This window comes from Heptranchias perlo, chromosome 20 (assembly GCF_035084215.1).
Source record: "Heptranchias perlo isolate sHepPer1 chromosome 20, sHepPer1.hap1, whole genome shotgun sequence".
Lineage (NCBI taxonomy): Eukaryota > Metazoa > Chordata > Chondrichthyes > Hexanchiformes > Hexanchidae > Heptranchias > Heptranchias perlo.
Window position 1 is genome coordinate 16636868 of NC_090344.1, and position 103868 is coordinate 16740735.

Consider the following 103868-nt stretch of genomic DNA (forward strand, 5'->3'; position numbering starts at 1 on the left):
CATAAGGTTAAATCTCATGGGATCCAAGGTGAGGTAGCCAATTGGATACAAAATTGGCTTGACGACAGAAGACAGAGGGTGGTTGTAGAGGGTTGTTTTTCAAACTGGAGGACTGTGTCCAGCGGTGTGACTCAGGGATCGGTGCTGGGTCCACTGTTATTTGTTATTTATATTAATGATTTGTTTGAGAATTTAGGAGGCATGGTTAGTAAGTTTGCAGATAACACCAAGATTGGTGGCATTGTGGACAGTGAAGTAGGTTATCTAGGATTGCAACGGGACCTTCATAAATTGGGCCAGTGGGCCGCTGAATAGCAGATGGAGTTTAATTTAGATAAATGTGAGGTGTTGCATTTTGGTAGATCGAATCGGGCCAGGACCTACTCCGTTAATGGCAGGGCGTTGGGAAGAGTTATAGAGCAAAGAGATCTAGGAGTACAGGTTCATAGCTCCTTGAAAGTGGAGTCACAGGTGGATAGGGTGGTGAAGAAGGCATTCGGCATGCTTGGTTTCATTGATCAGAACATTGAATACAAGAGTTGGGATGTCTTGTTGAAGTTGTACAAGACATTCGTAAGGCCACACTTGGAAGACTGTGTACAGTTCTGGTCACCCGATTATAGAAAGGATATTATTAAACTAGAAAGAATGCAGAAAAGATTTACTAGGATGCTACCGGGACTTGATGGTTTGACTTATAGGGAGAGGTTGAATAGACTGACACTTTTTTCCCTGGAGAGTAGGAGGTTTAGGGGTGATCTTATAGAAGTCTAGAAAATGATGAGGGGCATAGATAAGGTAGATAGTCAAAATCTTTTCCCAAAGGTAGGGGAGTCTATAACGAGGGGGCATAGATTTAAAGTGAGAGGGGAGAGATACAAAAGGATCCAGAGGGGCAATATTTTCACTCAAAGGGTGGTGAGTGTCTGGAACGAGCTGCCAGAGGCAGTAGTAGAGGCGGGTACAATTTTGTCTTTTGGAAAGCATTTGGACAGTTCCATGGGTAAGATGTGTATAGATGGACATGGGCCAAGTGCAAGCAATTGGGACTAGCTTAGTGGTATAAACTGGGCGACATGGACATGTTGGGCCGAAGGGCCTGTTTCCATGTTGTAAACTTCTACGATTCTATGATCCTGTACCGTGAAAATTGCCCGCTGAGTGCGTCTAATTTTCCACCATTTAATCTGCTGTCTGAGAAATATTCAAAGAAAACGAGATTGGCTTGAAAGAATTCGGATTACTTCTTGTTTCCACAATGAATGACACTCCCTTTTTTTTGGAAAAGTAAAATGGCATTCACATTCCGACAGGTTTCAGTTGATTTGTGAGAGATCTTCAAAGGATCAATCTCCGGTTAAGGCGGCCTTTTTATCTCTCTCTCTCTCTGTTGGCAGAATCCAAAGTGAAATTGGAGCTGGACTAATCAGACAAGAAATCAGGAATCACTTTAGCAAAAAAAATACGGCCGGAAGCTGGAACTATCTCATCCCAAAGATGTGGATTGAGGCTCAATTCAAATTTTGAAGTCTGATATTGATAGATCTTTTTTTCCGGTTCGGTTACCAAGGGATATGAGTCCAAGGCGGGGAAACAGAGATGAATTACTGATCACCTCATGATCTAATTGAATGGGTCAGCAGGCTCGAGGGGCTGAATGGTCTTCTCCTGTACCGATGTTACACTCCTGCTCAGTGTGGGGCTGGACGACTGGTAAGAGGCATCAGACTTGACTCCAGAATGAAAATCGGGTGTTCAGATTCTGCCACCTTGGGATTGTCGAACAAACTGAACCCCGACAGCAAAGTCACCACCTGCCTCTCTGCAATAATAGGATGAGAATGAGCCCTGCCGCTGGCCCGGCTAGCTCAGTCGGTAAAGAACGAAATTCCTAATCTCAGGGTCTTGGGTTTAAAGCAAATATTGGGGGTTTTGAGTTATATTTTTCACAGTGGGTGATGAAAGGTTCAAAGTGCAACCTCTTATCTTCAGTTCATGAAATCCAGTTATATGAACAGACACAACACTGAGCTGTGTGAAAGAAAACCGTGAGCGTTGCCAAATATCCAGTCCGTCCCGATACTATCTTCTCATTACTTCCACATGGGACACGGCAGATACCGTTTCAATCGGTTTCATTTCTGCTGTTATTAAAAATGTTGATAGTTAGGATGTGTAATATTAAGAAGATGCCAACTCTGGATCCATTCGCCTCTCTGATACCTCCTGATACCCACTTACCCTCCTTGATTCTCCCTGATCTCCTCATCTTCTCTTGTACCCTCAGAGAGTCCATTATCCTCTTTCAACCTTGTCAGCGCCCTTTACACTCTCTGATACCCGCAGTCCTCACACACTGATACGCCCTGAGAGTCCTTACACTCTCTGATACCCTCTGGCAGTCCTTCCCCTCTGTGAGATCTCAATATACTCTTTGATACCCTCTGACTGCCCGCTCCCCTCTTTGAGCCCCGTTACACACTCTGATGCCCTCTGATAGTACCTTCTCCAATGGATCGCCACGAAGAAGCGATTAGACGCCCTGAGGCCTTCTCAGAACCAATTACCGTCCCTGCTATCAAAGTGCGGTGTAACTTCACAGGTGAATCTACCGGTCTGTGTTCAGGATGAGATCCAGACTTTGATCGGTCGCTGCTGCTTCCGCCTCTGAGAGCTCTATCGGCGGTCGGTACCGATCTTCCTCCTATAAACTGGGTGTGGATGTATGAGTGCGCTGTTGATTTATAAACTTTGGTAGTTCACGTATGACAGCGATGTTCATATATGAACTGTGGGTGTATCTCTATGAGTACGATGTTTATATATGAACTGTGGGTGTATCTCTATGAGTACGATGTTTATATATGAACTGTGGGTGTATCTCTATGAGTACGATGTTTATATATGAACTGTGGGTGTATCTCTGTGAGTGTGATGTTTATATATGAACTGTGGGTGTATCTCTATGAGTGCGATGTTTTCTATGAACTGTGGGTGTATCTCTATGAGTGCGATGTTTATATATGAACTGTGGGTTTATCTCTATGAGTACGATGTTTATATATGAACTGTGGGTGTATCTCTATGAGTGCGATGTTCATATCTGAACTGTGGAATGAACAGGAGGGGCAATTCCTCCTGGGGTTATATTTTCTTCCACGACAATAACACAAAGTAAGTATTGGGTGTAGAGCTTAAACAGCTCAGTTGGGAGAGCGTTAGACTGAAGATCTGAAGGTCCTTGGTTAAATCCCGAGTTTCGGCAGTTTTTGGTTGTTTACTTTCTTCTTCCTTGCTTCGATTCTCGGATTTATTTGCAGTGAAATTTAATTCCCGCCACTGAAGGTTTGGGGATTGAATAGCGAGACATCAAGGATGGGAAATATTTATATCGTTTGTATTTGGCTGTTATTTCTCTGTTACCTTCTGCCTTTGTCTCTTGGTTTTGTCTCTCTCGGTGCCGGGTGACTATTTGATTTGTTCTAAACTGATGCATTTTCCACATCTCGGGGCGGTCAGACCCGCTCTGTCTGTCTGTTGCTGATGATGATCATTAATGGGAACAAGCCGCGATGAAACCTTTGCAAAGAGGGAGAAGAAGTCCCCAAATCGCCCCACGTGTATCTCAAACGCGTTGGGAAGAAGTTCTGTGTAAACAATCAGGAATTTAAAGGCACCTCAATGACCTGCACTTTCATTGAATGAGTTTTTGTCGCCATCGGAATCGACGTGAAATCGCTGTCGGCTTTCGTCTCACTGAACTGGAGAGTGTGGCCGCCTTGTATCGGTCAACGTGTTAGTGACGAGTTTGGGTTAAGCACGGGTCGCGTTTATTTCTGAAATCTCACCAAGCGCCGGGGAAAAGAAACTTAGAATCAAACTGTCCCTGTAAGTGATGAATTGAAGGGAATATCGCTCCAAACAGATCTGGACAATGCGCAGCGCAGCCGCACAGGAGTTACAAATCCAACCTCTCGCCACTCGGCAATCGCATTAACTGAACTTTACTCTGGCCCAGTGTCACCGCGCTGAAATCGAGTCTTTCACGGCCACATTTTTTCTTAACATAACAATTACTGGTTTAAGAGTGAAAATTGTCGTCGACTTCACTGTAAGTGCAAGAGACAACTTTGTAGACACCGTGTAGTGTCACAGACCTGCTGGTTTGTCCTGCTCATTTCATCTCATCTCATTTTCCGCAAACCTGAATATTACTGGAACAGAGAATGGCGAATCACAGCTCAAAAATCAATCCTCTCTTCCACGAGCGGACTGAGTCTTTCAACATACAGGTGTTTAATGGCAAGGTGAGTTTAATTTTCAGAAATAATACAGCACAGATTTTGACTCGTGCAAGCTGCACACATTTTATTTTGGAAAAGTAAACTGATTGGAAGAAAGCTGTTGCATTGAGTGCGGCAACCTGAAGCGTCAGCTGGATGAATTAGTCCTTGAACATTTGCAAGTTCTGTTTCTGTGGCGCAATTGGTTAGCGCGTTTCGCTGCGAACTGAAAAGTTGGTCGTTGGAGGACACGAAGGCAACCTTTTACCTTAACATTCATTGTCTCGCAAATTCTTGGGTTCGAATGTGTGTCTTGTCTTCCAGAAAATGTACCGCAAGCATTGCCAGCTGAGTGCGTCTGATTTTCCACCATTTATTCTGCGGTTGGATAACAGGCATATGAAAAATATCCAAAAAAACGAGGTTGGCTTGAACGAAGTCGGAATACTTCTTGACAGAGAAGGTTCGAAGGTTGCAAGCGAGCTCCTTCACACTGACATGGATATTTCTGCAGTGAGCGACATCAGACTGTTTCCACAATGAATGTCACTCCCTTTATTTTGGAAAAGTGAAATGGTATTCACATTCCGACTGGTTTCAGTTGATTTGTGAGAGATCGTTAAAGGATCAATCTCCGGTTAAGACGGCCTTTTTCTCTCTCTCTGTTGGCCGAATCCAAAATGAAATTGGAGCTGGACTAATCATGCAAGAAATCAGGAATCACTTTAGTAAACAAAATACGGCCGAAAGCTGGAACTCTCTTATCCCAAAGGATATGGATTGTGGTTCAATTCATAATTTGAAGTCTGATATTGATAGATCGTTTTTCGATTCGGGTACCAAGGAATATGAGTCCAACACGGAGAAACAGAGATGAATTGCAGATCAACTCATGATCCAATTGAATGGGGCAGCAGGTTCGAGGGGCTGAATGGCCTTCTCTTGTCCCGATGTTCCTATACTGCTCAGCGCGGAGCTGGACGAATGGTAAAAGACATCAGACTAACTCCAGAATGAAAAAACGGGTGTTCAGAAGCAGATACCCTGAGATTGTGGAACGAACTGAACTCCTGCAGCAAAGCCAACAGCTGTCTCTCTGCAATAATAAGATGGGAAGAATTTCAGCAGTCGGCCCGGCTCGCTCAGTCGGTCGAGCATGAGACTCTTAATCTCTGGGTCGTGGGTTCGAGCCCCACGTTGGGCGATTTGTGTTCTACTTTTCACAGTCGGTGACAACATTTTTGAAGTGCAACCTCTTGTCTCCAGATTCGAAACAGGCAGAACCCTGAGCTGTGTGAAAGGAAACCGTGAGCGTTGCCAAATATCCACTTCCTCCCGATTCTACCTTCTCGTTCCCTCCACATGGGACGCGGACAGGTTATCGGTTCAATTGGATTCACTTTTTGTTGTTATTAAAAATGGTGAAGGTCAGAAAATGTAATATTTAGGAGATGCCAACGCTGGAACAATTCGCCTCTCTGATACCTCCTGATCCCCCCTTACCCTATTCGATTCTCCCTGTGCTCCTTATCATCGCTGATACGCTCTGTCTCTTACCTCCTCCGATACCCTCAGAGAGTCCATGATCCACTTTGAACCTTGTCAGCGCCATTCACCTGCTCTGATACCTATTGATTGCCCCATACACAGATGCGCCCTTAGCCGCCTTACACTCTCCCATACTCGGCAGTCCTTCCCCTCTCTCAGATCTTAATAGACTCTCTGATGCCATCTGACTGCACGCTCTCCTCTGTGAACCACCTTACACTCTCTGATGCCCTCTGATAGTACCTTCCCCTCTCTGAGATGCCCTTGCCCCAATGGATCGCCACGAAGAAGCGATTAGACACCCTGAGGCTATCTGAGAACCAATTACCGTCCCTGCGATCAAAGTGCGGTGTAACTTCACAGGTGGATCTACCGGTCTGTGTTAAGGATGAGATCAAGAGTTTGATCGGTCGCTGCTGCTTCCGCCTCTGAGAGCTCTATCGGCGTTCGGTACCGATCTTCCTCCCATCAACTGGGTGTGGATGTATGAGTGCGCTGTTGATTTATTAACTTTGGTAGTTTACGTAAGACAACGATGTTTATATATGAACTGTGGGTGTATCTCTATGAGTGTGATGTTTATATATGAATTGTGGAATAAACAGGAGGGGCAATTCCTCCTGGGGTTATATTTTCTTCCACGACAATAACACAAAGTAATCGTTGGGTATAGAGCCGAAAGAGCTCAGTTGGGAGAGCGTTAGACTGAAGATTTGAAGGTCCTTGGTTCAATCCCGAGTTTCGGCAGTTTTTGGTTGTTTACTTTCTTCTTCCTTGCTTCGATTCTCGGATTTATTTGCAGTGAAATTTAATTCCCGCCACTGAAGGATTGGGGTTTGAATAGAGAGACATCAAGGATGGGAAATATTTATATCGTTTGTATTTGGCTGTTATTTCACTGTTACCTACTGCCTTTTTCTCTTGGTTTTGTCTCTCTCGGTGCCAGGTGACTATTTGATTTGTCCGAAACTGATCCATTTTCCACATCTCGAGGCGGTCAGACCCGCTCTGTCTGTCTGTTGCTGCTGATGATAATTGATGGGAACAGGCCGCGAGTCAAACGTTTATCTGCAAATTGGACAAAGACAAATAAAAAGAAAGACATGTCTATCCTGCCCAGGGGCAAAGTTACAACGGATGTAATTCAAAAAACCGACCCCGTGAATTTTTCTGTGGATTTTCTTTGTAAAGCTTCAATTTCAAAAGTTACAAAAACGCGAAATAAATAAAGTAAATTACAAGAATCGAGTCCGTGATCATTATGTTACAGTATACTCTTTGCAAACGAGTTAACCGGCCGTACCAATGGCACATTAGGCTGTTTAATTAATTTTTGTACCTGCAGCGATTTCTGTACTTGGACCCCTAAATCTCTCTGCTCCTCCACAGCACCGAGTTTCTCACCATTTAGAAAATACTCTGATTTATCTTTGTTAGATTTAAAGTGTATGACCTCGGTCTTCCCCACATTGAACTCTATTTGCCACAGTTTTGTCCACACACTTAATCTATCAATTCCCACTTTTCAATTTCCTGCTATCATCTGCGTTACTTACTGCGTCACCAGAAGGCTGCGTGTTCAAAACACGGGTTAACCGTTGCCTTTGGAGCTGAAAAGATTCTGTATCGTTCCGGAATGAATGTTTCATCTGCTTTTTCTCAATAAACAGAACCTTGCTCTATATTCTGGTTCTCTGGTTCTCAAATTTGAGCAAATCGTTTCATTTTGCCCTCGACTTTTGACCTTGTGCTGCGGATGAAACTTTTGCAAAGAGGGAGAAGAAGTCCCCAAATCGCCCCACGTGTATCTCAAACGCTTTGGGAAGAAGTTCTGTGTGAACAATCAGGAATTTAAAGGCACCTCAATGACCTGCACTTTCATTGAATGAGTTGTTTTCGCCATTGGAATCGACGTGAAATCGCTGTCGGCTTTCATCTCACTGAAGTGGAGAGTGTGGCCGCCTTGTATCGGTCAACGTGTTCGTGACGAGTTTGGGTTAAGCACGGGTCGCGTTTATTTCTGGAATCACACCAAGCACCGGGGAAAAGAAACTTAGAATCAAACTGTCCCTGTAAGTGATGAATTGAAGGGAATATCGCTCCAAACAGATCTGGACAATGCGCAGCGCAGCCGCACAGGAGTTCCAAATCCAACCTCCCGCCACTCGGCAATCGCATTAACTGAACTTTACTCTGGCCCAGTGTCACCGCGCTGAAATCGAGTATTTCTCGGCCACATTTTTTCTTAACATAATAATTACTGGTTTAAGAGTGAAAATTTCCGTCCACTGCACTGTAAGTGCAAGAGACAACTTTGTAGACACCGTGTAGTGTCACAGACCTGCTGGTTTGTCCTGCTCGTTTCATCTCATCTCATTTTCAGCAAACCTGAATATTACTGGAACAGAGAATGGCGAATCACAGCTCAAAAATCAATTCTCTCTACTACGAGCGGACTGAGTCTTTCAACATACAGGTGTTTCATGGCAAGGTAAGTTTAATTTTCAGAAATAATACAGCACCGATTTTCACTCGTGCAAGCTGCACACCCTTTATTTTGGAAAAGTAAACTGATTGGAAGAAAGCTGTTACATTGAGCGCGCCTACCTGAAGCTTCAGCTCTGTGAATTCGTCCTTGCGCAATAGCAAACTCTGTCTCTGTGGCGCAATTGGTTCGCGCGTTCTGGCAGTCAACTAAAAGGTTGGTGCTTCGAACTCAGCCGGGGATGCTCGAGCAACCTTTTACCTTAACATTCATTGTCTCGCATTTCTTGGGTTCGAATGTGTGTCTTATCTGCCAGAAAATGTACCGTGAACATTGCCAGCTTTGTTCGTCTGATTTTCCACCATTTATTCTGCGGTTGGATAACAGGCATCTGAAAAATATCCAGAAAAACGAGATTGGCTTGAACGAAGTCGGAATACTTCTTGACAGAGAAGGTTCGAAGGTTGCAGGCGAGCTCCTTCAGACTGAATCACACTGACATGGATATTTCTGCAGTGAGCGACATCAGACTGTTTCCACAATGAATGTCACTCCCTTTATTTTGGAGAAGTGAAATGGTATTCACATTCCGACAGTTTTCAGTTGCTTTGTGAGAGATCGTTAAAGGATCAATCTCCGGTTAAGGCGGCCTTTTTCTCTCTCTCTGTTGGCCGAATCCAAAATGAATTGGAGCTGGACTAATCATGCAAGAAATCAGGAATCACTTTAGCAAACAAAATACAGCCGAAAGCTGGAAATCTCTCATCCCAAAGGATGTGGATTGTGGCTCAAATCAAATTTTCAAATCTGATATTGGTAGATCTTTTTCCGTTTCGGTTACCAAGGGATATGAGTCCAAGGCGGGGAAACAGACATGAATTACTGATCATCTCATGATCAAATTGAATGAGACAGCAGGTTCGAGGGGCTGAATGGTCTTCTCCTGTCCCGATGTTCCTCTCCTGCTCAGCGCGGGGCTGGACGACTGGTAAAAGGCATCAGATTGACTCGAGAATGAGAAGTGGGTGTTCAGATTCAGCCACCTTGGGATTGTCGGACAAACTGAACCCCAACACCAACGTCACCACCTGTCTCTCTGCAATAATAGGATGAGAAGGAGCCCTGCCGCTGGCCCGGCTAGCTCAGTCGGTAAAGCACGAAACTCCTAACCTCAGTGTCGTGGGTTTAAACCACAGATTGGGCGTTTTGTGTTCTATTTTTCACAGTGGGTGATGAAAGGTTCAAAGTGCAACCTCTTATCTCCAGTTCACGAAATCCAGTTATATAAACAGACAAAGCACTGAGCTGTGTGAAAGGAAACCGTGAGCGTTGCCAAATATCCAGCCCCTCCCGATACTATCTTCTCATTCCCTCCACATGGGACACGGCAGATACCGTTTCAATAGTTTTCGTTTTTGCTGTTATTAAAAATGTTGATGGTTAGGAAGTGTAATATTTAGAAGATGCCAACTCTGGATCCATTCGCCTCTCTGATACCTCCTGAGCCCACCTTACCCTCTTTGATTCTCCCTGAGCTGCTCATCTTCTGTGATATCCTCAGAGAGTCCATCATCCTCTTTGAACCATATCAGCGCCCTTTACACTCTCTGGTACCCGCTGAGTGCCCCTCACCCACTGACACGCCCTGAGCGTCCTTACACTCTCTGATACCCTCTGGCAGTCCTTCCCCTCTGCGAGATCTCAATATACTCTCTGATACCCTCTGAATGCCCGCTCCCCTCTCTGAGATGCCCTTGCCCCAATGGATCGCCACTAAGAAGCGATTAGACCCCCCGATGCCTTGTCAGAACACATTACCGTCCCTGCTTTCAAAGTGCAGTGTAACTTCACAGGTGGATCTACCGGTCTGTGTTAAGAATGAGATCCAGATTTGTTCGTTCGCTGTTGCTTCCGCCTCTCCCACTCTGAGAGCTCTATTGGCAGTCGGTACTGATCTTCCTCCTATAAACTGGGTGTGGATCTATGAGTGCGCTGCTGATTGATAAACTTTGGGAGTTTATGTATGACAGCGATGCTTATATATGCTCTGTGGGTGTGTATATATGAGTGCAATGTTTATATATGAACTGTGGAATGAACAGGAGGGGCAATTCCTCCTGGGGCTATATTTACTTCCACGACAATAACACGAAATAAACGATGGATGTGGATCCGAAATAGCTCAGTTGGGAGAGTGTTAAGGTCCTTAGTTCAATCCCGAGTTTCGGCAGTTTATGGTTGTTTAGTATCTCCTTCCTTGCTTCGATTCTCGCATTTATTTATAGTAAAATTTGATACCCAACACTGAAGGATTGGGGATGGAATAGAAAGGCATCAAGGATGGGAAATATTTCTATCGTCTCTATGTAGTTTTTATTTCTCTGTTTCCTTCTGCCTTTTTCTCTTGGTTTTGTCTCTCTCGTGCCGGGTGATATTTGATTTGATGCATTTGTTCTGAACTGATCCCTTTTCCACATCTCGGGGCGGTCAGACCCGCTCTGTCTGTCTGTTGCTGCTGATGATCATTAATGGGAACAGGCCGCGAGTTAAACGTTTATCTGCAAACCGGAGAAAGACAAAAAAAGACTTGTTTCTCCGACCCGAGGGCAAAGTTGCAATGGATGTTATTCAAAAAAACTGTCCCCGTGAATTTGTCTGTGGTTTTTTTTGTAAAGCTTCGATTTTAAAAGTTACAAAAACCCGAAATAAATGAAGTAAATTACAAGAATCGAATCCGTGATCATGACATTACGGTATACTCTATGCAAATGAGCTAACCGGCCCTACAAACGGCACATTCGGTTATTTAATTATTTTTTTACCTGTACGCTGGCTGGTAGCGGTTTCTGTGCATGGCCCTCTAAATCTCTCTACTCGTCCACAGTTCCGAGATTCTCACCACTTTAGAAAATACTCTGATTTATCTTTCTCAGATTTACAGTGCATGACCTCGCTCTCCCCCACATTGAACTCGATTTGCCGCAGTTTTGCCCACTCACTTCATCTATCAATTCCCACTTTTCAACTTCCGGTTTTTAAGCTACATTACTTATTGTGCCACCAGAAGGCTGTTTGTATAAATCATGGGTAACCGTTAATTTTAGAGCTGGATTCTGGATCGTTCCGGAATTAATGTTTTATCTGCTTTTTCACAATTAACAGAACCTTGCTCTAAAGTCTGCTTCCCGAGTTCTCAAATTTCAGGAAGGCGTCTCATTCTGCCCTCGACTTTTGATCTTGACCTGCAGTTGAAACTTTTGCAAAGAGGGAAAAGATGTCCCCAAATCACTCCACGTGAATCTCAAACGCTTTGGGATGAAGTTCAGTTCAAACAGTCAGGACTTTAAAGGCCCCTCAATGACCTGCACTTTTATTTAATGAGTTTTGTTCGTCATTGCATTCGATCGTGAAATCGCTCTCCGCTTTCATCTCACTGAAGTGAAGAGTGTGACGGCATCAGACGAACTCCAGAAAAAAAAACGGGTGTTCAGAAGGAGATACCCTGAGAATGTGGAACGAACTGAACTCCTGCAGCAAAGCCAACAGCTGTCTCTCTGCAAAACAGGATGGGAAGAATTTTGACAGTCGGCCCGGCTCGCTCAGTCGGGAGGACATGAGACTCTTAATCTTAAGGTCGTGGGTTCGAGCCCCACTTTGTGCGATTTGTGTTCTATTTTTCACACTGAGTGATAAAAGTTTCAAAGTGCAACCCCTTTTCTCCAGTGATATCACCAGACACAACCCTGAGCTGCATGAAAGGAAACCGTGAGCGTTGCCAATTATCCACTCCCTCCTGATTCTACCTTCTCGTTCCCTCCACATGGGACACGGACAGGTTATCGGTTCAGTCCGCTTCATTTTTTGCCGTTATTAAAAATGTTGAAGGTAAGAAAATGTAATATTAAGAAGATGCCAACTCTGGATCCATTCGCCTCTCTGATACCACCTGAGCCCACCTTACCCTCTTTGGTTCACCCTGAGCTCCTTATCTTCTCTGATACGCTCTGTCTCTTACCTTCTCTGATACCGTCAGAGAGTCCATGATCCTCTTTGAAACTTGTCAGCGCCATTTACCTGCTCTGATACCCACTAAGTGCCCCTTACACAGATACGTCCTGAGCCCCCTTACACTCTCCCATACTCGGCAGTCCTTCCCCTCTCTCAGATCTTAATGCACGCTCTGATGCCATCTGACTGTCCCTTCCTCTCTCTGAGCCCCCTTACACTCTCTGATGCAATCTGACTGTCCCTTCCCCTCTCTGAGATCCCCTTGGCCCGATCGATCGCCAATAAGAACCCATTACCCTCACTGATACACAAATGCGATGTAATTTCACAGGTGGATCGACCGGTCTGTCTTAAGGATGAGATCCAGAGTTTGTTCGGTCGCTGCTACTTCCGCCTCTCCCACTCTGAGAGCTGTATCGGCGGTCGGTACCGAACTTCCTCCTATAAACTGGGTGTGGATGTATGAGTGCGCTGCTGATTTATAAACTGTGGGAGTTTATATATGAGAACGATGTTTATATGTGAAGTCTGGGTGTTTATATATGAGTGCGATATTTATATATGAACTGCAGGTGTGTATATCTGATTGCTATGTCAATATATATGAACTGTGGGTGCGTGTATGAGTGCGGTGTTTATAAACGAACTGTGGGGTTTTATATATGAGTGCGATGTTTATATATGAACTGTGGTTGTGTATATGTGAGTGCGATGTTTATATATGAAGTGCGGTAATGAACAGGAAGAGCAAGGCGTCGCGGCGGTGATATTTTCTTGCAGGACAATGAGGCAAAGTTGAATTTGCTGTTGGGTCAAAATCTCTGAGTTGGAATTGCGTTAAACTGAAGATCTAAAGGTTGTTCATTCAATCCCGGGTTTCGGCAGTTTTTGGTTATTTGGTTTCTTCTTCTTTGGGTCGATTCTCGCATTTATTTACAGTGAAATTTGATTCCCGCCACTGAAGGATTGGGGATTGAACAGAGAGACATCAAGGATGGGAAATATTTCTATCGACTTGATTTAGTTTTTATTTCTCGATTCCCTTCTATCTTTTTCTCTTGGTTTTCTCTCTATCGGTGCCGGGTGATTATTTGATTTAGAGAGTCATAGAGTTATACAGCACGGATCGAGGCCCTTCGGCCCATCGTGTCCGCGCCGGCCATCAGCCCTGTCTACTCTAATCCCATATTATAGAGTCATATATGGGATTAGAGTAGTCAAGCTGATTTGATTCACTTCTCCAAAGCCGATGCCTTTTCCACATCTCGGGGCGGTCAGACCCGCTCTGTTTGTCTGTTGCTGCTGATGATCATTAACGGGAACAGGCCGCGAGTTAAACGTTTCTCTGCAAACCGGAGAAAGATAAATAAATAGAAAGACGTGTTTCTCCGGCCCAGGGGTAAAAGCTACGATGGATGTTATTCCAAAAATTGTCCCCGTGACTTAGTCTGTGGATCTGTTTGTAAAGCTTGGATTTTAAAAGTCATATAATCACGAACCAAAGCCCCTTCTCAGCCCATACAGGAATCAAACCGCGATCGGGATATTATGACACTTCTAAGCAAACGAACGAACCGTTGCTAACATCCCATTAACGATTTTCAATCGTTTTTGTACCTATAGTGGTTGGTAGCGGTTTCTGTGCACGGACCCCGAAATCTCTCTGCTCCTCCACAGTTCCCAGCTTCTCACCATTTATCTTTTTTCGATTTAAATGGATGACTTCGCTCTCCCACACATTGACCTCCATTTGCCGCAGTTTTGGCCACTCACTTAATCTATCAATTCACACTTTTCAACTTCCTGCTTCTATCTGCATTACATATTGCTCCCCCAGAAGGCTGCGTCTTCAAATCCCGCCGGGGTAACAGTTGCTTTTTGAGCTGATAGCATTCTGGATCTTTCCAAAATAAATTTTTTATTTTCTTTTTCTCAACAAACAGAACCTTACTCTAAAGTTTGCTTTCTTTGTTCCCCGGTTTCAGGGAGGTGTCTCATTCTGCCCTCGACTTTTGATCTCGAACTGCGGTTGAAACTTTCGCGAAGAGGGAGAAGTCCCCAAATCGCTCGACCTGAATCTCCAACGCTTTGGGAAGAAGTTCAGTGCAAACAATCAGGAATTTAAAGGCACCTCAATGAGCTGCACTTTTGTTTGGGTGAGTTTTCTTCGCCATTACATTCAACCGTGAAATCGGTCTCCGCTTTCATCTCACTGAAGTGAAGAGTGTGGCCGCCTTGTATCTGTCAGTGTGTAAGTGACGAGTTTGGGGTCGGTATGGGTCGCTTTCAATTTTGAAATCTCACCAAGCACCAGAAAAAAGAAAATTGAAATCAAACTGTCCCTGTCAGTGATGAATTGAAGTGAATATCGCTCCAAACAGATCTGGACAATGCGCAGTGCAGCCGCATGGGAGTTCCAAATCCACCCTCTCGCCACTCGGCAATCACAATTTTACTCTGGCCCAGTGTCACCGCGCTGAAATCAAGTCTTTCTCGGCCACATATTTTCTGAACATCATAGTGACTGGTTTAAGAGTGAAAACTGCCGTCCGCTTCACTGTAAGTGCAACAGACAACTTTGTAGATACCGTGTAGTGTCACAGACCTGCTCGTTGGACCTGCTCATTTCATCTCATCTCATTTTCAGCAAACCTGAATATTACTGGAACAGAGAATGGTGAATCACAGCTCGAAAAATCAATCCTCTATACCACTGGGTGACCGAGTCTTCCAACATACAGGCATTTAGGGACAAGGGGAGTTTGATGTTCAGAAATAAGACGGCACCGATTTTCACTCGTGCAAACTGCACACCCTTTATTTTGGAAAAGTAAACTGATGGGAAGACAGCTGTTACATTGATCGTTTCAAGCTGAAGCGTTAGCTCGGTGAATTAGTGGTTCAGGAACCCAAACGTCGTGTCTCTGTGGTCCAATTGGTAAGCGCGTTCGGCTGTTAACTGAAAATGTTGGTTTGAGCCCACCCGGGGATGACAGGGAGTTTTTACCTTAACATTCGTTGTTTCGCATTTCCAGGTTTCGAATGTGTGTTCTGTTTGCATGAAAATGTACCGTAAACATTGCCAGCTGAGCGCGGCTGATATTCCACCATTTAAACTGCCCCAGATAACAGGTATCTGAGGCCCAGTTTTGAGCTTCCACGATCTGTTCACACAACAGGTTGGATGGTGTCCTCAGTGCGAAAACGGGAGTTCGTCTCCACGAGAACTGTGCGGTGGTCACTCCCACCAATACTGTCATGTACCGATGCATTTCCGACAGGTAGATTTGTGAGGACGAGGTCAAGTAAATGTTTCCCCTCGTGTTGGTTCGCTCACCATCTGCTGCAGGCCCAGTCTGGCAGCTTTGTCCTTCAGGACTCGGCCAGTAGTCGTGCTACCGAGCCACTCTTGGTGATGGACATTGAAGTCCCCCACTCAGAGTACCTTCTGTGGCCCTTGCTACCCTCAGCGCTTTCTCCAAGTGATGCTCAACATGGAGGAGGACTGATTCATCAGCTGAGGGAGGGCGGTTGGTGGTAATCAGCAGGAGGTTTCCTTGCTCATGTTTGACCTGATGCCATGAGATTTGCATTTGGTCCAGAGTCAATGTTGAGGACTGCCAGGGCCATTCCCTCCTGACTGTATATCACTGCACCACCACCTCTGGTTTGTCTGTCCTGCCAGTGGGACAGCACATACCCAGGGATTGTGATGGAAGAGTCACGGACCTCTGCTGAAAGGCATGATTCTGTGAGTATGGCTATGTCAGGCTGTTGCTTGACTGCTCTCCCAATTTTGGCACTGGTCCCCAGATTTTAGTGAGGAGGACTTTGCAGGGTCAACTGGGCTTGGGTGCCTTTTTCATGTCCAGTTTTATTCTGAGTATGACTTTTTTTAAACGAGTTTTTACAACTGAATGGCTTGCTAGGCCATTTCAGAGGGCAATTACGAATCAACCACATTGCTGTGGGCCTGAAGTCACATCATAGGCCAACCGGGTAAGGACGGCAGGTTTCCTTCTCTGAAGGACATTAGTGAACCAGATGGGTTTTATTTATGACAATCCGGTCGTTTCATTGCCACCATTACTGATAGTCGTATTTTAATTCCAGATTTTAATTAATGAATTGAATTTAAATTCCCCAGCTGCCGTGGCAGAATTTGAACTTATGACACGTAGATTATTCGTCCAGGCCTGCTAGATTACAAGTTCAGTAACATAACCACGAATGCTACCGTACTGTATCTGGACTATAACATATTGATTTGACTCTGTTTATTAATTAGTATTAAAGAAAACCGCATTCCCACGGGTCACACTGAGATGGGGCCTATTTTTTATCAACTATTAAAGGTGACGTTGGGTCTAAGAAATAAAAGTGACTAAAAAAGCAAAATAGAAACTAATAATGTGATTTGGCTCCAGTTTCTTTAAATTTTGTGATGAAGAAATAAAGGTGTCAAGGGGGAAAAAAGCAACAATTTCAATGCAACCAAACAAGAAGTCCGGGGGCGAATTGTGGAGCTGTCGTTGGACCCAGTCTCACCTTTTTTCTTCCATTAAAAACAGGTCCATCTCCGTGTGAGCCGTGCGAATGCTGGTTTATGTTCCGGAGCCCGTGGGCCTCGGACTGTGCCTCAGGCTGATTGGAACAGACAATTACTGCCAGTTAACAGCGCTGCGATAAAAAGAGGGAGTCGGTTTTCTCCTCTCACTTACCTGGGAGGGTTTGTTTGTTATAATGGAGGGTTCGGGGATTCTTGGTTTGTTACTTGTTGTAATCTGTTCAGCTCAGCCGCCCTCTCTCCTTTTCCCCGCCGATAAATGTTGGCTGTCTCCCAAAAACCGCAAAGACTGCGGATTTCCGGGAATTGAAGCCAGTGAGTGTGTGCAGAGAGGCTGCTGCTTTGATGCGGGGAGCCGGGATGCACCGCCGTGTTTCTATTCATTGGACAGTCTTCCAGGTGGGTGTATTCTCAGTCCGTTTATATTCTGGGCCAGGACTTTCCAGGTTCACCCGCAATCTAGCTGTACTCGGGGTTTCCCTGGACAGTTTCCTCTTTCTCCTTCCTGTCCTACAACGTCAGTTGGAATTTCAAACCTTTCCAGTCCGGAGAGTGGAAATGGTGGTGTGATTGAGAGTCTCTAATCCCGCAGAGTATAATTGATTGTGGGATTGGGGGCTGGTAATCAAACAGAAAGGGAAACAGTTAATCGGCCTTTGACACAATATCTGCAGTTAGAATCATTCCACTGTTGCTCGGTGACTTGGGACTCACACTGGTTGAATTCTGCCCTGTGTAATTGTCCAGGTAGTTGGGGGAGGGAGGGGCAGAGTGAATGAGCCCCGGCCCCTGTTGCCACTGACCATTTGAATTTGATATTTAATTTCTATCGGAGATGCGAGCAATTTAAATCCAAGCAGCGTGGTGACGAGCTGTAATTAGTCAACTGGTTTCCGTTAGACAGATAATGGGACGGGTTAGAAACTGAAACATGGATGGGGCTTGTCCCCTTCCCTGTAACGGTTCCCTTGACCCTCCCCGTGGGTCAACTAACCGCCTTTCATTGACTCTCTTGCAGTCTGCACCAAGGATGGGCAGGTCCTCATCGCTATCTCCAAGGATTTGACGCTGCCTCCTGTAAACCTGACAACGGTCCATCTGAAGGAGGGAGACGGAGCTGAGTGCAGTCCGACCGTGGCCTCTGCAGACACTGTGCTCTTTCAGTTCGCAGTCACTGAATGTGGTGCTACTCAGCGGGTAGGTATTGCGGGCTGGGAGTCCCATCAATGGCTCAGTTCGGGAGTGATGGTCTTCTGTCTCTTGTAGCTGGACGGCGTGAACATCCTGTATGAAACGGATGTGTTGGGTGAGTTTGAGATTTTGAATGGCGCTTTGGGATCGGTGACCCGGGACAGCCCTTTCAGGTGAGAATAGGAGCACATTCAGCGGGTAGAGACAGTGAGGACCTGAATTCTCCAGCCGCGTCCGTTCTCTTGCAGGCTCCATGTCCAGTGCAGTTACAGGGGAAGCCAGGAGTCTGATCTGCAGGTGAAGCCCAGAGTTTACACCCTTTCTCCACCACTGCCTGCCACTGAGGCCGGGATCCTGCTTCTGGAGCTGAGAATAGCGAGAGGTAACGAGTGCTCGCTGATAGTAGTGTCCAACTTCAGGCTCTCTCTCCACATAGTGCCCGCCCTTCATCTTTCTCTTTCCAGATGGTGGCTACCGGAGCTGGTACGTGGCCAGTGACTACCCGATCCTGAGTGTGCTCCGGGACCCCGTGTTTGTGGAGGTTCGTGTTCTGAATCGGAACGATCCGTCCCTTGTGCTGGTGCTCAATGACTGCTAGGCGACCCCCACCCCAGAGCCGTATTCGGGGCTCCGATGGGACCTCCTGGTGGAGAGGTAAGGGAGCGAGTGAGGGGGCTTGAGGCAGATTGGGGAGGGGGCGACATGGGCGGGATTAATACAGAAATCGTTACTTCAGTCCGGGTTAGTGATTGGGGAAATATTCCTTCGAAGTTGATTTTTTGTTCCAGACGCTGGTATAATTGGTTTCATGTAAACCTATAATCGTGTGACTCACTGTCTCTGTTCCAGGTGCCCCTTTGCTGGTGATAACTACAAAACCCGCCTCCTTCCGGTAAACGCTGATTCCCATTTGCGGTTCCCAACTCACCATAATCGTTTTGTAGTCAGCACGTTCGCTTTCTGGGACCGAGTTTCGGGCCGGGCTCTGACCGGGGAGGTGAGTTTCCTTCAGTGCTTCTTTCCCGGTCACTTGTTCCCTGGGTGTTAAGTGAGCAGGCCCCTGTTGGTCAGTTGACTGTAGAAGCATTAATCTCCGGACTGGGAGCTGTGGGATTGACCATACTGCACTGTCGCTTTGCAGGTTTATTTCCAATGCAGTGCTGAGGTTTGCTACCCTTCCACTCAAGAGAACTGCACGGCTCCCTGCAGCCGCAGTAAGTACCTGTAATCTGACTAGAAACTAAACCCTGATGGGGAGGGGTGGGTGTGGGTCATCTGAACACGGGGCTCCCTCAGCAAGAGGCCGAACACTGGGCACAGGAGGAGTGTCCTGAATCTGGCGGTTCTGGGAACTTTCCCAGTTGCATTCGGTGCAGGTTTCCATTTAGAATGGCAATCTAGGGCAGCGGTTCTGAGCACACCTTGCACCAGGTCAGTAATTGTGAAGGACGCTCTGATCCTTGAAATGGGATGAATGAAGTATTTCTGGTTCCTTGCTAATTGCCCGGATGCTGAGCTGCCCTACTTGCCGACCGCTGAAGAGCAGAATCCTCCCATTGTTGGCACGGGTGTGTTCCGCATCCGGTTCGGAATAGTCCACCCTTGGCACTGGAGAACATTTTACCAGCATCTAATTGTCGTCTTTCTGACACCGGGAATTCAGGGTGCAACTGAAAGGATGTCCCGGGGCCGGACACCTGGCCAATTTGAAGGTCTCCTGAAACTGCGGGTCAAAGTAATGCATCAAACAGTGTCTCCTTCACAGGAGACCAGACTGGCCATTGTAGCAGCAGCAATTGCAAACTCTGCTCAGTTGGTGCGTCCTTCTGAGAATCGGTTTGGTGAGAACCAGATGCAATTATAGCCGGAATTCTAAACTCTGTCCGGTACCCAGGGCCCTGATGTTTTTTGCATGAGGCCATCTGATTCAGGATTTGCAGACAACTGAAGATTTAATTATTCAACATCAACTCTTGTCTCTTGTTCTCCTTCGCCCCCAGAGAGGCGAAGAAGCGCCGATAACCGGTCTGGGGCCTTGGTGACCGCTGATGGACCCATCCTTTTCTTGGAAGGTGAGGAGAGATTGGCTGCTCGGATCCACCAGGATGAGAAAGGTAAACAGGGAGCTCCACCTGTGTCTCGTGATGGAGTAACTGGTGCCCATCTAACCCTGGCTTCTCCCCACAGATGCTGCTGTTGATTCCACCTCCCTTGTTCCTGGATTAGCGGTTGGGGTAGCACTGCTCTCCGTGGCCCTGTTGGTCGGGACTGTTGCTTTGTGGAAAATGGAGCAGGGCCGCAGGGTGGGCTCCGAGTGCAGCTCCATGGAACTGTAGATGTGTCTGTTGGATAATAAACTCCTGTTATAGACGATTGCTGGCCTCGTTATCTTTCAAATGCTCGCTGGATTGTACTGTTTGCAGTGAGTTAACTTGGTACCTGGTTTGAGAATTGTTTTTGCAGCATCCCACGGCTGCAGCAAACAATTCCAGCCCCCAACGATTCGCATTGAGATCCAGGGCAAAGCTGTGGTGGGTTTGTAGCAAAATAGTGTCGGTCAGGAATGACTGGTTCACTTGCCTCTAACACATGTCTCCGGAATTGGCTCTTCCCTGACGGCATCGATTGACCAATTTGCCAAGCCTGGCGAGTGTTGGGCTCTCCTCGCAAGACCACTGGCTGCTGGTCTCTCCGGCTATCGGAACAGGAGAATAGACCAGATGAATGTGTGGCTGCAGGGATGGTGTCGGAGGGAGGGATTTAAATTCATGGGACATTGGGACCGTTCTGCAGAAGGTGGGACCTGTACAAGTGGGACGGGTTACACCGGAGCCGGACCAGGACTGATGTCCTCGCAGGGGAGTTTGCTCGTGCTGTTGGGGAAGGTTTAAACTGGAATGGCAGGGGGATGGGAACCTGAGCAGGGAGACAGGAGGGGAAAACAAGGATAGAAACAAGACAAAGGGAGGAAGCAATAGTGGCAGGCGGAGAAAACAAGAGCAAAAAACAAATAGGGCCATAGTGCAAAAAAAATACTAGATAACTAGCAATCTTCAAGACCAGTCTGAAGGCATTGTCTTAATGTGTGGAGCATTTGCAATAAGGTCGTTGAATTAACAGCACAGAGATTAATGGGTATGAAAAAGTTACGATTATGGAGACATGGCTGCAGGGTGACCAAGGATAGGAACTGAACATCCAGGGGTAGTCAATATTTAGGAAGGACAGGCAAAAAGGGAAATGATGTGAGGTAGCGTTGTTAGTAAAGGAGGAAATCAACGCAATAGTGAGGAAGGATATTGGCTCAGAAAATCACGATGTGGAATCTGTATGGGTGGAGCTAAAATACCAAGGGGCAGAAAACGGTGGGGGTTGTCTATTGCCCCCCAAACAGTAGTGATGTAGGAGAGGGCATTGAACCGGAAATAGGAGACGCATGCAAGTAGGGTACAACTGTAATCACACTGACTTAATTTAACATGTAGTTTGGTCAAACCAAATTAGCAATAATACTGTGGGGAAGGAATTCCTGGAGTGCACATGATTGATTTCTAGACCAATACTTTGAGGAACCAACTAGAGAACAGGCGATCCTAGATTGGGTATTGTGCGATGAGAAAGGATTGATTAACAATCTTTTGCGGGCTCCCTTAGAGAAGAGCGACCATAACATGATAGAATTCCTTATTTCAGATGGAGACTGAAGTAGTTGAATCCGAAACTGGGGTCCTGAATCTAAATGAAGGAAATTATGAAAGTGTGAGTTGGCTAGGATGGATTGGGGAACTTCACAAAGGGATGACGGTGGATAGGCAATGGCTAATATTTAAAGAACATGTGCAGGAATTACAACAATTATTGATTCCTGTCTGGCACAAAAATAAAAAAGAAATTAGGGATAGTATTTATCCAAAGAGGAGACATATAAAATTGCTAGAAAAAGCAACAAGCCTGAGGATTGGAAGCAGTTTAAAATTCAGCAAAGGAGGACAGAGATTGACTAAGAGGGAAAAATTAGAGTATGAGAGTAAACAAGCAGGAACATAAAAACTGACTGTAAAAATTTCTCTAAATGTCAAGAGAAAAAGATTAGTGAAGACAATCAAAAACATACTTTGGTTCTGTTCTGAACCAAGTTTCTACTGAAGGAAACCAGTATTACTTTTAAAGAAAAAATGCTTGGGAAATTAATGGAGTTAAAGGCTGACAACTGCCCAGGGCCTGATAATCTACACCCCAGAGTACCAAACGAAGTGGCCCTGGAAAGAGTGCATGCATTGGTGATCATCTTCCAAAATTCTATACTCTGGAACAGTTCCTACAGGTTGGAGGGTTGCAAATGTAACTGCACTTTTTTTTTAAAAAGGAGGGGGAGAAAAAACAGGGAATTAAAGACCAGTTCGCCTAACATCAGTAGTGGGGAAAATGCTCGAGTCTATTTTAAAAGATGTGATAACAGAACAATTAGAAGGCATTAATGGGATTTGATAAAGTCAGCATAGGTTTATGAAAGGGAAATCATGCTTAACAAATCTACTGGAGTTTTTTGAGGATGTAACTAGTAGATTAGATAGGTGAGAACCAGTGGATGTGGTATACATGGATTTTCAGAAGGCCTTTGATATGGTCCCACAGAAGAGGACCGTGTGCAAAAGTAAAGCACATGGGATTCGGGGAAAAGACTGGCCTGGATTGAGAATTGGTTGACAGACTGGAAAGAGTGGGAATAAACTGGTCTTTTCCCGGGTGGCAGGCAGTGACCAGTGGGGCACGGCAGGGGTCAGTGCTTGGGACCCCAGCTATTCAAAATATATGTCAATGATTTGGATGAGGGAACGGAACGGAATGTAACATTTCCAAGTTTGCAGACGACGCAAAGCTGGGGTGGAATGCGAGCTGTGAGGAGGATGCAAAGAGGGTCCAATGTGATTTCGACAAGTTGGGTGAGTGGGCAAGAACATGGCAGATGCAGTATAACGTGGATAAATGTGAGGTTATCTACGTTTTTTTGTCAAAACAGAAAGGCAGTTTATTATCTGAATGGTGATAGATTGGGAAAATGGGGAGGTGCAACGAGACCTGGGTGTCCTTGTACACCAGTCGCTGAAAGCGAGCATTCAGATGCAGCAAGCAGTTAGGAAGGCGAATGGTATGTTGGCGTTCAATGCAAGAGGATTTGAGTACAGGAACAGGGAATGTCTTACTGCAGTTGTACGGGGCCTTGGTGAGACCCCATCTGGAGTATTGTGTGCAGTTTTGGTCTCCTTATCTGAGGAAAGATGTCATTGCCATGGAGGGAGTGCAACGAAGGTTTTGCAGACTTGTTCCGAGGATGGCAGGACTGACGTATGAGGAGAGATTGGGTCGACCAGGACTATATTCGCTCGAGTTTAGAAGAATGAGGGGTGATCTCATCGAAACATATAAAATTCTAATAGGATGAGACAGACTAGATGCAGGGAGGATGTTCTCGGTAGCTGGGGAGTCCAGAACCAGGGGTCACAGTCTCAGGATACGGTGTATGTCATTTAGAACCGAGATGAGGAGAAATTTATTCACTCAGTGGGTGGTGAACCTGTGGAATTCACTACCACAGAAGGCAGTGGAGGCCAAGTCATTAGACTTATTCAATAAGCAGATAGATATATTTCTTAATGCTCAAGGGATATGGGGAAAAAGCGGGAACAGGGTACAGAACTGGACGATGAGCCATGATCATTTTGAATGGCAGAGCAGAATGATCGACTCTTGCTTTTATTTTCTATGAAATTGACGAAGATAAAACAGTCTGAACCCCCAACAGAATGTGTAGCACAGATATTAATGAGGAAGTGAGAAGCGTGCCCGTGAATTGGCTCCGTGGCTTAATTGCTTAAAGAACCCCGGTCACAGATTCAACTCCTTGTGGTGCTTTTGTGGAATTTATGATGTTTAGTGAATTTGACCAGCAAAAGCATCGTGCGGTGTTTGTACTTTGTTCGGGGTCCAATACGGAACTGCTCAGAATATCTCTTCAAAATGCCCTTTTATTTTGCAGACAGACCCCTCAGAGAATGTGAGCGTCACACATTAATGTAAGGACACGTTCTTGTTTCTGGGCTCGTTGAGTTCGGGGTATAATTCTCGATTCGAGGTCCATATCCCGTAGAATCCCCAATTTAGCCCTTGACTTTTTCTTTAGTGGCGGTTCAGACTTTTGCAAAGAGGGAAAAGAAATCCCCAAATCACTCCACCTCAATCTCAAACGCTTTCAGAAGAAGTTCATTTCAAACAATCAGGACCTTAAAGGCACCTCAATGACTTCCACTTTCATTGAACGAGCTTTGCTTGCAATTGCATTCGACCTTGAAACCGCTCTGGGCTTTCATCTCACTGAAGCAGAGTCTGGCCGCTTTGTATCTGTGAGCATGTCACTGACGAGGTTCGCTTTAACATTGGTCTCTATCAATTTTTAAAATTTCACCAAGCCTCAAGGAAAAGAAACAGAGAATCGAACTGTCCCTGTAAGTGATGAATTGAAGGGATTGGTGCTCCAAGCAGATCTGAAAAGTGCGCAGTGCAGGCGCTCAGGCATTCCAAATCCACCCTCTCGCCACTCGGCGATCTCATTAACTGAGCTTTACACTGGTCTTGTGTCACCGCGCTGAAATCGAACACGTTTCTCTGAACTTCACAGTTGCTGTTTCCGGAGTGAAGACCAGCTCGTTGGTTGAAGCTTGCAGGAGTAAAAATCCAGTCATTTTGGAGAAGTAAACTGACAGTAGACAACTGTTATATTGGTGGCTGCAATCTCATAGTTTCGCTCAGTGAATTGCTGGTTTAGCAGGTGACCTCTTTGTATGTTTCGGTGGTGCTCTCATTTAGCGAGAAAGTTTGATGGTTCGAACCCTTATTTATTTTTTTCTCCAAGGATTCATCGCCTCAAAGTTCCAGGGTTTCAATCTGTGTTTGGTTTGTAAGAAAATGTATCGTGATCATAGCCGGCTGAGCAGTGCTGATATTCCACCACTGAAACTGCGGTCGGAAATCAGGCACATCAATCATATAAAGGAATGGAACATTGGCTTCACTGATATCACAACTGATAACCCATTTCTTTTAAGCGGGTTTACTTTAAATCAGTTAACGCCTGCTTTAAATGGTAGACTCAGGACTGTCAAACAAACATAGAATAATTACCACAGTCATTTTTAGACTGGACGCCGCACGGTGACTTTGATGTCAGTGACGAGCGACGGGAAAGACCAAAGTGCCATTTGCCCCTCTCACTGTGGCCGTGAAGGACTGTGTCCAGGCTGAAGTTCTGTTCCCACCGGACGATCCTCCCCGCAGATTGTGCTTTCTGAGCTCCAGTCAGGTGATGCTAAACACTCAGGTGGGAAAGACCAAAATCTACAACAAGGTGTTTAAAACATAGCTGATTTATTTAACATATCCAGAATCTTAAACTCCAGCCCAGTTATAGCGGTTATTAACATCAGCAGAAACAAACCCCAAATGTCAGAATGAATATGGTTCAGTCCTGGATGGGATTAACAGCAGAATCCAACCCCTGCAGTCACTTGTGAACTCGCTGGTGTCTCAGCACGTGTGATGACTGAACGAATCCCTTCACACACATAGAATCATAGAAAGTTACAGAACAGAAGGAAGCCATTCGGCCTATCGTGTCTATGACGGCCGAAAAAGAGCTATCCAACTTAATCGCACTTTCCAACACTTGGTCATCGCCCTGTAGGTTACGGCGCTTCAAATGCACATCTAAGTACTTTTTAAATGAGTTGAGGTTTTCTGCCTCGACCACCCTTTCAGACAGTGAGTTCCAGACCCCGAACATCCTGTCCGCTTCTGTGTATCCCGTTACTTTTTCACTGCTGTCAGGAAGTCTATGAACAACTCCCACCAAAGTCTTGCATTCTATTCTGTTACTCATTTCCACGCAAAGCCTTTCTACTGCGTGCTCACCTTTACTGATATGTCTTCTTTGTCATGCAGTAATAGTATCCCTCATCAATATCGCTACTCCACCGCCTTTTCCAATGTCCCTATCCTTTCTAAACGGCTTATAACTTGAAATATTTATCTCCCAGTCATGCCCAGTTTGTAGCCAGGTCTCAGTGATGAGCACTAAGTCATGCACTATAAGCTCAATTTACGCTTCTAATTCCCTTGTTTTATTTCTTATGCTACGGACATTAGTGTATAGAACATTTAATTGGGCATTAGAACTTGTCCTACCCTTATGCCCTGATGTTGTGTTTAACATACTTGGTCAATAAGGTTGGTGAGCTGCAGACACAAGTGGTAACATGGGATTATGTTATAGTGTCAATAATGGAGACCTGGCTCAAACAAGCGGAGGAGTGGCCACTTACATATTCCTGGCTACAACGTATTCAGGAAAGGCAGGGGATAAAAGTTGGGGGAGGGGGTGTGGGCCAGGCACTATTGATCAAAAATACTGTTACAGCGGTAGAAAGGGTCGCCATGCTTAAGGGTTCAAAGGCAGAATCTATTTGTTTAGAATTAAGGAACAATTGAGGAGCTATTACGCTGCTGGATGCAGACTATAGGGGGCCAACTTGTGGGAAGGAGATGGAGGAGCAAATTGGCAGCAAATTGCAGAAAGATGCAATAATTTTAGAGCATTGATAAAAGGGAACTTCATTTATCCGAATATAGACTGGGAAAGAGCAGTGCAAAAGTCAAAGAGGGCGAGCAATTCCTGAAATGTGTCCAAGAGAACTTTCTTAATCTGTATGTTTTCAGCCCAACGAGGAAGGAAGCAGTGCTGGATTTATTTAGGGGAAAGAAGTGGGGCAAGTGGAGCATGATTCAGTGGGGGAGCATTTGCAGCAGGTTTAGTATAGTTATGGAAAATGCAAGGAAATATCAAGCATGAAAATACTGAACTGGGAAGAGCGAATTTCAGCGAGTTGAAAAGTGATCGGGTCCAGGTGGATTGGAATCAAAGATTGGCAGGTAAAACAGTAAATGAGCAATGGGAGGCTTTGAGTGAGGAGATAGTTCGGGTACAGACTGGACACATTCTTACTAGGGGAAAGGTTGGGCATGCAAAACTAGAGCTCCCTGGATGACAACAGAATATTTCAGACAGCATTTTGTACATTCTGACTACCAATGTCCGGACAAGTGTGTCCGCGGTTATCAACCACAACCTCGTCACCTCCATGCTGAAACAAAAAGGGGCCACATTCTGCTTCAGTGAGATGAAATCCGAGAGCGGTTTCAAGGTCAATTGCAATTGCAAGTAGAATGCATTCAGAGGACGTGAGATTATTGAGATACCGACAAGCAACCTGCCAGTTTGAACAGCAGCTCAAGATCAAAAATCGGGCGGGGGGGGGAAATGAGGGCTTGTCCGGGATTTGAACCCGGGATCTCTCACATATTTCAAACAACAAACCCGAAGCGAGAATCATACCCCTGGACCAACGAGCCCGCTGAGCAAAAAAAAAACAAGCAGTAGTTTCTGAGTATCAGCGGCCACTTTCCCCAAATCTCCTTCAAAGTTCCGTTAATAAAAATGTGTCCGTACATTAGTGAAGAATCACAAAGCCAATTTCTTCACTGTTGGGTTTTGTTTAGGGCTCCTGACGCTGATAAAGATGATTGGGGACAGTTGATGAGTTAATGGTTGTAAGGGCGCAGATACTCCGGTGCAACGGTGCACATACTCCAGTGTGAGGGTGCAGATACTCTGCTGCAAAGGTGCAGATACTCCGATTTAAGGGAGCAGATACTCGGATGTGAGGATTTGTTGCCGCGACTGAAATGCGGCTTAGAACTGTTGTTATTATCCAAGGCAGCGCTGCAGGATCCTTTCATGATCTCTCACAAATCAACTGAAACCGTTCGGAATGTGAATAAAATTTTGCGTTTCCAAAATAAAAGGGAGTGACATTCATTGTGGAAACAGTCTGGTGTCGCTCACTGCAGAAATATCGATGTCAGACCTTGTCTGTCAAGAAGAATTCAGAATTCGGCGAAGCCAATCACAGGTGAAATGATGGAAGATCGGCCGCACTCAGCTGGCCATCGAAAGCGGGCATTTGTTTTGCAGCCAAAACAAACATCAGAACCAGGAAATGCGAGACCATGAAGATAAAAGTTTCCCCACCGTCTCTGGGTGGGCTCGAACCACCAACCTTTCGGTTAACAGCCGAACGCGCTAACCGATTGCGCCACAGAGACAGCACACGTTTGCTGTTGAACTACTGATTCAACGAACTAAAAATTCAGGTTGCAGCGATCAAAATAAATTCTCTCTGCGATCAGTTTACTTTTCCAAAATAAAGTGTGTGAAGTTTGCACGACCGAAAATCTGTGCTCTATTATTCCTGAACATTAAACTCACCTTGCCATTAAACACATGTATGTTGGAAGACTCCGTCCCCTCGTGGTCGAGAGGATTGATTTCTCGAGCTGTGATTCGCCATTCTCTATTCCAGTAATATTCAGGTTTGCAGAAAATGAGATGAGATGAAATGAGCAGGTCCGACGAGCAGGTCTGTGACACGACTCGGTGTTTACAAAGATGTCTCTTGCACTTACAGTGAAGCGGACGGCAGTTTTCACTCTTAAACCAGTAACCATGATGTTCAGAAAAACTGTGGCCGAGACATACTCGATTTCAGTTCGGTGACACTGGGTCAGAGTAAAGTTCAGTTCATGCGATTGCCGAGTGGCGAGAAGGTGGATTTGGAACTCCTGTGCGGCTGCACTGCGAGTTGTCCAGATCTGCTTGGAGCGATATTCACTTCAATTCATCACTGACAGGGACAATTTGATTCCAAGATTCTTTTTCTCTGCTGCTTGGTGAGATTTCAAAAGTTGGAAACGACCCACACCAACCCCAAACTCGTCACTTCCACTCTGACAGATGTAACGCGGTCACACTCTTCACTTCAGTGAGATGAAAGCCGGGAGCGATTTCACGGTCGAATGCAATGGCGAACAAAACTCATTCCAAGAAAGTGCAGGTCATTGAGGTGCCTTTAAATTCCTAACTGTTTGCACTGAATTTCTTCCCAAAGCGTTTAAGATTCACGTGGAGCGATTTGGGGACTTCTTTTCCATCTTTGCAAAAGTTTCAACCGTAGTTCAAAATCAAAAGTCGAGGGCGGAATGAGACGCCTTCCTGAAATTTGAGAACCAGGGAAGCAGACTTTAGAGCAAGGTTCTGTTTATTGAGAAAAAGCAGATACAATATTCATCCCGGAACGATCCAGAATCTGATCAGCTCGAAAAGTAACGGTTACCCCGTGATTTGAACACGCAGCCTTCTGGTGACGCAATAAGTCATGAACATTGAAGCAGGAAGTTGAAAAGTGGGAATTGATGGATTCAGTGAGTGGGCAAAACTGCGGCAAATATAGTTCAATGGGGGGTGAGCGAGATCATCCAATTTAAATCTAAGAAAGATAAATCAGAATGTTTTCTAAATGGTGAGAAGCTAGGAACTGTGGAGGAGCAGAGGGATTTCGGGGTCCAAGTACAGAAAGCGCTACCAACTAGTGTACAGGTACAGAAATTAATTAAAATATCTAATGGACCGTCAGTACGGCCGGTTAACTGTTGATTAGAGTGTGTTGTAACGCCTTAATCACGGATTCGATTCTTTAACTTTACTTATTTCGGCTTTTTATAACTTTTAAAATCGAAGCTTTACAAAAAAAATATAAACACAGATTTGAGGGGACAGTTTTTTGCATAATATCCATTGTCACTTTGCCCCTGGACCGGAGAAACACGTCTTTCTTTTTATTCGGGTTTTTTTTGGCAACTGACCCTGTGGCGCAATGGCGAGTGTGTTGGACTTCTACTTGTTTTGATTGATAAGCCATTCAAAGGTTGTGGATTCGAGTTGCAACGGCGTTGGATTTTAGTTCGGGAGCTGGGAAGTGAAATTTTGCAGCAAAACCGCAACAGGATCATTAATGTCCGTCAAGGATGTGAAACTGCCCCCGACACTTCATCTTACACAAGTGGCTCCAGTCACACCCGAATTCATGATTCTTAATCCACTCTGAGCTGGATTGGCGAAACTCTCTCAAGAAGGAGACTCAACATCTGCTCAGACCGAAAGTCAATCTGCTGGACTTCCGGCTCTGTCAGACTGCATGTTCCTTCAGACAGGTTTCTAACTGGACACATGCATCCTGCTGCCGTGCGAGCGTTGGTGCTTCAGGGGTAGAATTCTTGCTTGCAGTAATTCTATTCCTGTAAAACTAGCTCCTGAAGTGTAGGATGGAAAGTATCCTGGCTGAGCGGTCTCTGGCTCAGGTTTAAAGCTGCAGTTAAATCCCACGATTTGAAGATGGATCAAAATCATAGTTTGTGTCTACAAAACCGCAGCCTCCCTCCTGTAAACAAGTAATACTAAACATCTCATCTGCTATTGCAACAGCGTAGACCGGAGGAACCACATGGCAATTCGGATAATTAAATGAATTTTGGAGCACATCAATTTTACCTTCAACTCCGGTCGAAATGTTCACAAGGAAAAGGATTGTTTGATCTTGCTGAGATTCGAATTAAAAACCCCGGTATTTCCTGAGCCTGTAACTAATATAAGGACTGATTGCGCCGCTGGAGCCCGGTCACTCTGATCACCTGTCCCACTCTGCTGGAAAGAATCTTAAGGTGAGAGGTCATTACCTGTGGAAACGTGTCCAGTCACTGTGATGAATCTAATATCTGCACTTTCACTTTCAGCTTCTTTCACATCCTCTGCTCCATTGCACTGCAATCGGGATTTCTGTGAACAGGTCAAAATGGATAATTGCAGAAATTCTGTCAGTGGTAAAATTAGAATCGAGAAACGCACCAAACATTGAAACCAGCGATTTAAACCACGAGCTCAGACTTCCACAAAACAAGGCCTGTCTTTAAAGGTCTGTTTAATGATCAAATAAATTAATTGAAGCCATTTGACCGCATTTGCCTCGTGCTGGGGTTGTTTGCCTTGGAGCAGGGAAGGTTCAGAGGAGATTTGATAGAAGTGTTCAAAGTCATGAAGAGTTCAGATAAAGTAAACAAAGAGAAGCTGTTTTAATTGGCGGAATGGTCGGGAACCAGAGGACACAGATTTGAGGTGATTGCAAAAGAACAAAAGGCGATATGAGGAAAAATTTCATTTCGCAGCGAATAGTTCTGATCTGGAATGCGCTGCTTGAAAGGATGGTGGAATCAGATTGAATCGTGACTAAAAAAGGAATTTCAAGGGGAAAAATACAGAGCACCGGGAAAAGGCCGGGGAATGGGATTAATTGGATGGCTCTAATAAAAAGCCGCCACAGGCTCGATGAGCCGAATTGCCTCCATCTGTGCTGTAACCATTCTATGATTCGATGGACAGAAGCGGTCTGAATGAATGGGCGATCGGTTGTGGGTAACAGGGAAATTTCCGACTGTTTGTCCGGTTGTGTTACTGACGGCTCCTTGTTCTCGGATTATGGTTTTCATTTTGGCCGTTTCACTGTTTGATATGCGAGAGGTCCCCAGTTCAAACCCCAGAACCCTCCTGTTTCACTATTTCCAGTGAAGATTCACTTATTTCTTTCTCACATCTTTTCAGCGTTGCAGAAAGCAGCATTGATTTAATTCTCGAGCATGTTTGAGGTCCAGAGGCCAGAATGCAGCCGGTTTATCGACGCAACACACACGGAGAGAGTAAAATGCCTCACGGCGGTGTGCAGATTGAAACTGAAGGTGAATTTATCCCAATTCAGGCGATCTCAGAGGTGCAGAATAAAAATGCTCCTTAATTGGTCGGGAAAACGAACCCTGTTCCCTCGCGTGGTTAGTGCAAATTCTACCAGTGAAACGGCAACGTTTGCTTGGCATCGGGCTCTCTGTGTCCAGTTGGAAACCTGTTTGAAACAACATATAATTTCACAAATCTCCTCTGAGTACCTTGCGCATTCTGATTTACAGCCCTGCATTACTAGCACTCGCTGCTTGTGATGGCCGAGTGGTTAAGCCGTTAGATCTAAAACTCGACAGGGTCTTTCGGTGATTCATTGGAATCCTGCTCACGGCGCTATTGTTTAAAGTTTTGTTCAATGCTCAAATAAATATGAACTGGAGATAACGGGCCGTATTTCCTTCTCTCAGAGAGATCCTCCACCGCGGCAGAGCCTTTTAATTGGGAGCCCAATGGTCTCTTGCAAAACTTCAAGGTGCTTGAAGGAAACTTCACAATAATCCACAACTGGAATATTGTGTCCAATTCTGAGCATCGCACTTTAGGAAGGATGTGAAGGCCTGAGAGGTGGCGCAGAAAAGATTTACTGGAATGGTTTCAGGGATGAGGGACTTCAGTTCCGTGTATAGACTGGAGAAGCTGGGGTTGTTCTCCTTCGGGCAGGAAGGTTGAGAGGAGATTTGATAGAAGTGCTCAAAATCATGACGGGTTTAGATAAAGTAAATAAAGAGAAACTGCTCCCGTTGGCGGAAGGGTCGATAACCAGAGGACACAGATTTACGGTGGTTGACAAAAGAACCAAAGGCGATATGAGGAAAAACGTTTTAAATCAGCGAGTAGTTATAATCTGGAATGCATCTCCTGAAAGGGTGCTGGAAGCAGATTTAATCGTGACTTTCTAAAAGGAATTTGATTAATATTTGAAGGAAAAATATTTGCGGGTCCACAGGGAAAGAACGGGGGAATGGGACTCACTGGATTGCTCTTAAAGAGAGCCGGGGCAGGCTCAATGGGCCGAATGGCCTCTTTCTGTGCAGTAACGATTCTATGAGTGTATGATTCCATCTCTCTCAAGCTTCATTTCAAATTCTGCTAACTTGATATTCAGGCTTTTTTTTCTTTGCTTTTATCTCTCTATCTCTCCCTGTCTCTGTCACTCTCTGTTTTCCCCGAATGGACTTCTCAAGCTTCCTTGAACGGCCAAAGCTCATCGAACCTGCGACACCAGCAGAGAACGGTAAAGATCGAAAGACTGAGACGGGAGGAAAAGCAAAGGACCAACCCAGATGATGAATTCTTCGCCAATGTCCACATATTGATGTCGCTTCGTCCTCATAGTGAAATCATCAGTACTTTTAGCCCAGTATAAAAACAAAGTCTTGTATTTACAAAGCGCTTTTCACGACCTCAAGACTTCCCAAAGCGCTTTTCAGACAATGAAGTATTTTTGAAGTGTGGTCACTGTTATACTTGTGGTAGAGTGGATAATCTGCGGATGCCAAGACAGACAACAATGTAGCTTTCGAGCAATTCATTCTGCAAAGTCTCACTTGATATTACAACTCGCACATTCGAAACGAATGTGGTAAAGATATGCTAATATTGTTGATATGAAATAGTTAATGTTCGTCTTCACATTGTCGTACATCGGAATAGAAAAAGTGATAGGATGGGCAGAATGGTGGCCGATCGGCTGTGGGTGGCACAGAATTCTGCATTGGTTGCCCCCCTCTGTTATCAGTGGCTCGTTGGTCTTGGGGTATGATTCTCGCTTTGGGGATTTGCTGATTGTTATGTGAGAGATCCCGGACGAGCCCTGCGGTGTTACCATTTTTAGTTCAAAATCACTAATTGGCTTCTCACGTCTTGTCAGCTGTGCAGTCGGCAGGATTGTCTTCATTCCAGTTCATGGAGGACAGAATGCAGAGGTTCTGTCGACGATAACACACATGGAGAAAGGAAAATATCACAAGATGGTGTTCAGATTGAAGCTGAATGTCAACGTATCCCAATTCACGTGAACTCATGAATGGAGAATGAAAAATGCTCCTCTATTGGGTGGTGATCGAACCCGGGCCTCCCGCGCAGAAAGCAAGCATTTGATCACTGAAATAACAAAGTCCGCACAGCAGCCGGCGGTCTGCGCTCAATTCGAAACCTGTCTAAAAGAACATACAGTCTCAGAGTTCTCCTGTCATAACCTTCTTCATTCTCTTCTGCAGCGGTGTCGGATTTGTCGCTTGCAGCAGCGATGACCCGATGATTAAGGCGTGAGACTTGCAATGTGATTTTCCAACCCAGCTTCGACGCAACACACGTGGAGAATGGAAAATGTCTCAAATGGTGCGCAGATTGAAGCTGAGGGCGAATGTCGCACAATTCACGCGATCTTATGAATGGAGAATAAAAATAAGCCTAAACGAACCGGAAATCGAAACCCGGTTTCTCACGTGATAAATGAGAATTCTATCACCGAGACAGCAAAGTCAGCACATCAACAAGCTGTAAGTTTCCAGTTGGAAACCTGTCTGAGAGAACAAAGTGTCACAGATCTCGTGTGATAACCCGACGCATTCTGATTTATAGCTGTGCATCATTGAGGTTTCTCGCTGCGATGGCCGAGTGGTTAAGGCGTTGGACTTGAAATCCAATCGGGTTTGCCCTGCACAGGTTCGAATCCTATTCGTAGCGCTACTTTTAAAAGTTTGTTCAGTGTTCAAATTAATATGAACTTGAACGAACGGACCTTGTTCGCTCCCTCAGAGAGGTGCTCCATCGCCAACGACGCTTTTAACTCGGAGCCCAATGATCTCTTGCAAAATTGCAAGACACGTGAAGGAATCTCTCCCAAGCTCCATTCTAAATTCTGCTCGTTCGCAGAACTTGACATTTATACAATTTATTTCTATGTTTTAATCTCTCCCTGTCTCTGTCTCTTGACTTTGCCTGTTTTCTCCTGATGGACTTCTCAGGCATCGTGAACAGCGAAGAATGATGGAACCTGCAACACCAGCAGAGAAGGGTAAAGGTGGAAAGACTGAGACGGTAGGAAAAGAAAAGGTGCAACCCAGCTGATGTATTCGTAATTAATGTCCACACATTTATGTTTCTTCCCCTCACAATGAAAAAATCAGCAATTTGAGTACAGTACACTTATGGTAGAGTGTATAATATGCGGATGTTGAGACCGACAATCGAACCTTTGCCGTGGTGATGAAAGCGCCGAATCCTAAACACTAAACCCCAAGGAAACGCTGAAAATTCTTTGCTGCGAACAAGCAGAGCAACGCGGCCTTTCCGACTTGGCCCTTTGTAATTCAGGTCATTTTCCTGCCAGACAAACTGCTCGCACAAAATGGCATTTTCTGTTCGAAATAATATCGCGACAGAGGTGATGTTCAGGCAATGACATCACCAAGTGCAAGTAGGCATGTACATGAAATGGAAAGTGAGGTAAAATACGACCACAAGCTGCTGATGGACATATTTCCATTTCCAAAATTCACGCACTGAATGCAGCTCCTGAGAAAGCTGCAAGGTCACGCAGGTCCATCGTGAATCGTTTGAAGCAACTGGCAGTTTAAAGTGGCATCTGCTGCTGCTTCTGTGGGGCGTGAGAGAGAGGCACTGTCGGTATTTGCGTGCAGTTTGATTTTGCACAGAACTGCACAGAGAAACAGCAAATATACCGGGGCTGTGAGATGTTCTATATTATTGATATTTCACCACAGGAATATCCGCAGTCAGAAGCTGAAAAGAAGGAGAGATAAGAGGCCTGAGAATAAACACAGAGCTGAATGAATCATGAAAGAGCGAAAGAAAAAATAATGTCATCAGTTCCACTTTGTCTCTTGCGCAATCTTGGGAGTTCCCCAATGGCCTGGTGGTGAGAATTCGGTACTCTCACCGCCGCGAGGTTCGATTCCCAGTCAGGGAATTAACTTTAAAAAGAGTTATGAACTTATTAAATTAATTACATGAAGCTAATTAAATCCTGTTCGTAGTTGAATCCCTGTCTTAATCACCATGAATCAATCGATAACTTTCTATTTCAGACTGAAGGCGATGTTGACGTGGTTACCGAGAGACAGTCAAAACTTTAATAAGATTTTTATGCTTTGAATGTGATGATTTTTTTTCATTTTATAGACTGCATCTTAAGAGTGGGATTAAAAACGCAATGGAGTCGTTGTTAAATTTAACATTAACTGGCAATTGTCGCTGTTTATCACAGGAGCGCCCGAACTGGTTCTCCGATCAAGATGAAAGTAACGCAACGAGGAACATCTGATACAACACGAAAGGCATCGGGCTATGACAAAAATCCCCACCGATTTGCTTTTCCAAAATAAAGGGTGTGAAATTCATTCTCTGAACATAGGAACAGTCTGGTCTCACTCACTACAGAAATCTCCATGTCACAGAGAACCAGCTCTCCTGCAGCTGGTGCGGCCTCCCTTCGGGCCTTTCGGGGGCTTGTCTGTCAAGGAGAATTGTAATTACCGTGAAGCCAATGTTCCATTCCTTTATATGATTCATGTGCCTGATTTCCGACCGCAGGTTAAATGGTGGAATATCAGCCCTGCTCAGCTGGCAATGATTCCGGTACATTTTCTTGATTCCAAAACATGCATTGAAACCCTGGAACTTTGAGGCGATGAATCCTGAGGAAAAATAAAATAAGGGCTCGAACCATCAAACTTTCACGCTAACGGATAACACCGCCGAGAACAGGTGAAGAGATCACCTGCTGAACCAATAATTCACTGAGCTAAACTTTGAGATTGCAGCGACCAATATAACAACTGTCTGCAGTCAGTGAAAAATGAATGATTAAAGCTTGTAGGAGTGAAAATCCAACAAGCCAGTCTTCACTCTTAAACCAGCAACTATGAAGAAAAACATGCCGGAGAAATACTCGATTTCAGTGCGGCGACACTGGGCCAGGGTAAAGTTCATTCAATATAATTGCCGAGTGGCTGGAGGGTGGATTTGGGACTCCTGGCCGATTGCACCACGCATTTTCCAGATCTGCTTGGATCACCAATCCCTTCACTTCATCACTTAGAGGGACAATTCGATTCTCGGTTTCTTTTTCCTGACGATTGATGAAATTTTACAAATTGGAAGCGATCAATATCAAAGCTAAACACGCCACCGACATGCTCACAGATACAAAGCGGCCACACTCTGCTTCAGTGAGATGAAAGTCAAGAGCGATTTCACGGTCGAATGCAATGGCGAACACAATTCATTCAACGAAAGTTCAGGTCGTTGAGGTGCCTTTAAAGTCCTGATTGTTTCTATTGAACTTCTTCCCAAAACATTTGAGTTTCACGTGGGACGATTTGGGGACGTTATTTTCTTTTGTGCAAAAGTTTCAACTGCAGTTCAAGGTCAAAATTCCTGGGACGACAGTTGTTCACAATTTATCGGTGCTGGGACTACTGCTGTTCACAATTTATCGGTGCTGGGACCACGGTTGTTCACAATTTATCGATGCTGGCACAACTGTTGTTCACAATATATCAGTGATGGGACCACTGTTGTTAACACTTTATCAGTGGTGGGACCACTGTTGTTCACAATTTATCGGTGCTGGGACCACTGTTCACAATTTATCGGTGCTGGGACCACTTTTGTTCAAAATTTACATTCATGATTTGGACACGGGAATCGGAAGTACAATTTCAAAATTTAGGGACGACACCTAATTGCGAGCTGTAGTTAATACAAAGAAAAATGCGAATAATAAAGGAAGATATTAGTAAATTTGCAGAATGGGCGTGTAAATGGCAAATTAATTGCAATATTTATTATATACTCCCTTGCCTTTTTGATCCCCCCCCCCCACTAAATGCATTACCTCACACTTCTTCAGATTGAATTGCATTTGCCACTTTTCTTTCCACCTGTCCGCTCTGTGGATATCTTCCTGCAGTCGACAGCTTCACTCCTCACTCAACCACAGGAACAATTTTTGTATCATCTGCAAATTTCTTCATCATGCCCCCTACATTTCAGTCTAAATCAATGATCTGTACCATGAAAAGCAGGGACCTAGTACGAAGCCGCATGGAACCCCACTCGAAACAGCCTTCCAGTCACAAAAGCACCCGTCGACCACAACCGCTTGCTTCCTGCTGCTCAGCCAATTTTGGATTCAACTTGCCAATGTCCTTTGGATCCAATGGGCTTTTACATTTTTGACAAATCTGCCCTGTAGGACTTTGTCAAAAGCCTCGTTAAAATCCATGTTGACTACATCAATCGCGATACCCTCATCGATCCTCCTTGATACCTCCTCAAATAATTCAATTCAAACGACCTTCCCTTAACAAATCCACGCTGACTGTCCTTGATTAATCCGTGCCTTTCTAAATGACGATTCATACTTCCCATCGAGTTTATGCTGACTGGCCTGTTTTTACTCGATCTTTCCCTTTCTCCCTTTTTGTCAACAATGGTACAACGTTAGCAATCCTCAAATCCTCCTGCACGACACCTTTTGCCAGGGTGGATTGGAAAATGATGGTCAGAGCCTCCGCTATTTCCTTCCTTGCTTCTGTTAACATCCTGGGATATATTTCATCTGGGCCTGGAGATTCAGGTCGAGCGACTTGGGGAAGTTATTTCCTTTTATGCAAAAGTTTCAACTGCAGTTCAAGATCAAAATTCCTGAAACCACAGTTGTTCATAATTTATCGGTGCTGGGACCACTTTTCACAATTTATCAGTGGTGGGACCACTGTTGTTCACAATTTATCGGTGCTGGGACCACGGTTGTTCACAATTCATCAGTGGTGGGACCACTGTTGTTCACAATTTATCGGTGCTGGGACCACTGTTTTCAAAATTTATCGGCGCTGGGACCACTGCTGTTCACAATATACATTTATGATTTGGACACTGGAATCGGAAGTACAATTTCAAAATTTAGGGCCGACAACCAATTGCGAACTGTAGTTAATATAAAGGAAAAATGCGAATAATAAAGGAAGACATTAGTAAATTTGCAGAATGGGCGTGTCAATCGCAAATTAATTACAATATTTATTGTACACTCCCTTGCCTTTTGCCCCCCCCCCCCCACCAACTAAATGCATTACCTCACACTTCTTCAGATTGAATTGCATTTGCCACTTTTCTTTCCACCTGTCTGCTCTATGGATATCTTCCTGTAGTCGACAGCTTTCCTCCTCACTATCAACCACAGGACCAATTTTTGTATCATCTGCAAATTTCTTCATCATGCCCCCTACATTTAAGTCTAAATCAATGATCTGTACCATGAAAAGCAGGGACCTAGTACGAAGCCGCATGGAACCCCACTCGAAACAGCCTTCCAGTCACAAAAGCACCCGTCGACCACAACCGCTTGCTTCCTGCTACTCAGCCAATTTGGGATTCAACTTGCCAATGTCCCTTGCATCCAATGGGCTTTTACATTTTTGACAAATCTGCCCTGTAGGACTTTGTCAAAAGCCTCGTTAAAATCCATGTTGACTCCATCAATCGCGATACCCTCATCGATCCTCCTTGATACCTCCTCAAATAATTCAATTCAAACGACCATCCCTTAACAAATCCACGCTGACTGTCCTTGATTAATCCGTGCCTTTCTAAATGACGATTCATACTTCCCATCGAGTTTTGGCCGACTGGCCTGTATTTACTCGATCTATCCCTTTCTCCCTTTTCAACAATGGTGCAACGTTAGCAATCCTCAAATCCTCCTGCACGACGTCTTTTGCCAGGGTGGATTGGAAAATGATGGTCAGAGCCTCCGCTATTTCCTTCCTTGCTTCTGTTAACATCCTGGGATATATTTCATCTGGGCCTGGAGATTCAGGTCGAGCGATTTGAGGACTTTATTTTCCTCTTTGCAAACGTTTGTCCCGCAGGTCAAGATCACAAGTCTCGATCCAAATTAGGATGTCTTCCGGCTTTGAACCTCAAATCGTGAATTATACCCCGATCCCAACGAGCCCAGAAACAAGAACGTGTCCTTAAATTAACGTGTGACAGACACAGTCTATGAGAGGTCTGTCTGTGGAATGAAAGGGCGTTTTTGAACAGTCATTCTGTTATCCATTTCCTCCTGAAACGTGAACAAATACGAACACCACATTGTTATTTTGTCGCTTTATTCCATAAATTATGTAAAATAATAAGCTGCACAACGCACGACTGGGAGTTGAACCCAGGATCTCTTGTTTACTAAAGAGATGCTTTAACCAACTAAGCCACAGCGCCAATTGCTAACATGGGGCCCCCACCTACTCACTAATATCTATCAGCGACACTTCACTGTTGGGGGTTCAGGCCGTTTTGTCTCTGTCCATTTCGCTTGTCCGTTCACCTGTGCATTCTGACACTGACTGCATTTCTCGCTGAGTTTATCTTTGTGTATCCTTCAATGCGTTGATACATGGATGATGATGTGTGATTGTATTTGTGACATTAAATAAATTAGGGCTTCAGACAATTCTCGCTCTGACATTGGAGAACTATTGAGCCGAACTTTACAGCGGAGTGTTGTTTATTGTGGTGCTGAATCGAAAAAAATCGGAAGAGGAGCAAAAAGGGAAAAGGAGAAAAACTTATGAGGGAAAGTGAGGACAACTCTCAACGTTTTTATGAGTATATTAAGAGAAAGAAGGGAGGCTGAGAGTAATGTGGGCTGCTTAAAGACAGATGGAGGTGATATTGTAATTGAAAATCAGGAAATGGCAGAGTTGCTAAATTTTTACTTTGCATCGGTCGTCACAGAAATGGATGAGGCTAACATACCAGAGACACGAGGAAAACTGTTAATAAATCAAGGGGATTCGGTACAAGTAAAATGATGGCAATGGAGAAAATGAGGAGGCGAAAGATAGACAAATCTCCAGGACCTGATGGTTTCCACCCCAGGGATTAAAAGGAACAGGTGAGGAATTTGTATATGCTTTAGTCATGATCGATCAAAACTCTCTTGATTTCGGAATTGTTATTGAACGAAGCGCATCTTGATTGGAGGCTTCAGTTTGAGAAAGATCTCGAAGTGATAATTGAGAGACCGAAAATAAAGCTGTTTGGCAGGAGCGCTGATGCTGTCGGTTGTTCGCTGCCCTCGTGTTGTACAATTGTTAAGCGTGCGTTACTTATTTATAGCAGTATGGGCTCCAGAAATGACCAGGTTGTGAGTTCGAGCGTTTTCTAAAACAATCAAACCTTTTACTCCGAACATTTTGATCGGAGTTCAAGGTACAAATGGTATCTTCCATAACGCATCTTGTTAACAACCAGTCGTTTTTACAATACGCTCTTGTGGGACAAACGGATGGAGGTCAACAATCGACTTCTTAGTTTTCCCATGTGGGCATTTGGGTTCCTCTGGCCTACCGTCTTGTAATAGCAGGTGCCAGTTTAGTTGTTCATCGCGGGAGAGGGGGCTTTTAGCGGCAGTTCATATGGCAAAGGGGCCGGTACAAGATCTTTAAATCTAAAGAACCAAACAAACAATTATTTTCTTTAAGCCGATATTCATCGTTTGGAAGTTTCCTGTTGGGAAAATTTGGAAGAGAAATATGCTGCCTGGTGTCACTGTGTAACGGGTGAAATTATTCAGCTCACAGATGTTAATACGCTGAATGGTCGAGAGGCCTTTTCCAACTCCCGTGTGGGACAAGTTCAGCTTTTGAGCCTCTGGGTAAAGTGTTATTTTAATTGCTGCTAACGAATGACAAGACATTTGGCACAAACAAGAAGAATTGTAAACTCACGAGTTCACTGTCCATGTTTCTTACATCTTGTTCAACAGGAACAAGGATTCTCCTCAACACGTTGCTGAGAATTTTATCAAACGGACCTCACGCTCGTTCGACGGCTGCACGGATAATTCAGAGATCTCCCATGAATATGTACGATGGGAGCTTATGTAGTATCGAGCCTGGGTAGCTCAGTCGGTAGAGTATCAGACTTTTAAAGTGGGCAGTGAGCTGAAGGTCCAACGTTTAACTCCCTGTCCAGGCTCCAGATTTCGGAACAGCTGGCAAGCTGTGACTTTGTCGGGGGACCTGAGATGTGTTGTCAAAGTTTCGATCGTATCTTGTTTCCCAGGGATGGGCAGTAATGCGCTGTCTGAGGGGGTTCCCGATCAGGAATTCAACTTTACTGTATTAGTTCACTGTATTAATTTCGCAAAACTCATTAAACTCTGTAAAAAAGACGAATACTTGTTCAAATCGCCATTGATCAACCAGTAACTTTCTGTTTCCGGCTGAAAGAAATGTTAACTTTTTTATGCGTTAATTCACTAGGCAGAATTTAGGGAGTTCAGAGGGGAAGGAAAAAGGAAATGAGAGGCACAGAGAAATATGACTATTGACTGACAGCCAACATAAAATGGAATCCAAAAGACTTCGACAGGCATGCATACAGTAAACGGGTAGTCAGAGGAGGGGTGAGGCCGATTAGGCACGATAAAGGAGATCTACTCATGGAGGCAGAGGGGATGGCCTTGGTACCAAATGAGTACTTTGCATCTGTCTTAACCAAGAAGACAGAGTATCAGCAAAGGAAGTTATCGTTGAGATACTGGATGGTCTAAAAATTGATAAAGAAGAGGCACTTGAACGGCTGGCTGTACTTAAAGTAGATAAGCCACCACGTCCGGATGGAATGCATGCTCGGTTGCTGAGGGAAGTAAGGGTGGAAATTGCGGAGGGACTGACCATAATCTACCAACATCCTTAGATATGTGGGTGGTGCCAGAGGACTGGAGAATTGCAAAGGTTACACCCTTGTTCAAAAAAGGGTGTACGATTAAACCCAGCAACTATCGGTCAGTCAGTTTAACCTCAGTGGTGGGGAAACGTTTAGAAACGATATCCCGGGACAGAATTAACAGTCAGTTGGACGAGGGTGGATTGATTCGGGAAAGGCAGCACGGATTTGTTAAAGGTAAATCGTGCTTAACTGACCTGTTAGAGTTTTTTGATGAGGTAACAGAGAGGATAGATGAGGGCAATTTAGTTGATGTGGTGTATAAGGACTTTCAAAAGGTGTTTGATGAAGTGCCGCATGGGAGGCTGATCATCAAAATTGCGGCCCATGGAATGAAGGGGGCAGGAACAACATGAATGCAGAATTGACGAACAGCAGGAAACAGATTACTGGTGAACTGTTGTTTTTCGAACTGGCGAGAGGTGTACAGTGGCGTTCCCCAGGGATCAGTGCTGGAACCACTGCTTTTCCTGATATATATTAATGACTTGGACTCGAGTGCACAGGGCTCAATTTCAAAATTTGCAGATGAAACAAACCTTGGAAGGGTAGGAAACTATGATAAGGATAGTGATGAACTTCAAAGGATATGGACAGGCTGGTGGCAAGGGCGGAGACGGGGCAGATGAAATTTAACGCAAAAAAATGCGAAGTGATACATTTCGTTCGGAAAAACGAGGAGAGGCAAAATAAACTCCAGGGCACAAATGTAAAAGCGGTAGAGGAACAAAGAGGGGTTTATGTGTACAAATCGTTGAATGTGGCAGGGCAGGTTGAGAAAGCGGTTAAAAAGCAAACGGGATCTTGGGCTTTAGAAATAGATGTATAGAGTACAAAAGTACAAAAGTATAGAAGTCAGGATGAAACTTTACAACACACTGGTTCGAACACAACTGGAATTTTGTGTGGGGTTCGGGACACCGCACTTCAGGAAAGATCTGAAGGCCTTCGAGGGGGTTCCGGAAAAAAATACTATAATAATTCCAGGGATGAGGGACTTTACTCACGTGGATAGACCGGAGAATCTGAGGTTGTTCTCCTTGGAACAGAGACGGTTTTGTAGAGATTTGATAGAGGTATTCAAAATCATGAAGGATCGAGGCATGGAAGATGGAGAGAAACTGTTCCCATTGGCGGAAGGGTCAAGAACCAGAGGACATCGATTTAAAGTGATTGGCAAAATAACCAAAGGTGACATGAGGAAAAACTTTTTTACACAGCGAGAGGTTCGGATCTCGAATGCACTGCCCGAGGGTATAATGGAGGCAGATTCAATCATGGCCTTCAAAGGGAAGCTGGATAAGTACTTGAAAGGAAAAAAAAATGCAGGGCTTCGGGGAAAGGCTGGGGAGTGGTTCTAGCTGGATTGCTCTTGCAGAGATCTCGCACGGACTCGAAGGCGCGAATGGCCTCTTTCCGTGCTATCAGCTTTCTATGATTCAATTCTATGTGTTGGTTGCAATGCAAAGGGAACAGAGCGTGCCATAAATCGACACGACTCTCAGTATCCTCACAAGCAATGTAGTTTAAGAGCAACTAATTCTGAAACGTCTTACTTGATAACTCAAGACGTGCACTCGAAAGCAATTTGGTAAAGGGAGACTAATATTGGTGAATGGAAATAGTTAGTGTACAACTTGATATTGCTGTCCACCCGAACAGAAAACGAGATTGGATGGATCGAAGAGGTCTGAAAGGATGGTCGATCGGCTGTGAGAAGCAACCAACTTTTACACTGGCTGCACAACTAAAATAACAGCGGCTCGTTGGTCTAGGGGTATGATTCTCGCTTAGGGAGTTTCATTGAGTGATATGCGAGAGGTCCCGGGTTCAAGTCCCGGACGAGCCCTCATGTGTTTCTCCTTTTAGTGAAAAGTCACCAATTGTCTTCTCACATCTTTTCAGTTTTGCTGTTGGTGGAACTGAATTATATCCAGAGGATGTTTGAGCTCCAGTGGACTGAATGCCGAAGTTTCGTCGACCCAATACACATGAAGCAAATAAAATGTCTCAAGAAGATGAGGAGATTGAAACTGAATTTGGATTTTTCCCAATTCAGGCGGACATTAGATGACGGGATTGAAAGCCACATATCCAAGTTTGCCGATGACACCAAGATGGGCAGCATTGTAAGCAGTGCAGATGAAAGCATAAAATTACAGACAGGCATTAATATAATAAATGAATGTGCAAAATTGTGGCAAATCGATGTGAATTTCGTCAAGTGTGAGGTTATCCACTTTGGACCTAAAAGGATAAATCAGCGTACTTTCGAAATGGTGAAAAGCTCGAAACAGTGGAGGTCCAAAAAGACTTAGGGGTCCATGAAGATACATCATTAAAATGTCATGGACAGGTACAAAAAATAATCAAAATGGTTAGGGGAATGTTGGTCTTTATATCCAGAGGATTAGAATACAAGGGGATAGGCATTATGATACAGTTATACAAAGCTCTGGTTAGACCACACCTGGAGTATTGCCCTCGGTTCTGGGCAACGCACCTTAGGAAGGATATATTGGCTATGAAGGGAGTGCAGCGTCTATTTACTAGAATGTTGCCTGGACTCCACAGTTTAAATTACGCGGAGAGATTACATAAACTCGGGTTTGCCTCGAATTCAGTAGATGAAGTGCTGATTTGATCGAACATTTCAAAATATTAAGGGGAACTGATGGGGTAAATAGAAAAAAAATATTTCCGCCCGTTAGCGTGTCCAGGACTCGGGGACGCAGCCTAAATATTAGGGTCAGGACTTTCAGGAGTGAAGTTGGGAAACACCTCTGCAAGCAAAGGGAGGGAGAAGTTTGGAACTCTCTTCCGCAAACGGCAGTTGATGCGAGCTCAATTGTTAATTTTAAAACTGAAATTGATAGATTTTTGTTAACCAAAGGCATTAAGGGACATGGGGCTCAGGCGATAATATGCAGTTAGGTTACATATCAACCAGGATCTCATTGAATTGCGCACAAGGCTCGAGGGGCGAAATAGTATACTTTTGCTCCTCAGCTCCTCATTGTTACAGAATGATCCTGCATTGTATCGGGAATCGAACCAAGGTCTCCAGCGTAACAAGTAAGAATTCGACCCCAAGCACCATCAATGCGCGCGTTTGTAACAGCAGCATGTGTCCATTTGGAATCCGATCTGAATGAACATGCCGTTTACAGCTGCGGTGGCCGAGTGTTTAAAGCGTTGGACTCAAAATTCAATTGAGGTTTTCCTGCCCAGGTTTGAATTCTGCTCGCAGAGCTACTGTTTAAAGATCCCTTCAGTGCTGAAATAGATTAATTGGAATTAATTGACCGCATTTATCTCTCTCCCAGAATGAGAGATTCTCCAGCGAGGCCGGTGCTTTTAACTTGTGTCCAATCTTCTCTTGCAAGATTTCAAGATGCAAGAAGGAATCTCTCCCAATCTGTAACATAAATTCTGCTAGTTTGAAAAACCTGACATTTATACTCTTTATTTTCTTTGCCTGCTTCTCTCTATCTCTCCATGTCTCCGTCTCTTGTCTCTCTGTGTTGTCCCCAATGGACTTCTCAGGCTTCCTTGAACGGCGTTGGCTGATCCAACCTGCAAAAATAGCAGAGAAGGGTAAAGAAAAAAAAGACTGAGGAAGTAGGAAAAGGAAAGGTGCAACCCAGCTGATAAATTCGTAGCTAATGTTTCCACATCCGTGGCTCTTCGTTCTCGTGGTGAATGAAAGCAGCAATTTGAGTAAAGTGTACTTCTGGTGGAGTGTAAACGATGACGATGCCGAGACAGACGACAATGTCGTTTCAGAGTAATTCATCCTGTAAAGTGTTACTTGATAATACAAGTCGGACATTCAAAACAAATTTGATAAAGAGAGACGAATATTGTTGATCTGAAATAATTACTTTAGAACCTGATATTGCTCTACATCGTATATCGTACAAGAAAGCGAGATTGGATGGCCATGGTGTTCTGAAAGGATGGCGGATCGGCTGCGTGGCAGCGAAATTTTACAGTGACTGCACGGCTCTGTTACCAGTTGGACTTTGGATCTGATTCTCGCTCAGGGAGTTTCACCGGTTCAAATCCCGGTATGAGCCCCCTTGCGTCCCCATTTTTCGTCAAAAACCACCAATTGGCTTCTCACATCTTTGAAGCAAGTGCGGAATGCAGGTTTGACTTATCTCCAGCAGAGCATGTTTGAACACCAGAGGAGAGAATGCAGAGGGTTTGTCCACGAAAGACACGGAGACGAAATGAAGATAATCTTTCAAGAAGTTGTACAGATCGAAGCCGGCACATGAATTTATCCCAATTCAGGCGATTTCATGGGTACAGATACAAAAGATAAAGGAAGCTGCATTGGCCTGGAACCAAACCCCTGGTTTCCCGTCGGCAGGCGAGGGTTCTACACTCAACCACCAATCCACACACGGCTGCAGGCTGCACGTGTAGCGTTGAATACAAGTCTGGAACATGCAGTCTGGTCGAGTTCCTGTGATGAGCCTGCGCAGTCTACAACCGCGTGCTACCTGTGGGTGACCAAACGAGTGGGTCAAGCAAGGTCTTGAAATTCACTGAGATTCGAAATCACTTCAAACCGCCACTGTAAAATGGTCAAATAAATAAGAGCTGTAGTTACCAGGCAGCGTTTACTTTTTTCAGAAATAATGTAAGAATCCAGCCCTATGTACACGTCTAAGATTTCACGATATGCGACGAATTTCCTTTAAGCTGCCACCTAAATTCTGCTCAATCACAGAATTGGAGATTTATACTATTTTTCTTTGCATGTATCTATCTATCTCTGTCTGCGTTTCTTCACTTTCGCTGTTGATCCCTAATGGACTTATCAGGCTTCCTTCAACAGCCAGGTCTGCAAACCCGGGATGGGAAAAGGCTGTCGGTTCTTCGTCCAATTGTTGGATTTCGACGGGTTGAGTTTTGCTATTTTCCGTCTCCGTTTTCGGAAAATATAAACCGAGATGGGATTTCCCCTGCTCGGGTCCCGTCACCTGCGGATAATGGGAATGAACCCGATCTATCATCCGGTCCTGATATCTGTATTCTCATTGTTTAACAATAAAATTACTGGGTTACAGTTATTTTCAGGACACATTTTAGAAATTCAGACTTATTCGAAAACTAGAAGCACGTGGGATTAAAGGGCCGGTGGTAACGTGGGCAAGTAAGAGGCTGGGGGATAGGAGGCAGAGAGTAGTGGTGAACGGATGTTTTTCTGACTGGGGAGAAATATGCAGTGGAATCCCCCAGGGGTCGGTATTAGGACTATTGCTTTTCTTGTTATATATAAATGTCTTGGATGTGGGAATAGGGAATACAATTTCGAAGTTTGCGGATGATACAGAACTTGGCAACGTAGTAAATAGTGAGCATGATAATAGCAGACTTCAGGAGGACATGGACAGACTGGTGAAATGGGCGGTCACGTGACAGATTTAACGCCGATCAGTGTGAAGTGATGCACTTTTGGAAGAAGAACATGGAGAGGCAGTATAATCTAAATGGAACAAATTATGGGGGGTTCCAAGAGCAGAGGAACCTGGGGGTTCATATTCAGAAAACAGGGCAAGTTGATAAGGCGGTTAAGAAAGCATATGGGATACTTCGCTTTGTAAACAGGGGCATTGAATACAAAAAATGGAAATCATACTAATCCTTACAAATCAGTGTTTAGGTCTCATCTGGAGTATATTGTACAGATCTGGGCACCACACTTTAGGATGAAAAGGGATTGAAGAGGATTCAGCGCAGGTTGACCTGGATGATACCAGGGATGAGGGACTTCAGTTATTTGGAGAGATTGGAGAAGCTGGAATTGTTCTCCTTACAGCAGAGATGGTTAACGGGAGACCTAATAGAGGTATTCAAAATAATGAGGGGTTTTGAAAGAGCAAGTAGGGAGAAACTGTTTCCTCTGGCATGTGTGTTGGTAACCAGAGATCATAGATTTAAAATAATTGGGAAAATAACTAGAGGGGAATTGAGGAGAATTTTTTTCACACAGAGGGTTGTGAAGATCAGGAACGTATTTCCTGAAAGGATGGTGGAAGCCGATTCCATGGGATCATTCAAAAGGCAATTGGACATAATTGAAGAGGACTAATTTGCATGATTATTGGGAAAAATCTGGGGTGTGGGTCTAATTTGGACAGGTCTTCGAAAAAGCCGACACTGGCACGACGGCCGAATGGCCTCCTTCTGTGATGTAAGATTCCATGATTCTATGATTACCTTCTGAATCATTGCAATTGAAGCTATTCAGTGTTGAGCAACGAAGAAAATTATAACCGTGATATTCTGCTTCTCCATTCCCTTATGAATATCGCAGATTATACTGTCCAGGCGGGGGTGGGTCTGAATGGGGGATAGAGTGCGGAGATTGGAATGGAAGCCCAGCAGAATGAACTTGGTCTCATCAGTTTTTGTTATTTTTCCGACCAGTTGCCCGAAGCAGGCGGTGAACCTTTTTCTCGAGAGAGGATCGTCATTTCAGTTCAGAAGGAAAAAGGTATCAAGAAAATCGCGTAAAACGCACACAGAATGATCCGGGACTTACAGCACATCCCTTTTAAACAGACACAGACACGAAATGATCCGGACATAAATCCTAATTATGGGACGTAAGTTTCTCTTCCGTTGACCATAAGATTTACTCATTTTACAATGACACCAATGTACATTCTGATATTTCGCGATCTCACAATCTCACAATCTCAACACCTTCCTGGAAGGAACTGTTGCTGATTTCAGCAAACAATGCAAAACCCTCCGTCTGCCGTTTCGAGAAGGATGGGACTTTCACCAGACCTTCTGGGTGGACTGAATGGGAGAAACAAAACTTAAACGCAATAACGACGAGGATGTGATTCGAACCCACGCGTGCAGAGCACAATGGATTAGCAGTCCATCGCCTTAACCTCTCGGCCACCTCGACACATGCAAAAATACGCGAAACCCCCTTTATTCAAAATTAAAATTCTGGCTATGTTGCCAATCTGAAATAAAAACTGTAAATGTGTATATCCTCAGCAGGTCAGGCAGAATCTTTCGACATCGAAACAGAGTTAACGTTTCAGGTCCATGACCATCACATGAGTATTCCAACTCACTCAACTTGCGCCTTGTAAATGGTTGAACGGCTTTAGGGAGTTAGAAGGTGAGTCACTTGGCGCAGAATATCCAGCCTCTGACCTGCTCTTGTCGCCACAATATTTATGTAGCTGGTCCAGTAAAATTTCTGGTTAATGATGACCACTAGTATGTTGATGGTGGGGGATTCGGCGATGTTACTAACGAATCCCCACAGAAGAGATTTACTGTAATGATTCCAAGGATGAGGGGTATAAGTTTCATGAATAGATTGGAGAAGCTGGGGTTGTTCTGCTCGGAACAGAGACGGTTCCGAGGAGATTTGATAGAAGCATTCAAAATCATGAAGGATCTGGACAGAGGAGATCGAGAGAAACTGTTCCAATTGGCGGAAGGTTCAAGGACCAGAGAACATAGATTTAAGGTGTTTGGCAAAAGAACCAAAGGTGACATGAGGAAAAACTTTTCGCCACAGCGAGTGTTTAGGATCTGGAATACACCGCCCGAGGGGGTGGTGGAGGCAGATTCAATCATGGTGTTCAATAAAGAACTGGATAAGTATTTGAAACGAAAGAGAATACAGGTCTGCAGGGAAAGGGTGGGGGAGTGGGTCTGTCTGGATTGCACTTGCAGAGAGCCGGCACGGACTCGATGTGCCGAATGGCCTCTTTTCGTGCTGTGACCTTTCAATGATTCTATTCTATTTGTGGGAGGCGATGCGAAGCGACCGGAGCGTGACGTAAATCGACCTGCTCATGTACATTCCCTGATAATAAATCCTTTTGTGATGCAAAGAAGAAATTCATAATTATGGTGCATATCTTTTATGTTATACTGACTATAAGAGGTACTCGGTTCACCAGGGCGCCATTGTGCACATTGATTGATACTTCGCCGAGATCACATCTTTCAGTCCCAACACTTCCGTCCAAGAAACAGTTGGGTGGCAATCCAGACTTAGCTGAATTGTGCAAACAGGTGTCAATCAGCAATGCGGAAAAGCACTTCCGATCAAAGAAGGGTTTTTGGTGAGGCGGCGAAAATGGAAGGGTGCACAAATTCTGGCAGCAGTGAGATTCGAACCCTCATAATTCAGAGATGGAAACCAGCATCTTAGACAGCACAGTTATTCACGCACATGATGAGCCATTTAGATCGGATGCGAAAGCTCAGAGAGCTGAAACGTTTCCTCTGGTTCTTGCACCACAGGTGCTGCCTGACCTGCTCAGCGTTTTCAGCATTTTCTGTTTTCATTTTTGTGATTTCACAATGGCTGTTTTCCTGAAAACACCCAATTTAACCCAAGGATGCAGCTCGCACTTTACTTTCCTCACGCGCTTAAAGTCTGCCGTTTCCGAACAAAATCTCCTCCGCGCCGGACATTCAAAGGACCTTTCGCTCACGGCCAACCTCCTGTAATCGACACCTTTTCACCATTGCCGCTCTTTTCATTTCTCCTCATTCCTTTTCAATCGGACATTTCCACAGACCTATTAAGATCAAGCGGAACATTTCCGACTTTCCTGCACCACCCAGATTGCCAAAAATGCACATTTCAGCCGTCTTTCGCAGCTATACAGCGCCGCCCGTCTCTCCCGCACATCAACTGTTCGGGGAAAAGCGCCAACGACCATGAAAACAAAACCCAGTTCTTCAGTTAACATCCCCCGTGTCACAAGATACCCCATGGAAATTTCACGGAAAAGTATGCGCTGTCCTACCGAATGCCAGCCCTGCTTTCTTAGAGCTTGTCTCTGGAGCAGATCGAAATGTATCGACTGGTTTCAAGGCACAAATGAACATTGATGCGAACGGGACATGTGCCCCGAGAAACAGCGGTCGATGGAGAGCAAACTTGAAGCCGGAAGAATGTGAAAGTGAATGTTAGAGTGGGCAAGGCCGCAGGAAAGTCTCAATGAAGTAGACCATGATGGTGGAAGGAAGGAAAAGCTGGAAGAAGCGGCAGGTCTGAATTTTGGATCATCCAACAGAGACACATGGAGAACAAAAACAGGATAAAGACATAGGTGCTGGGGCAGAAAGACAAAGAACGAAATAAGAGGAATGAAAAGGGAGTGAAAGAAAGAATGGGAGAGAGGGAGGTGAAAGAAAGGAAGAGAAAAAGAAAGATAGAAGGGACAGAGAAAATCAAGCGTGCAATACTCACCCCGCAAATGGGCGCTGCTCCCAATCGGCTGCACTTCGCCCCACTGAACCTCGTCCCATTCACACCGTCCTACAATACACTGCCAATGTTGTGCAGTGAAACAGAGAGTTTAAAGGTATAAAGACAAACACACCGTCCTACAATACACTGTCAATAACTGTGCAGAGAGACAGAGAGATAAAAAGATACAGAGATACTTACATACTATCCTACAGTGCACATTAAACATCCGTGCAGTGAGTCAGAGAGTTTACAGGTACAGAGACACTCACAGCGTCCCACAATACACTTTAAATCATGTGCAGTGAGACAGAGCGTTTAAAGATATTGAGAAATTCACCTTTTTGTTTTTGAAAAGTGGCACATCCCAGAAGCAAGAGAGAGCGTGGGTCAGTCTCCCTCTCCTGATAGAGCTGAGGCTTGTCAGTCAAGAGTCCTCTCCTCCCTGTATTGGCCGTGGAGGAAGTGCAGAGTAGATTTAATAGAATACCTTCAGCCTGACCGGCCTGTAATTACTTGATCTATCCTTTTCTCCTTGTTTATACAACATTACAACTTTAGCAGTCCTCCAATCCTTCGGCATATCACCTGTCACCAGGGAGGATTGGAAAATGATGACCAGAGCCTCCGTTATTTCCTTCCTTGCTTCTGTTAACAGCCTGGGATATATTTCATCGGGGTCGGGAGATTCAGGTGGAGTGATCTGCGGACTTCATTTTCCTCTTTGCAAAGATTTTCACCGCAGGTCAAGATCACAAGTCTCGGTCCAAATTAGGACTACTTCCGGGTTTGAACCTCAAATCGTGAATTATACCCTGACCTCAACGAGCCCAAAAACGAGAACGTGTCTTTAAGTTAACCCGTTGCTGACACATTCTATGAGAGGTCTGACTGTACAATGAAAGGGCGTTTCAGAAGAGTCAATCTGATATCAGTTTCCTCCTCAAACCTGAACAAATACCAATTCCAAAGTGTCATTTTGTCGCTTAATTCCACAAATTAGGTAAAAATAATTAGTTATGCAAGGCACTGCTGGGAGTTGAACCCAGGATCTCCTGTTTACAAGACAGATGCTTTAACCAACTAAGCCATAGCGCCCATTCATGATAGCTCAGCCCCACCACCTCACACTAATATCTATCAGCGATACGTCACTGTCTGTTTGGGGTTCAGACCGTTTCATCTTTGTCTGTTTGGTTTGTCCGTTCACCTGTGCATCCCGATGCTGCCGACATATCTCGTTTTGTTTATCTTTGTGTCTCCATCAATGCGTTGATTTCCGGATGAGTATGTGTACTTATGTTTGTTACATTAAATAAATTACCGGTTTAGACAATTCTCGCTCTGAAAGTGAAGAACTATTGAGACGAACTTTACTTTGTTTATTTTGGTGCTGAAAATAAAAAACCGTAAGAGGTCCAAACAGGGAAAAGGAGATAAACCTGTTAGGGAAAATGAGGACAACAGTCAAGATTTTTACCAGTATATTAAGTGAAAGAAGGGAGGCTGAGAGTAATGTGGGCCGCTTAAAGACAGATGGAGGTGATATTGTAATTGAAAATCATGAAATGTAGAGTTGCTGAATATTTACTTTGCTTCGTTCGTCACAGAAATAAATGAGGCTAACTTATCAGAGATATGAGGAAAACTGTAAATAAATCAAGGGGTTTCAGTATAAGTAAAATAATGGCAATGGAGAAAATAATTAGATGAAAGATAGACAAATCTCCAGGACCTGATGGTTACCATCCCAGGGGACTGAGAGGACTCGGTGAGGAAATTGTACATGCTTTAGTCATGATCGTTCAAAATCTCTTGATTCAGGAATTGTTCCTTTGATGGAAACAATTTCAATGTCACTCCATTATTTGGGATGGGTAGCAGAGATGATGTTGGAAATTATAGACCCATTAGTCTGACATCCGTTGTGGGGAAGTTGCCAGTATCCGTTATTAGGGAAAGAAAGATTGAGCACTTGGATAAACATGAATTGATCAGAGAGAGCCAGCATGGATTTGTAAAGGGTAAGTCAAGTCTAACAAAACGAGTTGAACTTTATGAAGATGTAACTAACCTGGTAGATAATGGAGTGTCCATGGTTGTTATATGATATTGATTTCCAGAGGTATTCGATAAGGTACCATATAAGAGACTGTTAACGACAATTACAGTGCGTAGAATTTAAGGCAACCTAATGAAATTGGTAGGGAGTTGGTTAGAAGGTGGGAGACAGAGACCCGGTATATAAATGACATAGACGAAGGAATAGAGAGCCGTGTATCCACGTGTGTCGCTGACACCAAGATAGGTGTCGCAGTGAGTCGTGTCGATGGAAGCATAAAGTTACAAAGGGAAATTGATAAATTAAGAGAGTTGGCAAAACTGTGGCAGATGGAGTAACATAGAATTACATAGAATGTACATCACGGAAACAGGCAATTCGGCCCAACTAGACAATGCCGGTGTTCATGCTGCAAACAAGCCTCCGCCAACCCCATTTAATCTAACCCTATGAGCAAACTCTTAGATTCCTTTCTCCTCCATTTGTTTTTCTAGCTTCGCTGTAAACGAATCCATGCTATTCGCCTAAACTACTCCTAGTGGGAGCGAATTGATCATTCTAACCACTCTCTGGGTGAATGTGTTCCTCTTGAATGCCATATTGAATTAAATAGTGAATACCTGATATTCATTGCCTCAATGATTTGGAGTCCCCACCTCCACAAATGCAAACACCTTATCTACGTCTAACCTATCAAACCATTGGATAATCTTAAAGTCCTATATCAGGTCACCCCTCAGCCTTCACTTTTCTATACAGAAGAGTTCCAGTCTGTTCAAACTTTCAATATGGAGAAGTGTGAGTTCATCGAATTTGGACTGAAGCAAGATAGATCAGAGTATTTTCTGCAAGGTGAGAAGCTAGGAACTGTGGAGGAGCAGAGAGATTTCGGGGTCCAAGTACAGAAATCGCTGAAAGCCAGTGGAATGGTCGAAAAATTTATTTAAATGTCTCATGGGATGTTGGCCTTTATCTCAAAGAAGCTGGTATTCAAAGGGGGAGAATGTTATAGATAGAAATATCTGCTGAGACCCCATTTAAAGTACTGCATTCAGCTCTGGGCACCACACATCAGGAAGGAAATATTGGCCTTGGAGGGGCTGCAGCGCAGATTCACCAGAATGATACCGGGGCTAAAATGGCTAAATTATGAAGACAGGTTATGCGGAGGTCGGTCCTCATTTTTCTCTCATGGATCCGGCCCCATCCGTTTACTGTGGACGGGAGCGCGTCTGATACTAAGTCAGTCAGAATCGGATGCAAATCACATAACCGGCACAGCGGCTCTTGGACTGGCGACTGGTTTTACATTGAGTCTTTTTTATGGGATAGGCTGTACATTGTTTGTATAATAAAAATAATTTTGATACAATGAAGGTTTTTTCAGTTATTTCCCATTTCCACCCACACCAGTTTTACATAGCAAAAGGTAATAATATTTAACGGATGTGATGTACAGTGTTGGTGGAATCAATGTAATTTAACTTGATATATTGTAGAATCTCTTGTCTATCCCAGGCTCTTACCTCAGGCTTAGATCCTCACCTAGTTTAAAACCAGTCACTCACTGATATAAATAAACCAGTAACAACCCCGAAACCTCAGCGGGTATATTTGTTCCGATACTAAGTGACGGTCGCAATTTCCACTGAAATTCTCGATGAGCAAATCCCAGAGGCTGTTTTGGGTTTGACAAACTGTGAAACAGATTGTTTTAAAAGCCGGAAAGAGGGAAAAACTGGTGATTGATATAAAGTGTTGTACATCAACGCTTTCTGTTTCAGATTTACAATTTATCTTTGTGTGTGACTGACAGGAGCGGCTATAACGGAGCCCAGTGACTGGGTGACGAGCTGCACTGAATCATTGTCCTGTGTTACAGACCGGCTCGTTAGACCTGTTCATTCCGTCTCATCTCATTGTCAGCAAACAGGAAATTACTGAAGTTAAGGCTGGTGAATAACAGCTCGAAATATCAATCCTCTCCACCATTGGGGACAGAGTCTTCCGAAAAACAGGGATTTTCACTCGTGCAAATTTCATCCACATTTTCTGCTCTTCATTTCCCTGATCTGTTTGATGCGGATTTCCCTTCAATTCACGACCTACAGGAAAAACCCGATTTTATCGTCGATTTTCGGGTCAAGAGGCATGGTGATATTTCAAATAATTGAAATCGACTCTTATCAAACCCAATATCGTCACCTACACGTTTGACGAATGCAAAGCGGCTTCACTCACGGTTTTGCTGCACAACTCGTTCAAAGATACTGTCGGTAATTGGAGGGTCTTTGAAGTTATGACACGAACATAACAGTTCGCGCTGCCGTTTTTCTCAAGACACTTCAGATTCATGTGGAATGATTTCGGTCTGGCGGTTAAATCCGTTCCCTCTTCACAAATCCGCCTTTGAACCTGTATCCTTTAGTATTTTTGATAACCGATACCAAATCGGTTTGCCCTGTACTGAACATTACCTTTTAAATATTACAGATAAGCAGAGCACTTGAGCTGTCACAGCTGTGACTTTGACTTTTCTCCCTCTGCTCTCGATCTCCCCGGTAACTGCCACTAACCACAATCTTCTGTCACACTTCTCCATCAGAAAGTTCCGAGCCTCGGTTTTCAAATGAAATAACGCCCATCTCTTCAATCAACGACAGCCCAGAGAGAGTTTCTCAATTTCATTTCACACTTTTTCCAAATCCTCCTTAAAGCACCATCAAAAGTTGTCCTTTAGTTAATAATAAGATCAATAAAAGTTCTTATCTTCAGGGGTTTTGTTTCAGATTCCAGGGCTTTTAAAGTTCACTGCGGATATTTATCGAAGCGCATCTTGATTGGAGGCTTCTTGGAGAAATCGGAGAAAGATCACAAAGCGATAATTCAGAGACGGAAAATGAAGCTGTTTGACGGGAGCACTGATAAAACCGATTGTGCGCTGCTCTTGTGGCGCAAGCGCTCAGCGTGCGGTACTTTTATGAACTCCAGAAATGCCCAGGTTGTGAGTTTGAGCCTAATCTGGAACAATCGAACATTTTGAGTTCAAGGTACAACTGGTATGTTCCATAACGCATCTACTTCTTAGTGTTCCCATGTGAGCACTTGGGTTCTTCTGGCCTCCCGTCTTGCAATGGTAGGTGTGAATTTACTTGTTTTTTGCGGGAGAGGGGGCGATGAGCGGCAGCTGATATGGCAAAGGGGCCGGTACGAGATCTTTCAATCTAAAGAACTAAACATACAATTCTTCTTTTCGTTTAGCGGATATTCATCAGTTGTAAGTTTCGTGTGGGGAAAATCTGGTTGGGAAATATTCTCCCTGGTGTCACTGTGTCACGGGTGAAATTATTCAGCTCACAGTTGTTAATACGCTGAAAGGTCGAGAGGCCTTTTCCAGCTGCCGTGTGAGACAAGTTTAGCTTTTGAGCCACTATGTAAAGTGTTATTTTAATTGCTGATAACGAATGACAAGACATTGTTAAATAATAGCTACATCATGAAATAAATGTAAAACAGAAATAGATAGTTTCCTAGAAGTAAAGGGAATTCGGGGTTACGGGGAGCGGGCAGGAAATTGGACATCAATTTAGATTTGAGGTTAGGATCAGATCAGCCATGATCTTATTGAATGGCGGAGCAGGCTCGAGGGGCCGATTGGGCTACTCCTGCTCCTATTTCTTATGTTCTTATTTGGCACAAACACGAAGAATTGTAAACTCACGAGTTCACTGTCCATGTTTCTTACATCATGTTCAACAGAAACAAGGATTCTCCTCAAACACGTTGCTGACAATTTTATAACACGGACCCTCACCCAATTTCGACGTCTACGATGGATAATTCAGAGTCCTACAATGAATATGTACGATAGGAACTTAACAAATTGCGAGCCTGCGTAGCTCAGTAGATAGAGCAACAGACTTTTAAAACGGGTAGTGATCTGAGGATCCAGTGTTCTGGTTGTAAATTTTGAAACAGCTGGCAAGTTCTGTCTTCGCAGCGGAGCAACAACTATGGGACAGACGATGCCTGTGATGTGTTGTCAAAGCTTCGGTGTTATCTTGTTTCCCAGGGATGGGCAGTAATGCGTTGTCTGAAGCGGCAATTGCAGCTTCCTGCCAGCAACGTGTGATCGGACAGGCGGCCTGAATGTTGTTGCTCTCGTGGCCTCACTCAATGCGGGAGCTGGGGAACATCGAAAAACTGATCTGTTTGTTGCCGCGGCTGCAATGCTGTTTATAACTGTACTTATAAACAGAGGCAGCGCTGCAGGATCCTTTAATGACCTCTCACAAATCAACTGAAAACAATCGCAATGTGCAGCTTTGAGAGGGGCTTCCTGCACAGTCGGGGCATGAAACGTGAATGAGGGCGAGACACTGTCTGTATATGTGTCGTGTTTGAATGTGTATTGAACTATACAGAGAATGGAAAACATATCGGTTCTGTGAGGTGTGGTATTTTATTCACATTTAACCACAGAGTGAATTCTTGCTTTTTTTCAGACGTATTGATTTTTAGTGGGGAACTTTTTCAAAATGTTTCTGCCCGGTTTCGAACCGAGGACCTTTCGCGTGTTAGGCGAACGTGATAACCACTACACTACAGAAACTCTGCTATACAGTTCACTATAGGAAACCCTCAGAAGATAGCTGCCGACTGCAAATGCTCTCAGTGTGGGAGACGGGTCCCTTTCCCGTTCAGGGAATTAACGACGACGAAATAGTTCACTGTATTAATTTCGCAATACTCATTAAACTCTGAAAAAAGAAGAATAGTTGTTCAAATCGCCATTAGTCAACTAATGACTTTCTGTTTCAAGCTGACGGAAATCCTAACTTTTAAAAAATTTATTCACCAGGCACAATACAGAAAGTTCAGAGGGGAACTGAAAGTGGAAATAAGAGGGACAAAGAGAGGGTATGAGAATCGACTGGCGGCCAACATAAAAGGCAGACAAAAAGTCTTCCACAGGCATGTAAACATTAAACGGGTAGTAAGAACCCGACTCTGATTTGGGAGCATCAAGGAGATCGATTCATGGAGGCAGAGGGTTTGGCCCAAAAGACTGTGGACCAAACTCTGGAACGTGGGTTGAGGCTCGATACCTCTTTTTCGGACGGCTCAGACACGAAGGGCCGAATAGCCTCCTTCTGTGGGGTAACTTTCTATGATTCCATGATATGATTGCCGTCTGTCTCGGAATGGTATTAATATACAATCTACTCTAAGTATACTTTAATCAAATTGGTGCCTCTGTTTCACTGTGAGAGCGAAGAGGCATTAATGTGTAGACATTGTCTGCAGCAGCTGGGTTGCCCCTTTACTTTTCCTCCTGTCCCAATCTTTCTTTAACCTTCTCTGCTGGTGTTGCAGGTTCGATCAGCCATCGCCGTTCAAGGAATCCTGAGAAGTCCATCAGGGGATAACACAAGAGACAGAGACAGGTAGAGATAGGGAAATGCATGCAATGAAAATAAACTGTATAAATAGAATTATACAGTCATTATTTTTTGAGTTCGTTCATGGGATGTGGGCGTCGCTGGCGAGGCCAGCATTTATTGCCCATCCCTCATTGCCCTTGAGGTATGGTTACAGTACAGAAGGAAGTTATTCAGACAATCGAGCCCGTGCAGGCTCATTGTAAGAGCAATCCAGTTAGTCCCAATCCCCCGCTCCTTCCCGGTAGCCCTGCATTTTTTCCCTTCAAGTACTTATGAAATTCCTTTTTGAAAGCCACGATTGGATCTGCTTCCACCATCCTTTCAGGCTGCGCGTTCCAGATTACAACTACTCGTTGGGAAAAAAGTGTTTCCCCATGTCGCCTTTGGGTCTTTTGCCAATCACCTTCAATCTGTGCCCTCTGCTTTTCGACCCTTCCGCCAATGGGAACAGTTTCTATTTATTTACTTTATCTGAACCCTACATTATTTTGAACACTTCTATCAAATCTCCTCTGCTCCAAGGAGAACAACCCCAGCACGGGGTAAATGCGGTCAAAGTAGCTTCAATTCATTTATTTGAGCATTAAACAGCTCTTTAAACATTACTGTGACATTATGGTAGCGTGCCCTCGCGGTCTCAGATGTTCCATCAAATTTCTACGGAGGCGTGGGTTTGAACCCCACTGCTGTTAGAATTTCTGCCAATGTTCATTTTGCCTGTTCGCAGAAAACCCGATTGTCGTGCGATGGAGCAGAGGATGTGAAAGAAGCTGAAAGTGAATGTGCAGATATTATTTTCATCGCAATGACTGGACACGTTTCCACAGGTAAGTGCCTCTCACCTTAAGGTTCTTTCCAGCAGAGTGGGACAGGTGATCAAAGTGACTGGGCTCGAGCGGCGCAACCAGTCAGTGCGCGGTCCTTTTCTGACAGTCCAGGGCCGGGAAATGGCGAGGTTGTTAGTCGAGGCCCACCGAAACCAACCAATCCTTTTTCTTGTGAAAATTTCGGCCGGAGTTGAAGGTACAATTGGTGCGTTCCAAAATGCATCTACTTATTTGCATAGCCGTGTGGTTCCTCCGACGTATGCTGTTGCAATAGCAGATGAGAACATTTCGGACTGAGATGAGGAGAAATTTCTTCACTCAGAGGGTGGTGAACCTGTGGAATTCTCTACCACTCAAGACTGTGGAGGCCAAGTCAATGAATATATGTAAGAAGGAGCTGGATAGATTTCTCGTCACAAAAGGCATCAAGGGGTATGGGGAGAGAGCGGGAATATGGGATTGAGGTCCAGGATCAGCCATGATCATATTGAATGGCGAAGCAGGCTCGAACGGCCGAATGTCCGACTCCTGCTCCAATTTTCTAAGTTTCTATTTACAATTGGTGTGTTTCGTAATGCATCTAGTTATTTGTTCAGCCATGTGGTTCATCCGGCCGACTCTGTCGCAATCGCAGATGAGATGTTTAGTCTTCTTAGTTTACAGAGGGAGGCTTCGGAATTGGAGCCACAAACTATGATTTTGATCCATCTACAAATTATGGGATTTAGTTTGAGCTTTAAACCTGCGCGTTAGACCGCTCAGCCACGATACTTTCCATCTTGCGATCTTCAGGAGCTACTTTTACAGGAATAGAATTACTGCAAACAAGAATTCTACCCCTCAAGCACCAATGCTCGCACGGCAGCAGGAAGAATGTGTCCAGTTAGAAACCTGTCTGAAGGAACATCCCGTCTGACAGAGCTGGAAGTCCAGCAGATTGACTTTCGCGGTGAGCAGATGATGAGCCTCCTTCTTGAGAGTGTTTCGCCAATCCAGCTCAGAGTGGATTAAGCCTTATAAATTCGGGTGGGACTGGAGCCACTTGTATCAGAGGAAGTGGATGCGGGCTGTTTCCCTTCCTTGACAGATATTAATGATCCTGTTCCGGTTTTGCTGCAAAATTTCACTTCCCAGCTCCGAAATCAACGAACTAAAATTTAACGGTGGTGTGATGCGAACACACAATTTCTGAGCGAAAAGTCCGATGTGCTACCCATTGCGCGACTAAACCGATTATGAATTATATGATTTCACATTACCCATATGCTGCTTATGAACTTTTGATGCGGTAGAGCAAGTGGTTCGAAAGCTCAGTGGGGTTTCAAATGAACTCCTGAGAAAGTTTGTCCAATGCATAGTGCTCTCTCTCCCTCTCTCTCGCTTGCTCTCTTGAGCTCTCACTCTCCCCGTTTATCTATAGAGGGTTCGAATACAAAGAGGTGGAAGTTATGTTACAGCTGCACAGAGCTCTGGTGAGACGCCATCTGGAGGACTGCATTCAGTTCTGGGCACCCCACCTCAAGAAGCATGTATTAACCTGGAGGCTCGAGGGGCTGAATGGCCTATTCCTGTTCCTATTTTGCAATGAATGAAACAATAATTCAAGAATCGAGACGCTAATGTATCAGGATGAGTGAGTGAAGAATGTTTTCTGTTTGAAGTACTGATTTCATTCATTGAATATCCTCAGTGACTCAGCTCAGTGCAGTCCAGTCCATACACCTGCTCGCACAAAGTGGCATTTTCTTTGAGAACACGAAAGACGTGTTCAGGCCATGACAGTACCGAGTGCGGGTAGGCCTGCGCGTGAAATGGAAAATTGAGGTGAAATACTCCCACAAGCAGCGGATGTCTCTGTTTCCATTTCCAAAATGCACGCACGCACCGGCCGAATCGATGCAGCTCCTGGGAAAGCTACGAGGCGAGGCAGGGCTGCCGTGGATCATTTGAAGCAACTGAAACACACAAGATTCGGCCCGTTTCACGTGGCATCTCCTGTTTCTGACTATTCTTCCCCTCCCGCTTCCTCTACTCCTCCAGCTGCCAGGTGAATTAGATGCTTGATGAAAACACAGGGGAATTCATGAATCCCATCCTGACCTGGACAGCAGGGAGAGAGGGAAAGAACAGTGCTGGCCATTGAGAAGGGATGGATTTTGCACATGCCGGGAAAATAGACACAAAGATCTCATCTCCCTGCTTCTTTGGTATGTGGGATATCATAATGCTCAGGTGATGATATCACTGCCCCCCGGCCCATGATCTCCACTCGCACTCTCCTTCCAATCTCGCACACCTCTGCTTAGGTTTGAAATCGTGTAAGTTTTCACACTGGGATTCAATTTGAAGAAAGCGATGCTGTGATAACCTGGGGCTATTGAGGAGTGCAAGAAGGCTAATGATAACAGTGATAGTTCTGACACTATGAGCGACAGTTAAAGGTGGACAACATTTAAAGTCTCATGGAGCAGATCTGGGTCCAAATCTTTCACGTGGTATCTCCTTCTGCTCCTGTCACTCATTTACCTCCACGGAGAGTTCATTTGGAATTCCTGTGCTGCTGCATTGCGCATTTTCCAGTTCTGCTTCGAACAATCCGGACTTTAAAGGCACCTCTGTGACCTGCACTTTATTTAAATACGTTTTGTTCGCGTTGCATTCGACTGTGAAATCGCTCTCGGATTTCATCTCAATGAACCAGACTGTGACCGCATTGTATCTGTCAGCGTGGAAGTGGCGAGGTTGGGGTCAGCACGGGTGGTTTTCAACTTTTGAAATCTCACCAATTACAGGAGAAAAGAAACTGTCCCTGTCAGCGATGAATTGAATGAATATCGCTCCAAGCAGATCTGGACAATGCGCAGTGCAGCCGCACAAGAGTTCCAAATCCACCCTCTCGCCACTCGGCAATCGCATTAACTGAACTTTGCTCTGACCCAGTGTCACCGCGCTAAAATCGAGTGTTCGTCGGCCACATTTTTTCTTAACATCGCAATTACTGGTTTACTGGTGAAAACTGCCGTCCGCTGCACTGTAAGTGCAAGAGACAACTTTGTAGACACCGTGTAGTGCCACAGACCTGCTCGTTGGACCTGCTCGTTTTATCTCCTCTCATTTTCACCACACCTGAATATTACTGGAATAGAGAATGGAGAATCACAGCTCGAAAAATCAATCCTCTCTGCCACGATGGGACTAAGCCTTCCAACATACAGATGTTTAATGGCAAGGTGAGTTTAATGTTCAGAAATAATACAGCATAGATTTTCACTCATGCAAACTTCACACCCATTATTTTGGAAAAGTAAACTGACAGTGGAGAGATGTTATACGGATCGCGGCTACCTGAATTTTTAGCTCGTTGAATTAATGGTTCAAAAACAAACGTGTCGTGTCTCTGTGGCGCAATCGGTTAGCGCGTTCGGCTGTTAACTGAAAGGTTGGTGGTTCGAGCCCACCCAGGGACGGTAGGCAAACTTTTAACTTCAGATTCATGGTCTCGTATTTCCTGGTTTCAAATATATGTCATGTCTGCAAAAAAATGCACGGTTTCGATGGCCAGCTGAGAACGGCCGATCTTCCACCATTTTACCTGAGATTGCCTTCACGGAAATCAGAATTGTTCTTGACAGACAAGGTCCAAAGATTGTCGGAGAGCCGCTTCACGCTGACATGGATGTTTCTGCAGTGAGCGACACCAGACTGTTTCCACAATAAATGTCAGTCCTTTTATTTTGGAAACGCAAAATTGTTTTCGCATTCCGAAGCGTTTCAGTTCATTTGTGAACTCCACCACTGACACTGCTGAAGGTTGTAGGCTCAGGGAATGGGGCCTCCAGGAGTGGACTGTAAGAAAGCTGGGTTTCGGCATCCTGACAAAAATATGCCGAGGAACCAGAGGAAACGTTACGAAGGAACCGTTTGGGGTTTTACCTGTTAGTTTAGGTCTCAGGGTGAATGATTCCTGACTCCCCGAACTGTCTCACATTTAACTCAGGTCAGATCAGGATGAATTCAGTTTACAGGAGGATAGTGTCAAATATCACCCACAATCGATGGAGACAAAAGCAGCCATTGGAGAAGCTACGAGACCATTGGAAAAGAAGATGGTGCAGAATTGTGGGAATAAAAGCAAACGCCTTTTCAGCTGCGTCAGGAGTCAGAAGACCATAAAAGATAGTTTAGGTCCACTGAAAAGCAGTTCAGGACAGATTCCCAGACTATGGCAGAGCTGTTAAATGATTATTTCTCATCAGCCTACACTCCTGTGGATGATGCTCAGATTCCAGCTGTGGGATGTGCTGTCGACAATAACATCATAAATATGAAAATAGAAAGGGATGTCATCTTGGATAAATTACGAAATCTCAAAATAGATTGTGCTCCAGGTCCAGATGATATTCACCCACGGGTGTTTAAAGAGATTAGACGGGTGCTCTGTGAGCCCCTTTTCTGTATCTTTAACAGTTCAGTAGAGTCAGCGATTGTCTCCTGAGTTTGGAAAATAGCTTACGTCGTTCCCATTTTCATTAAAGGGGACAAATCAGAGCCAGGGAATGACAGGCCCATCGGTGTGACATCGATCAGAGGGAATATGCTTGATGGGATCCTAAGAGATGCTGTTTATGACCACGGGGAAAGAAAAGGGGCCATTAGAGATACTCAACGCGGCTTCCGGAAAACAAGGTCGTGTCTTAAAAACTTGCTTCAGTTTTTTGAAGAAGTTGCTGGGTTAGTGGATGAGAGTAATCCGCTTCACGTTGTCTTTCTCAGGCTTGTCAAACTCATTTTGGATGATGAGCCTGATCCGATATCATGGCACTTGGCCTGGGCCACATTCAGCAAAAGTTATTAAACTAGAAATAGATGAAGATGAACCATATTGTTACTTACTTACGTTTAGATTTTATTTACTGCTACTGCTGCTCCCGATACCTGGCACCTCTTAGCTTGAACCATTGCATCAACATTTGGAGTAAATGACTGGGCTGTGTGATGTCTTGGATAAAAACATGAGGCCACTTGTCATTACAGAACTTTGGAAGTGATTTCCACAGTTTCACAACTCCCTGTGTAAAGAGGTTTCTCTTGATCACTGCACGAAAGCAGAAAGTCGGGGTTAAGGTTCGCGACTCAGACTGGTAAAAGGTGGAAAGTGGAGTTCCACAAGGATCGGTGCTGGGACCCCTGTTCACAATTTATATAAACGATTTGGACTCGGGAATCGGATGCACAATTTCAAAATTTACGGATGACACCAGTTTGGGGCGGGGTAAAGCTGATACTGATGAAGACTACAAGAATATAGAAGAAGGCATTAATAAACTTGCAGAATGGGGGTGTAATTGGCAAATTAATTTGAATAAAGATGAGGATGAAGTGGAGCATTTTGGTAGCAAGAACAAGGAGGCCTCATAATGCTTGGACAATAATAGTCTATATGGGGTAGAGGAGTAGAGGGATCTAGGGACACAGATACACAAATCACTAAAATTAGTGATGCAGGTTAAAAATGCCATAAAAAAGCAAACCAAGCACTGGGGTTCATTTCTAGAGGGATAGAATTGGAAAGCTATGTTAAACTTGTATGGAACATTGATTAGACTACACTTGGAATACTGTGAACAGTTCTGGTCTCCATATTATATGAAGGATATAGAGATACTGGAGAAGGTGCAAAAAGGATGTCACCATATAAGTGGTCGCTGGATTTGGAGTCTCTATGTAACTGATCACTGTATTTGGTGTCCGAATGTAAGTGGTCCCTGGACTTGGCGTCTCAGTGCAAGTGTTCCCTGGATTTGGTGTCTCTGTGTAAGTGGTCTCTATATTTGGTATCCCTGTGTCCGTGTCCTTGGATTTGGTGTCTCAGTATCAGTGTTTCCTGGATTTGGTGTCCAAGTGTAAGTAGTCCCTGGATTTGGTGTCTCAGCGTAAGTTGTTCCCGGATTTGGTGTCCAGTGTAAGTAGCCCTCGATTTGGTGTCACAGTGTTCGTTGTCCCTTGTGAATTGAGGCATCGCTCGTGGAATTTTTCTCCTCTTTCCATTTTTGAAAAAATTGTTGCCAGCTTATTAAAGCCATTAACTGGCTCTCAGGTCGGGCACAGAAAAAATGAGAACTCGTCAGTTTCCCTGAGAATGACAGGTCTGAATTCGAGTTAGAGAACATTTAGCAATTAAACCAGACTGGGCGGGTCGGGCCTGAGTTACGACTTACAAACAGAAAAGTAGCGGCCAGTTTACTTCGCACCATGGGGAAGGTCTGAGCACTCGGGTTTCTGTATAATTTATTTATTTATTATGTTTGTTGCCTCCCTGGCACCAACCTCGATGGGATGACAATAATTAATTTTCTGTTCACCAATTCCAGCGTTCAATGGCGGGGCATTTCCCCACAATCCCCCGCGCCTCAGAATGTTCCCTATCAATGACGACAGGAGAACAGTGCGCGGTGCCAGGACCGTGCCGTGCTTTGAGCATGCGCAGTGCGAGTTTTGGCGAAGGACTGAGGAGGAACAGGCGAGTCGGAGGCCGGGAGAAGACGGGAGAGGAATTGGACCTGTGGGTAGGCGGAGAAGGTTCACAAGCACCTGATGGCATCTTGAGGCCACAAATACGAGTTCACAGGCCCAGTGTTTGCACCTCGGTGACAGGCCCGACCAGCAGCCGTCCGAAAAGCAGTGTGACTGGCCACCATCTTGCGAGCGGAAGTCATGGTAGAATCTTGGCGCATGCGCGGCCATCTTGGCTCAGGAACAAAGAGTGGGCGGGGCTACAGGGTCCCAATGACCAGGAACAAAGAGTGGGCGGGGCTTCGGGATCTCAGTGACCGGTAACAATGCGTGGGCGGGGCTTCAGGGTCCCAATGACCAGGAGAGAAAATCATTGCCTCATTTATTTTATTCTCACTCTGCCCACAATGGGTGTAGAACTGAACCCAATCAGAGGAGATGGAGGGACAAAACTGGGAGTGGAGGGAAGAAATATTGGAGATGGTGGGATGGGTTTGGATTTCAGCACAGGGAGGAGGGAGAGTGTGTGGGACGGGGATTGACGGCTTTGGCAGAAAAGAGAGGATAGAAAGTTTCATAGAAACTAGAATTGTCTGTTCCAAATTTCGATCCTTTATTTAGAGTGATGACTTTTGTAAACTTTTACAGGGTATTAGAAGGGGAGGATTTGCAGACGGGAAATTCAAACCAAAGATCACGTCAAGATCTGACAGAGTCACTCGATTCATCAGGACCTGAATATCATCGACCTTTGAATGTGGAAGGAGAAATGTTTGTCTTTTCTGTCTGTGGGAGAAGATTTCAAACATCAGTGTGACTGGAAAAACACCGAGACACACATACCCGAGTGAGAGTGTTCCAGTGCACTGAGTGTGGAAAGAGCTTTTACCAGTTACACAGCCTTAAAAAACACCGCACCATTTACAGCGGGGAGAAACCATACACGTGTCCTGTGTGTGGACGAGGCTTCAACTGATCATCCAACCTGGAGAGACACAAGGACACCCGCACCACGGAGATACCGTGGAAATGTTGGGACTGTGGGAAGGGATTCAATTACCCATCAGAGCTGGAAACTCATCGACGCAGTCACACTGGGCAGAGGCCGTTCACCTGCTCCACACAAAACAGGAAAAGCACAGTTTCCGGTCTGGGGTGCGTTTCCTGATCTCACCCGACGTGGTACTGAGCCCCACAGAGCAGGAAACGCCAGGCTCAGTCCCAGGCCTGTGCTGAGTTTTCTATTGTCAGGCTCGTGGTTTCGAGCACAACTTCGGGTGGTTTGTGTGATAATTTTTAGGCTGATTTCACAAGCGATCCTCAGTTCCAAATTCCCCCGGCAGAGAGTTCAAGGAGTATGTGATATAAATTAGATTCAAGGGCAGTATCAGAAATGTCCTCTTTGATTCTGGACCTTGATCTCTCTCCAACCGCTCACTGCTACAGATTGAACTTTATTTCAATTCACCTGCAGCTCGGGATCAGTGCGGATCAGAGTGCCTTCGGGCCCACCTCTCCCTTCAGAGCCCATCAGTGCCGGGAAAAGAATGGAGAATTTTACAAACATGACATGTTCTGTAACTTTTCATGAAAACGAAAGTGTTTTTCACTCCGTGTCCAACACTGTGAGGTCTCCCCTGGTGTGTCCAGTTTCTGTGCTTATAAACACTTCGGTGTATTTCGTTCCGTGTCCATAACTGTGAAGTCTCCACTGGTGTATTAGCATTTTGTGTTTATAAAGAGTGTAAATTTTTGACCGGCGGTTTGTGTGTAGGGGGTTTGAGGGTGAGCTCTGATTCCCGCTCCCTGATGGATTGAATGGAGGAAAGAATGAATGAGAGAGAGGCGCGATGTGGGAGACGGGATGATGGAAGAATGTGTCCATGAACCTGGTTCAAAGTGGCCCAAACACAAGATAACATTAAGATATCATCAGCAGAACATTAACATAACCTGAGCTCCAGGATCTGGTCGGGTCCCATTCCCCCGAAGTAAGGAATGAGCGGGAGAGGCAATTGCACCAGATTTATGTTTTTTTTTCCAAAGCAACGCCACACAGTCCAACTTGGGATGGAGCCGAAATAGCTTAGTTGAGAATACGAAAATTTGAAAGTCCCTGCTTTAATTCCGAATTTCAGCAAAATTTGGTTGTTTGGCTCTCGTTCTTTGGATCGAATCTCGCATTAACTTACAATGAAATTTTAACCGGCGCTGGAGGCTTCGGGAAGGATGAGAGAGGCATCAAGATTGAGAAATATTGATACAATCTTTATTTAGCTTTATTTCTTTCGGCATTTTTCTCTGTTTTTTGCCTCTCTCAGTGCCGGGTGAACATTTTATTTGAAACATTTGATTCCTAAACTGATGCCTTTTCCACATCTCGGGCGGCCAGACACGCTTTTTCTGTTTGTTACTCCTTGTGACCATTAAAGGGAACAAGCCCCGAGTTAAAGGTATATCAGCAAACCGACAGAGAGATAACACAGCGGGAATAAAACTCTTTGCCTCACATTGTTAGATACTGAGTGACACAGATTGTAATGTATGCAAGTAAACATACCCGGATACTGAGTGACACAGGTTGTAATGTGTTTCAGTAAACATACCCGGATACTGAGTGACACAGGTTGTCATGTGTGTAAGTAAACATACCCAGATACTGAGTGACACAGATTGTAATGTGTGTCAGTAAACATACCCGGATACTGAGTGACACAGATTGTAATGTTTGTCAGTAAACATACCCGGAATAAGGGTGCCGGAAATGGAAAGAAATAGAGAGATGGAAAAAGAGAGAAAAGAGACAGATAGAAAGAGATGGAGACACGGAAAGGTGAGTGAGAAAAGAAGGATAAATGAAGAATGAAAAGAAAGATGTGTTTCTCCGCCCCACAGGCAAAGATATATCAAACATTGTAATGAATGCTACGCCAAAAACTATGCCTTCTGACTTTTTGCGTGAATTTGCTTGTTTGTAAAATCTGGATTTTCAAAGTTACCAAAATAATGTTATAAACAACTGATGGCTCATACGAGGATCGAGCCCGCGACCTTCAGCGGTATGAACACCACGCTCTAACCAACTGAGCTAAACGACTATTCGCTATTTTCACCGTCATCGGCTTGGGCAGGCGTTGGGCGGTCTGTGTTTTACTTCTCACACTGCGTAATACGGTTATTGCACCAACATTGAACACACCACATCCCTGAAACATTGTTACTTGTTTCTGCATAAAACTGGCAAGGGTGTAAATCGAAATTAACAGATAAGGAGCACATTAATGCGACAAATTTAATTCTGGTAATAATTATGTTCTGAACAATGAAGACCCCACCCCTAAAACATTGCACCGCTGTTGAACCAGTGTGCAGGACCCTGAGGTACTGCGAAAATCGTGTGCTGAGGTTTCCGTAGTGTAGTGCTTATCATGTTCGCCTTTTACGTGAAAAAGCTCTATTTCATTTCCCGCATAAAAACATAGTTTTGAAGAACTTGCTTCGGATAAACCTCCAAGCGTCAACTTGTGCTTCGAGAAGGGACAATTCTTGTTCCTTGCTGTTAACTTTAACAACGGCTGTACCAAATTCCAAGTGTCATAAACTATCAACATTTTAAACCCAACTCTTAAAATGCAGTCTGGAAAGTGAGAATCGGTGAAAGTTCATCGCATACAAAGCACAAAAACTTATCTAAAGTTTCACTATCCATGTTAGTATTTCCGTGAGTCTGCAGCATAAAGTTATCGGTTTCAACAATTATTCAACTTTCATAGTCTTTTATTAGTTCCATTAATTAATTTAACAACGTTCATTGGTCACTGCAACCGCAAGCTTTAGCTCGGTGAAATATTAATTTTGTTAACCATGCAATGGGATGTTTTTCTCTGGCACCATCATTGAGCGCGTTGGGCTCTTAAAACAAAATTTGGTGGTTCGATGACCCCCAAGGGACGATACAATATCTCCGATTTCAATGTGTGTTTTCACTGTAAGAAAATGCACCATAAATGAATTTGATGAAGAGTAGATAATATTGTTGACTTGAAATAGTTAGTGTGCAACTTGACATTGCACCACATCGGAATCCAAATTAAGATTCGGGGCCAAAAATGCAGATGCATGCACGGAGGCAGAGGGCAAGGCTGAAGTATTAAATGAGTACTTTGCACCTGTCTTCACCAAGGAAGAAGAAGCTACCAAAGTCAGTAAAAGAGGAGGTCGTGGAGATACTGGATGGGATAAAAATTGATAAAGAAAAGGTACTAGAAAGGCTGGCTGTACTTAAAGTGGGCAAGTCACACGGTCCGGATGGGATGCATCCTTGGTTTCTGAGGGAAGTAAGGGTGAAAATTTCAGAGTTGCTGGCCATAATCTCCAATTGTCCGTAGATATGGGGGTGGTGCCAGTCGACTGGAATATCTCAAATGTTACTCCCTTTTTAAAAACGTGTGCAAGGTTAAACCCAGCAACTACAGGCCAATCAGTTAAAACTCGGTGGTAGGGAAGATTTTGGAAACGATAAATATGGGATACATATAACAGCCAGTTCGACAAGTGTAGATTAATAAAGGAAAGCCAGCACGAATTTGTTGAAGGCAAATCGTGTTTAACTAACTTGATTGAGTTTTTCGATGAAGTAAAGTGCCACATAATAGGCTTGTCAGCAAAATTGAAGCCCGTGGAATAAAAGCATGGATACTAAATTGGATAAATGACAGGAAACAGACAGTCGTGGTGAACGGATTTTTTTCGGACTGGAGGAAGGTAGACAGTGTTCTGTTCCATGGGTCTGGAATGGACCACTGCTTTTTGATATATATTAATGATTTGGACTTGTCCATACAGGAACAATTTCAAAATTCTCAGATAACACAAAAATAGGAATTGTAGTAAATAGTGAAGAGGATAATAATAGTCTTCAAGAGTACACAGACGGGCTGGTGGAATGGGCGGACACATGGCAGATAAAATGTAAATGTCAACAATTTTACAACACCAAGTTATATTCCAGCAATTTTATTTGAAATTCACAAGCTTTCGGAGGCTTCCTCCTTCCTCGTGGACCACAGCATTCACCTGAGGAAGGAGGAATCCTCCGAAAGCTTGTGAATTTCAAATAAAATTGCTGGACTATAACTTGGTGTTGTAAAATTGTTTACAATTGTCAACCCCAGTCCATCACCGGCATCTCCACATCATGGGTAAAATTTAATGCAGAGAAGTGCGAAGTGATATATTTTGGCAGGAAGATTGAGGAGAGGCAATATAAACTAAATGATACAATTCTAAATGAGGTGCGGGAATAGAGAGTCCTAGGGGCATATGTGCACACATCTTTGAAGGTGGCAGGATAGGCTGTGAGCGTGGTCCTGGGCTTTATAAATAGAGGCATAGAGTACAAAATTTAGAAAGTTATGTTGAACCTTATAAAACACTGGTTCGGCCACAACCAGAGTATTGTTCCAATTCTGGGCACCGCATTTTCGGAAGGATGTGAAGGCCTTAGAGAGCATGCAGAAAAGATTTACTAGAATGGTTCCAGGGATGAGGGACTTCAATTATGTGGACAGACTGGAGAAGTTGGGATTGTTCTTAGAGCAGAGAAGGTTGAGTGGATATTTGATAGAAGTGTTCAAAATCATGAGGGATTTAGATAAAGTAAATAAAGAGAAACTGCTCCCGTTGGCGAAAGGGTCGAGAACCAGAGGACGCAGATTTACGGTGGTTGACAAAAGAACCAAAGGCGATTTGGGGAAAAAACTTTTTAAACCAGCGAGTGGGTATAATCAGGAATGCATCGCCTGAAAGTGTGGTGGAAGCAGATTTAATCGTAACTTTCTAAAAGGAATTGGATAAGTATTTGAAGGGACAATATTTGCAGGTACACGGGGAAAGAACGGGGGAATGGGACGATCTGGATTGCTCTTAAAGAGAGCCGGCACAGGCTCGATGGGCCGAATGGCCTCCTTCTGTGCAGTGATGATTCTATGATCCTGTATCTCCCAATCTCCATCTTAAATGCTGCTAACTTGATGTTAGGTTTTGTCTGTACTTTTATCTCTCTATCTCTGTCTCTGTCTCTCTGTGTTTCCCCCCTGATGGACTTCTCAGGCAGCCTTGAACGGCCATAGCTGATCGAACCTGCGACACCAACAGAGAAGGGTGAAGATAGAAAGACTGAGAGGGTAGGAAAAGTAAAAATCCAACCGAGATGATGAATTGGCAGATAATGTCTGCACATTAATGTCACTTCGGACTCACAGTGAAAACATCAGTAATTTTATTCCACTATAAAAAGAAAGAAAGTCTTGTATTTATAAAGCGCTTTTCACGACCTCAAGACGTCCCAAAGCGCTTTACAACCAATGAAGTATTTTTGAAGTGCAGTCACTGTTATACTTGTGGGAGAGTGGATAATCTGCGGATGCCGAGCGAGACAACAATGTAACTTTAGAGCAATTAATTCTGAAAAGTCTCACTTGATAATACAAGTCGCACATTCCAAACGAATGTGGTAAAGAGAGGCTAATATTGTTGATATGAAATAGTTAGTGTACAACTTCACATTGCTGTGCATTGGAATAGCAAACGTGATTGGATGGATGGTGGGATGGACGATCGGCAATGTGTGGCACCGAATTCTGCACTGGTCGTACCCTTTTGGTAGCAGTAGCTGTTCAGCTTTCTCGCAGCTGCGATGGCCGAGTGGTTAAGGCGTTGGACTTGAAATCCAATGGGGTTTTCCTGCGCAGGTTCGAATCCTGCTCGTAGCGCTATTTCTTAAAGATTTGTTCAATGCTCAGCGCGGCAAAGGCTTTTAATTCGGAGCCAATGGTCTCTTGCAAAGTTGCACGCCACGTGAAATAATCTCTCCCAAGCTCCATCTTAAACTCTGCTCGTTCGCAGAGCTTGATATTTATACTATTTATACTATTTGTTTCTATACTTTAATCTCTCCCTGCCTCTGTCTCTTGACTCTCTGAATTTTCCCCTGATGGACTTCTCAGGCTTTCTTGAACGGCCAAGGATGATCGAACCTGCAACTCCAGCAGAGAAGGGTAAAGATGGAAAGACTGAGACGGGGGAAGAAGCAAAGGTGCAATCCAGCTGATGAAATCGTAGGTATTGTCCAGACATTTATGTCTCTTCGAATTCACAGTGAAAAATCAACAATTTGAGTACAGTGCACTTATAGTAGAGTGTTTAAATGCGGATGTCGAGACAGACACCAATCGAACCGTTGCCATGGTGATGACCGAATCTAAACACTAGACTACAAGGAAACGCTGAAAATTCTTTGATGCGAACAAGCAGCCCAACGCGGCCTTTCCTACTTGCCTCTTTGTAATTCAGGTCATTTCCGTGCTGGACAAGCTGCTCGCACAAAATGGCATTTTCTGTTCAAACTACCATTGCGACAGAAGGTGATGTTCAGGCAATGAAAGCACCAAGTGCAACTTGGCATGTACATGAAATGGAAAGTGAGGTAAAATACTACCACAAGCTGCTGATGGACATGTTTCCATTTCCAAAATTCACGCACCGAATGCAGCTCCTGGGAAAACTGCAAGGCCACGTCGGTTCATCATGAATCATTTGAAGCAACTGGCAGTTTAAAGTGGCATCTCCTCCTGCTTCTGTCGGGGGTGAAGGAGAGACACCGTCTGTGTAAACGTACAGTTTGATTTTGTACAGAACTGTACAGAGAAGGAGCAAATATACCGGGGCTGTGAGATATTCTATATTATTCATATTTAACCACAAGAATATCCGTAGTCAGAAGCTAAAAGTAAGGGAGAGATAAGAGGCCTGAGAATAAACACAGAGCCGAATGAATCACGGAAGAGTGAAACAAAAGTAAATCTTACCAATTCCGCTGTGTTCCATGCGCAATCTTGGGCGCTCCCCGATGGACTGATGGTGTTTCAGTGTTCCCACTGCCGCATGAGTTCGATTCCAAGTCAGGGAATTAAATTTAGCAAGAGTTAGGAAATTATTAAATTAATTACATGAAACTAATTAAACCCTATTGGTAGATGAATGACTGTTTTATTCACCATTAATCAAACGATAACTTTCTATTTCATACTGAAGGAGATGTTGACGTGGTTACCGAGAGACAGTCAAAACTTTAATAAGATTTTTATGCTTTGCAGGTGATCAAATTTCATCATTTTATAGACTTATCTTAAGGGTATGATTAAAAGCTCAGTGCAGCTGTTGTTAAATTTAAAATGAATAGGCAATTGTCGCCGTTTATCACAGGAACGCCCGAACCGGTTCTACAATCAAGATGAAAGGAACGCAACGAGCAACATCTGATACAAAAATCCCCACCGTTTTGCTATTCCAAAATAAAGGGTGTGACATTTATTCTCTGAACAGAGAAACAGTCTGGTCTCGCTCACTGCAGAAATCTTCATGTCACAGCGAACCAGCTCTCCTGCAGCTAGTGCGGCCTCCCTTCGGGCCTTTCGGGGGCTTGTCTGCCAAGGAGAATTGTGATTTTCTTGCTTCCAAAACATACATTGAAACCCTGGAACTTTGAGGCGATGAATCCTGAGGAAAAATCAAGTAAGAGCTCGAACCATCAAACTTTTGCGCTAACCGATAGCACCAACTGGACAGGCGAAGAGGTCACCTGCTAAACCAATAATTAATTGGGCTAAACTTTGAGTTTGCAGCGACCAACATAACAACTCTCTACAGTCAGTGAAAAATGAATGATTGAAGCTTGTAGGAGTGAAAATCCAAACAGCCGGTCTTCACTCTTAAAGTAGCAACTGTGAAGAAAAACATGCCGGAGAAATACTCGCTTTCAGTGCGGTGACACTGGGCCAGAGTAAAGCTCAGTTAATATGATTGGTGAGTGGCTGGAGGGTGGATTTAGAACTCCTGACCGATTGCACTGTGCATTTTCCAGATCTGCTTGGATCACCAATCCCTTCAATTCATCACTTACAGGGACAATTCGATTCTCGGTTTCTTTTGGCTGACGCTTGGTGAAATTTTACAAATTGGAAGCGATCAGTGTCAAAGCTAACCACGTCACCGACATGCTCACAGATACAAAGCGGCCACACTCTGCTTCAGCTCGATGAAAGCCGAGAGCGATTTCACGGTCGAATATAATGGCTAACAAAACTTATTCAAAGAAAGTGCAGGTTGTTGAGTTGCTTTTAAATTCCTGATTGTTTGCATTGAACTTCTTCCCAATGCGTTTGAGAGCCACGTGGGGCGATTTGGGGACTTCATTTCCTTTTATGACAAAATTTCAAATACAGTTCAAGGTCAAAAGTCCTGGGACCACTGTTGTTCGCAATTTATCGGTGCTGGGGCCACTGTTGTTCACAATTTATCGGTGCTGGGGCCACTGTTGTTCACAATTTATCTGTGCTGGGACCACTGTTATTCACAATTTGTCGGTGCTGGGACCGTTGTTGTTCGCAATTAATCGGTGATGGGGCCACTGTTATTCACAATTTTTCGGTGCTGGGACCACTGTTGTTCACAATTTATCGGTGCTGGGACCACTGTTGTTCACAATTTATCGGTGCTGGGACCACTGTTGTTCACAATTTATCGGTACTGTGGCCACTGTTGTTCACAATTTATCGGTGCTGGGACCACGGTTGTTCACAATTTATCGGTGCTGGGATCACTGTTGTTCACAATTTATCGGTGCTGGGACCACTGTTGTTCACAATTTATCGGTGCTGGGACCACGGTTGTTCACAATTTATCGGTGCTGGGATCACTGTTGTTCACAATTTATCGGTGCTGGGGCCATTGTTGTTCTCAATTTATCGGTGCTGGGACAACTGTTGTTCACAATTTATCGGTGCTGGGACCACTGTTGTTCACAATTTATCGGTGATGGGACCACTGTTGTTCACAATTTACATTAATGATTTTTTCACAGGAATCGGAAATACAATTTCAAAATTGATAGACAGCCCATAATTGGGAGCTATAGTTATTACAAAGGAAAAATGCGAAAAATACAGGAAGACATCAGTAAACTTTGCAAAATGGGCGTATAAATGGCAAATTAGTTTCAATATTTATTGTGTATTCCCTTGCCTTGTTTGTCCTCCCTAAATGCATTACCTCATTCTCCAGATTGAATTGCATTTGCCACTATTCTATCCACCTGTTCAGTCCACTGATATTTTCCTGCAGTCCACAGCTTCCCTCCTCCGCATCAACAACACGACCAATTTTTGTATCTCCTGCAAACTTGTTAATAATACCCCGTACATTTAAATCCAAATCAATGATCTGTACTACGAAAAGCAGCGGCCTAGTAAGGAGCCCTGTGGAACCCCACTCGAGACAGCCTTGCAGTCACAAAAACACCCATCGACCATTAACCTTTGCTTCCTGCCACTCGGTCGGTTTTGGATCAACTTGCCAATTTCCCTTGGATCCAATTAGCTTTTACATTTTTGACCAATCTGCCATGTAGGACTTTGTCAAAAGCCTCGCGAAAATCTATGTAGACTACAAAAAACGCACTACCCTCATCGACCTTCCTTGATACCTCCTCAAAAAATTCAATTCAAACGACCTTCCCTGAACAAATCCATGCTGACTATCCTTCATTAATCCATGCCTTTCTAGATGAAGATTAATACTTTCATCCAGAATTGTGCTCAATATCGAGGTTAGTTTGACTGGCCTGCAATAATTCGATCTATCCCTTTCTCCATTTTTAAACAACGGTACAACTTCAGCAGTCCTCCAATCCTCCGGCATCACACCTGCAGCCAGGGAGGATTGGAAAATTATGGTCAGAGACTCCGCTATTTCCTTCCTTGCTTCTGTCAACAGCCTGGGATATATTTCATCCGGGCCTGGCGATTCAGGTGGAGTGATTTGGGGACTTCCTTTCCCTCTTTGCAAAAGTTTGCAGCGCAGGTCAAGATCACAAGTCCAGGTCCAAATTCGGACGACTTCCGGATCTGAACCTCAAATCGTGACCCCAACGAGCCCAGAAACAAGAACGTATCTTTAAATTAACGTGTTGCAGACACATTCGATGAGAGGTCTGTCTGTCCAATGAAAGGGCGTTTTTGAACAGTCATTCTGGTATCCGTTTCCTCCTGAACAAATCCAAATACCACAGTGTTATTTTGTCGCTTCATTCCACAAATTAGGTAAAATAACAAGCTACACAAGACACAGCTGGGAGTTGAAACCAGGATTTTCTGTTTATTAGCCAGATGCTTTAACCATCTAAGCCACAGCGCCAATTGATGATGCAATGCTCCTACCTCCTCATTAATATCTATCAGCAACACTTCACTATTGGGGGTTCAGGCCGTTTTATCTTTGTCTGTTTCGCTTGTCCGTTTCCCTGTGCATTCCGATATTGACTGTATTTCTCGCTGTGTTTATCTTTGTGTATCCATCAGTGCGTTGATACACAGATGATTATGTGTGATTGTATTTGTTACATTAAATAAACTAGGGCTTCAGACAATTCTCGCTCTGACATTGGAAAACGATTGAGCCGAACTTTACAGTGAAGTGTTGTTTATTGTGGAGCTGAAACTAAAAAAATCGTAAGAGGAGCAAAAAGGGAAAAGGAGAAAAACTTGTGAGGAATAATAAGGAAACTCTCAAGGTTTTTAGGGGTATATTAAGAGAAAGAAAGGAGGCTTAGAGTAATGTGTGCCCCTTAAAGACAGATGGAGGTGATATTGTAATTGAAAATCAGGAAATGGCAGAGTTGCTAAATTTTTAATTTGCATCGGTCGTCACAGAAATGGATGAGGCTAACATAGCAGAGACACGAGGAAAATTGTTAATTAATCAAGGGGATTCGTATCAGTAAAATAATGGCAATGGAGAAAATAATTAGGCTGAAGATAGACAAATCTCCAGGACCTGATGGTTACCATCCCAGGGATCAAACGGAAGAGGTGAGGAAATTTAGTCATGATCGATCAAAACTCTCTTGATTTAGGAATTGTTATTTAACGAAGCGCATCTTGATTGGAAGCTTTTGTTTGAGAAAGATCTCGAAGTGATAATTGAGAGACCGAAAATGAAGCTGTTTGGCAGGAGCGCTGATGCTGTCGGTTGTTCGCTGCTCTCGTGTTGCATAATTGTTAAGCGTGCGTTACTTATTTATAGCACTATGTGCTCCTGAAATGACCAGGTTGTGAGTTCGAGCGTCTTCTAAAACAATCAAACCTTTTACTCCGAACATTTTGACCGGAGTTCAAGGTACAACTGGTATGTTCCATAACGCATCTTGTCAACAACCAGTCCTTTTTACAATACGCCCTTGTGGGACAAACGTATGGAGGTAACAATCTACTTCTTAATTTTCCCATGTGGGCACTTGGGATCCTCTGGCCTACCGTCTTTCAATAGCAGGTGCCAGTTTACTTGTTCATAGAGTGAGAGGGGGCTTTTAGCGGCAGCTCATATGGCAAAGGGGCCGGTACGAGATCTTTAAATCTAAGGAACCAAACAAATAATTCTTCTTTTCTTTAAGCCGATATTCATCGGTTGGAAGTTTCGTGTGGGGAAAATTTGGAAGGGAAATATGCTGCCTGGTGTCACTGTGTAACGGGAGAAATTATTCAGCTTACAGATGTTAATACGCTGAAAGATCGAGAGGCCTTTTCCAGCTCCCGTGTGGGACAAGTTCAGCTTTTGAGTCGCTGGGTAAAGTGTTATTTTAATTGTTGCTAACGAATGACAAGACATTTGGCACAAACAAGAAGAATTGTAAACTCACAAGTTCACTGTCCATGTTTCTTACATCATGTTCAACAGAAACAAGGATTCTCCTCAACACGTTACTGAGAATTTTATCAAACGGACCTCACCCTTGCTCGACGGCTGCAGGGATAATTCAGAGATCTCCCATGAATACGTACGATGGGAGCTTATGTAGGATCGAGCCTGGGTAGCTCAGTCTGTACAGTATCAGACATTTAAAGTGGGTAGTGAGCTGAAGGTCCAGCGTTTAACTCCCTGTCCAGGCTCCAAATTTCGGAACAGCTGGCAAGCTGTTACTTTGTAGCGGGACCTGCGATGTGTTGTCAAAGTTTCGGTAGTATCTTGTTTCCCAGGGATGGGCAGTAATGCGCCGTCTGAGTCGGATCCCGATCAGGAATTCAACTTTACTGTAATAGTTCACTGTATTAATTTCGCAAAACTCATTAAACTCTGTGAAAAAGACGAATCCTTGTTCAAATCGCCATTGATCAACCAGTAACTTTCTGTTTCCGGCTGAAAGAAATGCTAACTTTTTTATGCGCTCATTCACCAGGCCGAATTTAGGGAGTTCAGAGGAGAAGTGAAAAAGGAAATGAGAGGCAAAGTGAAATATGACTATAGACTGATGGCCAATATAAAAGGGAATCCATAAGTCTTCGACTGGCATGTAAACAGTAAACGGTTGTAAGGGGAGGGGTGAGGCCGATTAGGCACGATAAAGGAGAGCTACTCATGGAGGCAGAGGGGATGGCCTAGGTACCAAATGAGTACTTTGCATCTATCTTTACCATGGAAGAAGATGCTGCCAGAGTCTCAGCAAAGGAAGTTATAATTGAGATACTGGATTGTCTAAAAACTGATAAAGAAGAGGCACTTCAACGGCTGGCTGTACTTAAAACAGATAAACCACCTGGTCCGGATGGGATGCATGCTAGATTGTTGTGGGAACGAAGGGTGGAAATTACAGAGGTCCTGGCCATAATCCACCAACATCCTCAGATATGTGAGTGGTGCCAGAGGACTGGAGAATTGCAAATGTTACACTCTTTTTCAAAAAAAGTTGTACGGAAAAACCCAGCAATTATAGGCCAGTCAGTTTAACCTCAGTGGTGGGGAAACTTTTAGAAAGGATAATCGTGGACAGATTTAACAGTCACTTGGACGAGGGTGGATTGATTAGGGAAAGCAAGCACGGATTTGTTAAAGGCAAATCGTGCTTAACAAACCTGTAAGAGTTTTTTGATGAGGAAACAGAGAGGATAGATGAGTGCAATTCAGTTAATGTCGTGTATATGGACTTTCAAAAGGTGTTTGATGAAGTGCCGCATGGTAGGCTTATCATCAAGATTGCGGCCCATGGCATAAAGGGGGCAGTAACAACATGAATGCAGAATTGACTAAGGGCAGGAAACAGATTACTGGTGAGCGGTTGTTTTTCGAACTGGAGAGAGTTGTACAGTGGTGTTCCCCAGGGATTAGTACTGGGACCACTGCTTTTCTTGATATATATTAATGACTTGGACTTGAGTGCACAGAGCACAATTTCAAAATTTGCAGCTAAAACAAACCTTGGAAGGGTCGTAAACAGTGATGAGGATAGTGATGGACTTCAAAGGATATAGATAGGCTGGTGGCATGGGCGGAGACGTGGCAGATGAAATTTAACGCAGAAAAATGCGAAGTGATACATTTCGGTTGGAAGAACGAGGAGAGGCAATATGAACTCCAGGGCACAAATGTAAAAGCGTGGTTCATGTGTACAAATCGTTGAATGCGGCAGGGCAGGTTGAGAAAGCGGTTAAAAAGCATACGGGATCCTGGGCTTTATAAATAGTTGTGTAGAGTACAAAAGTATAGCAGTCAGGATGAAACTTTATAACACACTGGTTTGAACACAACTGAATTATTTTCTCCGGTTCTGGACACCACACTTCAGGAAAGATGTGAAGGCCTTTGAGGGGGTGCAGAAAAAAAAAACCCAGCATAATTCCAGGAATGAGGTACTTTAGTTACGTGGATAGACAACATAATCTGGGGTTGTTCTCCTTGAAACAGAGACGGTTTTGGAAAGATTTGGTCGAGGTATTCAAAATCATGCAGGGTCTGGACAGAGGAAACGGAGAGAAACTGTTCCCATTGGCGAAAGGGTCAAGAACCAGAGGACATAGATTGAAGGTGATTGACAAAATAACCAAAGGTGACATGAGGAAAATCTTTTTTACACAGCGAGAGGTTTGGATCTGGAATGCACTGCCCGAGGGTGTGATGGCGGCAGATTCAATCATGGCCTTCAAAGGGGAACTGGATTCGTACTTGAAAGGAAAAAAAATGCAGGGCTTCGGGGAAAGGCGGGGGAGTGGTTCCAGCTGGATTGCTCTTGTCGAGATCTCGCACGGACTCGATGGGCCGAATGACCTCTTTCCGTGCTGTAAACTTTCTATGATTCAATTCTATGTGTCGGAGGCAATGCAAAGGGAACAGAGCGTGCCATAAATCGACACGACTCTCAGTATCCTCACAAGCAATGTCGTTTAAGAGCAACTAATTCTGAAACGTCTTACTTGATTACTCAAGTCGTGTACTCGAAAGCAATTTGGTAAAGGGAGACTAATATTGGTGACTGGAAATAGTTCGTGTAAAACTTGATATTGCTGTCCACCCGAATAGAAAACGAGATTGGATGGATCGAAGTGGTCTGAAAGGATGGTCAATCGGCTGTGGGACGCAACGAACGTTTACACTGGTTGCACACCTAAGTTAACAGCGGCTCGTTTGTCGAGGGGTATGATTCTCGCTTAGGGACATAAAATGTCTCAAGATGATGAGGAGATTGAAACTGAATTTGGATTTTTCCCAATTTAGGCGGATATTAGATGACGGGATGGAAAGCCACATATCCAAGTTTGCCGATGACACCAAGATGGGCAGCATTGTTAGCAGTGCAGATGAAAGCATAAAATTCCAGAGAGGCATTAATATAAAAAATGAATGGGCAAAATTGTGGCAAATCGATATGAATTTAGTCAAGTGTGAGGTCATCCACTTTGGACCTAAAAGGATAAATCAGAGTACTTTCTAAATGATGAAAAGCTCGAAACAGTGGAGGTCCAAAAAGACTTCGGTGTCCATCAACACACATCATTAAAATGTCATGGACAGGTACAAAAAATAATTTAAAAGGTTAATGGAATGTTGGTCTTTATATCTCGACGACTAGAATACAAGGGGATAGGCATTATGATACAGCTATCCAAAGCCCTGGTTAGACCACACCTGAAGTATTGTATTCAGTTCTGGGCAACGCACCTTAGGAAGGATATATTGGCTATGAAGGGAGTGCAGCGTCTATTTACTAGAATGTTACCTGGACTCCAAAGTTGAAATTACGCGGAGAGATTACACAAACTAGGGTTTGCCTCGAATATGTAGATTAAGGGCTGATTTGATCGAACATTTCAAAATATTCAGGGGAACTGATGAGGTGAATCGAAAAAAAAAGATTTCCGCCCGTTAGCGTGTCCAGGACTCGGGGACGCAGCCTAAATATTAGGGTCAGGACTTTCAGGAGTGAAGTTGGGAAACACCTCTGCAAGCAAAGGGAGGTCGAAGTTTGGAATTCTCTTCCACAAACGGCAGTTGATGCGAGCTCAATTGTTAATTTTAAAACTGAAATTGATAGATTTTTGTTAACCAAAGGCATTAAGGGACATGGGGCTAAGGCGATAATATGCAGTTAGGTTGCATATCAACCAGGATCTCACTGAATTGCGCATAAGTCTCGAGGGGCGAAAGAGTACACTTTTGCTCTTCAGTTCCTCATTGTTGCAGAATGATCCTGCATTGTATCGGGAATCGAACCAAGGTCTCCAGCGTAACAGGTAAGAATTCGACCCCAAGCACCATCAATGCGCGCGTTTGTAACAGCAGCATGTGTCCATTTGGAATCCGATCTGAATGAACATGCCGTTTACAGCTGCGGTGGCCGAGTGTTTAAAGCGTTGGACTCAAAATTCAATTGAGGTTTTCCTGCCCAGGTTTGAATTCTGCTCGCAGAGCTACTGTTTGAAGATCACTTCAGTGCTGAAATAGATTAATTGGTGTTAATTGACCGCATTTATCTCTCTCCCAGAACGAGAGATTCTCCAGCGAGGCCTATGATTTTAACTTGTGTCCAATCTTCTCTTGCAAGATTTCAAGACCCAAGAAGGAATCTCTCCCAATCTGTAACATAAATTCTGCTAGTTTGCAAAACCTGACATTTATACTCTTTATTTTCTTTGCATGCATCTCTCCATCTCTCCATGTCTCCGTCTCTTGTCTCTCTGTATTGTCCACAATGGACTTCTCAGGCTTCCTTGAACGGCGATGGCTGATCTAACCTGCAACAATAGCAGAGAAGGGTAAAGAAAAAAAAGACTGAGGAAGTAGGAAAAGGAAAGGTGCAACCCAGCTGATAAATTCGTAGCTAATGTTTCCACATTCATGGCTCTTCACTCTCATAGTGAATGAAATCAGCAATTTGAGTAAAGTGTACTTATGGTGGAGTGCAAACTATGACGATGCCGAGACAGACGACAATGTCGTTTCAGAGTAATTCATTCTGTAAAGTGTTACTTGATAATACAAGTCTTACATTCAAAACAAATTTGATAAAGAGAGACAAATATTGTTGATCTGAAATAATTAGTTCAGTACCTCATATTACTCTACATCGTATATCGTACATGAAAGCGAGTTTGGATGGCCATGGTGTTCTGAAAGGATGGCGGATCGGCTGCGTGGCAGCGAAATTTTACAGTGGCTGCACGGCTCTGTTACCAGTTGGACTTTGGATCTGATTCTCGCTCAGGGAGTTTCACTGGTTCAAATCACGGTATGAGCCCCCTTGCGTCCCCATTTTTCGTCAAAAACCACCAATTGGCTTCTCACATCTTTGAAGCAAGTGCAGAAGGCAGGTTTGACTTATCTCCAGCCGAGCATGTTTGAACACCAGAGGACAGAATGCAGAGGGTATGTCCACGAAAGACACGTGGACGAAATGAAGATAATCTTTCAAGAAGTTGTACAGATTGAAGCCGGCACATTAATTTATCCCAATTCAGGCGATTTCATGGGTACAGATACAAAAGGTAAAGGAAGCTGCTTTGGCCTGGAACCAAACCCCTGGTTTCCCGTCGGCAGGCGAGGGTTCTACACTCAACCACCAATCCACACACGGCTGCAGGCTGCACGTGTTGCGTTGGATACAAGTCTGGAACATGCAGTCTGGCAGAGTTCCTGTGATGAGCCTGCGCAGTCTACAACCGCGTGCTACCTGTGGGTGACCAAACGAGTGGGTCAAGCATGGTCTTGAAATTCACTGAGATTCGAAATCACTTCACACCGCCACTGCAAAATGGTCAAATAAATAAGAGCTGTAGTTACCAGGCAGTGTTTACTTTTTTCAGAAATAATGTAAGAATCCAGCCCAATGTACACGTCTAAGATTTCACGGCATGCGACGAATTTCCTTTAAGCTGCCACCTAAATTCTGCTCAATCACAGAATTGGAGATTTATACTATTTTTCTTTGCATGTATCTATCTATCTCTGTCTGCGTTTCTTCACTTTCGCTGTTGATCCCTAATGGACTTATCAGGATTCCTTCAACAGACAGGTCTGCAAACCCGGGATGGGAAAAGGCTGTCGGTTCTTCGTCCAATTGTTGGATTTCGACGGGATGAGATTTGCTATTTTCCGTCTCCGTTTTCGGTAAAAATAAACCCAGATGGGATTTCCCCTCCTCGGGTTCCGTCACCTCCGGGTAATGGGAATGAACCCGATCTCGCACTCGATTTAATATCTGTATTCTCATTGTTTAACAATAAAATTATGGGGATATATTTTTTTTGAGGACACATTTTAGAAATGAACACATTAAAGACTTATTCGAAAACTAGAAGCACGTGGGATTAAAGGGTCGGTGGAAACGTGGGCAAGTAATTGGCTGAAGGAAAGGAGGCCGAGATTAGTGGTAAACAGATGTCTTTCTGACTGGAGAGATATATGCAGTGGGATCCCCCAGGGGTCGGTATTAGGATTATTGCTTTTCTTGTTAAATATAAATGACTTGGATGTGGCAATAGGGAGTACAATTTCGAAGTTTGCGGATGATACAAAACTTGGTAACGTTGTAAATAGTGAGGAAGATAGCAGCAGACTTCAGGAGGACAAAGACAGACTGGTGAAATGGGCAGTCACGTTACAGATTTAACGCCGATCAGTGTGAAGTGATGCACTTTTGGAAGAAGAACATGGAGAGACAGTATAATCTAAATGGAACAATTTATGGGGGGTTGCAAGAGCAGAGGGACCTGGGGGAGCATATTCAGAAAACAGGGCAAGTTGATAAGGTGTTTAAGAAAGCGAATGGGATACTTGGCTTTGTAAATAGGGACATTGAATACATTAAAAAGGGAAGTCATGCTAATCCTTACAAATCATTGGTTTGTCCTCAGCTGAAGTATATTGTACAGATCTGGGCACCAAACTTTAGGATGAAAAGGCAGTGAAGAGGATTCAGAGCAGGTTGACCTGGATGACACCAGTGATGAGGGACTTCAGTTGTGTGGAGAGATAGGAGAAGCTGGGATTGTTCTCCTTCCAGCAGAGATGGTTAACGGGAGACCTAATGGAGGTATTCAAAATAATGAGGGGTTTTGAAAGAGCAAGTAGGGAGAAACTGTTTCCTCTGGTAAGTGGGTCGGGAACCGGAGATCACAGATTGAAAATAATTGGCAAAAGAACTAGAGGGGAATTGAGGAGAATTTTTTTCACACAGAGGGTTGTTAAGATCAGGAACGCACTTCCTGAAAGGGTGGTGGAAGCAGATTCCATAGGATCATTTAAAAGGCAATTGGACATAATTGAAGAGGACTAATTTGCAGTGTTATGGGGAAAAATCTGGGGTGTGGGTCTAATTTGGACAGGTCTTCGAAATCGCCGACACTGGCACAACGGCCGAAAGGCCTCCTTCTGTGCTGTAAGATTCTATGATTCTATGATTACCTTCTGAATCATTGCAATTGAAGCTATTCATTGTTGAGCAACCAAGAAAATTATAACCGTGATATTCGGCTTCTCCATTCCCTTATGAATATCGCAGATTATAATGTCCAGGCGGGGGTGAGACTGAATGGGGGATAGAGTGCGGAGATTGGAATGGAAGCCCAGCAGAATGAACTTGGTCTCATCAGTTTTTGTTATTTTTCCTACCAGTTGCCCGAAGCAGGCGGTGAACCTTCTTCTCGAGAGAGGATCGTCATTTCAGTTCAGAAGGAAAAAGGGTATCAAGAAAATCGGGTAAAACGCACACAGAATGATCTGGGACTTACAGCAAACCCCTTTTAAACAGACACAGACACGGAATGATCCGGACATAAATCATAATTATGGTGCATAAGTTTCTCTTACATTGACCATAAGATTTACTCTTTTTACAATGACACCAATGTACAATCTGATACTTCGCGACCTTACAATCTCAACACCATCCTGGAAGGAACTGTTGCTGATATCAGCAAACAATGCAAAACCCACCGTCTGCCGTTTCGAGAAGGATGGGACTTTGACCAGACCTTCTGGGTGGACTGAATGAGAGAAACAAAACTTAAACATCAGAGCGACGAGGATGGGATTCGAACCCACGCGTGCACAGCAGATTAGCAGTCCATCGCCTTAACCTCTCGGCCACCTCGTCGCATACGGAAATACGCGAAAGCACCTTTATTCAAAATGAAAATACTGGCTGTGTTGCCAACCTGAAACTGCAAATGTGCATATCCTCAGCAGGTCAGGCAGAATCTTGAGACATGGAAACAGAGTTAACGTTTCAGGTCGATGGCCATCACATGAATATTCCAACTCACTCAACTTGCGCCTTGTCGATGGTTGAACGGCTTTAGAGAGTTAGAAGGTGAGTCACTTGGCACAGAATATCCAGCCTCTGACCTGCTCTTGTCGCCACAATATTGATGTAGCTGGTCCAGTTAAATTTCTGGTTAATGGTGACCACCAGTATGTTGATGGTGGGGGATTCGGCGATGTTAATAACGAATCCCCACAGAAGAGATTTACTGTAAAGATTCCAGGGATGAGGGGCATATGTTTCATGGATCGATTGGAGAAGCTGGGGTTGTTCTGCTTGGAACAGAGACGGTTACGAGGAGATTTGATAGAGGTATTCAAAATCATGAAGGATCCAGACAGAGCAGATGGAGAGAAACTGTTCCTATTGGCGGAAGGTTCAAGGACCAGAGAACATCGATTTAAGGTGTTCGGCAAAAGAACCAAAGGTGACATGAGGAAAAACTTTTCTACACAGCGAGTGTTTGGGATCTGGAATACACCGCCCGAGGGGGTGGTGGAGGCAGATTCACTCATGGTCTTCAATAAAGAACTGGATAAGTATTTGAAACGAAAGAGAATACAGGGCGACAGGGACTGGACGGGGGAGTGGGTCTGTCTGGATTGCACTTGCAGAGAACCGGCACGGACTCGATGTGCCGAATGGCCTCTTTTCGTGCTGTGACCTTTCTATGATTCTATTCTATTTGTGGGAGGCGATGCGAAGCGACCGGAGCGTGACGTAAATCGACCTGTTCATGTACATTCCCTGATAATAAATCCGAGTGTGATGCAAAGAAGAAATTCATAATTATGGTACATATCTTTTATATTATACTGACTATAAGAGGTACTCGGTTCACCAGGGTGCCATTGTGCACATTGATTGATACTTCGCGGAGATCACCCCTGACAGTCCCAACACCTCCGTCTAAGAAACAGTTGGGTGGCAATCCAGACTTTGCTGAATTGTGCAAAAAGATGTCAACCAGCAATGCGGAAAAGCACTTCCTGTCAAAGAAGGGTTTTTGGTGAGGCGCCGAAAATGGAAGGGTCGACAAATTCTGGCAGCAGTGAGATTCGAACCCACATAATTCAAAGATGGAAGCCAGCATCTGAGACAGCGCAGTTACTCACGCATATGGTGAGCCATTCAGATCTGATGATAAAGGTCATGGAGCTGAAACCTTTCCTCTGGTTCTTTCGCCACAGGTGCTGCCTGAGCTGCTCAGCGTTTTCAGCATTTTCTATTTTCATTTTTGTGATTTCATAATGGCTGTTTTCCTGAAAACACCCAATTTAACCCAAGGATGCAGCTCACACTTCACTTTCCTCACGCGCTTAAAGTCTGCCGTTTCCGAACAAAATTTCCTCCGCGCCGAGCTTTCAAAGGACCTTTCGCTCACGGCCAACCTCCTGTAATCGACACCTTTTCTCCATTGCCGCTCTTTTCATTTCTCCTCATTCCTTTACAATTGGACATTTCCACAGACCTACTAAGATCAAGCAGAACATTTCCGACTTTCCTGCACCGCCCAGATTGCCAAAAGTGCACCTTTCAGCCGTCATTCGCAGCGATGCAGCGCCGCCCGTCTCTCCCGCACATCAACTGCTCGGGGAAAAGCGCCAACGACCATGAAAACAAAACCCAGTTCTTCAGTTAACATCCCCCGTGTCACAAGATACCCCATGGAAATATCACGGAAAAGTTTGCGCTGTCCTTCCGAATGCCAGCCCTGCTTTCTTTGAGCTTGTCTCTGGAGCAGATGGAAATGTATCGACTGGTTTCAAGGCACAAATGGACATTGATGCGAACGGGACATGTGCCCCCGAGAAACAGCGGTCGATGTAGTGCAAACTTAAAGGTGTAAGACTGTGAAAGTGAGTGTTAGAGTAGGCAAGGCCGCAGAAAAGTGTCAATGAAATAGACCATGATTGTGGAAGGAAAAAAATCTGGAAGAAGCGGCGGGTCTGAATTATGGATCTTTCAGCAGAGAAACATGAGAGAACAAAGACAGGACACATTCAAAGATGCTGGAGGCAGAAATAAAAAGAATGAAATAATAGAAATGAAAAGAGAGTGAAAGAAAGGATAGGATATAAGGCGATGAAAGAAAGAAAGAGAGAAAGAAATAAGGGAGCGAGAAAATCAAGCGTGCAATACTCAGCCCGCAAACGGGCGCTGCTCCCAATCGGCTACACTTCGCCCCACAGACCCTCATCCCATTCACACCATCCTACAATCCACTGTCAATGCTGTGCAGTGAAACAGAGAATTTAAAGGTATAGAGACACTCACATCGTCCTACAATACACTGTCAATACCTGTGTAGAGAGCCAGAGGGTTTAAAGGTACAGAGACACTCACACACCGTCCTACGATACACTTTAAATACACGTGCAGTGAGACAGCGAGTTTAAAAGTACAGAGATACTCACCTTTTTTTTCAAAAGTAGCACATCCCAGAAATAAGAGAGAGCGTGGGTCAGTCTCCCTCTCCCGGTGTAGCCGAGGCTTGTCAGCCAACAGTCCCCTCCTCCCAGTATTGGCTGTGGAGGAAGTACAGTGCAGATTTAATGGAATACCTTCAGTCTGACCGAGGTTAGGCTGACTGGCCACAAATTACTCGATCTACCCCTTTCTCCCTTTTAAACAACGGTACATCTTTAGCGGTCCTCCAATCCTCCGGCATCACACCTGCAACCAGGGAGGATTGGAAAACGATGGTCAGAGCCTCCGCTATTTCCTTCCTTGCTTCTATTAACATCCTGGGATATATTTCATTCGGGTCCGGGGATTCAGGTGGAGTGATTTCGGGCTTTCATTTTCCAGTTTGCAAACGTTTGTACCGCAGGTCAAGATCACAAATCTCGGTCCAAATTAGGACTACTTCCGGGTTTAAACTTCAAATCGTGAATTATCCCCCGACCCCAACGAGACTGGAAAGAAGAACGTGTCCTGAAATGAACATGTTACAGACACATTCTATGAGAGTTCTGTCTGAATAATGAAAGGGCGTTTTTGAGCAGTCATCTTGATATCTGTTTCCGCCTGAAACCTGAACAAGTACAAACACCACAGTGTTATTTTGTCGCTTAATTCCACAAATTAGGTAAAAGTAATATGTTGTATAAGGCACTGCTGGGAATTGAACCCAGGATCGCCTGTTTACAAGACAGATGCTTTAACCAACTAAGCCACAGCGCCAATTGATTGCAGACTTCCCACACCTCCTCTCACTAACATCTATCAACGACACGTTATTGTCTGTTCGTGGTTCAGACCGTTTTATTTTGTCCATTTCGCTTGTCCGTTCACCTGTGCATCCCGATACTTCCGACATTTCGAGCTGTGTTTATCTTTGTGTATCCATCAGTGCGTTGATACACCGATGATTATGTGTGCTTGTGTTTGTTATATCAACTAAATTCGGGGATCAGACAATTCTCTCTCTGACAGTAAAGAACTATTGAGCCGAACTTTAGAGCAAAGTATTATTTATTGCGGTGCTGAAACTAAAAACCGGAAGAGGAACAATCAGGGAAAAGAGAAAAACCTTTGAGGGAAAATGAGGACAACAATCAAGGTTTTTACCAGTACTTTAAGAGAAAGAAGGGTGACTAAGAGTAATGTGAGCCCCTTAAAGACAGATGGAGGTGATATTGTAATTGAATATCAGGAAATGGCAGAATTGCGAAATATTTACTTCACAGAACAAAATGAAGCTAACATACCAGAGACACGAGGACAACTGTAAATAAATCATGGGGATTCAGTGTAAGTAAAATCATGGCAATGGAGAAAATAATTAGAATAAAGATAGACAAATCTCCAGGAACTGATCGTTACCACCCGAGGGGACTAAGAGGAATAGGCGAGGAAATGGCACATGTTTTAGTCATGATCGTTCAAACTCTCTTGATTCAGGAATTGTTCCTTTGATTGAAACATTGTCAATGTCACCCCATTATTTAGGATGGGTAGCAGAGATGAAGTTGGAAATTATAGACCCATTAGTCTGACGTCTGTTGTGGGGAAGTTACCAGTATCCATTATTGGGGAAAGAATGCCTGAGCACTTGGACAAATATGAAGTAATCAGACAGAACCAGCATGGATTTGTAAAGGGTAAGTCAAGTCCAACAAAGCTAGTTGAACTTTTTGAAGATTTATCTAACATGGTAGATAATGGAGTGTCTATGGGTGTTATATAATATTGAATTCCAGAGGGATTCGATAAGGAACTACAGAAGAGACTGTTAACATAAATGGGAGTGCGTAGAATTTAAAGCAACCTATTGAAACGGGTAGGGAGTTGGTTCGAAGGTGGGAGACAGAGTCCCGGTATATAAATGACGTAGACGACGGAATAGACTGCCGTATATCCACGTTTGTCGCTGACACCAAGTCAGGTGTCGCAGTGAGTCGTGTAAATGGAAGCATAAAGTTGCAAAGGGAAATTGAAAGATTAAGTGAGTTGGCAAAATTGTGGCAGATGGAGTTACATCGAATTACAAAGAATGTACATCACGGAAAAAGGCAATTCGGCCCAAATAGATTATGCCGGTGTTTATGCTGAAGACACGCCTCCGCCATCCCCTCTTCATCTAACCGTATGAGCAAACCCTTATATTCCTTTCTCCTCCATGTGTTTATCTAGCTTCGCCGTAAACGAATCCATGATATTCGCCTAAACTACTCCTTGTGGGAGCGAATTGCACATTCTAACGACTCTCTGGGTGAATGTGTTCCTCTTGAATGCCATATTGAATTAAATAGTGAATACCTGATGTTCATGGCTCCAATGATTTGGAGTCCTCACCTCCGCAAGTGCAAACACCTTATCTCCGTCTAACCTATCAAACCCTTGCATAATCTTAAAGTCCTAGATCAGGTCACCCCCGAGTCTTCTCTTTTCTATACAGAAGAGCCCCAGTCTGTTCAAACTTTCAAAATGGGCAAGTGTGAGCTCATTTACTTTGGACCGAAGCAAGATAGATCAGAGTATTTTCTAAATGGTGAGAAGCTAGGAACTGTGGAGGAGCAGAGATATTCAGGGGTCCAAGTACAGAAATCGCTCAAAGCCAGTGGAATGGGAGAAATTTTAATTTAAATGTCTCATGGGATGTTGGCCTTTATTTCAGGGAAGCCGATATTCAAAGGGGGGAAGTATGTGACAGATATAAATCCCTGCTGAGAAACAATTTAAAGTATTGCATTCAGTTCTGGGCACCACATCTCAGGAAGGAAATGTTGACCTTGGAGGGGGTGCAGCGCAGATTCACCAGAATGATACCGGGGCTAAAATGGTTAAATTATGAAGACAGCTTATGCGGAGGTCGGTCCTCATTTTTCTCTTATGAATCCGGCCACAACCGTTTTCTGTTGACGGGAGCGCGTCTAATACTAAGTCAGTCAGAATCGGATGTAAATCACATCACGGGCACAGCGGCTCTGGGACTGACGACTGGTTTAGCATTGAGTTTTTTTATGGGATAGGCTGCACATTGTTTGTATAATAATAATATTAATAAGTTGGATACAATGAAGGTTTTTTCCATTATTTCCCGTTTCCACCCTCACCAGTGTTATATAGTAACAGGTAACAATGTTTAAGGGATGTGATGTACAGTGTTGGAAGTATCAGTGTAATTTAACTTGATACATTGAAGAATCTCTTGTCCATCCCAGGCTCTTATCTCAGGTTTAGACCCTCAGCTAGTTTAAAATCGGTGACTCACTGATATCAATAAACCAGTAACAACCCCGATACCTCAGCGGGTATATTTGTTCCGATACTGAGTGACGGTCCCAATTTGCATTGAAATTCCAATCAACAAATCCCAGAGGCTGTTTCGGGTTTGACAAACTGTGAAACAGATTGTTTTAAACGCCGAAAAAAGGGGAAACCTGGTGGTTGATATCAAGTTTTATACATTATCTCTGATCTGATTGGTGCGCCTTTCCCTTCAATTCACGACTTGCAGGAAAAACTCGATTTTACAGTCGATTTTCGGGTCATGGCGTATGGTGATATTTCAAATATTTGATATCGACCTTTATCAATACCAATATCGTCACCTACACGTTTGACAAATGCAAAGCGGCTTCAATCACGGTTTTGCTGACACAACTCGTTCAAAGATACTGTCGGTAATTGGAGAGTTTTTCAAGTCATGACACGAACGTCACAGTTCACCCCAGTTCGATTCTATGAGGGATAATTCAGAGTCCTACCATAAATCTGTATAATGGATCTTTTTTAATATTGAGGCTGGGTAGCTCAGTCGGTGGACTATCAGACTTCCATAAGCGGCTAGTGATTTGAGTGTGCAGAGTTTAAATCCTTGTTCAGACAATAAACATTGAAACAGCTGGTCAGTTCTGTGTTTGCAGCGAAGCAAGAACACTGCGGGACAGATGATGCCTGCGATGTGTGGTGAAAGCTTCGGTGGTATATTGTCCCCCAGGGATGGGCAGTATTGCGCTGTCTGAGGCGGCATTTGCAGCTTTCCGCCAGCAACCTGTGATTGGAGGGAGCGGGGCCGGACAGGCGGCCTGAATGTCGTTGCTGTCGTGGCCGCACTCAATCCGGGAGCTGGGGAACATCGAACTTCGAAAAACTGATGTGTTTGTTGCCACGGCTGCAATGCTGTTTCGAACTGTAGTTATTAACCGAGGCCGCTCTTCAGGGTCTTTTAATGGTCTCTCACAAATCAACTAAAACCAGTCGCAATGAGGAGCTTTGAGAGGGAAATTCTGCACAGTCAGGGCAGGAAACTGGAGTGAGGGAGAGACATTTTCGGTATCTGTGTAATGTTTGAGTGTGTGTCGAACTGAACAGAGAAAGGAAAATATACCGGTTTTGTATTTTATTCATATTTCACCACAGAGTGAATTCTTGCGTTTTTTCATATTTATTGATTTTTAGTGGATAACGTTTTGAAAATGTTTCCGCCTGGTTTTGAACCGTGAACTTTTCGCGTGTGAGGCGAACGTGATAACCACTACACTACGGAAACTCTGCTGTGCAAACACTTATAGGAAATGCTCGGAAGATAGTTGCCGTCTACAAATGTTCTCAGTGCTGGGAGACGGGGCCGGTTCCCCTTCAGGAAATTAACTTTTACAAAATAGTTTGCTGTATTAATTTCGCAAAAATCATTCAACTAAGTAAAAAGACGAACAGTTGTTCAAATCGCCATTAATCAACCAATAACTTTCTGTTTCCGACTGACGGAAATCCAACATGTTTTTCATTCATTCATTCACCAGGCTGAATATGGAAAGTTCAGAGGGGAAGTGAAAAAGGAAATAAGAGGGGCAAAGAGAGAGTATGAGAATTGACTGGCGGCCAATATAAAAGGGAATCCAAAAAACTTCTACAGGCATGTAAACATTAAACGGGCAGTAGGAGCCCTACTCTGATTAAGGACCATAAAAGAGAACGATTCATGGAGGCAGAGGGGATGGCCGAGATACTAAATGAATACTTTTCATTCGTCTTTACCAAGGAAGAAGATGCTGCCAGAGTCTCAGTAAAGGAAAATATGGTTGAGATACTGGATGGGCTAAACATTGATAAAGAAGAGGTACTTGGAAGGCCAGCTGTACTTAAAGTAGATATGTCAACCGGCCGGATGGGATGCATCGTCGGCTGCTGAGGGAAGTAAGGGTGGAAATAGCAGAGCTGCTGGCTATAATCTTCTAAACATCTATAAATACGGGGGAGGTGCCAGAGGACTGGAGAATTGCAAATGTTACATCCTTGTTCAAAAAAGGATGTAAGGATAAAGCCAGCATCTATATGCCAGTCAGTTTAACCTCAATGGTGGGGAAACTTTTAGAAACGATCATCCGGGACAGAATTAACATTCACTTGGACGACTGAGGCTTGATTAGGAAAGCCGGCATGGGTTTGTTGAAGGCAAATCGTCTTTAACTAACTTGATAGAGTTTTTTGATGAGTTAACAGAGAGGGTTGATGAAGCAACGGAGTTGATGCGGTGCATACAGACTTTCAGAAGGTGTTTGATAACGTTTCGCAGGATAGGCTTATCAGTAAGATTGAGGTCCATGGATTAAAGGGGGCAGTAGAAACATGGATACAGAATTGGAGAAGGGACAGGAAGCAGAGAGTAGTGGTGATTGGTTGTTTTTTGGACTGGAGGGAGGTGTACAATGGTGTTCCCCAGGGGTCAATGCTGAGACCACTGCTTTTCTTGATTTATATTAATGACTTGGACTTGGGTGTACAGGGCACAATTTCAAAATTTGCAGATGAAACAAAACTTGGAAGGGTAGTAAACAGTGTGAAGGATGGTGACAGACTTCAAGAGGTTATAGATTGGCCGGTGGCATTGGCGGACACGTGGCAGATGAAATTTAACGCAAAGAAATGCGAAATGATACATTTCGGTAGGAAGAACCAGGAGAGGCAATATAAACTAGAGGGTACAACTCCAAAATGGGTACAGGCCCAGAGAGATCTGGTGGTTTATGTGCACAAATCGTTGAAGACTTCAGAACAGGTTGAGAAAGCGGTTGAAAAGGAAATTGGATCCTGGACTTCATAAATAGAGGCATCGAGTAACAAGCTATGGAAGTCATGATGAACCATTATAAAACACTGTTTCGGCAACAACTGGACTATTGTGTCCGGTTCTGTGCACCGCAGTTCAGGAAAGATGTGAAGGCCTTACAGAGGGTGCAGGAGAGATATACTAGAATGATTGCAGGGATGAGTGACTTTAGTTACTTAGACAGACTGGAGAAGCTGGGGTTGTTCTCGTTGGAACAAAGAAGGTTGCGGGGGGATTTGATAGAGGTATTCAAAATCATGATAGGTCTAGACAGAGCAGATAGAGAGAAACTGTTCCCAATGGTAGGAGAGTCGAGAATCAGAGGACATAGATTTCAGGTGATTAGCAAAGGAACCAAAGCTGACATGAGGAAAAACTTTTTTAAACAGCGAATGGTTAGGATCTGGATTGCACTGCCCGAGGGGGTGGTGAAGGCAGATTCAAAGGAAACTAGATAAGTGCTTGAAGGGAAAAAAATTGCAGGGCGACAGGAAAAGGACGGGAGAGTGGGAATAGCTGGATTACGATTGCATGGAGCCGAATGGCATCCTTCCGTGCTGTAAACTTTCTACGATTTCTTTGGGATGTGAGCGTCGCTGGCAAGGCCAGCATTTATTGGCCATCCCTAATTGTGCTTGAGAAGGTGGTGGTGAGCCACCTCCTTCAACCGCTGCAGTCCGTGTGGGATGAAGGTTCTCCCACAGTGCTGTAAGGTAGGGAGTTCCAGGATTTTGACCCAGCGACGATGAAGGAACGGAGATATATTTCCAAGACAGGATGGTGTGTGACTTGGAGGGGAACATGCAGGCGGTGTTGTTCCTATGTGCCATATGCCCTTTATTTTCTAGGTGATAGAGGTCGCGGGTTTGTCGAAGAAGTCTTGCAAATTGCTGCAGTGCATCCTGTAGATGGTACACACTGCACCCACGGTGCGCTGGTGGTGGAGGGGGTGAATGTTTATGGTGATGGATGGGGTGCCAATCAAGCGGGCTGCTTTGTCCTGGATGGTGTCGAGCTTCTTGATTGAAGCTGGAGCTGCACTCATCCAGGCAAGTGAAGGGTATTCCATCACACTCCTGACTTGTACATTGTAGATAGTAGAAAGACTTTGGGGAGTCAGGTGATGAGTCACTCGCCACACAATACCCAGCCTCTGACCTGCTCTTGTCGCCACAGTATTGATCTGGCTGGTCCAGTTCAATTTCTGGTCAATGGTGAGCCCCAGGCTGTTGATGGCGGGGAATTCAGCGATGATAATGCCGTTGAATGTCAAGGGGAGTTGGTTAGACTCTCTCTTGTTAGAGTTGGTCATGGCCTGGCACTTGAATGTTACTTGCCACTCATCAGCCCAAGGCTGATTGTTGTCCAGGTTTTGCTGCATGCGGGCACGGACTGCTTCATTATTTGAGGGATGGCGAATGGAACTGAACACTGTGCAATCATCAGCGAACATCCCCATTTCTGACCTTATGATGGAGGGAAGGCTATTGATAAAGCAGCTGAAGATGGTTGGGCCTAGGACACTGCCCTGAGGAACTCCTGCAGTGATGTCCTGGGGCGGAGATGATTTGCCTCCGACAACCACTACCATCTTCGTTGGTGCCAGGTAAGATTCCAGCTACTGGAGAGTTTCCCCCCTGATTCCTGTTGACTTCCAATTTCCTAGGGCTTCTTGAAGACACATCGGTCAAAGGCTGCCTTGATGTCAAGGGCAGTTACTCTCACCTCACCTCCGGAATTTAGCTCTTTTGTCCATGTTTGGACCAAGACTGTAATGAGGTCTGGAGCCGAGTGATCGTGGCGAAACCCAAACTGAGCATCGGTGAGCAGGTTATTGGTGAGTGAGTGCCGCATGATACCACTGTCGACGACACCTTCCATCACTTTGCTGATGATTGAGTGTAGACTGATGGGGTGGTAATTTGCCGGATTGGATTTGTCCACCCTTTTGTGAACAGGACATCCCTGAGCAATGTTCCACTTTGTTGGCTTTCCACCTTGGTTACCAAGTGACAGTCTAAACTTTAATGAGTTTGTTGTGTTTTTCCTGTGTTGAATTGTCACCCGTTCTCATTTAAAGGCGGTATTTTAGGACTTGGTTAAAAAATGTTTCGTGCTCGTGATGCATGGTATCTGGTGCAGACTTTGTTAAATTCCCCACCGTAGTAATACAGAAGGGCAACGTCTGCTCCAGTCTATCATACAACCCCAACTAGTGCCGCCTCAGTTAAAGTACATTAACTAGTGCCCCCCACTCTTGTATAACCTCAAGTGAGTACATACAAAGAGTGTGTGTTTGTTTGACTGTGATGTTTATGCAACAGCAGCCGCCAATCTTTCCGTTGCTGTGGAAAGTTTGTTGGAGACGAAAATCGAATCCCACCCTGACAGTCCTGAAGCATCAATGTCCGGACTCAGTGCACTCGGCCATGCTCTATGTCAATGTTGTCCAAGAGAAATTGCTGACTCGCCGCAAATGTGGCTATGGTGGCATTGTCTAAGTCACATGAACGAATTTTAGCAGAAAACATCTTGCACACACACAATAGACAGTGAGGTGTACGTCACCTGTGTATATTTCATAACAAACATCTACCACCATTCAGTAACCGAGGAAGTAAAGGACTCACAACGATCAAAAACATTCACACACTCTGCTTTTCACCATTTTATCAACAACACACAAAAAGTTTAAAGTCCACATGCGAATATGAGTATTGAGATCACAGGCCTAAAGACGTGACCATGATTCATTTTTATTCAATAATCGCAATTGTAAATTGCCACATCTGGATTCCCATTTAGCCAGATGAGGCTCGTGGCTGAGGTATTGGAACAACTGGTCAATGCCACAATGGACTGATTCCACGGGCCGTGTTCTGATGACCTCAAACACTGCACATTCTTACAACCAATAAAAATAAATCTGCCGGGGACAGATGTTGGGTTGGCTTTCTGGAAGCAACAAATCAACTGGGCAGAAACATTACCTCCAGCCTCAGGCACAAGAAAGAATTTCGTACAAGCAAAGGACTGAATGTGAAGATTGAGGATTCAAAACCACACCACCAGGCGAAACTGCGATCTGAATACAGCGCCGTCAACCGCTGGCTTATCCTGACTCCAGCATCTCGAGTTTACTGACCCCGATTTTCTCAGTGAGGCCCAATGGCAGTTTCACACTCTCTGGTTCTCGCTAAATCCTGCTGGAAGGCCGAGTGATCAGAATATAAACTCCCCGGAGTTTCCTCTGCTTGTGCTCGGTGTATGGGGACGTTTGGTCGGGCCGTGGTATCCACTTTCCCAGGGAGGGGCAATAATGCTCGGTCTGAGACTGCATTCGCTGCTTTACCTCGGCAGCGGGTGATTTGAGAGAGCAGGGCCGGACAGGCGGCCTGAATGGTGCTGCTGTCACGGCCTCACTCACTCCGGTAGCTGGGGAACAACAAAAAACTGATGGGATTGTTGCTGCATCTGAGATGCGGCTTAGAACTGCTGTTGTTAACGGAGGCAGCGCTGCAGGATCCTTTAATGATCCCTCACAAATCAACTGAAACCTGTCGGAATGTGAATACCATTTTACTTTTCCAAAGTCAGGGGAGTGACATTCATTGCGGAAAAATGGGAAACAGTTTGCATCTCGCATCACTGCAGAAATATCCACGTCACAGCGAGACAGCTCTCCGGCAAACAGTGAGTCTCCTCTTCGGACCTGGTCTGTCACGAAGAATTCTGATCACCTTTAAGCCAATCTCGGATTTTATATTTATTGTTCGTGTGCCTGCTCTCCGACCGCAGGCTTAATGTTGTAATATCAGCCGTGCTCAGCTGGTAGCAGCACTTTAGAAACCCGGCAATGCGAGACAATGAATGTTAAGGTAACAGTCACCCTCTGTGAGTGGAATTTAACCACCAACCATTATTAATTAACAGGAACCAATTGCGCTATAGAAACACGACGTCTTGCGCACTGAACCATTAATTCACCGAGCGAAAGCTTCAGATTGCAGTGATCAATGTAACAGCTGTCTGACCATCAGTTTACTTTTCCAAAATAAAGGGTGTGCAGTTTGCACGAGTGAAAATCTGTGCTGTCTTATTTCTGAACTTCAAACTCCCCTTTCCCCTGAATGCCTGTATGTTGGAAGACTCAGTCACCCAGTGATAGACAGCATTGATTTTTCGAGCTGTGATTCACCATCCTCTATTTTAGTAATGTTCAGGTTTTTTTTATTCGTTCATGGGATGTGGGCGTCGCTGGCGAGGCTGGCGTTTATTGCCCATCCCTAATTGCCCTTGAGAAGGTGGTGGTGAGCCGCCTTCTTGAACCGCTGCAGTCCATGTGGTGACGGTTCTGCCACAGTGCTGTTAGGAAGGGAGTTCCAGGATTTTGACCCAGCGACGATGAAGGAACGGCGATATATTTCCAAGTCGGGATGGTGTGTGACTTGGAGGGGAACGTGCAGGTGGTGTTGTTCCCATATGCCTGTTGCTCTTGTCCTTCGAGGTGGTAGAGGTCGCGGATTTGGGAGGTGCTTTCGAAGAAGCCTTGGCGAGTTGCTGCAGTGCATCCTGTGGATGGTACACACTGCAGCCACAGTGCGCCGGTGGTGAAGGGAGTGAATGTTTAGGGTGGTGGATTGGGTGCCAACCAAGCGGGCTGCTTTATCTTGGATGGTGTCGAGCTTTTTGAGTGTTGTTGGAGCTGCACTCATCCAAGCAAGTGGAGTATTCCATCACACTCCTGACTTGTGCCTTGTAGATGGTGGAAAGGCTTTGGGGAGTCAGGAGGTGAGTCACTCACTGCAGAATACCCAGCCTCTGACCTGCTCTCGTAGGTTTGCTGGAAATGAGATGAGTTGAAATGAGCAGGTCCAACGAGCCGGTGTCTAACACTCCGCGGTGTCTGCAAAGTTGTCTCTTGCACTTACAGTGAAACGGACGGCAGTTTTCTCTTTTAAACCAGTGGTTATGATGTTGAGAAAAAAATGTGCCCGAGAAAGACTGGATTTCAGCGGGTGACTCTGGGCCAGAGCAAAGTTCAGTTAAAATTTATGATTGCCGAGTGGCTGGACGGTGGATTTGGAACTCCTGTGCGGCTGCACTGCGCGCTGTCCAGATCTGCTTGGATCGATATTCCCTTCAACTCATTACTAACAGGGACAGTTCGACTCTAAGTTTCTTTTCCCCGGCGCTTGGTGATATTTCAAAAATTGGATAAGACTCGTGCTCAGCCCAACCTCGTCACTTACACGCTGACAGATACAAAGCGGCCATTCTCTGCTTCAGTGAGATGAAAGCCGAGAGCAGTTTCACGATCAAATGTAATGGCGAACAAAACTCATTCAAAGCAAGTGCAGGTCACTGAGGTGCCTTTAAATTCCTGATTGTTTGCACTGAACTTCTTCCCAAAGCGTTTGAGATTCAGGTGGGGCGATTTGGGGACTTCTTTTCATTTTATGCAAAAGTTTCAACTGCAGTTCAAGGTCAAAAGCCCTGGGACCACTGTTGTTCACAATTTATCGGTACTGGGACCACTGTTGTTCACAATTTATCGGTGCTGGGACCACTGCTGTTGACAATTTATAGCTGCTGGGACCACTGTTGTTCACAGTTTATCGGTGATGGGACGGTTTTTATTCACAGTTTATCGGTGCTGGGGCCGTTTTTGTTCACAATTTACCTGGACTGGGACCATTGTTGTTCAAATTTTTTCGGTGCTGGGACCACTGTTGTTCAAAATTTACATGAATGATTTAGACACGGAAATCGGAAGTACAATTTCAAAATTTGCGGACGACATCTAATTGGGAGCTGTAGTTAATACAAACGCAAAATGCGAAAAATACAGGAAGACATCAGTAAACTTACAGAATGGGCGTGTAAATGGCAGATTAATTTCAATATAGATAAGTGTGAGGGGGTGCATTTTGGTAGGAAGAATAAGTAGGCCACATACTGCTGGATAATAAGAGTCTAAATGGAGGAGAGGAGCAAAGGGATCTATGGGTACAGATAGACAAATCATTAAAAGTCAGGACACAGGTTAATAAGGCTATGAGAAAGCAAACTAAGCACTGGGGTTCATTTCTAGAGGGATAGAATTGAAAAGCATAGAAGTTATATTAAACTAGTAGCGATCCTCGTTTAGACAGCATTTCGAGTACTGGGCACAGTTCTGATCTCCATATTATAAGAAGGATAAAGGGACATTGGGGAAGATGCAATAAGATTCACAAGGATGATACCAGAACTGAGAGGATATACTTACCAGGAAAGGCTGAACAGGCTAAGGCTCTTTTCTCTAGAAAAGAGAAGGCCGAGGTGTGACCTGATAGAAGTAATGAAGATAATGAAAGGGTTTGATGGGGCAGACGTAGATAAAATCTATCCACTTGCCTTGTGAGGGTGTCCAAAACTAGTGGTCATATGTATAAGATACTCACTAATAAATCCAATGGGGAATTCAGGATAAATTTCTTTACCCAGGGTGTGGTCGGAAAGTGGAGCATGCTGGCACAAAGAGTAGTTGAGGCAAATAGCACAGATACATTTAAAGGGAAACTAGTTAAGCACACGAAGGAGAAAGGATTAGAAGGATATGCTGATCGGGTTAGATGTGGAAGGGTGAGAGGAGGCTCGTGTGGTGCATAAACGCTAGCATTGACAAGTTGGTCCGAATGGCCTGTGTCGGTGCTGTGGACTCTATGGAAAAGTCGAGGGTAGAAAGAGACACCTCCCTTTAACTGGGGAACTCGGGAGACAGACTTTAGAGCAAGGTTCTGTATATTTAGAATGAGCAAATAAAACATTCATTCTGAAACATCCAGTATCCGATCAGCTCTAAAAGCACCTGTTCGCCCCGCGTGATTTGAACACTCAGCTTTCCTGTGACACAATAAGTAATGTTGATGGAAGCAGGAAGTTGAGAAGTGACGTTGATGGATTAAGAGAGTGGGGCAAACTGCGGCAAATAGAGTTCAATGTGGGAAAGTGCGAGGTCATTCACTTTGGTCCTGAGAAAGATAGATCAGAGTATTTTCGAAATGGCGAGAAGCTAGGAATTGTGGAGGAGTAGACAAATTTAAGGGTTCATGTACATAAACCACTGCCAACGAGCGTACAGGTACAAAACATAATTCAAATCAATAACGGAGTATTAGAAAGGCTCGTTAGCTCACTCCTAATCGCGGGTTTGATCCCCGTACGGGCCATCAGAAGCTCACTGGATTCGTTTCCGTTTTTTGCAACTCTTAAAATCCAACATTTACAAGCGAATCCACACTCCGAGTCAAGGGAATTTTTCTGGTTAACACCCATTGCATCTTTGCCCCCGGGGCAGAAAAAACAGATCTTTCTTTTTATGTGTCTTCCTCTGGTTTGCAGATAAACGTTTAACTCGGGGCCTGTTCCCATTAATGGCCAGAAGCAGTAACGGACAGACTGGGCGGATCTGACCGCACCGAGATCTGGAAAAGGCAACAGTTTCGGACAAATGCATCAAATCAAATGGTCACTTGGAACCGGGGGAGACAAAACCAAGAGAAAAAGGCAGAGGGGAATAGAGAAATAAAAGCTAAAGGAATATGATCGAACTTTTCCTAAACTTGATTCCTTTCCATTCTATCCCCAATCCTCCAGTGGCGGATATAAAATTTCACTGTAAATAAACGCAAGAATCGATCCAAATCTGGTTCTGGGGAATGAGGTGGGCCAAGTGGAGCAAATGTCAGTGGGGGAACGTTTAGGGAACAGCGATCATAGTATCATAAGGTTTAGAATCCATCAGGCTTATGGAAAAGAACAAGGAGCAATCTAGAGTAAAATTAGTTAATTGAGGAGGGCCAATTTCAATGGGTTGAGAACGCATCTGGCCAGGGTAAATTGGAATCAAAGATTGACATGGGAAACTGTAATCGAACAATGGGCGGCCTTTAAAGAAGTGATGGTTCAGGTACAGTCTAGGTACATTCCTACG

General features: G+C 44.3%; 1 protein-coding gene and 14 non-coding genes across 15 annotated transcripts; 8 read left to right on the plus strand and 7 right to left on the minus strand.

The window, feature by feature from the left end:
• The first annotated feature begins 3192 nt into the window (after window positions 1-3192).
• On the plus strand, window positions 3193-3265 carry trnaf-gaa (transfer RNA phenylalanine (anticodon GAA)). Its single transcript has one exon. It is a non-coding gene; the product is annotated as a tRNA-Phe (tRNA).
• A 2149-nt stretch (window positions 3266-5414) lies between these two features.
• Window positions 5415-5487, plus strand: trnak-cuu (transfer RNA lysine (anticodon CUU)). The gene has a single exon. It is a non-coding gene; the product is annotated as a tRNA-Lys (tRNA).
• Window positions 5488-6505: 1018 nt separating this feature from the next.
• Window positions 6506-6578, plus strand: trnaf-gaa (transfer RNA phenylalanine (anticodon GAA)). Its single transcript has one exon. It is a non-coding gene; the product is annotated as a tRNA-Phe (tRNA).
• A 10472-nt stretch (window positions 6579-17050) lies between these two features.
• LOC137335942 (zona pellucida sperm-binding protein 4-like) lies at window positions 17051-18680 on the plus strand. Its single transcript, XM_068001453.1, has 5 exons — window positions 17051-17290; window positions 17910-18088; window positions 18158-18255; window positions 18331-18464; window positions 18547-18680. Exons 1-5 carry the CDS (start codon window positions 17068-17070, stop codon window positions 18678-18680), a joined length of 768 nt encoding a protein of 255 aa, XP_067857554.1. The 5' UTR covers window positions 17051-17067.
• Window positions 18681-28223: 9543 nt separating this feature from the next.
• trnan-guu (transfer RNA asparagine (anticodon GUU)) lies at window positions 28224-28297 on the minus strand. Its single transcript has one exon. It is a non-coding gene; the product is annotated as a tRNA-Asn (tRNA).
• A 6122-nt stretch (window positions 28298-34419) lies between these two features.
• Window positions 34420-34502, plus strand: trnas-uga (transfer RNA serine (anticodon UGA)). Its single transcript has one exon. It is a non-coding gene; the product is annotated as a tRNA-Ser (tRNA).
• A 9839-nt stretch (window positions 34503-44341) lies between these two features.
• Window positions 44342-44430, plus strand: trnap-agg (transfer RNA proline (anticodon AGG)). Its single transcript is given in 2 exon segments — window positions 44342-44377; window positions 44395-44430. It is a non-coding gene; the product is annotated as a tRNA-Pro (tRNA).
• Window positions 44431-49436: 5006 nt separating this feature from the next.
• trnas-gcu (transfer RNA serine (anticodon GCU)) lies at window positions 49437-49518 on the minus strand. The gene has a single exon. It is a non-coding gene; the product is annotated as a tRNA-Ser (tRNA).
• A 3346-nt stretch (window positions 49519-52864) lies between these two features.
• Window positions 52865-52938, minus strand: trnat-ugu (transfer RNA threonine (anticodon UGU)). The gene has a single exon. It is a non-coding gene; the product is annotated as a tRNA-Thr (tRNA).
• Window positions 52939-58441: 5503 nt separating this feature from the next.
• trnav-aac (transfer RNA valine (anticodon AAC)) lies at window positions 58442-58514 on the minus strand. The gene has a single exon. It is a non-coding gene; the product is annotated as a tRNA-Val (tRNA).
• Window positions 58515-63566: 5052 nt separating this feature from the next.
• Window positions 63567-63640, plus strand: trnan-guu (transfer RNA asparagine (anticodon GUU)). Its single transcript has one exon. It is a non-coding gene; the product is annotated as a tRNA-Asn (tRNA).
• Window positions 63641-73377: 9737 nt separating this feature from the next.
• Window positions 73378-73459, plus strand: trnas-uga (transfer RNA serine (anticodon UGA)). The gene has a single exon. It is a non-coding gene; the product is annotated as a tRNA-Ser (tRNA).
• A 13626-nt stretch (window positions 73460-87085) lies between these two features.
• On the minus strand, window positions 87086-87162 carry trnas-gcu (transfer RNA serine (anticodon GCU)). Its single transcript has one exon. It is a non-coding gene; the product is annotated as a tRNA-Ser (tRNA).
• A 3280-nt stretch (window positions 87163-90442) lies between these two features.
• Window positions 90443-90516, minus strand: trnat-ugu (transfer RNA threonine (anticodon UGU)). The gene has a single exon. It is a non-coding gene; the product is annotated as a tRNA-Thr (tRNA).
• A 3741-nt stretch (window positions 90517-94257) lies between these two features.
• Window positions 94258-94330, minus strand: trnav-cac (transfer RNA valine (anticodon CAC)). Its single transcript has one exon. It is a non-coding gene; the product is annotated as a tRNA-Val (tRNA).
• Between the last annotated feature and the right edge of the window lie 9538 nt (window positions 94331-103868).

Bases quoted from the DNA above. Each gene is read 5' to 3' on its own strand.
- LOC137335942 (XM_068001453.1), top strand. From the start codon at position 17,068: ATGGAGGGTTCGGGGATTCTTGGTTTGTTACTTGTTGTAATCTGTTCA. The intron at 18,089-18,157 runs GTAGGTATTGCG...TGTCTCTTGTAG, and splicing joins AATGTGGTGCTACTCAGCGG to CTGGACGGCGTGAACATCCT. The intron at 18,465-18,546 runs GTAACGAGTGCT...TTCTCTTTCCAG, and splicing joins GGAGCTGAGAATAGCGAGAG to ATGGTGGCTACCGGAGCTGG.